This window comes from Nycticebus coucang, chromosome 10 (assembly GCF_027406575.1).
Source record: "Nycticebus coucang isolate mNycCou1 chromosome 10, mNycCou1.pri, whole genome shotgun sequence".
NCBI classification, from domain to species: domain Eukaryota; kingdom Metazoa; phylum Chordata; class Mammalia; order Primates; family Lorisidae; genus Nycticebus; species Nycticebus coucang.
Window position 1 is genome coordinate 123,646,840 of NC_069789.1, and position 141,973 is coordinate 123,788,812.

The 141,973-nt window shown below is 47.6% G+C and overlaps 3 protein-coding genes and 1 pseudogene across 8 annotated transcripts; 3 read left to right on the forward strand and 1 right to left on the reverse strand.

Annotated features, from left to right (window-relative positions):
* Positions 1–27,145: 27,145 nt before the first annotated feature.
* FCGBP (Fc gamma binding protein) lies at positions 27,146–78,794 on the forward strand. Of its 2 annotated transcripts, XM_053604313.1 has the most exons (20): positions 27,146–27,202; positions 36,357–37,604; positions 39,277–39,626; positions 43,040–43,610; positions 45,596–46,200; positions 49,811–50,378; positions 55,160–55,752; positions 58,495–59,089; positions 59,227–59,426; positions 61,109–61,250; positions 63,552–63,889; positions 65,650–66,223; positions 66,567–67,183; positions 67,525–68,068; positions 69,201–69,772; positions 70,036–70,609; positions 71,961–72,160; positions 75,159–75,539; positions 78,261–78,523; positions 78,642–78,794. In XM_053604313.1, the coding sequence occupies exons 1-20, from the start codon at positions 27,148–27,150 to the stop codon at positions 78,649–78,651; spliced, it is 9,000 nt and encodes a 2,999-aa protein (XP_053460288.1). In that variant the 5' UTR covers positions 27,146–27,147; the 3' UTR covers positions 78,652–78,794. The 2 variants fall into 2 exon arrangements, with proteins under 2 accessions (XP_053460288.1, XP_053460289.1); XM_053604314.1 differs by lacking the exon at positions 36,357–37,604.
* Positions 78,795–86,581: 7,787 nt separating this feature from the next.
* On the forward strand, positions 86,582–100,518 carry FBL (fibrillarin). 2 transcript variants are annotated; one of them, XM_053604338.1, is made up of 9 exons: positions 86,582–86,662; positions 92,954–93,106; positions 93,212–93,316; positions 93,402–93,496; positions 94,850–95,020; positions 96,905–97,037; positions 98,328–98,440; positions 100,158–100,303; positions 100,413–100,518. In XM_053604338.1, the coding sequence occupies exons 1-9, from the start codon at positions 86,653–86,655 to the stop codon at positions 100,435–100,437; spliced, it is 951 nt and encodes a 316-aa protein (XP_053460313.1). In that variant the 5' UTR covers positions 86,582–86,652; the 3' UTR covers positions 100,438–100,518. The 2 variants fall into 2 exon arrangements, with proteins under 2 accessions (XP_053460313.1, XP_053460314.1); XM_053604339.1 differs by lacking the exon at positions 94,850–95,020.
* A 309-nt stretch (positions 100,519–100,827) lies between these two features.
* DYRK1B (dual specificity tyrosine phosphorylation regulated kinase 1B) lies at positions 100,828–109,095 on the forward strand. Of its 4 annotated transcripts, XM_053604318.1 has the most exons (12): positions 101,442–101,733; positions 102,916–103,079; positions 104,109–104,228; positions 104,326–104,514; positions 104,843–104,990; positions 105,860–106,146; positions 106,820–106,966; positions 107,046–107,186; positions 107,485–107,520; positions 107,605–107,800; positions 108,158–108,264; positions 108,359–109,095. In XM_053604318.1, exons 1-12 carry the CDS (start codon positions 101,655–101,657, stop codon positions 108,728–108,730), a joined length of 1,986 nt encoding a protein of 661 aa, XP_053460293.1. In that variant the 5' UTR covers positions 101,442–101,654; the 3' UTR covers positions 108,731–109,095. The 4 variants fall into 4 exon arrangements, with proteins under 4 accessions (XP_053460295.1, XP_053460293.1, XP_053460292.1 ...); XM_053604320.1 differs by lacking the exon at positions 101,442–101,733 and adding an exon at positions 100,828–100,968 and having other exon boundaries at positions 107,485–107,800; XM_053604317.1 differs by having other exon boundaries at positions 101,489–101,733; positions 107,485–107,800.
* Positions 109,096–130,962: 21,867 nt separating this feature from the next.
* Positions 130,963–131,587, reverse strand: LOC128595589 (ras-related protein Rab-9A-like; annotated as a pseudogene).
* Positions 131,588–141,973: the final 10,386 nt, after the last annotated feature.

The following is a 141,973-nucleotide window of genomic DNA, read 5'->3' on the forward strand; positions in this document are numbered from 1 at the left end:
AGTTGTGAGTTCTGCCTTCTGTGCTGAGGCTCCAGGGGAACGTTTCAGCCTCTAATGTTTGCTGGTGGGTTACCACTGTGTACCTGGCTCTCCATTATCCCTGGTCCATAAAACTGCTTCCATCAGTAAACATCTCAAAGGCTGGGCTTTCTAGGGCTATGTCTGTCAGATCCGGCCGGGTGGAATAAAATTGTTCAATTATCTGTGAACAGCTGTGCATAGGTACAGATGGCATTCCAAGAAGCAAGGCAGCAGGATTTAAAGAAGAGCTCCTCTCAGTGTTACATTTGGGTTGTCCAAAAGGATGGCCTGATAGCTGCCAAGTGTCCCAGAGGTCAGCCAACATCCTCCTTGTTGTTCTAGTCAGGGTTGTGAGCAGTGTATAATGATTGGGGACCACTGGGCCCACAGTGGTGTGCATGGTGGTGGCCAGCCTAAGGGAAACTTCTCTGCTTCTTGAAGTAGATCACGAGTGCTGGCAAAAGCCCAAAGGTAAGAAGGTCATCTTTGTGTAACAATGTGCAATTGTTTTGAAAAAATAAGCAACAGCTCTCTTAATATTTCCCAGGTCCCGAGCTAACACTCCCAGACTCATTCCTTGCCTCTCATGCATAAAAAAAAATCAAGTTTTTCTTATATCTGGGAGTGCTAGTGCTGAGGCCATCAACAGCTTTTTCTTGATGTTTGAAAAAGGCCTTTTGACAGTGCTCTATTTTTCTTTTTTTTTGTAGAGACAGAGTTTCGCTTTATCGCCCTTGGTAGAGTGCCGTGGCATCACACAGCTCACAGTAACCTCCAACTCCTGGGCTTAGGCAATTCTCCTGCCTCAGCCTCCCAAGTAGCTGGGACTACAGGCACTCTATTTTAATGGTTCATTATCTCTTCTCCTTAAGGCATCATTTAGAAGCATAGTGGTACCTCCACAGTTAGGAATCTACATATAGCAGAATCCAGCCCTGACTAAGAAGCCCCATATCTGTAGCTGAGTGGGGGGACTTCCCTCCAATCAGGGAACCTCTTCCTCTGTCCTTGGGAAAGCTCAAACCCGACACATTTTACTAAAGGCTGTGAAACCTGAGTCCATTGGTCTGACAGATTTCCCCCTGTAGCAATGCTCTCATCAGATAGTTTGACTATGGCATTGTTACACTATTCTGGACCATGTGACAAGAGAAAAAAGGGCAAAGGGTGACTAAGATCACAACATTACAATGTGGCATCCTTTATATGCCTAAGTGCTAGGATTGTCCAAATAAGGGGAGGCAAGGAACTATTGCTGCATGGCACAAGATGTCTAGAATGCAAAGAACTCCAGTAACTGCAGTAATCAAAGCAACAGTGAAGTAAGTGTATGGATTATGCATCTGGTAGGGAATGAAAGGTGGGGCGAGTATTCTACCTTTTTGCACAAAGCAGCAATGATGGCAAAGATTCCTATGTGCTCAAAATAATGATTACACTCAGGAGGGCATATCATTTAAATTCCATTAAAAGATAAAAGAAAGACCAGGCGCAGTGGCTCACACCTGTAATCCTAACACTCTGGAAGGCCAAGGCAGGTGAATTGCTTGAGCTCATGAGTTCAAAACCAGCCTGAGCAAGAGCGAGACCCTATCTCTACTAAAAATGACAAACTGAGGCAAGAGGATCGCTTGAGCCCAAGAGTTTGATGTTGTAGTGCAGTGACGTCACGGCACTCTATCAAGGGCAACAAAGTGAGACTCTGTCAAAAAAAAAGAAGATAAAAGAAATTACTTATCTAGAATTTCTCTTGAGTAGATTCTTTTTTTTTTTTTTTTTTTTTTAGGAATGAATGACTTTAATAAGTCTGCAACGAAATCCAGCTCTAGAGGCCTGGTGGGTTGGAGGAGCCCCACAGCAGGGGAGGTGTGCCACTTCAAGCACAGCCTGAAGCAGAGAACCCTCTCAGGGAATCACTGAAAGGGTGGAAGGAGGGGGCTGTGGGACTGATAGTTTCCCTGTTTGGGTAAAAGGGAGCAGTTGAAGTATCAAAAGTGGTTCCTGAGCCCACCAGAGAGGCCAGCTCCAGCCAGGTACTGGGCCTCCAAGCCCCACGGCAACCCCGTGTGCACTACAGGGCAGCCCCATCCCTTCTTGGTCCTCTCTTTTCTCCTGCCTCACAAGGGAAGCAGGTCCCTGAGCACATTTGGCTCAGCCCTTGCCCAAGCTGTATAAACAGCTAAGCAGGGGCTTAGGCCTCAGTGATACTTGTGGCTCAGCCCCAGGAGCATCCACACTGCCATCTGTCCCCCAGGCTGTACCTGAGGAATATGGAGGAGCAGGACACTGGTCAAAGTTGTTTCTGCCCTGGGATTCAGGCAGTGTCCTCAGTAGAGTGGACTTGCTGCACCTCACACTACATATATATATATATATATATTTTTTTTTTTTTTTTTTTTTTTTGAGTTGAGTAGATTCTTAAAGTCTGACAGGAGCTCTCTTGATCACTCCGGAAAGCCCAAAGTATCTTCTTGGCTTTTTTCTGTTGGACCAAGAGTCAGGTGGGTCTGGCTTCATTCAACTATGATGAACCATGAGTTCAACAGAGGAATTGGTCACCAAAAAGATTTCACAGGCTCCTTCCATTGGGGCCTTAGATGGTCATCAGGATGTTGTTATATGACATCGTGGAATGTCTGCTGGGAACCCGCTAGAAGCAGATTAGAGTCTGACCTATAAATTGTATATATCCAAAGGTAGCTAATTCTTCAACAAGTAGCATGTTGCAGGGTCAAAGTTAAAGCCAGAGGATAGGAAGGGTCTCCCATAGAGAATTTCAAAAGGGCTCAACTGAACTCACCCCTAGGGGGCACTGTCACACTAAGTGGGGTGGTAGGCAGTGCCTTATCCCAGGTCACATTAGTTTCTTACCAAACTTCAGACAAAGTTTTCTTTACAGTATGATTTTTTTTAGTTTTTCCAGTGAAATACTGTGATCTCCAGGCTGTATGGAGATTACAAGTTATTCTGAGAGCTTGGGAAATGTCCTATATCTTCTAGGCCACGAAGGCAGCACCATTGTAACTGTAAATGGAAACTGGTAATGCAAACTGAGGAATAATTTCTTCTGCGAGGGCTTCAGTGGCTTCAGAAGCTCTTTCTGTTCAGCAAGGGAAGCCCCTTGACGCAGCCTGAGAAGGTATCCATGAAAATGAGTAGATATTTGAAATTTCCTGGTTTCCTTGGCATCACAGTGAAACCAATTTGCCACTCTTCTGTTACCCTTTCACTCCTGGCCTAAACTCCTTGTACTAAGTGAGGAAGGCTAGTTTTAGAGTTGATTTTAGCACAGAGGAAACATTCTCCTATAAATTTCTGAATGGGCTAAGCATGGTGGCTCACACCTGTAATCCTAGTACTCTGGGAGGCAGAGCTGGGCAGATTGCTTGAGCTCAGGAATTGGAGACCAGCCTGAGCAAGAGCAAGACCCTGTCTCTACTAAAAAAAAATTGAAAGAAGAGAAAAAAACCTACCTGGTTGTAGCACCTATGGTCCCAGCTATTCAGGAAGCTGAGGCAAGAGGATCACTTAAGCCCAGAAGTTTGAGGTTGCTGTGAGCTAGGCTGATGCCATGGCCCTCTACCCAGGGTGACAAAACAATCACTTTAATTATTAAAAGAAAGAAAATATTAGCCGGGCGTTGTGGCAGGCGCCTGTAGTCCCAGCTACTCGGGAGGCTGAGGCAAGAGAATCGCTTAAGTCCAGGAGTTGGAGGTTGCTGTGAGCTGTGTGATGCCACGGCACTCTACCGAGGGCCATAAAGTGAGACTCTATCTCTACAAAAAAAAAAAAAAAGAAAGAAAAAATATTAAAAATAGAAAATACAGGCTCGGCGCCTATAACTCAGCAGCTAGGGCACCAGCCCCATGCACCGGAGCTGGCAGGTTCTAATCCAGCACAGGCCTGCCAAACAACAATGACAACTGCAACAAAAAAATAGCTGGGTGTTGTGGTGGGTGCCTGTAGTCACAGCTACTTCAGAGGCTAAGGCAAGAGAATCATTTAAGCCCAAGAGTTTGAGGTTGCTGTGAGCTGTGACATCACATCACTCTACCAAGGGCGACATAGTGAGATTCTGTCTCATAAAAAAAATAAATAAATAAATATGAATTTCTGAATGTTTCTTTTGTTGTGTGGACCAAAGATACAAAGATACATTTCTGCATCCATTGTAGGCTGGCATTCCTGCCATAGTGGGTAGAATCATGAACATTCTTGACAAAGTCATTCACATAAGCTATTTTGGGTACCAGAACCATTCCTGTCTCACTGTATATCCCCTATGGCCCTGTGGTCAGGGTCAAACCCACAGTTGAGAGTTATTTTCAGGTCTTTCTCTGAGTGTATTGGAGATTTAGAACCAAGATTTACTTTAAGCAGCAAGGGCATCATTAAAATCTTGGAGGCCGTTTTTCTCGCTGGTGCCTTCACTGCCTGATCTGCCCAATGATTGCCCCTTACCACTAGACTGTTTGTCCACTGATGTCTGACACAATGTGCTGTAACTCCTTCCTTGGAGGAGCTAAACTGTGTCTAACGAGGCTAGGATTTCTTTAGCGTGATTTATTTCTTTATTATTGCAAGTCAAGAGTCCCCTTTCTTTTCAGATGACCCTGTGAGCATAAGCAACAGAAGAAGCTTACCCTGAGTCCATGTAAACGGTCACTCTGCACCTTTACGTAGCCCGAGTGCCCTGGCCACAGTTGCGAGTTCTGCCTTCTGTGCTGAGGCTCCAGGGGAACGTTTCAGCCTCTAATGTTTGCTGGTGGGTTACCACTGTGTACCTGGCTCTCCATTATCCCTGGTCCATAAAACTGCTTCCATCAGTAAATATCTCAAAGGCTGGGCTTTCTAGGGCTATGTCTGTCAGATCCGGCCGGGTGGAATAAAATTGTTCAATTATCTGTGAACAGCTGTGCATAGGTACAGATGGCATTCCAAGAAGCAAGGCAGCAGGATTTAAAGAAGAGCTCCTCTCAGTGTTACATTTGGGTTGTCTAAAAGGATGGCCTGATAGCTGCCAAGTGTCCCAGAGGTCAGCCAACATCCTCCTTGTTGTTCTAGTCAGGGTTGTGAGCAGTGTATAATGATTGGGGACCACTGGACCCACAGTGGTGTGCATGGTGGTGGCCAGCCTAAGGGAAACTTCTCTGCTTCTTGAAGTAGATCACAAGTGCTGGCAAAAGCCCAAAGGTAAGAAGGTCATCTTTGTGTAACAATGTGCAATTGTTTTGAAAAAATAAGCAACAGATCTCTTAATATTTCCCAGGTCCTGAGCTAACACTCCCAGACTCATTCCTTGCCTCTCATGCATAAAAAAAATGCAAAAGTTTTTCTTATATCTGGGAGTGCTAGTGCTGAGACAGTCAACAGCTTTTTCTTGATGTTTCAGTGCTCTGTTTTGATGGTTCCTTATCTCTTCTCCTTAAGGCATCATATAGGGGCCCGGCAATAAGCCCAAGTTAGGAATCTAAATATGACAGAATCCAACAATGACTAAGAAGCCCCACAGCTGTCACCAAGCAAGGGGTCCAGCTACTCCAGGGAGGGGATCTCTCCAGTCAGGGACTAGCTTCCTCTGTCCTTGGGGAAGCTTGAGGGATGTTAATAGAAATCTGTGAAACTCGAGCCTTGGGTTCCTTGTACCCTCACTCAGCCCAGGAAGGTTTGGTTTATTATAATATAGTGTTCTGATCGGATGCCTCTTTTGTAATGCTAGCAATTCATATGTCATTGGCATATTGCAATGAAGTCCCATGCTTTAACTGGAGGTCTGAGAGGTCTTAGCAAGGATTTCCCTAGAGATGGTAAAGGAGTTTTTAAAACTTGGGGGAGGAACTCTCCAACAGTATTGTTGCTTTGCTTTTGTATCTGAGTTCTCCCATTCTAAAGCAAAAAGCCCCTGTGACTGTAGACTCTAGACTCAGAGGGATACAGAAGAAAGCATCTAAGACTCTGAGCCAGCAGACCTCACCAGTCAGGATTGTGAGCAGTGAATAACGATTGGGGCCCACTGGGTGAATGTCCTCTACAATTTGGTCAGTACCTCTCAGGTCCTGAACATAACTACATTCCTTAGTCCCTGGCTTCTGGACTGGCAGGATGACTGTGTTATATGGGGACTGGCAAGGTCTAATGAGTCCAAACAGAAGAGGCTTGGTGACTTGCACTGGGACAGCAGTTTCAGCCCTTCTTCAGCCTCCCAGCCATCTATGGGAGTTACACCTCTGGAGTCACCTCTTAGAGTATCTTTTCAGGAATTGAAGCAGGTTTAGAGGCTTCTGTAGCAACAAGGAAGCCTGCAAGGCACAGCCCTGTTGATTATGTCCCAACAAAGGAATGAGACACTCTGCCATATACAGGAAACTATTTTTTAACGGGGTTTGGCATGCTTGGCACTCCCAAAGTTGGAGGGACTGCCTCATGGAGGTTTCTCCTGAGCCCCTAAGCACTGTTATAGTCTCTGAAGACAGGTTAGACAGCCAGGTGATTATCACTCAGTAAGTGGTACCAGTATCTATCAGAAAGTCCAAAAGTTGATTGCCCACTGTCATCATGACCCAGAGCTCCATGTGGGAAATATGCAGGGTGTTTGTTTAAGTTAGCAGGAACCCCTAGGTCCTGTCATTCTTGATTCCTGTCCTGGACAATTTTCAGCTTCAAGCTCCCCAGCTAGCTTGGGCATCTGCTGAGCAGGGCGGGGGTCCTTCCAGGCACTCGTGTTTATATGTTATGAGCTGTCTCTCTTCCAGTGCCCTTCCTCTTTGCAATAAGCACGTTGATTGGGGCTGGCAGTGGGATGTTCCCTTTTTCCTGGGACTCTGGGGCCTGGAGGGCCCCTACCTTGGACAGAGCACCTGAGGGAGGTCTATGCTGTGGTACTGGCAATCCTTGAGTCAAAGCAGCTGCCAGAAACAGTTCTACTGTTTTCACTTTCCATTGTTCTCTCTTTTCTGTCATGATCAGTGAACACCTTAAAAGCTATTTCTACTAATTGAGATATGGCCATTTTTGTAATTTCCTCCATCAGGAGTGCTTTAGATAATGAAAGTCATATTTACACTGGGTGTGGTGACTCACGCCTGTAATCCTAGCACTCTGGGAGGCTGACATGGCTGGATTGCTTGAGCTCAGGAGTTCAAGACCAGCCTGAGAAAGAGCTAGACCCTGTCTCTAATAAAAGTAGGAAAACTAGCTGGGCATAGTGGTGGAAGTCTGTAGTCCCAGCTACTCAGGAGGCTGAGGTAAAAGGATTGCTTGAGCCCAGGAGTTTGAAGTCGCTGTGAGCTCTGACACCACAGCACTCTACCCAGGGTGACAGAGTGAGATTTTGTCTCAAAAAAAAAAGAAAAAGAAAAAAAGTCATATCTATCATTTATAATTTGCCGGCACTTCTGTATCAGTGTCCATGTACTGTCTGTATGTTTCAAAAATCTGCTGTAATACTTCTAGGGGCCCTGATTAGGTCTCTGCCTAATTTCCTGTACTTGATTAAGATGTGACTGTGTTGGCGCCCCCTTGTGGATGACAAGATGCAGTCTGCAATGCTCAAGTTCAGCTCTGTCTCCACTGTTAAAATCCGACCCCAGGGGGCGGCGCCTGTGGCTCAGTGAGTAGGGCGCCGGCCCCATATGCCGAGGTTGGCGGGTTCGGACCCAGCCCCGGCCAAACTGCAACAAAAAAATAGCCGGGTGTTGTGGCGGGCGCCTGTAGTCCCAGCTACTCGGGAGGCTGAGGCAAGAGAATCGCGTAAGCCCAGGAGTTGGAGGTTGCTGTGAGCTGTGTGATGCCACGGCACTCTACCGAGGGCGGTACAGTGAGACTCTGTCTCTACAAAAAAAAAAAAAAAAATCCCACCCCAGGTCGGGAATGGACACTGTGATCTGGGTAATTGCCTTTAGCAGGTTACCAGGAGAGTCAGCGTGCACGTGGTCTGCTTCTTCCCTGGCCTTATCTAGCACCATTCTATGTACATATTGGGGAAAACGAGCTTTCTATTTTCCTTGGGTCATCCAAATACGTAGGCACGTTATTTTTCCAATTCAGTAAGTCAGAGGCGGAAAATGGAGAATGGACCCCAACAAGTCCCATGGGCTGACCTGTAGCGGTATGAATGCCCCCTATATGTTATCTGCTGAAGGAAATATATTTGCTCCAGGAAATTACCCCCCTGGAGCTACAGTGCAACCTGACTAAATTGGGTTTCCTGTCCTGTGTGGGAGAGGGAGATCATTCATTCCTGTTGCCCCTAGCCCTGCAGAGGTAAGTATCCTGGCTCGGGGGCTGCGGGCACAGCTCTGGCTCCTCCATAAAGAGATGAAGGGAGAGCGGGGGGCTCATTTAGCCAAGTAATCAGAATATCATCATCCTTTTCAGGGAGTTCAGGCTACACAGGTTTTTTTCTCATCACTAGTTTTTCAGATTATAACCTTACATCTCTTTCGCACTGGTTTATTTTTCCAAAGCAGCCTAAAATACTGTACATAGGGGATGACATTCCATTTTTTCTCTTTTACAGAATAAATTTATTTGCATAATCATATTATAGTTAAGGGATCCATCTACTGACCGCTGTTCTCCCAACCCCAATGAGTATCATGGCCAAACTGTGTTACAAAGGGTAGCTGTTTCTGAGGTTGTATGTGTGTGTGTAGTGGGGGGTGTCAAAAAATTTCTAGTTCCTAAGCAGGCATCCCAGCGGGCTCTCCTCTGGCTTACTGGATGCCTAGTTTTTCACGTTATTAATTGCCTACTACAAATTTGTCTCCAGCTCCTGAGAGGGACTCTCTAGTGACTTGTAGGAATACTCAATCTACTATACCAAATCCAAATCAATATTTAATTCTCTCTGCCTGATAAGAATCCCAAAGACCCAGAGGGAGTGCTTGGTGACTTCTCTGTATTCTAGCAGTTCTCACAGAAAAATCAAAGCAACCAAAGGAGGGTTTTTTTTTGCTGGAACAGGCAAAAAAAAGCGGGGAGGGGGCTCAGCTCTATGTTGCCAAGGGGGAAAAATTTTAAGGACATACTCAAAAGATGTTAGACAGAAACCATGGACTCACACTGGTTTTTCAAGCACTTCGCCTCTGCTCTGATAGGAATAAGTGGGGATACCTGAAGAAGTCTCCTGGGAATCCCACAGGTTGTAGTTACCTCCTCCCATCCCTGGTGCCTCTCTAGGAAACATGTTAAGGAACAAAGTGTAGGGAAAGTGAGGGGACATAGAGGGCGCCATAACCAAGCCAACAATTGACACATACAACCAGGTTCCAAAATGCAGACAAGGAAGACCAACTGATAAAACATAAATGAAAGGGATTGATCAAACAAGAAAAATAGCCTTCCAGAACAAAGTTCCAAGCCAAAAGTTCTCAAGAGTATTCTTCCAGACTGGCCCCCTATTCTCCATCCAAATGGAGAGAAACCTTCCAAAGACAGATTTCCCTCTTTTCCTTAAGGGGAAAGATGACCCGTGAAGGGCCACGATGCCTCCCAAAAGAAGCTAACGACTCAGGAGAAGGGATACACTTAGAATACTCACCAAAGGCATTTTTCCAGTCCCAGAAACTGTTTCTCCATCACCAGCTGGGGTTTTTAAGTGCTGTGATTGATAACATCCTGCCCATGGAAGCAATACCAGAGGTGATCCACAGTCCAGGACAGACTGCGCACATGTGGGGCTACCCCTAAGTCCGCCCCACCAGCGAGGCAGTTGAACCATCATGGGTAAGTGCCCATAAGGATGATCTCAGATGAGCCCCCAATTTTGTTGCCACCCAATTGAGTCCTCTGCCCCCTACCCATGAAAGGCCAATATCCCAGACAGCAAGTGTTACGGTGGAGAAAGCATTGAATTTCAGAAGGTGAGGAGATGGGAGTAATTTCTCACGTGTATTTCCCCCAAGAATTTTGGGGCTAAGGTTTTAAAGGTGGTGGCAAACAAAGTGCTAGGGAATTGGGGCTGCCGAGTGGCTGGGGATGAACTCATAGGGTTGGGAAACAGAAATTGTCTTCTCAACTGGGACTTTTCCAGGGTAGGAGGTCTCAAGGCTTGTTGGATCAATTCCCACACATGTCCTTAGAATTGTAATAGTTTTTTTTTTTCCTACAATGTTTATACTTTTTGGCAGTCTCTGTATATATAAACACATAAACAGGACAGAGTGAATGAAAGACAATTGTCTGAAGTTTCAAGCCAAAGTTCTCAAGATTATTCTCCCAGCTAGACCCCCTAGTGTCCATCCAAACAGGGAGAAATCTCCCCAAGATAAGACTTTCTATAATACAGGGAAAGCTGAACAAGACCCCAGAAGGGGTGATAATGCCTCCAAAGAGGCTACCAAGTCAGGAGAAGAAAGGGCATGCTTGGTGCACTTAAAATACTCACCAAAGGTATTTTCCAGTTCTGGACACTATTTCTCCACTGCAAGCAAGTCCAAGCACCGTGGGTTGACAGCATACTGCCAACAGGGACAGTGGTTTGTAGGGACACTCAAGCTGCTAGACTGACACAAGACATGGCTTTCAGTCCAAGAGGACTATGAGGCCCTAACACCAAACAGTAGGCAAGCACCCACCAAGGCAGATGAGCACCCAAATTTGTTACCACACAACCAGTTTCCTTGCCTGCTGTCCAGGAGGAATCCAATATACTGAGATAGCAAGGGTTACGGTAGAGAAGGGGTTTAATATCACAAAGCACCAAGTGAGAACATGGGAAGAAATTTCTCAAATTCATCCCCCCAGTAACTGGGGGACTAAGGTTTTTAAAGGTAGTTTAGTGGATAGAGTTTAGGGAATTGGGCCTGCTGATTGGCTGGGAATAAACTCATAGGGTTAGGAAGTAGAAATTGTCTTCTTGGCTGAGATAGTTCTTGGGTAGAGGGTCACAGGACCTGTTGAGTCAGTCAATCCTCATATACACCCACTGGTCTGGTTGGCATCAGTTGGTCCCCCCACGTACAGCCTCTGGAAGATATTTCAAAGACCAGTATTAGATTTTAAAATAGTGATGTTATCTATAGAAGCAATTGAGGACGTCACAAAGCTTTTATCAGTGACTCAAACATTAAGCAATCACAGGAAGGCAAACTATGAAACAATGGCTGGTTAACTTTTAGCTATGTCTATATGCTTCTGTAGAAATCAAGGTTTTCCCACAGTTCTTGCCTCCTGACCTCACATTACTTTAGCAGGCAGTTTCACTTCTCCCTGTCTTTGCCCCTAATAGAACCACTAGCTCTATTGATCTTGTTACTATTTTTTTGGCTGCACATCTTTAATCTTTTAGTAAAATTTGCAACTTCTAGGTTAAAAAATTTTCAACTAACACTGATTCTACAACAACGCTAACCTCTACAACCTATCCCAAGAGACCCTAAAACTTATTTAGATTTAGTATCTAAAGATTATTCACTCCTCTAATGTCACTAGACACAGTGCCCTGAGCAACATAAGAAAGTTACAAAAGAGGGACCTCTGATACTGATCCCTCAAGAATGAGGAGTGAGGTGAGAGCTCTCTCGGGGGAATTTTGTAAGTAGTAAGGGAGGGTCTCCAGAGAATATAAGAATTCAACCAACTTGAGCAATCAACCTGTTCTGCAGCCTTTGCTTAGTAGGCCAGTGGCTACTCAGCTGGCTAAAACTAGCCCCTGACAGACCCTTGCAGCCTGTAAATGAATTAAAGTGAACTTTCCTCAGTACCGTGCTAAAGTCTCCACCCCAGAAGGAGCTATAGCTTCATAAACTTAATATAGGACCTGTGTACAAGCATGACACCACACGTGTGTAAGGGAAACAACATCCCTATATGTGATGACACATCTTTTTCTTTCTCTACTACCCCATAAATGTCCCATACCACTTTCTCACACAAATAAAATATGCGTTTGTCTAGCTGTACTACACAGATAACAGCTGGGAGTTTTGTTTGGATTGCATTACATCTCTAGATCAATCTGGGGAGAATCAGCATCATTATAATATTGAATCTTCCAACCCATGAATGTGGGATAGCTCTTTATTTAGTTCTTTTGTGTTTTGTCCCTTTTAGCACATAGATTCTACAGGTATTCCGAGATATATATATATATGTGTGTGTGTGTGTGAATATATATATGATTTTTAAAGCTATTTTAAATATATGTATATATATTTGATTTTTTTAAGCTATTTTTTAAGTTTTTAAAAACAGGTATAGGCGGGCGGTGCCTGTGGCTCAAGGGGTAGGGCGCCGGTCCCATATGCCGGAGGTGGTGGGTTCAAACCCAGCCCCGGCCAAAAAAAAAACAGGTATAGGCTTGGTGCCTGTAGCACAGTGGTTACGGCACCAGCACATACACCGAGGGTGACGGATTCAAACCCAGCCCAGGCCTGCTAAACAACAATGACAACTGCAACAAAAAATAGCCGGGCGTTGTGGCGGGCGGCTGTAGTCCCAGCTACTTGGGAGGCTGAGGCAAGAGAATCACTTAAGCCCAAGAATTTGAGGTTTCTGTGAGCTGTGACGCCATGGCACTCTACCAAGGGCAACATAGTGAGACTATGTATCAAAAATAAATAAATAAATAAATAAATAAAAACCCGTGTAATTGATATACAATATACTTTTCAGCTTTATAATAAGTCCTGAAGTTAGGTAGAGGGGTCCTCCAACTTTATCCTTCTTTTTCCAAGTTACTTTGAATAGTTTAGGTAGTTAATATTTTCATAAGAATTTTGGGATCAGCTTTTCAATTTTTACTAAAGGAATACATTGGACCTTTAGATTAATTTGGGGAGAATTGATGTCTTAACAGCATTAAATCTTCCAATCCATAAACCTGGTATATCTCTCCATTTAATCCAGTCATTCCTCATTTCTCCCAGCAATATTTTTGAGTTTTCAGTGTCCAGGCCTTGAATACCTTTTGTCAGATTTATACCTATGTATTTCATGTTTCTGAGGATCTTGTAAGTGATATTTAATTATTTTTATTTCTGGTGTTTGATTCCTACTATATAGAAATATGATTGCTTTTTAACATTATTCTGTTACCTTTTCAAAATCACATATTAGTTTTAGGATTTTTTTGGCAGATCCCCTGGAATTTTCTATGTAGACAACCATGGGATCAGCTAATAAAGTCAGCTTTATATCTTCCTTTTCCATCTGTAGCCCTATTATTTTTTTCTACTGTATTGCATTGGCCAGGACTCTTGGTACGACCTTGAATATGAAGGTCACTATGAAAGTTTTGAAATGGACTATGTATGGTCCTTTATTTCACTTCTAAGAAATACAGTTGACAGTGTCATCTTTTCTGATTCACTCGTGTGAGTTTCAACTTGCTCAGCTATGGTTATGGCTGGGAGGACTTCTTTTGTCTCTATCCATGTGGTACTCAGTCAGTGTCTGCTATGGAGCTGGGAAGAGAGCACTTTCATGCAATGATTTTCTATGATCTTAAAGGGGCAGCACCTGTGGCTCAAGGAGTAGGGCGCTGACCCCATATGCTGAGGGTAGCAGGTTCAAATCCAGCCCCGGCCAAAAAAAAAAAGTGAGTTAAAGGTGACTGGGCATGGTGGGCAGCTTGATCTCATGAGTTGGAGACCAGCCTGAGCAAGAGTGAGACCTCATCTTTACAAAAAAAAAAAGAAAAGAGGCCAGGCATGGTGGCTCACGCCTGTAGTCCCAGCGCTGTGAGAGGCCGAGGCTGGTGGATTGCCTGAGCTCAGAGGTTCAAGACCAGTATGACCAGTAGTGAGCCAGAGTAAGACCCCCGTCTCTACTAACATCAAAGAGCCGGACGTTGTGGTGGGCGTCTGTAATCCCAGCCTGGGGAGGCAACAGGAAAGAGCATTGCCAGAGGAAGAAGAAAATGAAAAACAACAACAACAAAAAAGAGTACTTCAAATGAAGAAGAATGAACAAGCAAGCTGAAATTAAAAAAAGAAAAAGAAAAACTGATGCAAGAGGATCCTTGAGCCCAAGAGTTGAAGGTTGCTGTGAACTATGATGCCATAGCACTCTACCAAGGCGACAGCTTGAGGCTCTGTCAAAAAAAAAAAAAAAAAAGTGGATTAAAAGAGTCTCAAAGCTTTGAGCATTTGCAGTGGGCTTTCGGGGACTTTTCTCCTTCCTGCATGATAGGTTTTTGGGTAGTTTCAAAAATTTAGAAAAGGCTGAATCTCGTTGAAAGATGAGGAAAGGAGTGGGTGTCTGGCGGCCAGTCTGAGGAGTGGGCTGGGGAACACATCGCTGCTGTGGGAAAAATAGTGCAGGAAAACAATCCAGTGACATTTAAGGATGTTGCAGCAACACTACAGATGGGATCTCCAGCAGTGTCCAAAATCCTGCATGCATGAGCAAGTCAGGAAAGTTTCATCCCACTGGATGCCTTGTACATTGACAGAGGAGTAGAAGCTCATTTGTGTTGAACAGTGTGAAGAAATGCTGGTCAGAATCACCAAAACAAGTGTGGATGCATTTCTGACATTATTACTGGTGAGGAAAGCTGGTTCTACCAGTTTGATCCAGAGAATAAGTGTCAGTCAATAGTATGGATTTTTTTTTTCCTAATGAAAATCCACCAACAAAAGTGAAGCACCCCGAAAGTGTTGGAAAGAATATGATGGCAACTTTCTTCTCCAAAAGCAGTCACATTTCAACTGTCCTGGAGGAAAAAAGGGCTGTTACTGCTCAGTGGTACACAACAGTATAACTACCCAAAGTTTTTAGGAAGCTTCAAGAATGGCAGGCAGCCAAGGTCAGGACTGTGGGGGACCATTTTGCACCATAACAATACTTCTGCCCACACAGCCAACATGACCATTCTGTTCCTGAATTCCACAAAAGTTAAACTTATGACTCATTATCCACCCTGTAGTCTTGACCTGGCCCCATGCAATTATGTCTTGTTCCCTACAGTAAAGAATAAGATTCTTCAGCGCCAAAGAAACTGTTCAAGCCTACAAAAGTAAGCTTACAGCACTTAATGAAAACGAGTGGAAAGAATGTTTTCAAAAATGGTTTGTAAGGATGCAAAAGTGCATTGGGGCCGGGCAAAGTGGTTCTGGGAGGCTAAAGCATGTGGATTGCTTGAGCTTACAAGTTCAAGATCAACCTGAGCAAGAGCGAGACCCCCATCTCTAAAAAATAGCCGGGCCCTGTGGCGGGTGCCTGTCATTCCAGCTACTTGGGAGGCTGAGGCAAGAGAATTGCTTAAGCCCAAGTGTTTGAGGTTGCTGTGAGCTATGATGCCACGGCACTCTCGGAGGCAAGAAAATGAGACTCTGTCTCAAAAAAAAAAAAAAAAACAATACAAAGTACATGCAATGTCGTGTCAATTATGTTGAGACAATATAGTAATCAAAACAATTTTACATTTCTTTCTTTCTTTTTTTTTTTTGCAGTTTTTGGCCAGGGTGGTTTGAACCCACCACCTCCGGCATATGGGGCCGGCACCCCACTCCTTTGAGCCACAGGCGCCCCCCCATTTCTTATTTTTGTATATCTCGAAACTTTCATAGTGTCCATCACAGCAGTGGTGAAAGCAAACATTCTTTTTTGGTTGTTCCCAATTCTTCGGTGGAAAGTATTCAGAGTTCCAATATTAAGTATCTTTCTAGATGCCCTTTAGCAATTTAAGGAAATTTCTTTCTATTCCTAGTTTGCTGGATTTTTTTTTTAAACCATGAATGGATCTTCAATTTTATCAAATGCTTTTTCTGCATCTATTAATATGATCATGAAGTATTAGTCTGTTAATATGGTAAGTTTGCTTATTGATTTTTGAATTTTGAATGAACCTTATATTCCCAAGATAAAACCTACTTGGCTGTGATGTATTGTCCTTTTGTCCTTTTCATATGTTGTTGGATTGAATTCGCCAATATTCTGTGAAGGACTGTTGTGCCCATGTTAATGAGAGATATTGATTTATAATGTTCTTTTTCTTGTCGTGTCTAATGGCTTCTGGTATGAAAGTAATGTTGGCATCATAAAATAAAAAGTGTTTCTCCCTCTTCTATTTTCTAGAAGGTTTTTGTTTTTGTTTTTCTTTAGAATTAATATTATTATTATTTATTTTTGTATTTTTTGAGACAGAGTCTCTAGCTGTCGCCCTGGGTAGAGTGCCATGACATCACAGCTCACAGCAACCTCCAACTCCTGGGCTCAAGCGATTCTCCTGCCTCCGCCTCCCAAGTGGCTGGGACTACAGGCGCCTGCCACAATGCCCGGCTATTTTTTGGTTGCAACTGTCATTGTTGTTTGGCGGGCCCAGGCTGGATTCAAACCCGCCAGCTCAGGTGTATGTGGCTGGTGCCTTAGCCGCTTGAGCCACAGGCACCGAGCCTAGAATTCATATTATTTATTCTCTAAATATTTGGTAAAATTCTATGGCAGAACTATCTGGGTGGGAGTTTTTTCTGGAAAATATTTAACTATAAATTCAAATTATTTAATAATTCTAAGATCTCTCATTATTCTTTTCATCTTTAGTGAGTTGTAGTAATTTGTATCTTTCAAGAAACTTGTCCATTCCATGTAACTTATAAAATTTACGGGCATTAATTTTTTGTAATATTATTTAATTTTTTTTTTTTGAGACAGAGTCTCACTTGTTGCCCTCGGTAGAGTGCTATGGCATCACAGCTCACAGCAACCTCCAACTCTTGGGTTTAAGCGATTCTCTTGCCTCAGCCTCTCAAGTAGCTGAGACTACAGGCGCCCACCACAACACCCGCTTATTTTTTGTTGCAGTTGTCATTGTTGTTTAGCAGGCCCGGGCCGGGTTTGAACCCACCTGCCTTGGTGTGTGTGGCCGGTGCCCTAACCACTGAGGTACAAACACTGAGCCCCCATCACACCTTTTACTCAATGATATATTGGAGACCCTAAAGAAAAGTTATAAAGATGACAAAGGAAGGAATTACACTCCTTATTCATAAGCAGTATGACTGGGTATGTAGAGAGCCTAAGAGAACCTACAAATCAGTTGTTGACATAATAAGTGGTGACTTCTACTTCCATCAAGATGGCATAGACTTATTTTCCCCCGGCTCCTCTCTGGTAAATACAACTAAAACCTTCAGAAATAAAATAATAGACATTGTAAGAGGAGTCTGAAAGGTAGAAAGAAGAAGGCAAACTGGCTAGGGCTCTTAGGATTTGAGAAACATCACAGTGGCCCGGCATCTTTAATTTTTTTTTTTTTTTTGAGACAGACTCTCACTGTCACCCTGGGTAGAGTACTGTGGCGTCACAGCTCATAGCAACCTCAAACTCTTGGGGTCAAGTGATCCTTTTGCCTCAGCCTCCCTACTAGTTGGGACTACAAGTGCCCACTGCAACACCCAGTTGATTTTTCTAGTTTTAGTAGAGATGGGGTGCCTACCTGGGTGCCTTCTGCTGCTGGATAGGGGTCCAGGAAGACACTGGGCCTGGACCACCTCCTGTCACTGAGTGAAGAATAGAGAGATGGGCTGGGAGCAGTGGTTCATGCCTATAATCCTGGAACTCTGGGAGGCCGTGGCAGGTGGATTGCTTGAGCTCAGGGCTGTGAGACCAGCTTGAGCAAGAGTGAACCCCCGTCTCTAAAAAAATAGCCAGGCATTGTGGTGGGCACATGTAGTCCCAGCTACTCAAGAGGATCGCTTGAGCCCAAGAGTTTGAGGTTGCTGTGAGCTGTGGTATCACAGCACTCTACGGAGGGTGACCAAGTGACACTCTGTCTCAAAAAAAAAAAAATGTTGAGGATATAATTTAGAAAACACACATAATACCAAAATCCCAGGAAAACCACAACTGGAATGGGAAAAGACCATCAATAGGTGGCAGCACTGAGATGAATTAGATTTTGGAATTATCTAAAGAAGCTATCATAAAAATGCTTCATCGAGGGCGGCACCTGTGGCTCAAGGAGTAGGGCACCGGCCCCATATACCAGAGGTGGCGGGTTCAATCCCAGCCCTGGCCAAAAAAAAAAAAAAAAGACTTGGGTGGCTCCTGTAGCTCAAGCGGCTAAGGCGCCAGCCACATACACCAGAGCTGGTAGGTTCAAACCCAGCCCGGGGCCTGCCAAACAACATGACATCTACAACCAAAAAATAGCCAGGCATTGTGACAGGTGCCTGTAATCCTAGCTACTTGGGAGGCTGAGGCAAGAGAATCCATTATGCCCAGGAGTTTGAGATTGCTGTGAGCTGTGACACCACAGCACTCTACCCAGGGTGACAGCTTGAGGCTCTGTCTCAAAAAAAAAAAAAAAAAAAGCTTCATTGAGCAATTACAAAACCCCTTGAAGCAAAAGGAAAAATAGAAAAATTCACCAAAGAAATATAAAATGTTTTTAAAGAATCACTATAAATGATAAAACAAAAACTCATTGGAAAGGACTCAAAAGCAGAATGAATATGAAAGAGGAAAGAATATGTGAACTTGAAAATAGAACAATAAAAATTACCCGTCAAAAAACAGAGAGAATATCAACTAGGAAAAAGAAAGAAAAACAAACAAGTAAAGAAAGCTAATAAGACCTCAGAGAACCTGCAGGATAATTACAAAATATCTAACATTTTTACTATCAGAATACCAGGAGAGAAGAGTGTAAGGCTGAAAAAATATTTGAAGAAATAATGACCAAACCTCCCCAAATTTAGCAAAGGACAGAAACCTAAAGATCCAAGAAGCTCAACAGAATAAACCCAAATAAATCCCTGCCAAAACACAGCATAATACTTATGATAAAAGAAGGTTCAAAAAACTAAACAAAGAACAAAACCATCTTGGAAGCATCTGAGAAATGGTACTTTTCCTATGAGGAAGCATTGATTAAATCCAATATATTTCTCATTAAAATTACAGAGAAGAAACCATGACACAATAGTTTCCAAGTGCTAAAAGAAAACTCTCAAGAGAATGCTATATCTAGCAAAACTTTTTTTTTTTTTTTTTTGAGACAGAGTTGCCCAGGCTGGAGAGCCATGGTGTCAGTCAGTCTGGTGGCTCACAGCAACCTCAAACTCCTGGGTTCAGGCAATCCTCTTGCCTCAGCCTCTGGAGTAGGCAGGACTACAGGTGTCCACCACAATGCCTGGATAATTTTTCTTTTTTTTATAGAGATGGGGTTTTGCTCTTGCTCAAGCTGATCTGGAACTCATGAGCTCAAGGGATCCTCCTACCTCAGCCTCCCAGAGTGCTAAAGTTACAGGTGTGAGCCATTATGCCTGGTCCAGCAAAACTAGTTTTCAGTAATGAAGAAAAAATAAAAGGTTTTTGGATGAAGGAAAACTAAGAGGCTTTGTCTTCAACATAATTAGCCTTAAGGAATGGTTAAAGGAAGTTCTTCAAACTCCTAATGATAACAGAAGAAGGCTCAAAATCACTTGGCACTCATAGCTAAGTGGTTAGGGTGCCAGTCACATACACCGGGGCTGGCCGGTTTGTACCTGGCCCAGGCCTGCTAAAAAAAAAAAAAAAATAATGACAACTACAACAAAAAATAAATAGCTGGGTGTTGTGGCAGGTGCATGTAGTCCCAGCTACTTGGGAGGCTGAGATAAGAAATATCAAACTTAAGCCCAAATGTAATCAGTAATTACTTTAAATGTAAAAAGTCTAAGTACATGAACCAAAAGACAAGAGATTGGCACAGTGAATAAAATAATATGATCCCACTAAATGCTATCTACAAAAAACTGTACTCCAATTATAACAACACAGATAGGTTGAAAGCAAAAGGATGGAAAAAATATGCCATGTAAATATTAATTTTAAAAAGGCAAGAGACTATTACTCTATTAATACTGAAATTCTTTGCTTCAGAGCAGAGGAAATTGAGAAAAACAAAGGATCATCCTGCCAAGAAGATGTTGCGATCTAAATGTGTACGTACAAAACAACAGAGACTCAAAGTACACGAAACAAAAACCAATAGAGCTGAAAGGTGAAATGGGCAGATCTCCAATTATAGTTAAGGTATTCAAAACCTCATCCTCAACAACTGATAAAACTACTAGAGAGAAAATATGCAAGGATGCAGAAGGACTGAATAAAACCACCAAATCAATAGAACCTAACTGATATTTATAAAACATCCAACAATCACAGTACACAAATTCTTTCCAAACACCCATACTTACCAAAATAGATCATATTCTGGGTAATAAAACAAACCACAGCAAAATTATAATAATTGAAATTATACTATGTATAAGGTATGCTCTCTGACCATAATGGAATAAGCTAGAAATCAAAACAGAAAAATAGGAAATTTTCCAATTGCATGGACATTAAACAACTAACTTTTTTTTTTTTTTAGATAGAGTCTCATTTTATCACCCTTGGTAGAGTGCCGTGGCATCATAGCTCATAGGAACCTCAAACTCCTGGGCTCAAGCGACCTACCTGTCTCAGCCTTCCAGAGTGCTAGGATTACAGGCGTGAGCCACCCCATTCAGCCAAACAACTAACTGCTAAAATAATCTAAAAATAAAATACTATAAATCTTATAAAACATGTACAGGAGCTATGTGCTGAAAAATTTCAAAATACTAGTGAAATAAATCTAAGAAACTCTAACTAAATTGAAAAATATACAATGTTCATGGATTAGAAGACTCAACATAGTCACAAGATGAAGCCAGTCACAATAAACAAAGAAGTCTCAAGGAAAGAAATACATACAATTAAATGAAAGTGAAAAGAAGACACATTAAAATACATGGGACACACCTAAGGCAGAGTCAGAAGAGACATTCATAGAATCTAAAAGCTTACATTAGGAGAGAGGAAAGTTATCAAATCAATAATCTAATCTCCTGCCCAAGAGAGTAGTAAAATAAGACCAAAATAAACACAAAACAATCAGAAGAAAAGAAAAAATAAAGATAAAAGCAGAGGTAATAAATTGAACAAGAGAAACACAATAAAGAAAAATCAATGAAACAACAAAAAACCCAACCCTTTCAAAAGATCAACAAAATTAATAAACGTCTAGAAAGACTGACAAAGATTAAAAAGGGAAAGCACAAATCACCAATGACCTTCAGCCTTCAAATGATAATAATACTATGGACAACTCTATGCTCACAAATTTTTATTATTTTTATTTATTTATTTATTTTTAAACTTTATTTTATTTTATTTATTTATTTATTTATTTTTTGCAGTTTTGGCCGGGGCTGGATTTGAACATGCCACCTCCAGCATATGGGGCCAGCCACAGGCGCCACCCTATTATTTTTACTTTTTTATGCTCACAAATCTGATAGCTTAGAAGAAACCATAAACTATAAAAACTCAACCAACATAGGGTGGCTCCTGTGGCTCAAAGAAGTAGGGTGCTGGCCCCATATGCTGGAGGTGGTGGGTTCAAACCCAGCCCCAGGTAAAAAATGCAAAAAAAAAAAAAAATTCAACCAATATAAAATAGGTAATCTGTATAGTCATTATAGAAATTAAACTTGTAATTTTAAAACTCTGGAAAAGAAATCTCTAGACCCAGATAGTTTCACAAGAGAATTCTACCAAACATTTAAAGCATTAGCATGAATTTCATGCAACCTTTTTTAGAAAATGGAAGAGAAAACACCCCCCAACTCATTTTATGAGGCCAGTGTTACCCTAGACACCAAAACCAAAGACATTACAAAAAAAAAAACAGAGGGGGAAAATCAGGATGAGGAGAAAGAAAATCAGACAGTGTCTCTCATGAACATAGATTCAAAAATCCTCAAAAATATTAGCAAATCCAATCCAACATTGTGAAAAAATAAATATATACCATAACCAAGTGAAATTTATTCCAGATACCAAGGCTGGTTCAATATTCAAAAATAAAAAGGTACAGAAGAAAAATTATATAATCATGTCAACAAGGTACAGAAGAAAAATTATATAATCATTTTTTTTTATAATTTTTTTTTTTTTTTGTAGAGACAGAGTCTCACTTTATCACCCTCGGTAGAGTGCCATGGCATCACACAGCTCACAGCAACCTCCAACTCCTGGGCTTAAGTGATTCTCTTGCCTCAGCCTCCCAAGTAGCTGGGACTACAGGCGCCCGCCACAACGCCCAGCTATTTTTTGGTTTGCAGTTCAGCCGGGGCCGGGTTTGAACCTGCCACCCTCGGTATATGGGGCCGGCACCCTACCGACTGAGCCACAGGTGCCACCCTATATAATCATTTTAATTTGACAAGGAGAAGCATTTGGCAATACCCAACATCCATTTATAGCAAAAACTTTCAGCAAACTAGAAATAGATGGGAACTTCCCTAACCTGATAAAGTAGCATCTACTAAAAAACTACAGTTAATATCATTCTTAATGGTGAAGGAATGAATATTTTTCTAATCAGGAACAAGGAAGTGATGTTCACTCTGACTGCTCTTATTCAACATTGTACTAGAAATTCTAGCCAGCTCAGTGAGTCAAGTCTAAGATATAAAAAGTATACTGATTGGAAAGGAATAGAACTGTTCCTATTCAGATGATATGAACATCTTCATAGAAAATCCCAAGGAATTTACAAAAAAAAAAATGCTGGAACAAATAAGTAAGTGAGTTCAGGGTAAGGTTACAGAATGCAAATCAACACACAAAATCAAATGCATTTCTATACAATAACAATAAAGTATAGAATTACGTTTAAAACACAGAATCATTTATAATTGCTCTAAAGAAAAATGAAAATTTTCTAAAGAAAACATGTATGGGATCTATATGCAGAAAATTTTCAAAATACTGGAGAAATAAATCCAAGAAATTGAAAAACATAGTAACTAAATTGAAAAACATACAATGTTCATAGATTAGAAGACTCCAAACAGTCACGAGAAGCAGCCAGTCACAAAACAACCCAAATTGATAAAATGGACTACATTACAATTAAGAAATTTGGCTGAGCAGAGTGGCTCATGCCTGTAATCCCAGTACCCTGGGGAGGCTGAGACAGGAATCCCTTGAGCTCAGGAGTTCAAGACAAGCCTGAGCAAGAGCAAGACCCCATCTCCACTAAAAATAGAAAAATTAGCCAGGTATTATGGTAGGCACCTGTAGTCCCAAGTATTCAGGAGGCTAAGGCAGAAGGATCACTTGAGCCCAGAGGTCTGAGGCTGCTGTGATGTAGGCTGATGCCATGCCACGCTAGCCTGGGCAACAGAGTTAGACTCTGTCTCAAAATAAATTAATTAATTAATTTTAAAAATTAAGAAAATTTTTCATCAAGAAAGTAAAAAACAAATGTCATAAAGTGGGAGAAAATATTTGCAAAACATGTAACCAAAAAATGCTTGTGTTCAGAGTTCATACAGACCAATAAGAAAAAGACAGACAATCCTTTGGAAAGATGGGCAAGCAATTTGAGTAAGTACATTGCAAAAATCTCAAATAACAAGAAAAAGAGATCCAAATGTTCAATAACTATATGAAAATGTGTTCAACCTCATTGATAATTAAGAAAATAAAAAATAAATAAATAAATAAATAAGAAAATACAACAACATGCCAATCCCATGACACTTCTAGAACTTATTAGTGAAGCTATGAAGCAGCCGGAATGGTCAGGTACTGACCATGGAAATTGAAAGGGTGACACTGAATGATAGAAGCCACTTACAAAACAATACAGACACATGATTCCATTTACATAAGATTCAAAAACAAGCTAAATGATCTATTAGAAGCCAGAGTAGTGGCTATCTATGGCAGGTAGGGAGTGCAGAAAGGGATTCTGGGATTCTACAGTGTTCACTTTAAAGATTTGACCTAGGTGGCCCAGTACGCCTATAGTCCTAGCACTCTAGGAGGCCGAGGTGGGTGGATTGCTTGAGCTCACGAGTTCAAGACCAGCCTGAGCAAAAGTGAGACCCCGTCTGTACTAAAAATAGAAAAACTGAGGCAAGAAGATTGCTTGAGCCTGAGTTGGAGGTTGCTGTGAGCTATGACGCTACAGCACTCTACCCAGGGTGACAGCTTGAGACTCTGTCTCAAAAAAAAAGATTTGATCTAGGTGAAGGTTATAAGGGTGTGTTCATTTAGAGATAATATAATGAGCTGTCTCCATTATGGTTTATGTACTTGATTTATTTATGATTTGTAGACTTACTTACATGTGTATTTTATCTCATAAAATATTTTAAAAATATACCTATGAATCACATCAGAATGGATGCCTATAAGGAGGCAACAGGCATAGAAAATGAGTGTAAAAGAAAACAAATAGGTAGGCAGGTGGGTGGGTAGATCTGTGCTAGCAACAGCTCTAGAATTTTGTGCTATCTCCTATGGACGCTAAGTACAGACATTTAAATTCAAATACGGTCTAATCAAAAATTCAGTTCACCCATCACATTAGTCCCATTTCAGGTGCTCGATAGCCACGTGTAGCTACTACCTACCACACTGGACAGCACAAAATATAGAAAAGTTTCATCATCGCCCAGAAGTTGTATTAGACGGGATAGGTGGAGATGGATGAGATCAGAAAGCAGAGGAGAATCTGAGAACCACCCGTGTTAAAGGGATTATTGTAGAAAACAGACCAAAGTCACACAAGATCCAGAAGGTGACATTATGGAAGCCAAGCATCAGATAATTTCAAAGAGGAAGTGTTAATGTCAAATGTTACAGAAAAGGAGCAAAAGAACTAGAATCACATGGCAAATTATAGGTCTTGTGAGAGTTTAGCAGTGTCAGTGCATATGCAAGTCAGATTGTGGGATCCAGAACATAAGAGACCGAAGATAGAAATTGCCAGCAGACCTGAATTTAGCTGGAGAGAGTAAATTCCCTCCAGCTATACCTGGTTTATAAAGGCCAGACAAGCACTGGGATCCCCAGGGATCTGAAATGGCGTGACCAGGGAAGATTCTGCAGGGAGAGGCAGAAAAGCTCAGATACACAAACACATTTGTTTGGGCTCGGAGCAGGGCTGCCAGAGTGGGACTGGTGTGGTTTCTCTGACCATGAAGAAGTGGCCCCAGAGGTTATTTCCGGGGTCACCAGTGGGTTTCTAAGAATCGATATGGCATGCAAGGGTGTGTCATAAAGCACACACACTTAACCCACCCACACATTCCAGATCCTTGGGCTCTGGAAGAAGTGAGAAAGAAGGTCCTAGGGTATTATCAAATGCAGAGTATTAATTTGTGAGATTTCCCACCACCACTCCATTTCTGGAGACTCTTGCGTAGCGATCAACCATGGATTTCAGAGAAGAGAGACTTTTCTTTGGAAACAGCTGAGATAGAGGGCCAGAATCACCCCCTTGAGGGGCACCCTGATTCTTTGCCCCTCACCCCTCATTTCTCTGAGCATCTCAGAATACAGGAGGGGTATCATACACAGAGCATTTTGACATCTCAGTTTGCGATTGCTGTCTCCTCCTGTGGAATTGCAGCTCCCCATCTTCCCAGTCCTTATTTCTCTCAGGGGCCCCTCTGCCCTCTCAGGGACCCAGGCATCTGTCCTCCCAAGGCTCCCCTCCCCTTGGTTCTCCCACCCCTGTTGTTTCTTGTTATTGCTGGTTTTTAATCCAATCTCCTATTTACACACTTCATTTTCCTGGTTGGCTTTCTGTGCCAGTCAACTCTGAGCCCTTGTCTTTCCCTCTGGGAACTTGCCTTGGGTGGGCAGGGAGATGGGTCTGAGCCCCGGGTAGAGCAGAGCTGCCACCCAGCCAGGATTTGTGATAAGAGAGAGGAGGAGTCCTGGGGACAGCAGCTGCCAGGCTGTTGTCAGAGAGGACACTTAGGCTTTGCAGCTGCTATTTCCAAGGGAGACTCCCCAGCAAACAATGAGTCCCCAAGGTAGGGAGGAGGAGAGCAGGACATGGGTCAGGCCAGCCCCAGTCAGTCAGGAGGAGCTGACTCCATCTCAGAGAGGCCACATCACCTTCTGCCTCTTTCTTCTGCTCCCTGAGTGCAGCCCAGACCCCCATCTCTTCTCTCAGGCAAATTCTGGGGTGATGGAGAGGAATAACCTGGCATCCAAAACCTGTTCAGCCAGTCTCTTCTGAGGGCAAAATAACAACAAAAAAGAAACCCCAAACCAAATAATTTTTCAGGAAGTAGAATCTGGGTGTCTGTGTGGAACCAGGAAATGAAGGCCTCACCCTTCACACACAGCCTCAGCCCCAGTGTCTACACTGCTCTCTGGCTTGGGACCGCATCAGAAGAGCCTGCCCCCACCTGCAGTTCTTGAGAATTGAGAAGTGCTTTCCAGGAGATAAAAAAAAAAAAACCAATGTTCCCACCTCACACATGAGGAGCCTGTTGGACTGGGAGTAGAGGTCTTACGTCCCACTTTATGGACCTCAGACCCCTGCCCATCCCACCACCTGTACCTCACTCAGTGGTGCCTGGAAAAAGGATGTGGGTGACTGGTGACCAGGACTTCGCCTGTGAGGACTGGGGACGAGCCAGGACCCGGATATGGGTCCTTCACTGTTGTTCCTGGCAGGAGCCAAAGGAATGAATCTGTCCAGTGAGCCAGCAAACATGACCAAATGGATGCCTCACACCTTCACTCCCCACCCGTGAACCCAGGTTCTCAGCACCCTGCTCCCCACCTGTCTCCATCAGAGACACCACCCATCCAGGACTGAATTTCCCAGTAGGCTCCCAGGGTGCAGCCACCAGCTGTCCTCACACTTTTTTCAGGATACTCACCCCTCCCTTATCCAGGCCATCAGGGCTCCCCATTCCACCTGTCCCTGAGATCAGCAGCCTCCTCCGGGAAGTTGGCACTCTCTGCTTGGCACATGGCTCAGGGTGTGGTCTGAAGGGCCAAGAAACTCCACTATATATCCCAGCCCACAGCCTGACCCTACAGCTCTGGGAACCTGCAGGTAAAGAAGGCTGGGATCCCCTTTGAAGTGGAACAGCAGGTCCCTTACCTTGGCTCTTGCCTTCCCCACTCCACTCCCAGACCCAATGGAGAGCCAGCCTTTCTACACATGCACACACTGCCCCCTGAATCCAGCCTAGTTTGTCCCATCTGCCTGACTTCCCTCCCCACCTCAACCTTCCTGGCAAACAAGTGGTCCTTGTCCTGAGACCAAGGTGTCTATCCTCTCCTGTCTCCAGCAGGGGTAGTAGACCAGCCCCCTATGACCTCCTCTTTTTCTCTATTGCAGGCATGGGTTCCCTGTGGAGATGGTGGACACTCTGGGCCGGAGCAACCCTTGCGTGGGGTAAGTCAGACCAAGACCCCTTCCGTGTCCTTGTTCCAATCTGGGGAACTCTACCTGAGCCAGCCCCTTCCATTCGTTCCCCTCCACAAATCCATTTCCAATATCACCCTAGGCCAACTGAAGAGGCCCTTAGGTTCTGCAGAGAAATATGGTGGAATTCACCCATTCTCATCCTTTTAGGGGGAGAAGGCAGTAAAAACCTTAGTCCCCAAACTCAAGGGTGCAAGAACTGCCACTTTCTTGGTTTTCTGCGACTCAGCTAAAGTTTGATTCTGCTGAGGTGATGGGAAATTTCACAAATATCACTCTTGGAGGGATATGTCCCAGGGATACACTCAGGTCTAGAATCTTAGATAAACCCAAAGTGTTGCCAGAGTAAGGAGTCACTCAAGTCAATCAGTGGACAAGTGGATGAGAGGTCAACAATTTCACTTTTATTTACAGTAAAGCTAGCAATTCTGAAAAACAGTGAGGATGTCTCCCCAAAGAGCTGTTCTTCTGTTTCTCTTTGTTACTTATATAAGTTCACAGTAAAAGTAAACATGAGCAATGTTATTAATCATCATAGTATATATTTGCTCATAGGTTACAAGGTTACCCAATATCCCCCTATCTTAAAGTGGTTATATATTCAAAGCAGTCCTAACTCCAGACTAAATTTACAGTTAGTTACTATTTAGTAAATGTATTACTAAGTGAGCTTTCTACAGTGGGTCCTTGACTAGCACCATGGTCCTTGGAGTGTCCAATTTCCTTTTCCTTCTTTCTTTTTCTTTCTTTCATTTATTTATTTATTTTGAGATAGATTCTCCCTCTGTCACCCTGGGTTGAGTGTTGTGGCATCATCACAGCTCACAGCAACCTCAGACTCTTGGGCTCAAGTGATCCTCTTGCCTCAGCCTCCTGAATAGCTGGGACTATAGGCAGCTCCACAACCCCCACATGATTTTTCTATTTTCAGTAGAGATGGGGTCTCGCTCTTGCTCAAGCTAGTCTCAAATTCCTGAGCTCAAGCAATCCACCTGCCTCGGCCTCCCAGAGTTCTGGGATTATCGGTGTGAGACACTGCACCCAGCCAAAGTGTCCAGTTTCTTAACTACATCTATGACAGAAGGCCTCAGAGGTGAAGGAACAACTCCACATGTTGGCACATAGGCTCATCGGCCTTGCTAGGGCCTGTCCAACAGTGTCCTCCATGTAATGGTCATTTAGGATAACAGTGGCCACCATTATACCGCACTTTTACTATTCATGGGTCCATATCTATGGATCCCTGTTTTTTTGACATGGAAATAATGGCTATGATTACAGTATTAACTTTGGGATTGTAGAGTTTTTTAGTTGGAATTTAACCTAAGGAGCAGAGGGACGGGAAAGCAGACATGTTTTGTGTATAGCAGCATGTTAGAAGGCCTAACAGGAGGACGCCCCACTCTATCCTACTATGGCTATTGCCTTATGTATTTATTTCATGTCAGGCAACCAGGACCACAGTTTTTATAGTTTGCTGTCAATGAATCTTTCTTTCTGAGTTACGTCCTGGCTTGTGTTATTAATAGTTTGTATTTTTTTTGTTTTTTGAGACAGCATCTCAAGCTGTCACCCTGGGTAGAGTGCCGGGGCGTCACCGCACACAGCAACCTCAAATCCTTGGGCTTAAACGATCCTCTTGCCTTATCCTCTCAAGTAGCTGGAACTACAAGCACCCACCACGATGCCCAGCTATTTTTTTGTTGCAGTTGTTTAGAAGGCCTGGGCCAGGTTTAAACCCTCCACCCTCAGTGTATGTGGCTGACATTGTAACCACTGTGCTACGGGTGCCGAGACTGTATTTTCTTTTTAATTAGCTAATTGTTATCTGACAAATTAAAACAACATGTATCTTGAAATTTTGGCATCTATGGTTATGTCTTAATAATAAGTAGTCCAGTGTAGTATGAGTTTTTGTTTTTGTTTTTGTTTTTGAAACAGAGCCTCAAGCTGTCGCCCTGGGTAGAGTGCTGTGGCATCACAGCTCATGGAAACCTCCAACTCCTGGGCTCAAGCGATTTTCCTGCCTCCACCTCCCAAGTAGCTGGGATTTCAGGCACCTGCCACAATGGCTGGCTATTTTGTTTTGGTTGCAGCTGTCATTGTTGTTTGGCGGGCCTGGGCTGGATTCGAACCCACCAGCTCAGGTGTATGTGGCTGGCACCTTAGCCACTTAAGCCACAGGTGCCAAGCCATGTAGTATGAGTTTTTAAGACTATCTCTTTAATTTGTCCTAACTTTGTATTAATAGCACTTATAGCTTGAGAAGTAGCATTTAAGGCTCCTGTCATAGTACAGACCAAGTGACCAATCTCAATATTAAGACCAGTCGTCATACCTGGCGTTACAAAAATGGATAAGGAGACATAATCAGCAGGACTGAACAGGTGTAAGTCACTGTGACAAGTGCCAGGCAGGTGTAACTCTCCGGTATGCCCATTAGGGATACTGAGAAGGTATCGTGGATCTTGTACGCAAGGCAGGAAAGGTGTGAGGCACTCAACAGTGCAGGGCCCAGGAGTACTGTTAGCTGGGACATAGGAGTAAGTTCAGGGTCTACAAAAGAGAAACCATTCCCTTGGCAGCTTCAGATATGTAACAGCGTAAGACAGGGTTGTTGATTATTTGATTACATAAGAGGCTTGATTTGCCAGAAGCTGACAGTTAATGTAACACCCTGTAAAGCTGATATAAGAGTTATTTGGGGTAACTGTCTCTAATTACAAAGAAAACATTTTTTGGACGCTGGTCTTGGTGGCTCACGCCTGTAATCATAGCACTCTGAGAGGGCTAAGAGGGAGGATCACTTGAGCTCAGGAGTTTGAAATCAGCCTGAGCAAGAGTGAGACCCCATCTCTACTAAAAGTAGAAAAACTAGCTGGGCATCATTGTGGGTCCCTGTAGCCCCAGCTACTCAGGAGACTGAGGCAGGAGGATCTCTTAAGCCCAAGAATTTGAGGTTGCTGTGAGCTATGATGATGCCATAGCACTGTAGCCTGAGCAACAAAGTGAGACTGTCTCAAAAAAACAAAAACAAGAAAACATATTTTGGTCTTTTGTTATGGTAACGATCCCTCAATTATATATACATCTGTATTGGTCGTGCTCCTTTTTTTTTTTTTTCTTTTTTTGAGACAGAGTCTCACTATGTTGCCCTGGGTAGAGTGCTATGGCATCACAGCTCACAGCAACCTCAAACTCTTGGGCTCAAGTGATTCTCTTGCCTCAGCCTCCCATTGTAGCTGGGACTACAGGCGTCTGCCACAACACCCAGCTATTTTTGTTTGTTTATTTGTTTAGCAGTCTCAGGCCACGTTTGAACCCACCAGCCCTGATGCATGTGCCCTAACTGCTGAGCTATGGGCACCGAGCCTCAGTCATGTTCTTACTTATGTTTTTAAGGGAGGTTACCTTTTTTCTGAGAGTTTTAGGGGAGTACTTATCCATACTAAATAAGATGTGAATACCTATTTTACATTGTTAAACAAAAATCTGGTGTATTTATTATACTGTGAAATTAATAAGTCTATGTATTTTCATCTTTTTTTTTTTTTTTTTTGAGACAGAGCCTCAAGCTGTGGCTCTGGGTAGAGTGCTGTGATGTCACAGCTCACAGCAACCTCCAACTCTTGGGCTTAAGCCATTCTCTTGCCTCAGCCTCCCAAGTAGCTGGGGTTGCATGCACCCGCCACAACACCCGGCTATTTTTTGGTTGTAGTTGTCACTGTTGTTTGGTGGGCCTGGACTGTATTCAAACCCACTGGATTCAAACCTTCCAACTTCAGTGTATGTGGCTGGTGCCTTAGCTGCTTGAGCTACAGCCACCGAGCCTGTATTTTCATCTTGATAGAAAGTCAGAATGTCTACATTCTGAGAAATTGGTATAGCCCTGCTCATGTCTAATTTAACATTTCCCCTCTGATTTGTAGAGCCCAGGTTTTAGGGAAATGGGCTATTGACCACTCTGACTGCTTCTCAATGAAGAGGGGGGCAGTGTGAGTAATGGGATCTGCAGGGCAGGAGTGGATGTCTTTCCAGAAGGCTGCAGTAAATAGGCGTAGTTGTTTGTAAGCATGGTTGTTTTTATACAGGTGGATATCCGGTAGTTGTAAATGTTGATACCTGATGGTGACCAGCATCTGTAAGCAAATAACCTCTAAATAAGAAGAAATAATTTTGTTACTTAGTGAAAATATAGAGTCTGAAAATTAGAATTAGTCAATGTCTGGTGCTCCTCCCTGACCACATTCTAGTACAAACAGGAGGGGAAAAAGCAGTTTTCAAGTTTTGGAATATAATATGAGTTAAAAGAAGTCATTTGTTAAGAATATGTCCAGCTACTCTAACAGCCAGACACAGCAGTGCCAGTTAAGAAAGAAAAGTGGCTGATGTTTTTAAAAAGTAAAGAGGACCTTTTTTTTTCTTTAGTTCCAAATGAGTAACTGACCTTGGGTCTTGGTCTGAGTGTTGATCTCTTATCTTGAGGACAGCCATAACTTAGCAACCACAGTTTTTAGCAAGTAAAAAGATAGAGAAAAAGTCTAACAAACTTTGTATTTTAATTCTATAGTGGCAGATTGACCCTTTAAGTTCTGAACTTTTTTTTTTTTTTTTTTTTTTTGAGACCAAGTCTCACTCTGTAGCCCTGGGTAGAGTACTGTGGTGTCACAGCTCACAGCAACCTCAAACTCTTGGGCTTAAGCGATTCTCTTGCCTCAGCCTCCCAAGGGGCTGGGACTACAGGCACCCACCACAACGTCCGGCTATTTTTTTTGCAGTTGCCACTGCTATTTTAACTAGCCAGGGCAGGGTTCAAACCCGCTGCCCTCGGTATATGGGGCCGGCGTCCTACCCACTGGGTCACAGGCACCGCCCCCCAAGTTCTGAACTTTTGATGTTATTTATTTGTTAGTTTGAACACATGTATAAAAACAGAAATCTCAGAGGGTTCAAACATAAGTCCCCGCCTCTTGTCCCCCTTCAAAGGCCAGGTTTGGAATTCCACTTGTAGAATCTGAGGTTGCTATACAAACTTTTAGAGTTTATGTCACGTATCAGGGACTGACTGGGAGATGAAGTGCACTGCCAGGGTAGATTGTCCCTCCCTAGTGTCAGGATCTAAGTTAGGAAGGAGTTGGAAGAGACTCCTGGACAGTGAAAACAGTGAGAGTAGGAGTGTAGATCAGAAAGTCCAGGGAGTTTAAACGTCAGCAGGACATAAAGTAAAAAGAAAGCATTGAAATGTGTCTCTTCCCGTGGCTCTCAGGCAAAATTGCACTCCCTGATGGGTGTTAGACAGAGTGTTAGATTCCAGGCCCCCTTCCTTGGGTAAGGAGGGGTCCAATCTCTCAGCTCCCCTTCCGGAGCTGAGGGAAGCACAGAGAAGTATTAGTCATATAAGTCTTATTTCATTCAATTACTAGTTTACAGTGATCATCCTCACCTTGAACTATAACCTTTTTTTCCCAAGTGGCTGACTTTTCTTTTTTTGTTCTCCCAACTATTAGAAGATTTATTTTTTTTGCATCTGTATTATATAAAGAAAAAAACCTGTATATATGGAATTTCATCTAATTTTCTTCATTATTGATGAAATAATTTAAGCTGTAAAATAGTATAATAATTTGGGTGGCGCCTGTGGCTCAGTGAGTAGGGCGCTGGCCCCATAGGCCGAGGGTAGCGGATTCAAACTTGGCCTCGGCCAAACTGCAACCAAAAAATAGCCGGGCATTGTGGTGGGCGCCTGTAGTCCCAGCTGCTTGGGAGGCTGAGGCAAGAGAATCACGTAAGCCCAAAAGCTGGAGGTTGCTGTGAGCTGTGTGACATCATGGCACTCTACGGGCAGCAAAGTAAGACTCTGTCTCTACAAAAAAAAAAATTGTATAATAATTTAAGGAACAATCCAAGAGCATGTTTCTTCGGAGCCCAAAATATACATAGGCCAGCTTTACAATAGAATGTTAATTTCTTTTTAGTCAGAAATTAATATCTATAAGTGCCCCAATGAGACAGAATTCACCCCAACAGGCTTTCCTCCAGGTATATACACATATAAACAGAGACAACATTACATATATAAACATAAATAAAAGCTCGAACATAGGATCTTGTCCTGTTTACCTGATCTTTGACAAAAGAGCTCTAGCTGTAAAATAGTATAGTAATTTAAGGATCCATTTAATAGTTTTTTTTTATTGTTAAGATTATATAAAGGCCAGGCCATGTTACAGTAAAACCTCATCTTTCTCTTAGTCATAGGTGGGTACTCATAAGATGACGAATTAGAAAGAATACGACCCAAAGGGCTATCCTCTGGAAATGACAGCTGAGCCCCCATGGTTGGACTCCGCAGAAAATATAGATGTTTAGACAACCAGACAGGGACATTAACCCCTGTGCACAACGAAACAGGGACTTGGACCCCTCTGTATGACGAGATTGGGACTCGACCTCAACCAGAGGGAACTCGGACCCCGTATGCACAACCAGATGGGGACTCTAACCCCTATGCATGCCTGAATAAAAGTGAAAAGGATCTCTTTATAAATGTGAGGTGATGGCAAGAGCAGGGGGATACCCCACCAGCTATTCCTGGAAAAAAAGATTTCAGCAGTGCTGCACAGAGCCGCAGGGAGGCGCAGCCCAGTCTCGCCCGTCTAGGTGTATGGGCGGGACCTAGGCCCTAGGCATATCTATATTCACCAAGCCACCCGGCCGATGGTACCTTTGTGGTCCCCAAAATATGTTGCTGGATCAAGGAGTCTGTCCATCTGTCACCTAAATCAATCAACAGAAAAGGAGATGAGAGATCAACAATTCTACTTTTATTTACAGAAAAGCCAGCAATTCCAGAGAGCAGCAAGGATATCCCCTGTAAGAGCTATTCTCCTCTCCTGTCTCTCTTTGTTATGTTTATATTTTCATAGTAAAAGCAGCATCAGCAATGTTACTATGCATCATATAACACATTAAACAGATTCCTCCTCACAGGTTACAAGGTTATACGATATCCCCCTATCTTAAAGTGGTTATCTCTTCAAAGCATTCCTACTCCAGACTAAATTTATAGTTAGTAGCTTGGTGCCTGTAGCTCAGCAGCTAGTGTCCAGCCACATACACCTGAGCTAGTGGGTTCGAATCTAGCCTGGCCAACTACAACTGAAAATTAGCCGGGCGTTGTGGCAGGCGCCTGTAGTCCCAGCTACATGGGAGGCTGAGGCAAGAGAATTGCTTAAGCCCAAGAGTTTGAGGCTGCTGTGAGATGTGACACCACGGCACTCTACCAAGGGCGACATAGTGAGACCCTGCCCCCCCCAAAAAAATTTTTAATTAAATAAATAAATAAATAAATGTTATAGTTAGTCACTATTTACTAAGTGTATTACTAAGTGCACTTTGTACAGTGCACTGTACACATACGTTGGCTGACACCATGGTCCTTGGAGTGTTCAGTTTCTTAATTTCATCTATGATGAAAGGACGTGAACGAACACCACTAGATGTTAGCATGTAGGCTCATCTGGCCTCTCCAGGGCTTGTCCAGCAGTGTCCTCTATTTAATGGTTATTTAAGATAACAGTGGCTGCCGTCAAAAGTTCTGGGGGAAAGATGAGATATTAGAGCCCTCTGGACACCAGTCAGCATTTGTCTAGGTTACTTTTGTCCCTGATCCTCTACCCCCCTGGGACACTGAATTATCCTTCAAGGCTCCCCTTATTTGGCAGGTAGTTAGTCCACACCCCCACACTCTCTTCAACATTCCTCAGACTCCTCTCTCTCTTCTCAGCCCTGGGGGATCTCTCTTCCTAGTTGGAATCTTGAGACACCCCTGCATCCCTCTATTTCTGGGAAACATTTTGTCCACACTCTCATAATCCCTTTCTTGCCTTCACCCCCTTTACACAAATCCCCAAGTCCTATTAAAATGGAAATCACACACCAGCATCTGAATCTAGCCTGTTTGGGCTCCATAGTGCTTGAAATGATTTGTGGTTAGAGGTTTCACATCACAACACTGATCATCAGTTTCTCTTGAAAAACAGGAGAATCTGGCTTAAAAAGAAAAAGGCCACAATTCTTCATAATAATAAGTGAAAGCTGTGGCAACAGCCCAATTTAGATGGCGTGGGAGTGCTCTAGTTCCCACAGCTGACACCCAGACAGGGTCACAGATTTATGTTACTTGCCTGGCCTAGTCAGTGTTTGGGTTTGACAGCCCTGTACAAAGCATTTAGGCTTTTGGAAAACAAAAGCTACAAAGTCTTTTTGGTTTTTTTGGTTTTTGTTTTTTTGTTTGTTTTTTTGAGACAGAGCCTCAAGCTGTCGCCCTGGGTAGAGTACTGTGGCATCATAGCTCACAGCAACCTCCAACTCCTGGGCTCAAGGGATTCTCCTGCCTCCGCCTCCCAAGTAGCTGGGACAACAGGCACCCCACCACTGCGCCCGGCTATTTTTTGGTTGCAGCCATCATTTTGTTTGGCAGGCCTGGGCTGGATTCGAACCTGCCAGCTCAGGTGTATGTGGCTGGGTGCCTTAGCCACTTGAGCCACAGGCGCCGAGCCCACAAAGTTTTGTAGATGAACGCTACAAGCATCAGAAGAAAGGAAAGAGACGAGGGGAGAAAAGCTCAAGTTAATATTTCAACGTGAAAAAAAATTTCTTTTTTAATTAAAAAAAAAAAAAGAGCTACTCAGGAGGCTGAGGCAAGAGAGTCACCTAAGCCCAAGAGTTGTGACGCCACAGCACTCTACCGAGGGTGACAAAGTGAGACTCTGTCTCTAAAACAAAAAAAAAGGAGGCCGAGCACAGTGGCTCATGCCTGTAATCCTTACACTCTAGGAGGCCGAGGCGGGTGGATTGCTTGAGCTCATGAGTTTGAAACCAGCCTGAGCAAAAGCGAGACCCTATCTCTACTAAACATAGAAAAACTGAGGCAACAGGATCACTTGAGCCCAAGTTGGAGTTTGCTGTGAGCTACGATGCCACAGCACTCTACCCAGGGTGACAGCTTAAGACTCTGTCTCAAAAAATATATATATTTCAACATGTTTCTGGGCACAGGGCAAGGCTGCTTCTATGGTGGGAAGATTGGATAAACAGACACAACTAGGTTTTCTTACCCCAGGGTTGGGCCAGGAGGCCTCAGAGGATGTCAGAAACCCTGAAGGGGAGGAATTCCTCGCTGCCTTCCTGCAGAACTACCGTCCTGGCTACGGCTCGCCGACTCTCTACCTCTTCATCACCAGTCAGTCAGAAAGCCCAGCCTCGGTCTCCATCCTCAGCCTGGCAGATGACACCATACATAAGGTCACAGTGATCCCAGGGGTGTCAGTCATGGTCAGCATCAGTAGCAAGGCTGAGATGAGCGGGAGCGATATCTTTCACTGTGCGGTGATCATCCGCTCCGACCGCAACATCTCCGTGCAGGCATTAAATGCTAAGCTCCAGTCAGCGGAGCTGACGCTGCTGCGGCCTGTCCATACCCTGGGCACTGAGTACTTTGTGTTCACACCACCTGGCACCTCCAGTGGCAATGTCAAGGAGTTTGCCGTGGTGGCTGGTGCAGCAGGTGCCTTAGTCAGCATCAAGCTGAAGGGGTCAGTGACATTCCAGGGTGATGTCTACCCAGCAGGCAGTGTCCTCAGCATGAATCTGCAGCCCTACGATGTGGCCCAGGTACAAAGTACAGTTGATCTCTCGGGGTCAAAAGTCACAACCACTAGCCCTGTGGCTGTCTTCTCTGGCCACAGCTGTGCCCAGAAACACACAAACTGCAACTATGTGGTGGAACAACTGCCACCCACATCTGCCTGGGGTACCCGCTACGTGGTGCCCAGTCTGTCCTTCCAGGCCCGCTACGATCTGGTCTACGTTGTGGCCAGCCAGGCCACAAAGGTGACTTACAATCATGGAGGTACCCCTGGCTCCCGTGGGCTCCAGATGGGTGACGTGTTAGAATTTGAGATCCGGCCATCCCGGCCACTCTACCTGTCTGCAAATGTGGGCATCCAGGTTCTGCTATTTGGCACAGGTGCCATAAAGGATGGAGTGACCTATGGCCCAAACCTGGTCGTTGTCCCAGACGTGACCACCTACTGCTCTGCCTATGTGGTCAAGAGCATGCCAGAATCTGAGGGTATAGCCCTGGTGGTGGCACAGACAGATACCGCTGACAAGCTGACTATGGATGGGCAAGCTCTGGGGAACAACCTCAATTGGGTGGCTGTGCCAGGCAGTGAGTTCTCATATGCTGAAGTGGAGCTCGGTGCTGCTGGCAAAATCCACATGGCCACAGCCCCTACCAACTTCGGGGTCCTCGTCTTTGGACTGGCCCAGCATGTGAGCCTCGGGACAGCAGCTGATTGTAGACAGAGTGAGTGATGGGAAATGACCCTGACCCTGTCCATTTGGTGCCCCCATTCCCACCCACCTACTCCTCTCTTCTGTGGCTTTCTGATTCAGCTGGGCTGTCCACCCCTCAACTGTATCCTCCCTGACATCCTTCCTTAAGTCTCCCAGCCCCTTCCCTCCCCCAAATAATAATACTGTAAATATTTAGCAACCGGTGTGACCCAGGGCACAACCAGTCAGAAGAGACACCAGCCAGAGCACTGGGGCAGGATCCAAAGCCCCACCATGCTGGCATCAGCCCTTTTCCATTAGTTCCTTTGGGGAAGGGTCCGAGGGGAGAGCCAAGGTGCCAAGAGGGAGGTATCTTTGGTTGTGGGGAGTGGTGTCAGGTCAGTAGCTTCTTACCAGTCTTACCAATGACTAAAAACATTTTGATATTTTAGCAACTGATACAGCTATACCAGTTGCTAACTGCCACTCCCTTCACCTCATGTAGGAATGTTGGTGCCCACACTCAGGAGGTCTAAAACCATAATAACACCATATTGGAGGGGGAGAATCTCTCAATGTACCAGGGATCTTTCCAGGTGCTTCATGTTTTGACATAGTTAAGATAAGGACCCGGCAGTATGTGTAACTTTGGCCCAAGGGGTTGTCACCAGGCTGTGGTATCTGAGGACACAGATGCTACAGAGTGCCTGGGGTTCAAACCCCCGCTCTGCTTGTGTGACCCTGGCATGTGACTTTACCTCTCTGGGCTTCAATTTCACATCTATAAAATGGGGGTGATAACTGCATGTTCCTCCCTGGGTTGTAGTGAGGGTGGAATGAGTTACTCCTTGTAAAGCTCTTAGTGACATCTGAAGTGATGAGGACTGTGTCAGGGTGAGCTGTTATTATGAGGGGTCAGAGGGCAAGAATTTTGGAAGATGGGGAAGCAAATAGAGAAAGGGCTGTTTTTTCCTGTGTGCTCTCCTCCAGGCTAGTAGCCCAGATACTGGAATTCCCAATCCTGGCAAAATTGCCCCTTCTCCCTGCCCCCCAGAGCGTGGAAGCCTTCCAACTTCAAGGGGCCACTTTGGGCTTGAATAGTAGAAAGAGGGAGGGGTGGGTGGTTAATTACAATAGGTGGCACTCAATTTAACACCTGGGTTCAGTTCCAAATCTTACTAATTAAGTTTTAGATTAATTAAACCTGACCGCCCCCCACATCCTATGAAGAAGGTATAGGCACAGAGAGTTTAAAATGACTTGTCCGGTGTCTCGGAGCTGATCAGTTGAACCAGAATTCCTCCCCAGGAAGCCTGAGTCCATAGTCATTTCCATTCGGCTGAACCGTCTCTGTCTCTCATTTTCTGTCCTTACAAAACAGTCCTTTGTGTTTTCACCCGGGTTGGAAGGTAGGGAAGAGCGGGAAAGCTAGAGAGAAAAATATTCAGCAATAGTTCCTTCTTAGTACCTTCCATTCTTTTGGACTGAGCTGTATTAAACTGAGGAATCAGAAAACCTGGGGTTTTCAGAGAGGCTTGAGCAGCTCTCCCCCTTTGCGGTTCCAGGCCTCAGTTTCCCCACTTCTAAAATGGCGATTGTGAGAACTGTTCAAGCTTCCTAGGGCAGGAGAGCTCCAGGACTCCTGCCCCGTGGACACTTCTGATCCTCTCTTTTGGCTGCCCTCCCTCTACTTCCCTCCCCAGCTCAGCCACCCATAGTGGAGCCCTCCTGCGAAGGCGTGAAGTGTGCAGCCGGGCAGGTCTGCCAGGTGGTGAACGGGGAGGCCAAGTGCGTGACAAAGCCCACGGCTGTCTGCAGCGCCCAGGGTGACCCCCATTACACCACCTTTGACGGCCGTCGCTATGACATGATGGGCACCTGCACGTACACGATGGCTGAGCTGTGCAGTGAGGATGACACCCTGCCTGCCTTCAGCGTGGAGGCCAAGAACGAGCACCGGAACAGCCAGCGAGTCTCCTACGTGGGCTTGGTGACTGTGCGCGCCTACAGCCATTCCGTGTCGCTGGTCCGCGGTGAAGTTGGCTTGGCCCGGGTGAGTGTCTTGAGGCTTCTGGATTTTAAATCCCCATGATACCTCAGTCCAAAGGCAGAGGCAGAACTGGGATGCCAGACCCCAAACCCAAGCCCTTACCGATGGGGTGGAGGGTGCAGGGAAGTGGGCCACCGGGGCAGGAGGGTGGGGAAGAGGGATTCAAAAATCAGTGGCAGAACCTTCAAGGTTCTTCATACCCTGTCCTCTTGCAATTTCACTTCTAGAAATGTTTAAGTTGCTGAGAGAAAATGTTAGGGGGAAAATGTATGTGCCAACATGGCTCATGATAGCAAAATGAAAAAAGGAGAAGAACAAACTAAATATATAACAACCAGGTATTTCAGGGACAACCTCCCACTTTCCAGGTGTGTTTCCGAGCACTTCCCTTTATATTTAATGTACATAGCAACTCTTTGGGGTAAGTGTTACTATTAGGAACACGTTCAAATGAAGAAACTGAGCTTGAGAGAGGCAGGTGACCCTGCCAGGGCTCACTGAAAGTAAAAGGTGAGGCTAGGGACACAGGCAGGCTGGTTCCTGCATCCCTATTCCTAATCCAAAGGCTGTTCTGCCCTAGAAATGGCTTACTACTCAGTCCACACAAATAACACCCTTTTCTCCTCCATTTTATTGTGAAAATGTAAAGCTTCCAAGAACGTTATATAACTATTGTACGGTAAGCACTAGTATGCCAATCACCTACATTCTAAACATTTTACTGTTTTTGATTCATTTATTATTTTAGAATAATAGGTAGAATGTCGTGGTGTCATAGCTCATAGCCACCTCAAACTCTTGGGCTCAAGAGATTCTCTTGCCTCAGCCTCTTGAGTAGCTGGAACTACAGGCGCCCATTACAACACCTGGCTAGTTTTTCTATTTTTAGTAGAGATGGGGTATTGCTATTGCTCAGGCTGGTCACGAAGTCCTGAGCTCAGTCAAACCTCCCTCCTCGGGCGGCGCCTGTGGCTCAAGGAATAAGGCGCTGGTCCCATATGCCAGAGGTGGTGGGTTCAAACCCAGCCCCAGCCAAAAAAAAAAAAAAAAAACCTCCCTCCTCGGCCTCCCAGAGTGCTGGGATTACAGGTGTGAGCCACTACACCCAGCCATGTAGGGCTTCTTTATGTCAATACACATATAAGCAAATATAAACGTATATTCTTATCTGTCCCATTTCTTGCTGTACCAGATGGTTCTGTTCTGCATCTTGCTTTTGGCACTCAGCAGTGCATTCAGTTGTTTCCCTATCTGTGCATGAGAAGTCTCTTTCTTATAGCTGCACAGTTCTCCAGTGTATGGATGTCCTGTGGTTCATTTAACCAGTCCCCTGGGAATGGCCATATTGGGCACTATTACAACCATACTGAGCGAATATTATTGCACCTCCATTATTTTGTGAGTGTGCAGGTAAACCTGTGAGATTAATAACCAGGTGCATAAAAGTAGGTGCTCTTAAGCTCTAGAGGGATCGAGCGCAGTTCAGAGACCACTTGTCTTAGGACAGGGGCAGATTTGAATAGCCATGCTGGACTGAGAGCCTTGAGCATGGGGACCTCAAGCCGTCTCGGTCACTGCAGTGCCCCCAGCACTGCCTGGCACAGAGCAGGACTTGTATGGTCTTTGCTAAATGCCTGGATGAGTGGATGGATGTTCCGTCTTCCCTTCAGGCTGTTCCTCATGTTGTCCTCTCTTCTTTTTTCATGTTGCATCCTCTTGGCTAAGGCTTTCTCAACCTTCAGGTCTCAGCTATGGTGCAGCTCAAAGAATGTGCGAGGAAAGAGTTGCCCAGGGCACAGAGAGACACACTCCTCGTGTCCTGGTGCTGCGTTCAGGCTGCTTTAACAAAGTACTGTGGACTGCTTTAACAAAGTACTGTTTATATGAACCAGATGTTTGTGCCCTTTTATCTCTCATGGTTCTGCAAACTAGAAGTTCAAGATCAGAGTGGCAGCATGGTCAGGCTCGAGTGAGGGCCCTCTTCCTTGTTGCAGACCTCCCACCTCTCATTGTATCCTCACATGATGGAAAGAGGGCAAGGGAGCTCTGTAGGGCCTCTGTTACAAGGGCATAGTCCCATTCATGAGGGCGCCATGCTTATGATCCAATCATCTCCCCAAGTCTCTACCTCCTAATGCCATCACTGCCTTGGGGGTTAGGATTTTAACATATGTCTGTGGGGGGGGGCACAAACATTTGGTTCATAATACCAAGCCAGATGGACAGGCTGGTGTCTCTCTCCACTCCCAGTTTTCCTGCCTGTCTCTCACTGGTCCCTCAAGGATCAGCTCAGCTCCCCCTTCCTCTGGGAAGCCTTTCCCAAACAATACAATTGGGTCTGGACCCTTTTCCAGGCTCTCACAGCTGCCTGTCTCCCCCATCCCAGCCCTGACCCTTCTGCCTGCCCCCATTTCAGCCCTGACCACTCTGAGCTGTCACTGTCTGTTGATGGGCATGTCTCCTACTGGGACTGGGACCTTGGAGCCTCATAAAGTTGGCACCTGAGGCTCTCTTGGTCACCAGTGTATCCCCAGGATCTTCCAGCTCAGCGCCAGTTACAGAGTGAGTGCCCAGTGAATGTTTATTTAATGTGGTAATGAATTCATTCATTCATTGAGGGCCTGTGATTCTACATGGCACTGTTCTAGACACTGGAGATAGCTTGGTGCCTGTAGCTCAAGTAGCTAAGGCGCCAGCCACATACTCCAGAGCTGGCGGGTTCGAATCCAGCCTAGGCCTGCCAAACAAATATGACAGCTACAACCAAAAAATGGCCGGGCGTTGTGGTGGGCACCTGTATTCCCAGCTACTTGGGAGGCTGAGGCAAGAGAATCGCTTGAGCCCAGGAGTTGAAGGTTGCTGTGAGCTGTGATACCATGGCACTCTACCCAGGGCAAAAGCTTGAGGCTCTGTCTCAAAAAAAAAGAAAAAGAAAAGAAAAGAAAAGAAAGAAAGAAAGAAACAAAGAAAGAAACAAAGAAAGACAGACACTGGAGATAAAGCAGTGATCAAAGCAAACAAAAACTTTTCTTCAAGGACTGACATTCTGGTAGAGAAAGATGACAAACAGGATAAATTTGAGAATTATATTTTAGAAGGCTAGGAGCAATAGGAAAAAAGTAAAGCAGGGAAGGAGAGTAAGGAGGGGTTGCCATTTAAAACACAGTGATCAGGGATGGCCTCACCTCATCAGTGGCATTTGAGCAAATATTTTATAGTAGCTGTGAGAGTGAGCCATGTGCATATCAGGAAAAAAAATTCAGGCCATGGGAGGAGCCATGGGAGGAGCCAAGATTCTAGGGCTCAGATGATGGCAGCAAAAGAGGATCCCAGTGCAGCCAGAGCAGGGAAGCAAGGGGGAGAGCTGAAGGGCACATTGCACAGGGGCTGACCACCCCCTTCCCAACACTCTGCAGATCGACAGCCAACGTTCACGCTTGCCAGTCTCCCTAAACGGAGGTCGCCTACGTGTATACAAGAGCGGGACTCGAGCTGTGGTGGAGCTGGACTTCGGGCTGGTAGTCACATATGACTGGGACTGCCGGCTGGCCCTGAATCTGCCCGAGAACTTCCGAGACCAGGTGTGCGGGCTGTGTGGCAACTATAATGGTAACCCTGCTGATGACTTTCTCACCGCTGGTGGGGAGCAGGCTCCTGACGTTATGGAGTTTGCCAATAGCTGGAAGCTGGATGACGGGGACTACCAGTGTGTGGACGGCTGCCAGGACAACTGTCCCTCCTGCACCCCAGGCCAAACTCAACACTATGAGGGTGACAAACTCTGCGGCATGCTGACCAGGCTTAATGGCCCTTTTGCCATCTGCCATAATACTTTGGACCCACAGCCCTTCCTGAAGGAATGTGTATATGACCTGTGTGCAATGGGTGGAGAGCGGCCCAGCCTGTGCCGGGGCCTCAGCGCCTATGCCCAGGCCTGTCTGGAGCATGGCATCTCTGTTGGAGACTGGAGGTCACCAGCCAACTGCCGTGAGTGATGACCTGGGTAGGGGCTGGGAACACATTGGTGAGGGGCAAGAGACACCTTCATCTGTTCAATATCTCAGTGCTTATGGTTCAGCCTGGTGCTGGGCAATGCTAAGGACCTGGCAATGGCCAAGACAGCCAGGTTGTGCCCACAATGAGCCTAAAGTTGGGGCAGACACATCAATGGACAATGACAGTCTAGATGGGTCAGGGCAGGGTGGAGGGCACAGACAGGTTGGGACAGGATGGGGGTACAGGGGCAGAAGGGTCGCGTTGGTATGGGTAAAGTTCAAGGGAGCTACGGGAGACCAGAAAAGGTTCCTGACCCAGCCTGGAGAAGAGAAGGTCAGGAAGGGTTTTCTGGAGAAAGGGATGTCTGATAGAAGCCAAGAAATTCCGACATCACTGCCTTTGCTGGTAACTCTGCCACCTGCTGGACAAAGTTCAAGCTGGTTAGCCAGGTATCCATCCATTTACCCATTCACTCAACAAGCATTCCTTGAACCCCCACTTGGCCCCATGCCATGCCAGTGATGCTGAGAATACAGTGAAGATCAACGCAGACTTGTTCTTTTCCTTGTGAGGTTCCTGGAGAAAGTTCAGGGAAATAAAGGATGGGGAGTGAGGGAGGAGGCGGCAACCAGGCCAAAGCCCAGGGCTAGAGACAGGGACTCCGAAGGGGAGTCAATATGGAGGAGCATGGAGGTTATGCTGGGTTTGTCCTGGTCACTCCTGTGTCCACAATGCGCAGTAAGCCCCCTACCCTGAGTTCCCCAATGCCTGGCACTAAAGGAGAACCAGTGAGTTCCATCACCCACTCATTCACTTCTGCAGTATTTCCGGAGTATCTGCCATGTGCCAGGCCCTGTCCTTGGTGTTGGGTATTCAGCAGCAATTCAGACAAACCAGGTCCCTAGCCCCACGAATTTATATCCTAGGGTTCATGTAATAAAAGTGACGGTGAAGCTCGTGAAGGTGGTCAGGTGATGCCTTTCCAAGCAGGTAACATTGGAGCTGAGAACAGGGCAGACAATGGAGTCCGCTAAATACTAACAACACTCATAGAGCATTTCCATATAAATTTACTCATTTAATCCTCACAACAGCCTGTGAGGTCTGTGCTATATTATCCCATTTTACTTATGGGGAGATTGGAGTCATTTCCTCATGATGACAGAGCTAAGAAGAGGAGAACTGGGATTTGAACCCAGGCCGTCTGGGCTCCAGAAGCCTTTCTCTTTCTCTCTCTGGCTGCACTGCTTTGCCAAAGAAAGCAGTGGGAACAGCCAGTGCAAAGGCCCTGAGGTGAGACTGTGAGGACCAGGGAGGAGAAAGAGGATGGGCTGGGGCTGGGGCAGAGTGAGCCAAAGGGAGAGTGCCAGGAGATGAGGGCAGAGAGGTGGTGGGGCAGATGGTGCAGGGCCTTGTGGGGATAGGCAGGACTCTGGCTTTTACCCTGAGTGAGTTGGAGCCACTAGAGGGCTCTGGGAGGGGGGAAGGACCTGATCTGACCCAGGTGTTCACAGATCCCTTTGGCTGAGGAACAGACTGTGGGGGCAGGATGGAAGCAGCGGGGAAGACCAGGCAAGGAGGCGGCTTCCGCGGTGTATGGATTTAGAAGGTGGATTCTGGACAGATTTTGAATATGGACCTCACAGGATTTACTGACAGATTGCTTGTTTAGTAAATGGTGGTAACGGGCGGCACCTGTGGCTCAGTCGGTAAGGCGCCAGCCCCATCTACCGAGGGTGGCGGGTTCAAACCCGGCCCCTGCCAAACTGCAACCAAAAAAAAAAAAAGATGAACCTCAGTAAATGGTGGTAGAAGGCAGGGGGGAGAGTTAACTGCATCTAGCCAGATGGAAATGCCATGAACTGAGAACGCCCGCATTGTGGGAGGAGCTGGATTTGGGTAGGGAAGTGCTGGGCGCCCTTCCTTCGAGGGCACCCGCTGCGCCGGCCTGAACCCCGTTCTCCCGTCTCCCACAGCCCTGTCCTGCCCAGCCAACAGCCGCTACGAGCTCTGTGCCCCCGCCTGCCCGGCCACCTGCAACGCGGCGGCGGCGCCCTCCGACTGTGCCGAACTCCCCTGCGTCGAGGGCTGCGTGTGCCTCCCGGGCTTCGTGTCCAGCGGCGGTGACTGCGTGCTGGCCTCGTCGTGCGGCTGCGTCTTTCAGGGCCGCCCGCTCGCGCCAGGCCAGGAGGTGTGGGAGGACGAGGAGTGCCAGCGGCGCTGCACCTGCGACGCCACCACCAATCAGGTGAACTGCCGCGACACGCAGGGCTGCCCGGCGGGCCAGCGCTGCGACGTCCAGAACGGCCTCCTGGGTTGCTATCCTGAGAAATTTGGGACCTGCAAGGGGTCAGGCGATCCGCATTACGTGAGCTTCGACGGCCGGCGCTTCGACTTCATGGGCACCTGCACTTACCTGCTGGCCGGCTCCTGCGGCCAGAACGCGGCGCTGTCCACCTTCCGAGTGCTGGTGGAAAACGAGCATCGGGGCAGCCAGACCGTGAGCTACACGCGCACCGTGCGGGTGCAAGCCCACGGCGTGGAGGTGGCTGTGAGCCGGCAGTACAAGGGGCAAGTCCTGGTGAGTGATACAGGGTCCAGGGATGGGTGCAAGGGCGAGAAATCCCCCCTGAAGAGCAGCCGCTCTGGATCCCGGGCGGAGCTGAGTATCTCTTAGATCTCGTGGCCAGTGGTGAAGGCACAGGTCCCCAAGCCAGGTGGTGCTGCCACTTCTTGGTGACATTGTCTCTTACAACACCTCACAGAGTGGTCGTGGTAGGGCATTTAAAAGAGGCCTTGGTGCTGAACAAATGTTCAGTAAAGCTTGGCTGCCATTGTTTGTGTTGTTATGAACCCTTGGAATTGTGGATTTGGGCAAGTTCAGGAGGACAGTGAACTTTCAGAGAGCAAGGTGACACACTGGGCGATATGTGAAATGTTAGGTACTACAGGGGCGTGTGTGTGTGATAACAGGTTCTCACCAACTTCTCAGGCCAGGGTGGTGGAAGAGGGGCCCACAGACTGGGCTACGTGGCCACAGGCTTGTGGGCAGAAGGTTCTCAGAGGGTCCACCACACAGACTCAAGAACCACTGATTTTCTATAAAATAAAAATGGACAAGAGAGGTTCAGAGGAGAGTCACAACAATGACCAATAATTGTAACTGAGCAGTTTGGGGCAATGGCCCAGGCCCTGGGAAGGGATGGATAAATCAGAAGTGGGAGACCAAGAGAACTTTTCATGCAAGTACTGCACTAAACCCTTCACGCACCCTAACTTGTAATCCTCACAACAACTTTACAGTGAAGGAAATTCTGCCCATAAAGCCTAGCGTTCAGCATAGAGAAGCCTCTAGATAAACAAAGGACATAATTATTAATATTTGTGTTCCTGGGGCTGGGCACGGTAGCTCATGACTGTAATCCTAGCACTCTGGGAGGCCACAGTTGGTGGATTGCTTAAGGTCGGGAGTTGGAGACCAGCCTAAGCCAAAATTAGAGCTCGTCTCTAAAAATAGCCAGGCATTGGGGGGGGGCACCTGTAGTCCTGGCTACTTGGAAGGCTGAGGCAAGAGGATCACTTAAGCCCAACAGTTTGAGGTTGCCATGAGCTAGGCTACCATGGCATTCTATCAAGGGGACAAAATGAGGCTCTGTCTCTTGTTCCTGCTTCTTTGAGATGACTTTTAAGTGGAGGATTGAATAATAGTAACCAATATATATTAAGTTACTTCAGTGTCTAAATGCTTGACATGTATTACCTCATTTAATCTCCATGACACTCCTGTGAAGTGGCTCATCTTAGATGAGGAAACCAAAGCACGGAGAGGTTCAGTCACCTACTCAAGGTCACAAAGCTAGTGAGTAGCAGAGCCAGGCCTTGAAGCCAGGCTGTCTGTCACCACAGTCCATGTTTTTTTTCAGTTTTTGGCCGGGGCTGGGTTTGAACCTGCCACCTCCAGCATATGGGGCCGGCGCCTTACTCCTTTGAGCCACAGGCACTGCCCTACAGTCCATGCTCTTAACCATTATACTACAGTGCTCTCCTGAAGGAATAGGCAGGGAGAAAAGTGACTGGCAGATTCCAGGAGGAAGAAACAGCAAGTGCAAAGGTCCTGGGGCATGAATAAGCCCAAGGGTGGGAAACAGCAAGGAAGCCAGGGGGCTGGAGTGGGAAAGACAAAGGGGAGAGTGAGGTGGGAGATGAGGCTGGGGCTGACTGCCATCAGACTTTTGATTTAAGCTGAAATCAAATCACTGGGTGACAGGTGGTCTTTTCTGGGCAGGGGGAATAGCAGGGGCAAAGACTGAGGCTGGACTGGACTTGAAGAACACAGGAGAAGCTCATGGAGGCCAGTGAGGATGGACCCCAAGAGAATGAAGTTGAAGAAACAGAACAGAGAAGTGGGTAGGACATGAGGTCCGAAAAGCAGGGATAAGTAGGCCCGGGAGGGTAGAGAGTTTTGATTTTAAGCTGAGATGTGAAGGATGGAGAGTAGGAAGCCAGGCAACTTGGATGTGAAATAGGGCGGGAACGTCACAAGCAGTGAGTATAGGCTGGGCAGAGTGCGGGTTGCTTTTGTGGCTGGAGTTGCTGCGGCAGAGAGCCAGATAGTACCAGCGGATTAAGTTGGAGAGTAGTGGGGCTCGGATCATTTAAGGCCTTTTAGGCCATGTAAGGGGTTTTAATCAAAGGTGACACCTAGACTGGGTGTGGTGGCACACACCTGCTATCCTAACACCCCGTGAAGCTGAGGCAGGACAGATCACTTGAGCTTAAGGAGTTTGAGGCCAGCCTGAGCAAGAGTGAGACCCCGTGTCTACTACAATAGAAAAAACTAGCTGGGCATTGTGGCAGGTGCCCATAGTTCCAGCTACTTGAGAGGCTGAGGCAGGAGGATTGCTTGAACTCAGGAGTTTGAGTTTGCTGTGAGGTAGGTTAATGCCATGATTCTCCAGGGCAACAGAGTAAGGCTCTGTCTCAAAAAAAAAGCTGACACCTAGAAGATGAGATGGGAATGACCAGGTAAAGAGTGATGATTGGTATTCCAGGAGGGTGAAGCAAGTGCAACGGCCCTGAGGTAGGAATGCATTTGGTATGTTCAGGGGCACAGCAAGGAGGCCGGAGTGGCTGGAGCTGGGTGAGTGGCATGATGTGGTAGGTGATATTGGCACAAGGGTGGGTGGGCCAACCTCAAGCAGGACTTTCTAGGTATGGGATTAGGTTTGAGCCATGTCCTGAAGGATGAAGTGGAAGCAGACAGGAAAAAAGTGGAAGGCGATGTTCTTGGCGAAGTGCAAAGGCAGAGAGGCTAGACAAAACCGAAAGAGTTAGACTATCAAGGAAGCCAGTGTAGCCAGGCACAGTGAACACCACAGACCAGTAGAACTTTGATGTTGATGGAAATGTTCCAAGTTTGAGCTGCCTGACATGGTCACCACTAGTTACATGTGTCTGCTGGGTACTTGAAATGGGGCTAGTGTGGCCAGGTTAAGTGGCTCATGCCCGTAATCCCAGCACTCCGGGGGCCCAGGAGGTGGATTGCTGAGTTTAGGTATTTCAGATCACCTTGAGCAAAAGCGAGACCTCATCTCTGCTAATAAAAAAAAAAAAAATAGAGGGTGGTGCCTGTGGCTCAATGGAGTAGGGCACCCCATATGCCAGAGGTGGTGGGTTCAAACCCAGCCCCAGCCAAAAAAAAAAGAAAAACTAGCTGGGTGTTATGGCAGGCACCTATATTCCCAGCTACTCGGGAGGCTGAAGCAAGAGAATCACTTGAGCCCAAGAGTTTGAGGTTGCTGTGAGCTATGACACCACAGCACTCTACCCAGGGTGACAGAGTCAAACTCTGTCTCAAAAAAAAACAAAATAAAAAGGAAGCCAGTGTGGTTGGTATGGAGAGCAGATGAGAGGTACAGAGGAAAGAAGGGAGGTCCGGGAGATGATGGGGAGACCTATTATGTAGACTTTGAAGGGCGTGGGTTAGAGATTTGGATTTAGGCTGATCCTTCAGGGATAAAGTGTGATGAATGGTGTGCCAGGCAGAGGGAACAACAAGTGCAAAGGCCCTAAGGTGGAGCTAGGCGTAACATGTTCAAGAGAATAGCAAGTGGGTCAGAAGAGCTGGAGGGAGAGGCGAGCCACAGAGCCATGAATCCCCTGACCACGGGCCCTCCTGCACCTCTACCCAGGTGGATGGCATCCTTCACTACCTGCCCTACAGTGCGGCAGATGGGCAGATCCAGGTGTTACGCCAGGGCAGCAATGCTGTCGTGCGTACGGACTTTGGCCTGACTGTCACTTACAACTGGGATTCCTACGTGACTGCTAAGGTGCCCAGCAGCTATGCAGGGGCCCTGTGTGGGCTCTGCGGGAACTTCAATGGGGACCCAAAGGATGACTTTGCTCTGCGCAGTGGAGGCCAAGCTTCCAATGCACTGGCCTTTGGCAACAGCTGGCAGGAGGAGACAAGGCCTGGCTGTGGAGCGGCTGAACCAGGTAACTGTCCCCAGCTGGACTCCCTAGTGACCCAGCAGCTGCAGAGCAAGAAAGAGTGTGGGATCCTCGCTGACCCCAAGGGACCCTTCCGGGAGTGCCACAAGACGTTGGACCCCCAGGGTGCTGTGCGTGACTGCGTCTATGACCGCTGCCTGCTGCCAGGCCAGTCTGGGCCACTGTGTGACGCATTGGCCACATACGCTTCTTCTTGCCAAGCTGCCGGGGCCACTGTACACCCCTGGAGGAGTGAGAAACTTTGCCGTGAGTACGGGGAATGGCAACTGGGGGGCCCAGCCTTATGTATATTCATTAATGTATGAATAATTTGTTTAACCATTATAACAGCCAACGAGGTTTAGAAAGGCTCAATTACATGCCTGGGATCATGACAATTAGAAAGTCATAGATAGTTGGCATGCAATCAACATTTGAAAAAGGACCCAGCACATCCGGTAGCCATGTCCACATGGCAGCTGTCATTCAGAGGTGAGCAGTCATGCTGCCTTGAGAAGGAGTCTGTCCCATCTCCAATTCTTCTTGATCCCCATCTGGCCTACTTCAATCAGAAAGGACATCCAGAAAGGACATGCATGTAATTAATTACAGCTAGTGCTCCTATGTCCCCCTTCCCATTGGGCAGGTCCCATTCTAAGGTTTCTTCTTGAATCCCCACAATCACCCTGAGACAGGATTGGATAGCTCCTATTCGCATTTTACAAGATGAGGAAACAACCAAAGAGTTATTAAGTAACTAGCCTGAGGTTACAAAGCAAGTGGAGGAATGGAGCAGGTTGGCTCCTGAGTTTGTTCTATTTATTACTATCCTCTGTGACCTCTAGGGAAATTAAGAATCTCTTATTTTCAAACCCAGCCCCGGCCAAACTGCAACAAAAAAATAGCCAGGCGTTGTGGCGGGCGCCTGTAGTCCCAGCTACTTGGGAGGCTGAGGCAGGAGAATCGCGTAAGCCCAAGAGTTAGAGGTTGCTGTGAGCCGTGTGACGCCACGGCACTCTACCGAGGGCGGTACAGTGAGACTCTGTCTCTATAAAAAAAAAAAAAAAAAAAGTCTTATTTGCTTAAAACTACTGTTAACAGCTCGGTGCCCATAACTCAGTGGCTAGGGCACCAGCCACATACTCCGGAGGTGTCGGGTTCAAATCCATCCCAGGCCTGCCAAACAATGAGAACTAGAACCAAAAAATAGCCGGGTGTTGTGGTGGGTGCCTATAGTCCCAGCTATTTGGGAGGTTGAGGCAATAAAATCGCTTAAGCCCAAGAGTTTGAGGTTGCTGTGAGTTGTGACACCACAGCACTCTACTCAGGGCAACATAGTGAGACTCTGTCTCAAAAAAAAAAAAAAGAAAGAAAATCTGTTATCCCTTGTGATAAGAGTGTCCAGACAAAACAAACAAACAAACAAACAGACAGACAAAAAACTACTGTTATCCTTGCCCTCCTCGGAAGTTATAAAAGACTGGGTCATGAGGGCTTAAATGCTCAGAGGGATGCCTATACCCACTACAGACTTTGATAATTATTGCTATAGTACCATTCTGACTTCCTCTACCTCTTTCTCTGCTCCTCCCCTTTTTCATGGAATATTTTAAAGCAAATTCTAGACATGTGAGTTGTGCAGTAACTGCTCAGTAAGCATTTGTTATTCAGTAACAGAAAAGAACTTTTAAGAAACATGACAAAATGCTGTCATTACTAGTAACAAAAATAACACAAATTCTTCAACATCATGTAAAAACCCAACTTGGGGGCAGTGACTATGGCTCAGTGAGTAGGGCACCGACCGCCATATACCAAGGGTGGCAGGTTCGAACCTGGCCCCAGCCAAACTGCAACAAAAAATAGCCGGGATGGGCAGAGCCTGTGGCTCAGTGCATAGGGCGCCAGCACCATATACCAAGGGTGGTGGCTTCGAACCGACCCTGGCCAACCTGCAACAACAACAAAAAAATAATAACCAGGCGTTGTGGCAGGCACCTGTAGTCCTAGCTACTGGGGAGGCTGAGGCAAGAGAATCGCCTAAGCCCACGAGCTGGAGGTTGCCATGAGCTGTGACGCCACAGCGCTTTACCAAGGGTGACAAAGTGAGACTCTGTCTCTAAAAAATAAATAAATAAAAATAAAAGCCCAACTTGGGGGACTCAGCGCCTGTAGCTCAGTGGCTATGGCACCAGCCACATACACCAGAGCTGGCAGGTTCGAATCCAGCCCAGGCCTGCCAAACAACAATGACAACTATAACCAAAAAATAGCCAGGTGTTGTAGCAGGTGCCTGTAGTCCCAGCTACTTGGGATGCTGAGGCAAGAGAATTGCTTAAGCCCAAGAGTTTGAGGTTGCTGTGAGCTGTGATGCCACAGCACTCTACCCAGGGTCACAGCTTGAGATACTGTCTCAAAAAAAAAAAAGAAAGAAAGAAAGAAAACCAACTTGGCTCCACATTTTCCTAGTTGTCTAAAAAAAGAAAATGTTTTTCCAGTTTGTTCGGATCTAGAGACAAACCAAATCCACATGCTGCATTGGGTTGATCTAGCTCTTAAGTCACTTTTACTCTATAAAAGCTTCCTTCCTTTTTTTCCTTCCCAACATATCATGAAATTTTTAAAATAACAGAGAGAAGGTGGAAAAACTGTGTAGGGAATACCCATATAACCACCACCCAGATTTACAACATCATCCACTCCACTTGCTTTTCATATATTCGTCCCTCTATCTACTCCACCCTTTTGTTCATGCCATTTATTTATTGGGAAAAAATAGGTTATTTGTCTTGTAGAATTTCCCACTTTCTGGATTTGGCTTGTTGCATCTTTGTAGTGGTGTTTAACCTGTCTCTCTGTCCTGATTCTTCTGAAAACTGGATATTAACTCTAGAATACCACACACCAGTAGAGCTTTGATGTTGACGGAAACGTTCCATGTTCGAGCTGCCTGATATGGTCACACTAGGCACATATGTCTGTTGGGTACTTGAAATGGGGCTAGTGTGGCCAGGCACAGTGGCTCACACCTGTAATCGTAGCACTCTGGGAAGTGGAGGCAGGTGGATTGCTTGAGCGCAAGGAGTTCGAGACCTGCCTGAGCAAGAGCGAGACCCTGCCTCTACTAAAAATAGAAAAACTAGCTGGGTGTTGTGGTGGCATTGAAGTTGCTGTAAGCTATGAGGACACCATGGCACTCTACTCAGGCCACAATGTGAGACTCTGTCTCAAAAAAAAAGAAAAGAAAAGAAAGGCTGGTATGATGGATGAACTAAATCTTCAATTGTATTTAATTCTAATTCACTTACATTGAAATGGTCACAAGTGGCTAGTGGCTACTATATTGGCCAGCACAGATAAGGCTTGATTTAGTTCAATTTTAGTGAGGTTTTTGTTTGTTTGTTTGTTTGTTTTGAGACAGAGTCTCACTTTGTTGCCCTCAGTAGAGTGCCGTAACGTCACAGCTCACGGCAACCTCAAACTCTTGGGCTTGAGCTAGGACTACAGGTGCCCACCACAATGCCCAGCTATTTTTTTGTTGTAGTTGTCATTGTTGTTTGGCAGACCCAGGCTGGATTTGAATCCACCAGCTCTAGTGTATGTGGCTGGCGTCCTAGCCACTGAGCTACAGGAGCCGAGCCTCAGTTTTAGGTTTTTTGTTTTGTGTTTTTATAGACTGGACTGTGTAGAGTTTGGAGAGTGGAAGGTTTTGTTGTATTTTGTTTCATTTCTATAACACTGGGTACATATTTTATTTATTTTTTTGAGACAGACTCTCACTGTGTTGCCTTCAGTAGAGTGCAGTGGCATCACAGCTCACAGCAACCTCCAGTTCTTGGGCTTAAGCAATTCTCTTGCCTCAGCCTCCCAAGTAGCTGTGACTACAGGCGCCCGCCACAACACCCAGCTATTTTCTTGTTGCAATTGTCATTGTTGTTTAGCTGGCCCAGGCCAAATTTGAACCCACCAGCCTCAGTGCATGTGGTCAACACCTTAACCACACTGCTATGGGCCCCAAGCCCAGGTACATATTTTAATTACTACTCTAGAAGGAAGAAGCTAAAAGTACCATATTCACAAATATACTGCAGAGAGTATGCATGCATGGACACACACACACATATGTGTGTGTGAGAATGCCACATATTAGCATTCTATAACCAACTGGAATAAGGTCATTGAAGACATACTAGGGGTTGGTGCTCGTAGCTCAGTGAGTAGGGTGCCAGCCACATACACCGAGGCTGGTGGGTTTGAGCCTAGCCTGGACCTGCTAAACAATGACAGGTCCTGTAGTGGTGGGTGCCTGTAGTCCCAGCTACTTGGGGCAGGAGAATCACTTGAGAAGCCCAAGAGTCTGAGGTTGCTGTGAGCTGTGAGGCCACAGCACACTACCACAGGTGACATACTGAGACTCTGTCTCAAAAAAGAAAGAAAGAAAGAAAGAAAGAAAGAAAGAAAGACAGAAAGAAAGAATAATAGGTAACCCCAAATCACAGTTAAATTGGAAAAGAATCTTAATATCTTTTTAAAAAAATTTTTTAAGTCCGTGATTTTATTTATTTATTTATTTTTGAAGCAGCCTCATCCTATCGCCCTGGGTGGAGGGCCGTGGCATCATTGTAGCTCCCAGCACCCTTAAATTGCTGGGTTCGACTCATTCTCTTGTCTGAGCCTCCCAAGTAGCGAGGACTACAGGCATGAGCCACCCCAACTTGGCTAGTTTTTCTGTTTTTAGTGGAGACAGGGTCTCACTCTTGCTACTCAGGCTGGTCTCAAACTCGTGAGCTCAAGTAATCCACCTGCCTCAGCCTCCCAAAGCGCTAGAATTACAGGCATGAGCCACCACACCTGGCTAATCTTAATTATCTTAACTGTGACCTAGGGTGTTCCCCAGGCCCAACTGAACATAAAGCCTCAGTGCAACTGGACCACTTTCGTGTGAGTGAGTGTGAATGGATGTGCATGCACATGTATGTGTTGGGGGGGGTCAGGTGTGTCACCTGGGGAGAAGGAATTCTTCACGTTGATGGCTTTTCTCCCTGCAGCGATGAGCTGCCCTCCCCACAGCCACTACGAGCCATCCGCCTCCGGCTGCCCACTGACATGCGGAGACCTCCCAGTGCCTGGGGGCTGTGGCTCCCAAAACCATGAGGCCTGTGTGTGTGACGAGGGCTTTGTGCTCAGTGGTGAGTCCTGCGTGCCCCTGGCCAACTGTGGCTGCGTGCACGAGGGCACCTACCACCCACCAGGCCAGACCTTCTACCTCGCTCCTGAGTGCACTTCCCTTTGCCACTGTGGGGAGGGTGGCCTGGTTTCCTGTGAGCCTTCCTCCTGTGGCCCACATGAAGCCTGCAAGCCATCCAATGGCATTCTGGGCTGTGTGGCTGTGGGCTCTGCCACCTGCCAGGCGTCAGGAGACCCCCATTACACCACCTTCGACGGCCGCCGTTTCGACTTCATGGGCACCTGCGTGTACACACTGGCTCAGACCTGCGGGGCCAGGCCTGGCCTGCACCAGTTTGCTGTTCTGCAGGAGAATGTGGCCTGGGGCAATGGGAAAGTCAGTGTGACCAAGGTGATCACGGTCCAGGTGTCCAACTTCGTCCTGCGGCTGGAACAGAAGCAGAAAAAGGTCACGGTGAGTGCAGAGGGCCTTGGGGTGGAGGCATTCAGTGGGTGGCTGAGCTACGAGTACTCAACCCAGGAGCAGGGACCACAGAGCTTGAAATGTTTGTGGGAGGCTTGGGGTCCCCTAGGAGAAGAAGTACTGGTTAGAGCCAGCAGGGGAAGCCAAGCTGGAAGGAGGCCTCAGGCACATGGGACCTGCCCCTTGTGGCTTATTTTCCCGCCCCGCCTATCCCTCCGTCTCATCTCTCTCTGCCCCTGGGTCCATGCACTGTCCTCCCCAAAAACCTCTCCCACCCCTCCTGCCTTCATCTCCACCCTTTCCCCACGTCACCCTTGGTCCCTGCCCTAGCCACCTCCTTGGTTTCCCGCCCATCAGCAGGATGGGGGAAAGAAAGTTCAAGGCCAGAGGATAATCCGTGAGTGACACAATCACCCCGTTAATAACAATGACAACAATAGCAGCAGCTGTAGTTTTTAGATGGCTGACCCCAGACCCTGTAAGCTGCTGAGCGCTTCATGTCCCTGGTGCCATTTTATTCTCACACTGGAGACACGTGGAGGCACTATGATTTACTTGACTTTTAGAGAGGGAGGTCCCATCCCTGGCCCGAAGTCCCCCAGCAAAAGCAGGACTTGAAAACAGGATTATGTGCCAGGAGACTTGTGTATGCTGGACCTTGTGCTGCTCTGCCGTGCTTTTCTGACTGAGATCTGGTCTCATAAGGAAACTACATTGCGGTTCCACTAGAGGGATCTCCCCTGAGATCCTGCTGAAATGCAGGTGCACAGCCCTTGCTCCAATAGGGATATTGACAAGGATGCTGATAAACAGCTGCCTTTACCAGGTGCCTTTGCTGGGCACGTGCGACAGGATTTAATTCATATAACCTAATGTAGCCCAAGCTCCTAATGTAGCTCCCAACACACGAGTAATTACCTCTAAATAGATGTCAATTGTTGGTATTCTCATTATTTGCATCTCACTGAATTCCCCACCCTCCCTAGGAGGTGGAAATTATTAACATCCCCCACTTTATAGATGAAGAAACTGAGGCACAGAGATGCAGTCACTTGTCCTCACCCACTACCCAGCCCTCGGTGGGAAATATGGCGGCTGATTATGTTTTTAGAGACTCAGCCCGGAGCATGTCTTTTTCCTGCTTTCTTCTCTGATTCCTCATACATCCAAAAGAATCCAATGCTCACAGCAAGCTTTGCAGTAAGGAAGGACGAGCAATTGAGTTAACCAGGGGGGATTTACGATGCTTTGAAGTGCCCTGTAAAACCACAGGTTCTCATCTCATGAGTTGTTACTCCATTGAGACCTGTGTTGGTTTCCGTGGCTGCAGTAACAAATTACCCCAAGCATGTAGCTGAAAACAACAGAAATTTACTTTCTCACAGTTCTGGAGGCCAGGAGTCCAAAATCAAGGTGGCACAGGGCCACACACTCTCCAAAGGCACTAGGAGACAATGGCAACAGCACTCCAAGCCCTAACTTTGTCTTCACATACCCTTTTCTGTTGTTTTGTTTTTTGTTTTTTGAGACAGACTCTCACTCTGTTACCTGGGATAGAGTGATGTGGCATCATAGCTCACAGCAACCTCAAACTCCTGGGCTCAAGCGATCCTCTTGCCTCAGCCTCCCGAGTAGCTGGCACCAAAGGTGCCTGTCACAATGCCTACCTAGATTTTCTATTTTTAGTAGAGATGGGGTCTTGCTCTTGCTTAGGCTGGGCTCTAACTCCTAAGCTTTGTTGATCCACCTGCCTGCCTCAGCCTCCCAGAGTGCTAAGATTACATTTGTGAGCCACTGAAACTGCCCCACACAATGGCTTTTCTCTGTGTGTGTCTCTATGCCTTCTACTCTGCTTGCTCTCTCTTTTTTTCTCTTTTTCTCTTTTTCTTTTTTTTGTAGAGACAGAGTCTCACTTTATGGCCCTCGGTAGAGTGCCGTGGCCTCACACGGCTCACAGCAACCTCCAACTCCTGGGCTTAAGCGATTCTCTTGCCTCAGCCTCCCGAGCAGCTGGGACTACAGGCGCCCGCCACAACGCCAGGCTATTTTTTGGTTGCAGTTAAGCCGGGGCCGGGTTTGAACCTGCCACCCTCGGTATATGGGGCCAGCGCCTTACCGACTGAGCCACAGGCACGGCCCCTCTTTTTCTTTTTGATACAGTCTCACTATATCACCCTTGGTAGAATGCCATGACGTCACAGCTCTCGGCAACCTCAAACTCTTGGGCTTAAGCAATTCTCTTGCCTCAGCCTCCCAAGTAGCTGTGACTACAGGCACCCGCCACAACGCCTGGCTATTCCTTTTTTTGCAACTGTCATTGTTGTTTAGCTGGCCTGGGCCGGGTTCGAACCTGCCAGCCTGGGTGTATATAGCCCGTGCCTTACCCACTGAGCTACAAGCGCCATCATCTGCTTGCTCTTATAAGGGCATTGTCTTTGGCTTTAGGGCCCATCCTAATCTGGGATGATCCCATCTCAAGATTATTGTCCTAATTATATTTGCAAATATAATTATTTCAAATAAGGTCATATAATGACACTCCAGGTGGATATACATGTATCTTTGGAGGCCACTGTTCAATCCACTGCAAGACCCTATAATTGTACCCATTTTACAAATATGGAAACTGAGGTCCAGAGAGGTAGGGAGATCTTCACTGTCAAGCAGGAGCTGAACTAGGGTCTGACCCCCTCAAAGGAAGCCTTCTGAAGCACAGCATCTCCCACCCTCCAGGTGAATGGTGTGGACATGAAGCTGCCCGTGGTGCTAGCCGAGGGCCAGATTCGTGCCTCCCAGCACGGCGTGGACGTTGTGATTGAGACCGACTTTGGCCTGCGGGTGGTGTATGACCTCCAGTACAACGTGCGAGTCACCGTCCCAGGCAACTACCACCAGCAGATGTGTGGCCTATGTGGTGACTACAACGGTGACCCCAAGAATGACTTCCAGAAACCCGATGGCTCACAGGCAGAAAATCCCAATGAGTTTGGCAACTCCTGGGAGGAGGCAGTGCCTGGCTCCCCGTGCCTGCCCCCGCCCACTTGCCAGCCAGGGGACAAGGACTGCAACCCCAATCCCCAGTGTCCTGCTGAGCTGGAGAGCAAGTATCAGAAGGAAGAGTTCTGCGGGTTCCTTACCAGCTCCAAAGGGCCGCTGGCCTCCTGCCACAAGCTGGTCAACCCCCAGGGTCCCTTGCAAGATTGTGTCTTTGACCTGTGCCTGGGTGGTGGGGACCTGAACATTCTCTGCAACAACATCCATGCCTATGTGAGTGCCTGCCAGGCAGCTGGAGGCCACGTGGAGCCCTGGAGGACCGAATCTTTCTGTCGTGAGTGATGGGAGACTGAGGGGCAGAGAGAGGGCGACGCTGAGGGGTAGGGTATGGGGAGACTGAGGCACAAGAGGGGTAGAGCCTGGCCTGCAGCCCCTCCTTCCCAGGGCTCTGATCGGCCCCACTCCTTGCAGCGATGGAGTGCCCCCCCAACAGTCACTACGAGGTCTGTGCAGACACCTGCTCCCTGGGCTGCTCTGCTCTCAGTGCCCCACCACAGTGCCCGGATAAATGTTCTGAGGGCTGCCAGTGTGACTCCGGCTTCCTCTACGATGGCCAAGCCTGCGTGCCCATCGAGAAATGTGGCTGCTACCACAACGGCATCTACTATGAGGTAGGAACCCCTGGTTCTGCACCAGGTGCCTCATCCTATGCCCCTCTCACTGCCCATCAGCTCTACAATCTGTCCACTCAGCCTCTTGAGTGTCTCCCCTGCCCAATCCTCCTCCCCTTGCCATGACCTCATCTTGGTCCAGATTGTCCTCTCCTACCTAAGTCCCTCCCAGCCCCTGATTTTGTTCCCCCTGGTCCACCCTCCACATAGCAGTGGTAAAGACCTTTCTAAATATGACCATGGGAATCTAAAAGCTTTAAACCCTCCTCTGGCTCCCTAGGTCAAGTTTTGGCTTTGTTCTTTTCTTTTCTTTTGCGACAGAGCCTCACTCTGTTGCCCTGAATAGAGTGCATGACATGATCATAGCTCACAGCAACTTCAAACTGCTAGGTTCAAGCGATCCTCTTGCCTCAGCCTCCCAAGTAGCTGGGACTACAGCCATGCACCACCATGCCCAGCTAGTTTTTCTATTTTTAGTAGAGACAGAATCTCACTCTTGCTCCAGCTGGTCTGGAACTCCTGAGCCCAAGCAATCCACCCACCTTGGCCTCCCAGAGTGCTGGGATTACAGGCAAGGTTTTGGCTTTGTATCTCAGGTCTGGGCAAAGGTGGCTTCCTGATCACAAGGGTGAGATTTTCCTCTGTTACACCAGCTGCTAACTCCCTCTCCCACTCTCTCACAGTGAGTCCTTTTTCTTTGGTGTGTGTCTTTAAAGTCCATCTCCTTCCCAGGTCTGCCAGCTCTCTGAGGACAGGGACCCCCCTGCCCCCAGTTGTTCTCACATGAACAATAACAGCAAATATGTAGATGGTGCTTACTAGGAGCCTGTTACTGTTTTAGCACTATATGTGTGTGTTATACATGTATATGTATTACATATGCATATAAACTTTTTATTATGAAAATTTCAAACGTGCAGAAGTTGAGAGAATAGTGGAGTGAACCTCTAGCTATGTATCCATCGCTTAGCTTAACAAATAATCAGTATTTTCCCAATCTTGTTTCATCTCCTGCCTTGTCTTCACAAGGCCTTCTCCTCTGTGTGTCTCCTTGACTTCTTCTCTTCTGGCTCTTATCAGGGCACCTTGTCATTGGATTTAGGGCCCACCCTAATCTGGTAATCTCACGTCAAGATCATTATCCTAAATACATTTGCAAAAACCTTTATTCCAAATAAAGTCATCTAAGGAGCTCCTCCCCTCCACCCCGTCCTCTCTGATCTCGATTATGTAAAGGAAATCCCTTTACATTTCATCTGCACTTTACATGTATTATTAAATCAGTCATATTTTCATAGGTAAGTGCTATTATCTATCATTTATAGATGAGGAAACTGAGGCACAAAGAGGTTAAGTGATTTGCCCAGAGTTAAGCAGTTTGGAAATAGTAGAAACAGGCTTGAAACCTGCTCTTAATTGCTGTGTCACACAGTCTCTCCTACAGCAGAAATTTAGTGACAATTTTGGAATGAATGAGTAAATGAGTAAGAAGTGAATGACTAAATGAATGAACTGGGCCCCAAAGCCATGCCATGCCTCAGTTTCACAGACAAGGGTTTACCCTCCTGAGAGATGATCCCTTTCATGTCTGCCAGACCCCTCTGTGCTAGGAGGAACACCAGGCATGTGGGAGTTGGCTCCCACAGTGGGGTCCCTGATGGCTGTGCCTTCTGTCCCCACAGCCACAGCAGACAATCCTCAATGACAACTGTAAGAAGCAATGTACGTGCCATGCAGGTCAAGGCGTGGTGTGCCAGGAACACAGCTGCAAGCCGGACCAGGTGTGCCAGCCCTCCGGAGGCGTCCTGAGCTGTGTCCATAAAGGTGCTGGGCGAGAGTGTGGCTGATGTGACTAGGGACAGAGGACAGGGACTCTGGAGCTGAGAGTGGCATGAATGGGATGTTCACAGTGGGAGGTGCACAGGACTAAGGATTGAGGCCTCAGCCTGGGGATCCCTCGGTGGGTTTCTCAGAGCCTGGAGCAGAAGCCTGCCATTCTGGGAGGTACAGACCATTGTGGGGGAATCCAGACTGTAGGGACCCGCATGGCGAGGCTTCCCAGGACACATGCCAGAGACCCTTAGTATAAGGCAGGGACAGGAATGCTTTTTCTCTAAACATCTAGATGGCAAATATTTAAACTTGCAGGCCATATGGTCTCAGTCACAATGACACAGCTCTGCGATTGTGGCATGAGAACAATCACAGACTATTTAGGTGAAGAGATGCAGCTCCAATTAAACTTCATAACACAAAACCAAGCCTCCTGATGTGCCACAGTTTGCTGACCACTGGTATGTGGGCGCAGGCTCAGGGCTTCAGACTCCAGCACTAAAGGGCATGGGAGAGACTGGACTCCTCAGGGGTAGGGACCAGAGAGCAGAGTCCTGAGGTCCTACCAAGGCGAGACCTTGGATATGAGGACTCCCTCAAGTGAAGGATCAAGATTTCTAGGGGTACCGTCTCAGATGTGGGCCCCCCAGGCTTAGTCTAGAACACAAAGCAAGCCCCACGGGCAGTTTCTTAGGAAGAAGAGCAGAGAACCCCCCCTCAAAGATAAGAGAATGGGACCTCCAGCACGGCAGGCATGGGCTGAGACCCTGGGGATAACAGACTCCCAGGGATCGGGGCACATGTTGGTCCAGTCAAGAGACAGAGTCATTTGAATAAGGCAAGTTTAACGTAAAGGGTCACTTCATTGCGAGAGGGAATTGACTACTAAAGGGTAAAGAGAAGACTAGAGAATACAAGCATAGGGGCGGTGCCTGTGGCTCAGTGAGTAGGATGCTGGCCCCATATACCGAGGGTAGCAGGTTCAAACCTGGCCCCGGTCAAACTGCAACAACAAAAAAAATAGCAGGGCTTTGTGGCGGGTGCCTGTAGTCCCAGCTACCAGGGAGGCTGAGGCAAGAGAATTGCCTATGCCCAAGAGCTGGAGCTGTGCCACCACAGCACTCTACAGAGGGCAACAAAGTGAGACTCTGTCTCTAAAAAGAAAAAAAAAAATGAATACAAGCATAGCAGATACAGGGAGCAGCTAGTACCTCTAGGGCCAGATCAGAGCATGGAAGGATGGAGAAATTGGAAAGGATGCCCCCACAGCAAGGTTGATTCAGATCTCATTGGAGAGGGCGCAGCTGTAGCTCACTGTGTGGGAGAGAGGTTTGTGCAGGCTGAGTTTATGAAGGGAACCCGTCGCTGAGAAACCAGCTGGGGCTGGTGGACCTCCTCGATGTGGTCTCACACACCAGCAGGAGCTGGCAGAGCAGAGCAGGTTGGAAGCCAGACCAGGAGCGCCACCACTCTCACAGTGACTCTTGAGTGCCCTCTACTGACAAAACTTAACTCCATGGGTGGATTTGAAGCTGAGAGAGAAGAAAGTGACAATTGGCCAGAAGAGAGGAGGAAGCTTGAAGGCTGGTGTTTTGCACACAAGTGTTCCAAAAGCGGGGGTCACAGACATAGCAACCCTAGGGAGAAGGCCTTTTACACTTTACACATAAGCCCACAGAAGTGAGACCCCCTTCCAGGGCTAGTGTCTCAGACATAGCAACCCTCGGGTGTGGAGTCTCACACAGAGGGATACCCAGACTGTGTGAATTGGACCCCAGGGTTTGATTTCTAATGTTGGGACCCTTAGCACAGGGTTTTCATCAAAGATCCTCCAGAACTCTAGTCTTGGTCACAGAGATCTCCAGAATGTGGGTCTCAGATGTGGAGACTCCCAGGTGGCTGGGATCTCAGGCATGGGGTACCCTGGGGTCCACGTCTTGAACACAGAGAACCCTGGGGCTAGGGTCTCAGACATGAATATCTCCAGGGCTGGCACCTCAGATAGAGGGACCCTTGGGACTCAGGTCTCAACCTGGGTTCCTGGTGCTGAGATCTTAAGAAAGGGAATCCTGGAAATTTAATCTCGAACAAAAAACTACAGGTCCTGGGTCTCGGACATAGGGACCCTTGAGCCTGGGTCTTGGCTGTAGGGCCTGGCTCTTAGACATAAGGACTCTGGAACCTGGTCTAACTCTCAGAGCCAGTATCCCTGGCATAGACTGGGGCAGATGCAGGGCAGCAGCTGTCCCTATGGTGGGCAGCCTCTAAAGGTCTTCTCTCCTCTGCCCACAGACCCGTGCCAAGGTGTGACATGCCGGCCACAGGAGACATGCAAGGAGCAGGGTGGCCAGGGTGTGTGCGTGCCCAACTATGAGGTCAATTGCTGGCTGTGGGGTGACCCACACTACCACTCCTTCGATGGCCGCAACTTTGACTTCCAGGGCACCTGTAACTATGTACTGGCAACAACTGGCTGTGAGGGGGTCAGTGCCCAGGGCCTGACACCCTTTACTATCACCACCAAGAATGAGAACCGGGGCAATCCTGCTGTGTCCTACGTGAGGCTCGTCACCATAACTACCCTCGGCACCAACATCTCCATCCACAAGGGCGAGACTGGCAAAGTTCGGGTATGTTTGGCGGGATGGTCCCCTGAGCTCCCAGGTCCTGGAGAGCACAGTTCGAGCTCAAGGTTCTCTATCTTCACCAAAGCCTGAAACAAAATGACAACAAAAACAACAAGGCGGTGCCTGTAGCTCAGTGATAGGGCGCCAGCTCCACATACCGAGGGTGGCGGGTTCGAACCTGGCCCTGGACAAACTGCAACAAAAAAAGTACCCGGGTGTTGTGGCGGGCGCCTGTAGTTCCAGCTACTTGGGAGGCTGAGGCAAGAGAATCACTTAAGCCCAAGAGCCGGTTGCTGTGAGCTGTGTGATGCCACTGCCCTCTAACAAGGGCGACAAAGTGAGACTGTCTCAAAAACAACAACAATAATTACCACAAAAATAGCTTCTTTTTACTGGGAATTAAACAAGCCTAATGGCTGGGCATGGGTGGCTCAGGGCAGGTGCAGTGGCTCATGCCTATAATCCCAGAACTCTGGAAGGCCAAGGCAGTGGATTGCTTGAGGTGAGAAGTTCAAGACTAGCCTGAGCAAGAAAAAGTGAGACCCCATCTCTATTAAAAATAGAAAAACCACCTGGGCATGGAAATGGGCACCTATAGTCCCAGAAACTCAAGAGGCTGAGGCAAGAGGATTGCTTGAGTCCAAGAGTTTGAGGTTGCTATAAGCTATGACACCATGGCACTCTACCCAGGGCGAAAGAGTGAGACTCTGTCTCAAAACATATATATATATATATAAAATAAAAATTTAAAAACAGACGGCACCCGTAGCTCAGTAGGTAGGGCGTCGGCCACATACACTGAGGCTGGCGGGTTCAAACCCAGCCCAGGCCAGCTAAAATCAACAATGACAACTGTAACAAAAAAATAGCCGGGCATTGTGGCGGGCGCCTATAGTCCCAGCTACTTGGGAGGCTGAGGCAAGAGAATCTCTTAAGCCCAAGAGTTTGAGGTTGCTGTGAGCTGTGACAACACGAATTCTACTAAGGGTGGACAGTGAGACTCTGTTTCAAAAAAAAAAAAAAACAAAAACAAGCCTAGCCCTTTGTTAAGGGCTTTAATGTAGGACTTCAGCATTTGCCTTTATATAGGCCTGGGTTTGAATCCAGCCTCTCCTCCTCATGAACTACAGCATGTTGGGCAAGTAACTTTATTTGAGGGGCCTCAGTTTTCTCATTTGTGAAACAGGCACCTTAGTGGTCAGGTTTCACAGCAAGATGGTGTATGCCTACTCCTCAGCTCCGAGTCTGGCCCAGAGGGAAATTTGGGGAGATGTGGGAAGAGATAAGAGCCAGGCCTTTTGCCCAGGGAAATAGAGATGCAGATTAATGGCTGCTCTCAGGAAGAAAGTGAGGTACTGAACAGGACAGGTACTAAATAAGTGGTGGTGGGTGAGTGGAAGCGACCAGACACATGGAGATGCACAGAGAGGAAGAGGAGAGAGGCAGAGAGAAACTCAGAGACATAAAGAAAGAAGGGAAGGTCCAGAGGGAGGCAGAGCTAGGTGAAGAGAGAGGAAGAAACACAGCTACAGAGAAAGGAGGGAGACAGAGGTCAAGAGAGAGCCAGAAAAAGTAGAGTGAGGTTTTATTCCCCAGGGCCTGGACTAGGACAGATTTCCACAATGTTTGTCAAATAACAATGCACCTGACAGTGGTAAAACGGCCTTGGCGGCTCCCAGGCTCTGGTAGGATGAGAGGGAGGCAGGAGGCAGAAGCTGAGACCTCTCCAATCCCCATAACTCCTGTTTGCCTCCTTCCCCCAGGTGAACGGTGTGCTGACAGCACTGCCTGTCACTGTGGCCGGTGGGCGGCTTTCAGTGACCCATGGCTCGTCAAAGGCGGTGCTGGCAGCTGACTTTGGGCTGCAAGTCACCTATGACTGGAATTGGCGAGTAGAGGTGATACTACCCAGTAGCTATTATGCTGCGGTGTGTGGGCTCTGTGGGAACATGGATCGCAACCCCAACAATGACCAGGTCTTCCCTAACGGCACACTGGCTCCCTCGATACCCATCTGGGGTGGCAGCTGGCGAGTCCCGGACTGGGATCCACTGTGCTGGGACGAATGTAAGGGGTCCTGCCCAACATGCTCTGAGGACCGGATGGAGGAATATAAGGGCCCTGGCTTCTGTGGACCTCTGGTCCCAGGCACAGGGGGCCCCTTTGCCGCCTGCCATGACCACGTGCCACCTGATAGCTTCTTCAAGGGCTGTATTCTGGATGTCTGCCTGGGAGGCGGGGCCCATGACATACTTTGCCAGGCGCTGGCTTCCTATGCTGCTGCCTGCCAGGCTGCAGGGATTGTCATCAAGGACTGGCGGACTCAGGCTGGCTGTGGTGAGTGTTGAGACCGTGGAGCAGGAGCAGGGGGCAGGGTTCTGTCTCGGTAGGGCTGGTTTGATTTTATTCCAGTCCTTTCTCTGTGCTTCTGTCTCTTGGCACCTCTCTCTGTGTGTCATCTGATTGTCTCTGTCTCTCTGTTTGTCACTTTCTCCCCCGTACCTCCCTCAGTTTCTGTTTGAGTCTCTCTGTATCTCTCTGTCTCCTGTGTCCCTCTCTGTCTCTCTCTATTTTCCTCTGCTCCTCTTTGTCTCTCTGTCTCTATCTCCTCCCACCCTGTCCTAGGACACCCCTGACACCAATCTGTTTTTCTCCTTCCCACTCCCTCATCTGCCCACAGAGATCTCCTGCCCAGACAACAGCCACTACGAGCTCTGTGGCCCACCTTGCCCAGCCAGCTGCCCATCCCCAGCTCCCCGCCCACCCTCAGTGCCATGTGATGGTCCCTGCACGGAGGGTTGTCAGTGCAACCCAGGCTACGTCTTCAGTGCTGACCGCTGCGTTCTCCTGCAAGGCGGCTGTGGCTGCTGGGCCAATGGCACCTACTATGAGGCCAACAGCAAGTTTTGGGCAGATGACACCTGCTCTAAGTGGTGTCACTGTGAGCCTGGGAGTGGCTCACTAGTTTGCAAGCCTGCCAGCTGTGGGGTGGGTGAAGAGTGTGCCCTCCTTCCCTCTGGCCAGCATGGCTGCCGTCCCATCAGTACGGCTGAGTGCCAGGCGTGGGGTGACCCCCATTACATCACTCTGGATGGGCACAAATTCGACTTCCAAGGCACCTGCGAGTACCTGCTGAGCGCACCCTGCCCTGGATCAGCCACGACGGCTGAGAACTTTGCAGTCACTGTAGCCAATGAGCATCGGGGCAGCCAGGCTGTCAGTTACACCCGCAGTGTCACCCTGCATATCTACAACCACAACCTGACCATGAGTGCACGCTGGCCCCGGAAGCTACAGGTGAGGACGGCGTGGGTCCCAGGGTTGCCTGAGATGGTAAGGAGTCCACCATTCCCCTGAGCACTTTTCACAGCTTAGCTGATGCACCACGGAGAGGTTCAGAGTACAGATCTATAAGCCAGAGGGCTTGAAGCAGTGACTTCCCCCTCTCTAAGCCTTAGTTTATTCCTCTGTAAAATGGGTCTAAGAAAAGTGCCTGCATCAGGGAAGCCTGAGGAGCCAGTGACATCGTGTTTATTGATTATAAGAGAAGTAGTTGCATGGTCAGAGTACCCAAGGCAATGGAGCCAGGATTCAAACCGTATTTGCACCGCTCACTGCCCCTCCTCCCCCTCCTGCAGGTGGACGGCGAGCTCGTGGCTCTGCCCTTCCAGCTGGACACAGGTCTCCGCGCGTACCTGAGCGGCGCCGACGTGGTGGCAACCACGACCTTCGGACTCTCGCTGTCTTTCGACGGGTCCAGCTCCTTGCGCCTGCGGGTGCCGGCGACATACGCGGGCGTCCTCTGTGGCCTGTGCGGGAACTACAACAAGAACCCCGCAGACGACCTGACGGCGGTGGGCGGGAACCCAGCAGGCTGGAAGGTGGGCGGCGCCCCGGATTGCGGGGAGTGCGTCCCTGGGCCATGCCCTAAACCGTGCACACCCGAGCAGCAGAAGCCTTTTGGCGGCCCAGATGCCTGCGGAGTGATCTCCGCCCTCGACGGTCCGCTGGCGCCCTGTCACTCTCTGGTGCCACCAGAGAAGTACTTCCAGGCCTGCTTACTGGACGCCTGCCAAGCTCAGGGCCATCCCGGAGGCCTCTGCCCTGCCATTGCTGCCTACGTGTCAACCTGTCAGGCAGCTGGGGCCGAGATCAAAGAGTGGAGGCGGCCGGACTTCTGTCGTGAGTACTGATCCACGCATGTCCACCTAGTGGTGTCTTTCTCCGCCCTTCCCTGGACTCTAAGACAAGAGCCTTTCCTTCCTACATGGTGCTCAGGGACCACTTCCTTCCCCTGAGCCAGGTACCTCCCATCAGAGAAACACGTTACCTTCACACACTCAAATACACCAGGTCAGGTGCGGCAATGGGAGAGACTCAGAGATTTCTGGTCAGAAACCTTAGGCCCAGGACACTCTCAGGGACTCATCAGCCATGAGCTCAGGTCTCCAAGTGGTATAGATTAGAGTGACTGGCCCTGTCACACAGCAAAGACCCCCATCAGAGAGACTCAGTGAGTTACATCTGATTGGATGCCCCTTGACTGTTCACATGCTGAAATGTACCTAGTCACATACCTTCAGCAGTATCTGGCTAGATTATACACCAAAACAAACCAGTCAGATGCACCCAGAAGGAATCAGGACTCTGATGTAGCCCCAGGCAGATCCATAGACTCACAGTTAGATAGCCCTGGGCAGTTTCTTCAAAGAGATCTCCTTGGTCAGATTTATGCTGGCACACCTGGAAACAGGTCATGTCAGAGAGATGCTGGCAGCTTCTCTGGGTAGACAGCCACAACTCCAGCAGAGAGGTATGCTCAGGTAGAATCATGCCCCAGTCACATCCACACCCTCAGATGCCCATAGTTGGTTCTTGCCTGGCTGGTCTTTCTACTTTTAGTAGAGACAGGGTCTCACTCTTGCTCAGGATGGTCTCGAACTCCTGAGCTCAGGCAGTCCACCCACCTTGGCCTCCCAGAGTGCTATGATTAGAGGCCACTGTTTCTGGCCTGGCCCCACTGTTGGTTCTAATCCAACCAGATCACACTCACCCAGGCAGAGTCACACAACCTGGACAGAGACTTAGTTAAACACCCCATCCCAGCTCCCATGCTGAATGCCCCAGTCAGTTGTGCCGGATCAGATGCCTAAACCCATTGGTACCCAGGTGACCCAGCAGTTCTCCCTCAGGACCTTTTCCCGGGACGGGCGTGGGAGATCCAAGCCTATCTGGTTCTTCCCTACTTTGTCCCTTCCTCTGCCTCCCCTGCCACACCCACCTGGCTTATTTCATCCCCACCTTGTCCCCGCAGCTTTCCAGTGCCCTGCCCACAGCCACTATGAGCTCTGCAGTAACTCCTGTCCTGTGAGCTGCCCAAGCCTCTCAGCCCCTGAGGGCTGTGAGTCAGCCTGCCGTGAGGGCTGTGCTTGTGATGCTGGTTTTGTGCTCAGCGGCAACACCTGTGTACCTGTGGGCCAGTGTGGCTGTCTCCACGATGGCCGCTACTACCCACTGGGCGAGGTCTTCTACCCGGGTCCCGAGTGTGAGCGGCGCTGTGAATGCAAGCCAGGTGGCCAAGTCACCTGCCAGGAGGGCATGGCCTGTAGGCCCTATGAGGAATGCCGGTTGGAGAATGGTGTCCAGGGCTGTCAACCCACCGGCTGTGGCCGCTGCCTAGCCAGTGGGGGCATCCACTACATCACCCTTGACGGGCGTGTCTATGACCTATACGGCTCTTGCTCCTATATCTTGGCCCAAGTCTGCCAGCCAAAGCCTGGGGATGAGGACTTTACCATTGTGCTTGAGAAGAATGCTACTGGAGACCCCCAACGCTTGCTGGTTACTGTGGCTGGCGAGGTCATAGGCCTGGCTCGGGGACCACAGGTGAATGGACACTGACCCACCCATGGGGTTCTGAGGAGACATGACCCTGCTCTGTAGGATCTGAGAGGAAAATTGCCCCAATACAGGGGTCTTCAGGGGGATACAGCCCTGTCCTGGAGGGTCTGTGGGGGATGGTCCCACCGTGGCAATTAGGGGGCAAACCCTAATGGACTGAAGGAGACACAGCTCTGACCTGGGGCTATGAGGTGATAGCCTCACCTGTGCTTCTGTAAGTCCCTGACCTACCTGCCCCTTCTACCTAGGTTACTGTGGATGGCGAGGCTGTGGCCCTGCCTGTGGCTGTGGGCCGTGTGCGGGTGACCGCTGAGGGACGAAACATGGTTCTGCAGACAACCAAGGGATTGCGGCTTCTCTTTGATGGGGATGCCCACGTCCTCATGTCCATCCCTAGCCCCTTCCGTGGACGACTTTGTGGCCTCTGTGGGAACTTCAATGGCAACTGGAATGATGACTTTGTCCTGCCCAGTGGCACAGCAGCCCCCAGTGTGGAAGCCTTCGGAGCTGCATGGCGGGCGCCCAGCTCCTCCCAGGGCTGTGGTGAGGGCTGCGGACCCCGTGGCTGCCCCGTGTGCTTGGCAGAGGAGACGAAGCCATATGAGAGCAACCAGGTCTGCGGGCTGCTCCGTGACCCCAAGGGCCCGTTTGCGACCTGCCATGCATCGCTGAGCCCCTCTGAGTATTTCCGCCAATGTGTGTATGACCTGTGTGCCCAAAAAGGTGACAAAGCCTTCCTCTGCCGCAGCCTGGCAGCCTACACAGCAGCCTGTCAGGCTGCTGGCATGGCTGTGAAGCCCTGGAGGACGGACAGCTTCTGCCGTGAGTATCTGTAGGTCCCTCAGAGGACTCCGGACCAGGGACGGGGGTGGCTCCTGACCCTTCCTTCTGTCCACATCTTAAATCAGGCTCTCCCTGCCCCCACACCCCCTTTCCCGCAGCGTACTCTGCCAGCTTTCCTCCTACCTCCCTGAGTGCTCTTCTCAGACTCCTTACAAGGGCCCAGTCTCCTCCAACCTCAAATTCACTTCTTCCCTAGGGCTCTGTCCTCGACTCTTTCTGCGGTGACCTGAAAGGGACAGTTGGGTGGGTCGGGCAGTGCACAAAATAGAGCCTGAGTGTGAGGTTCACCCAGACCCCCCCAAGACAAAATGGCATCCCCTCAGATCCCCCCGGTACAAGACCACAGCTCATTAGACACCCCCCCAAACCAGGACTGTACCTCTCCTTTAAATCCCAAGGCAGGGATATGTCTTCTTCAGTTTGCTCAGGGCAGGCCCTACACGCACGGCCACCACCCACACCCACAGTCCTGTTCAGTGTTGACAGTGGACCTTGTCTGGCTCCAGCCCTGAACTCTCTCCTGACTGCCTGCCTCTGGGGTCCCGAGGCCTCCTGGACACCTTCCCCTGGGTGTCCTTAGAGTCTCTCACACCTGCTGTGTTCCCAACTGGAATCAGCATTTCACCCCTAACCTGGTCCTTCTTTCCCCTACCCCAGTGCCCATCTCAAGACAGCCATACCATTCATCAGTTGCTTAGCCAGAGCCCACAGCTTTACCTGGGATGTTTCCCCTGGGTCCTCACAGCCCCTGTCCCAACTCCAACTTCCCTGCCTATACCCCCCATCCCACCTGACCCCTCTCCCTATTCCCTCAGTCACTCCAACCCCTCTGTCCAAGCTCCCCGTCCTAGCCCTGACACCTCTGCCTATGTCCCCATCCCACCCAAAGACCCTGCCCATGCCTCCCTATCCCACCCAAATCCCCAGCCATGCCTCCCCATTCACACCCCTACCCTTCTCCCATGCCCCCCATCCCAACCCTGACCCCCATGCCCATGTCCCCATCTCACCTAAACCTCCTGCCCATGCTCCCCCATCCCAGCCAAACCCTCTGCCCATCATACCCCCACCCCAACCCTGTGCCCGTGTCCCCATCTCACCTAAACCCTCTGCCCATGCCCCCCTGTCCTGCCCCAACCCTCTGTCTGTCCTTCCTCGGTGCAGCATGTTCATTTGGAGCAGTCACCATCTGTCTCACCGTGTGAGAACTCTGAGGCTCTTATCACTGGGTCCTCAGCGCCTCCCAACCTAGAGCTTCGTGCATAGTAGGTCCCATTAGTTATCCCGTGCCCTGTGGAGATGTGACCATCCCTGCCTCCTCTCTCTGCAGCGCTCCAGTGCCCCGCCCACAGCCACTACTCCGTCTGCACACGCACCTGCCAGGGCTCCTGTGCGGCTCTCTCTGGCCTCACAGGCTGCACCACCCGCTGCTTTGAGGGCTGTGAGTGTGACGACCGCTACCTGTTCTCCCAGGGTGTCTGTATCCCTGCCCAAGACTGTGGCTGCACCCGCAGTGGCCGATACTTGCCGGTGAGTAGGGGCCTGAGGTGGGCAGAGAGGGTGGAGCTTGTGTGCTCACCACCTGGACGATGGGGCTGGAGGAGCTGCCATCATTTCCCAGCTGTGTGACTTAATGCAGGCAACCTCCCTCTATCAGTTTCCTGTGGCTGCTGTAACAAATTATCATAGACAGGTGGCTTAAAATAAGAGACATTCATTCTCTTACTGTTCTGGAGGCCAGAAGTCAGACATCAGGATCATTGGGCTGAAATCAAGGTGTTGCCAGGGTGGTGTTCCTTCCAGATGCAGGGAGATTCTGTTCCCTGCCTTCTCCAGCTTCTGCTTGCTGCAGGTGTTCCTTGGTGGTGACCACACCACCACTATCTTCCTCTGCGTGTGTCGTAAAATCTCCTTCTGCATCCCTCTTATATGGAGAAATGTAATTGCATTTGAGGCCTACCCAGGTAATCCAGGATAAATTTTCCACCACAAGATCCTTAATTTAAGCCAGGCGCAGTGGTTCACACCTATAATCCCAGCACTTGAGAGGCCAAGGTGTGTGGATTGCCTGAGTTCTAAGGTTCGAGACCAGCCTGAGCCAGAGCGAGACCTCGTCTCTAAAAAAAATAGCCAGGCATGGTGGCAGGTCCCAGCTACTTGGGAGGCTGAAGCAAGAGAATCACTTAAGCCCAAGAGTTTGAGGTGTGTGAGCTATGATACCACTACACTCTACCAAGGGTGACAAAGTGAGACTCTGTCTCCAAAAAAAAAAAAAAAATCCTTAATTTAATCACATCTGCAAATGTGTTGTTTGCGTATAAGGTAGCATTTACTGCTTCAGGGGTGAGGACTTAGGGGGCCATCATTTGACCTACCACAGTTCCCTCCCTGAACCTCATTTTCTTTTTTTTCACCTGTAAAATGGGGTTAGTCCTCATTGTTGAGTCATAGGTGTCTGAAGATTGGGTATGATTGAGCCAGAGATGTATCCACTGAGCACTGGGCCTTGCCCTACATGTTCATCACTCTCAGTAAAGAGAACAGCACAATAAGTAGCCCAGCTAACAATCTTTCGGTAATATGAATCAAATTGAATAATGGATTTATTCTCGTTAACAATATTTCCTGAGTACTTAATATGCACCGAGTTTGTCATGGGTGTTAATTTAATAATCACAGCAATCCTTTGAAATAGGTACTATTGCTATTTCCCCCATGCTGAAGAAATTGCAACATAGAGAATAAAGTCCAAGGCACTCCCTGAACAAATGGCATTAACTTAGCACTACTTGTAAGTGGAGTCAGACTTTTGCTCCTTCCATCAGGTCTTACTACCTACTAGAAGCCATCCATGTTCTCCTAGGCTGAGTAGGATGCCACCTCTGGACTCTCATGGTTTGCATCTCATGGATGCCCCAACCCATCCCAACCTCTCTGCCTGAGCCAAAGTCTTAGGTTCTTAAGTCTGGCGTATGGTGGAAAGGTCTGGCATAGAGATATAAATGTGGGCAATATTTATCTTATTGATTACATTCATTCATTTCTTTTTTTTTGGCCAGGGCTAGGTTTGAACCCGCCACCTCCGGCATATGGGACCGGTGCCCTACTCCTTGAGCCACAGGCGCCGCCCTACATTCATTCATTTCTTTTAAAGTTTTCAAACGTTCGTTTTTGAAGAACTCAAACTTGGCTCCGCACCCATAGCTCAGCAGCTAGGGCACCGGCCACATACACCAGAAGGTAGCAGGTTCAAATCCAGCCCAGGCCTGCCAAACAACAATGACAACTACAACCAAAAAACAGAGAATTGCGTAAGCCCAAGAGTTTGAGGTTGCTGTGAGCTATGATACCACTGCACTCTACCAAGAGTGACTAAGTGAGACTCTGTCTCAAAAAAGAAAATCCTTAATTTAATCACTTCTGCAAATGTGTTGTTTGCATATAAAGTAGCATTTACTGGATGGATTTCCTTCCCTGGGCATTGTGGCAGGCACCTGTGGTCCAACTACTTGGGAGGCTGAGGCGAGAGAATCACTTGAGCCCCAAGAGTTTGAGGTTGCTGTGAGATGAGACACCACAACACTCTACCGAGAGTGACATAGTGAGACTCAGTCTCAGAAAAAAAAAAAAGAAAAAGAAAAATTGCAGGTATAATATAAACAACTCCTGCTCTTCACTCAAATACTTCAACTGTTGACTTTATACAATGTTTCCTCCATCATGCTCTGTGTATTAATACACAGTATACACCTATCATTTTCTCTGAACCATTTGAGAGTACATCACAAACATAGTCCCACTTTACCATGAATTTCCTAAGAATAAGGAAATTCATTTATATGGCACAGTACAATTATCAAAATCAGAAAATTAACATTGATTCAATACTATTATTTAATTTATAGATTTTTATTCAAATGTCACCAGTTGTCCCAGTAATATCCTCTATAACAATTACCACTCTCCTGGTGGAGGTGCGGCTGAAGATCAGACACTGCTTTTAGTTTTCACAAGATTTGATGAAATCACCAAGTAGTGAATGTGGATAGAGAAGAAAAAGGTCTAAGGGCTCCGCGCCTGTAGCTCAGCGGCTAGGGCGCCAGCCACGTACCCCAGAGCTGGTGGGTTCAAATCCAGCCCAGGCCTGCCAAACAACAATGACAACTACAACCAAAACATAGCCAGGCGTTGTGGCGGGCGCCTGTAGTCCCAGCTACTCAGGAGGCTGAGGCAAGAGAATCACTTAAGCCCAGAGGTTGGAGGTTGCTGTGAGCTGTGACGCCATGACACTCTAGCAAAGGCGACAAAGTGAGACTCTGTCTCTAAATAAATAAATAAATAAATAAATAAATAAATAAAACGTAGTCTTAAGGCCAACTCAGACTCATGGGGAGAGGAAATAAACTCCATTTCTTAATGAGAGTCTACTGCAAGATCACTCTGCCTGGGTTCAGAGGGTTGAAGAAGGACTGTGTTCGTTTTTTGCAATTCATCACACCTCCATAACCTGGCCCTTTTCTGTGCACAGGTGAACTCCTCCTTGCTGACATCAGACTGCAGTGAGCGCTGTTCCTGTTCCTCAAGCACTGGCCTGACATGCCAGGCAGCTGGCTGTCCAGCAGACCGTGTATGTGATATCCAGGCTGGAACCCGGGACTGCTGGATCTCCCGAGGCCTCTGTTCTCTCTCAAAGGGTGCCAACCTGACCACCTTTGATGGAGCCCACAGTTCTGTCGACTCTCCTGGCATCTATGAGCTTTCTTCCTATTGCCCAGGACTACAGAAGACCATCCCCTGGTACCGTGTCATTGCTGATGTCCACTGCCGTGGCAAAACTGGGGGTGTGGGCCAGATCCACATCTTCTTCCAGGATGGGATAGTGACAGTGACCCCACTCAAGGGCGTGTGGGTAAGCTTGGGCTCGGGGAGGGGAGGAGATGATGGATATCTTCCCTGGGTTTTTGTTTTTCCTGGCTGCCTCTCTGTCTTGCTATCTGTCTGTTTTCCTTTATCTGGGTCTCTAGAGTTTGGTCTCTGGATTTGTATTTGTTTCAATATTTCAAACTTAGTCTCTCTGTTCTGGCTGAGTTCTTGAGGAGCAAAAACACACGCAAGTAACATAATAGTTTTGACATTAGTATCAATCAAGACTCCATTGATTGCAAGAGACAGAAAATCAAATTCAAATTGAAAGCAAAAGTTGAATTTATGGGCCCATATAACTAAAAGAACCCAGGGCTAGAGCTTCAGGAGTAGCTGGATCCAGGTGCCCTGACAGTATTGTCAGAAATATGTACCTCTATCTTTTAGGGTTGTTGATCACTAAATTGACTTCATTCTTTTTTTCTTTTTTTTTTTTGAGACAGAGTCTCACTATGTTGCTCTTGATAGAGTGCCATGGCCTCATGGCTCACAGCAACCTCCAACTCTTGGGCTTAAGTGATTCTCTTGCCTCAGCCTCCCAAGTAGCTAGGACTACAGGCACCCATCACAACGCCCGGCTATTTTTTGTTGTTGTTGCAGTTGTCATTGTTGTTTAGCTGGCCCGGGCCGGGTTCGAACCCACCAGCCTTAGTGTATGTGGCTGGCGCCATAACCACTGTAATGCCTGACTTCATTCTTAAATGGCTTTCCCCTCATAAGGGTGAAGACAATCGCCCAGTGGCCCCAGGCCTGCACTCCACCAGTTTAGCTACCTTAGCAGAAAGAACCAAGATTATATTTCACTGGGCCATTTTGGGTCACGTTCCCACCCCTAGAACCAATCCCTGTGGCCTTGGGGATAGCATGTTGTGATTGGTCAGGCTGGGGTCACATGATAATCCCCAACACCACACTCAGAACCCACAGGACTAGCATATAGTTGTACTTATGGCTATTTATTTATTGCAGTGAAAGGATAAGAAGTAAAATCAACAAAGGGAAAAGATGCATCATGCAAAGTCGGGAGGAAACCAGGTGCAAGGTTCCAAAAGTCCTTTCCCAGTGGAGTTGCACAGGACATACTTAATTCCTCCAGCTATGAGTTGCAACAAAACACGTGAAATGCTGTCTACCAGGGCAGCTCATTACACTCTCAGTGCCAAGGGGTTTTAATTCATATCAGTACCTTTTGGCTAGCATCTACCAGAATTTTGGACTCCCAAAAGGAAACTCAGAAGATTTTCAGCACCTTTTTTTCATCACTAGAATATAAGCCTCAGATAGACAGGGATCCTCCATCTTGGTCACTACTTTGTTCCCAGTACCCAGATCAGGGCCTGGTACCTAAAAGGTACCCAGGAAAAGTTTAGTTTTGTGGATAAACTCAGCCCTGCTTCCTCTGTGCCAAGCCATGTGCTAGGTAACAGATGACTCCAACCTAGTTCTTGTACATGCAAAGCTTACAGCCTGGAAAGACTTTCCACCCACTGTCTCCACCTATCTTTATTGTGTCCATCTTTTCTTCCAGCATCTGTTGTCCCGCCTCTCTTTTTTCTTTCTTATTTCTTTCTTTCCTTCCTCCTTCTTCCCCCATCCCTCCTGTTCTCCCTCCCTTTCTTTCTTCCTTTCTTCCTTCCACCCAGTCACCCATCCATCCATTTCAGATCTATCCACCTATCTTTCCTGTCTATTGATCTCTCTCTCCAATCATCTGGCAGAAGAAAACTCAGATGCAAGAGTATTTTTAAAAAAAGAGAGAGAGAGAACTCTTTCAAAAGAGTTTCACTAGGGAGTCTAACATTATTTATTTATTTATTTATTTATTTATTTATTTTGAGACAGAGTCTCACTATGTCACACTCAGTAGAGTGCTGTGGCATCACAGCTCACAGCAACCTCAGACTCTTGGACTTAAGCAATTCTCTTGCCTCAGCCTCCCAAGTAGCTCGGACTACCGGTGCCCACCACAATGCCCAGCTATTTTTTTGTTGCAGTTGTCAATGTTGTTTAGCTGGCCTGGGCTGGGGGTGAACCTGCCAGCCTTGGTGTATGTGGCCAGTGCCCTACCCACTGAGTTACAGGTGCATCATGGGAGTCTAACTTTAGAAGGAATCACTCATCAACTAAATAGATAATAGTTATTTAAAAGAAAAGCTTAGAAGGTTACTGGGTCTACAGCCTATAATAAAGAAAAAAATAATTTTCTCACAAGATCATTATATTTGTTAAAGTCATTACTTATCTTCAAACATCAGCATTGTAAAAATAAGAGGTAAAGTTGCTTTTGTTAGGGAATTAATAACTTACAGGACATGTTGAAGGGTTCTTTTATTTTGAAAACTAGAACCAAACCCTGGGAGTTGATTATTTGTTTTGTTTACCCATTGGGTAAACAAACTCCCCAACTTTAGGATGTTATGTGGATCCTCCCACTCTCCATCCTTCTATCCATTCACCCATACCTCCAGCTATCTTCTTTTTTGTTTATTTGGTTTTTTGTTTACCAGAAGGCTCCAAGATGACCCAGCTATCTTCTCATGTATCTGTCTTCCATACGGTGCATCCATCCTAGTCTTCATCTCTCTCAGCTCCTACCTCCTTGATCTAGCTCCTTAAACTTACTGTCTTGCTTGGGGTCTCCACCCTGGTGACACTCCAACTATTCTGTGGCTCTGGCCTCACCTCTGTGTTTGCCCACCTCCACCAGGTGAATGGTCTCAAAGTGGATCTCCCAGCTGAAGTGTTAACATCTGTGTCTGTGAGTCAGACACTGGATGGCTCCACGCTAGTCCACCAGAAGGGAGGGGTCCAGGTGCGGCTTGGAACCAACGGGAAGCTGGCTGTGATGGTCACCAACTCCCACGCTGGAAAGCTGTGTGGGGCCTGCGGAAACTATGACGGGGACCAGACCAATGACTCCCATGGGAAGACAGCAATGGAGAAATGGAGAGCACAGGACTTCTCGTCATGGTGAGAAATGGAGTATGGAAACAAGGCTTCTTGGAGAAGGGACCCTCATGGGACGGGAGCAGTCAGGGTGGGCACTTAGTCTGCAAGAGCAGATGCCAGGTTTCTCTGTCTCTTGCAGTTATGGCTGATCAGTCATCCACCGGGAATGAAGACTTCAGGACCTGATGGCCAGAGGTTGCAATATTTGAGAGGGGGCAGAGCATGGTAGGGCACCCCCTACCTGAGCCGTCAAGGCCAAATGTGCGAGCATTAAATAAATATCTTCAGCTAAGCTGCATGCAGTGTGTGTCTCATGCCTTCTCATCCCTGACTTTCCTTCCTGCATAGCAAGTGTCAGATGCCTGCAAAATGTGGCACCTGATAAATGTTTACTGGGGGAAGATGGGGGATGGCGCCTGTGGCTCGAAGGAGTAGGGCGCCGGCCCCACATGCCGGAGGTGGTGAGTTCAAACCCAGCCCTGGCCAAAAACTGCAAAAAAAAAATAATAATAATTTACTGGGCGGGGGGAGAGAATTCATGATTGCATGAATTGATGAAGAGATGGAGGAGTGGGTGGGGAAATAGGAAGATAACCAAATGAATGATTAGAAGAGGGATGGATGAGAAGGTAAATGATTGGATTGAGGGAAGGAGTGGAAAATGGAGAGGACAATAGTTCTGGCTCTATAATATAACCCTAGCAAGTTAAGTTCTCTCTGGCTCCGTTTTCCTCGTTTTTAAAATGGAATTAGTGATAGTACATACAGAGTTGGAGTGAGGAGTTTATACATGAATCTTATCAAATCAAAACTGAAGTCTTGGTTCCCTTCCAAACCTGTCCCCAACCCACCCCCTGATGATCTTCTGCACCTCCTCAAATAGCACTTCCCCCAGCACTGAGTGAGTTTAGCAGCCAGAAAGTAGAGGACTATACCCACCATCACCTCCTGGTACCAGCCATCATCCTCATCCACATTGACAACACCAAATCCTATGACCCGTTCTTCCCCTCCAGTAATCCATTCTCACAGGCACTCCAGAGGAATCTTTCTTAAAATATAAATCGGATCATTTGCTATAAATTTTTCTTATAATAAAATCAACTTCCTATGAGTTCCCTGCGAACCTTTTATGACTCATCTCCTGTCACTGTCCTCCTTGCCAATTATAATTTGGAAACCTGATCTTTCAATTTATTGAACATGCTGAATCTTTCTCATCCCCTCTCCCCATTACATGATGGCTTCTACTCATCTTTCAATGTCAACTTAAATGTTAACCACCCTAGGCCTTCATGACCACCCCACCTAAAGTGGATCCCCTTCTCTTGCTAACTTCCTTCCTAGCATCCATCATATATAATAATTATTTTTTCAGAGATAAAGACTTTTTTTAATGCTTTATGTCATTATTATTATTTTTTTTTTTTTTGTAGAGACAGAGTCTCACTGTACCGCCCTCGGGTAGAGTGCCGTGGCATCACACGGCTCACAGCAACCTTTAACTCTTGGGCTTACACGATTCTCTTGCCTCAGCCTCCTGAGCAGCTGGGACTACAGGCGCCTGCCACAACGCCCGGCTATTTTTTTGTTGCAGTTTGGCAGGGGCTGGGTTTGAACCCACCACCCTCGGCATATGGGACCTGCGCCCTACTCACTGAGCCACAGGTGCCGCCCTATGTCATTATTTTTTTAATTTACATATAGTCAAATGGACTATTATTGTTTTACAGTTCTGTGAGTTTTAACACAGGTATAGATTTACGTGACCATCACCACAGTCAGGATACAGAATGTTTTTGTCACCACCAAAATTACACTTCTGCCCCCCCATAGTCAACACTTCTCCTAGCCCCCCATAATCCTGATTTGGTTTTTGTTGTTGATATTCATTTGTTTGTTTTTCTTGAGTCAGGGTCTCGTTCAGTTGCATTAGCTAGAGTGCAGTAGTGTCATCATAGCTCACAGCAACCTCAAACTCCTAGGTTCAGGAAATCCTCCTCCTGCCTCAGCCTCACAAATAGCTGGGCCTACAGACAACCACCACGACAATGATTGGCTAATTTTTCTGTTTTTTTGTAGAGATGGAGGCTCACTGTTGCTCAGACTGATCTCAAACTCATAGATAGACTTTCATTACATACAGCAAAGGCAGTAGCCAAAGTATCAGAATTTGTGTTTGTTCCCTGAACCTCAATTCCCACAGGGGAAGTTGCAATACAACTTGAAACATAGTCAGGATTGGCAATTTCTGACAGTTTTTATGGAAACTAAATTAAAAAAAAAAAGACTTGAAATTCTACAAAAGAAAGTCACCTATACCATATTCCTTCAAGAAAGGCAGAAGTAAAAACAAAACAAAACAAAAAAGGCAGAAGTATGCTATTTGGAACATTGGTTCACAAATTTTAGGAGAAAAACTAATACCCTGCCAAAAAAAGGTAAGTTTTTGTGTGTGTGTGTTTTTTTTTTTGAGACAGAGTCTCAAGCTATCGCCCTGGGTAGAGTGTCATTGCTCACAGCAACCTCAAACTCTTGGGCTTAAGCCATTCTCTTGCCTCAGCCTCCCAAGTAGCTGAGATGCCCAGCTGTTTTTTGGTTGCAGTTAATCATTGTTGTTTAACAGCCCCGGGCTGGGTTCAAACCGGCCATCCTCAGTGTATGTGGCCAGCGCCCTACCCACTAAACTATGGGGCGCCACCCACAAGATTTTTTTAAATGATCTTTTAGTTCATCATTTAAATGTTCATCATCTAAAGATTTAGATTATTTATGAAAAATTCCTATGAAAAGTAAACATTTAACATTTCTGTTAAGGTCAAAATAATAATAATTCTTTTTTTTTGTTTAAGAGACAGAGTCTCACTGTTTTGCCCTGGTAGAGTGCTGTCGTGTCACAGCTCACAGCAACCTACAGCTCTTGGGCTCAGGTGATTCTCTTGTCTCAGCCTCCCAAGTAGCTGGGATTACAGGCGTCCGCCACAACGCCCGGCTTTTTTTCTGTTGCAGTTTGGCGGGGCCGGGTTTGAACCTGCCACCCTCGGCATATGGGGCCGGCGCCCCCCCACCCCACCCCCCCCCACTGAGCCACAGGCACGGCCCAAAATAGTTTTTTTTTTTGCAGTTTTTGGCCAGGGCTGGGTTTGAACCCGCCACCTCCGGCATATGGGGCCAGCGCCCTACCCCTTTGAGCCACAGGCACCCGCCCCTTAAATAGTTTTTAAACATACAGAAAAGTTGAAAGATTTGTACCAAAGAAACAAACCTACCTTCTAGATTCAATCATGGTTAACATTTTGCCATTTTTTTTTATCTGCACACATATTTTATTCTGAATCATTTAAAAGGAAGTTGCAAATATCCTGACACAGATACTTCATGCATTTTCTAAAAGGCCATTCTCCTACATAACCCTAATACTGTTATCTTATCTAAGGAGAAGTATGATAATTTTCTAAAATTAAAACTCCAACATTCTCTTTTTCAATTTTTCAATTGTCCCCAATGCCTTTTTCTGCCATATTTTTAAACTAGAATCCAATCGAAATTGTTTTTACATCTAAATTGTTTTTACATCTCATTTAGTCTATTTTAATCTAGAAAGAAAATGGTCCTTCCATCTTCCCCCACAATCCCCCAATAACACTGACAGATTAAGAATGTAGGTCAAGCCAGGTACAAAGGATCACACATGCAAGTCTAGCAGTTGGGAAACCAAGACAGGAAGATTGATTGAGGCCAGGAGGTTGAGATCAACCTGGACCACACAGGGAGACCTTATCTCTACAAAAAAATAGGAAAATTAGCCAGGTATGGTGGCACCGCCTGTAGTCCCAGTTACTTGGGAGGCTGAGGCATGAGGATCACTTGATCCCTGGAGTCTTGAGGTTTCTGTGAGTGAGGCTGAGGCCACTACACTCTAGCCCAGGTGACACAGCAAGACTGCCTCAAAACAACAACAAAGCAGGCCAGTTATCTCAGAGGACATCCTATCCTCTGGACTCATCTGGTAGTTTCATTACCAAAAGATTTTTTTAGCCTCTTTCGTAACATTTTTTTAAATCAGACAAAGACATAATTGGGATGAATGAGCAATTAATGAAAGGAAAACAAGTATTGGCGAATCAGTTCTCCCCGGCAGGGAGGGCAGGCCTAGGCATGGTGCCAGCCAACAGGTCCATGTCTTGGAAAGGCTGCCGGCACAGCTAACGGAGAGCTCAGGAGACAGCACAGGGATGCCTGGGTCAGTTTCTCAGAAGCTCTTGTTGCTTGCGATTTACACGGCCCAGCCATCCTCCTAGTGGTTGGCCCAGGCCGGTTCCCTGCCGATGTTGGGCAGAGTAAAGAACCGGGTCTGGGGAGGCGAGCTTTGGCTTTCCGGGGCCAGGTTGGCTGGGGCACAGTGGACTCACGGCGCCGGCGACGGACGGCAGAGCTGCCCACACCCCGCCAGCGCCCCGGACGGCCGCGCTGGGGCCCCCAGGTGTGCGGGACAGTGTGTCGGACAGTCACTGGAAGGGGGTAGGGGTAGGGGTGTCCACAGGGGCAGGGCAGGGAGGGACTTGGGCTGCTCTCCGGCTTCTGGGCAATGGAGCACCGGGGTCGGGGGATCCTGAGGTAGGAGGCGGTGAGCAGAGGTGCAGCGAGGAGGGCGCCGCTTGCCGGCCGGGCGGGGAAGAAGGTCCGCGCGGTGCTGAGAGGGATGCCCTCGGCCGCAAGTCCTTCCGAGCGGCTGCACTAGGTGGCAGCCAAGGGGACCGTCGGGGACGCAATAGAGGTCTTGAAGATTTGGGCAAAGGGAGATCGAAAGTCCAGCACAGCAACTTTCATGCCTTGACCTTGGAAATGCCGGGCAGCCCCTGCGGGGAACCGGCAGTCCCTTCTCTGCCAGGTGGCTGGAGACCCCTGAGGACAGAGGGCGGGGAGCCCAGGCAGGCGGCGTAATGAGCTGCCAGCGCCACTGTGGACTGAACGTCGAGCTATTATAATAATGTTTGTTTCACTTTCTGTCCAATTAGAAGTAATTCTACCGGCCGGGCGCGGTGGCTCATGCCTGTAATCCCGACACTTGGGAGAAAGAGACTGGTAGATTGCCTGAGCTCACGGGTTTGAGACCAGCCTGAGCCAGAGCAAGATCCCGACTCGAAAAAATATCCGGGCTTGTGCTGGGCGCCTGAAGTCCCTGTTACTCGGGAGGTTGAGGCAAGAGAATCGCTGGAGCCCAAGAGTTTGAGGTTGCTGTGAGCTGTGACGCCACTGCACTCTACCAAGGGAGACCAAGTGACTCTGTGTCAAAAAAAAAAAAAAAAAAAAAAGTAACTCGATGGTAAAGACTGCATCTGCTTCGCTTGCCACTTTATTCCTAGCACCTGGCACACAGGACGTGCTCAACACATAGCTACTGAATAAATAAATGGTTAACAGCAAACCTGGAGGAAAGATTTGCAACAGACCTACCAAACCATTAATATCTATGATATGCAAGGAGCTCCTTCAAATCAATAAGAAGACAATTTATAGCTCAGCGTTGTGGCGGGCGCCTGAAGTCCCAGCTACTCAGGAGGCTGAGGCAAGAGAATCGCCTAAGCCCAAGAGCTGGAGGTTGCTGTGAGCCGTGACTGCATAGCATTCTACCGAGGGCGACAAATACCGATAAATACTGTCTCTACAATATTAAAAATAAATAAAAAATAAAACTTAAGGGCAGTGCCTGTGGCTCAAAGGAGTAGGGCACTGGCCCCATATGCCAGAGGTGGCGGGTTCAAACCCAGCCCCGGCCAGAAACTGCAAAAAAAAAAAAAAAAGAAGACAATTTAATTTTTCCCAGTTAAGGAAAAAAACATGGTTTGAGGATATAAACGGACAGAAAAAGAAATCTAAACACATTGAATGCATATGGTATGTCAGGTTCTTTACCTGCAGTATTTCTAAGCTTCACAATAGCTCTATGAATGGGTACAGACAAAGAAATAGAGTGGTGATGTCATTGCTTAAGGCATGACTCTATATTGACGGAACCTAGATTTGAATTGGGGTATGTCTTTCACCAAAGCCAGTGCTTTTTTTAATTTTGGGGTTTGAGCCTCATCTACAATCAATTTCCCATCAAGAAAAAGAATTAAGAGCTCCTAAAAATAAAGAAAAAGCAAGAATTTAATGGAAGGCCAGGCTCAGTGGCTCATGCCTGTAATCCTAGCACTCTGGGAGGTCCAAGTGGGTGGATGGCTTGAGCTCAGGAATTCGAGACCACCCTGAGCAAAAGTGAGACCCCCCAAAAGCCCAAGAGTTTGGGGTTTTTTTTTGAAACAGAGTTTCAAGCTGTCACACTAGGTAGAGTGCCATGGCATCATCATAGCTCACGACAACCTCCAACTTTTGGGCTCAAGTGATCCTCTTGCCTAGTTTTTCTATTTTTAGCAGAGATAGGGTCTCACTCTTGTTCAGACTGGTCTCCTGGGCCTAAACAATTCTCTTGCCTCAGCCTCCCAAGTGCTGGGACTACAGGCACCGGCCACAACACTGGTCTATTTTGTGGTTGCAGCTGTCATTGTTGTTTGGCAGGCCTGGGCTGGATTCGAACCCACCAGCTCTGATGTATGTGGCTGGCGCCCCAGCCTCTGAACTACAGGCACCGAGCCCAAGAGAGTAAATCTCTGTTGATTAAGCCACCAATGTCGTAGTAATTTGTAATATGCATTTGTTAATGCTTGTCTGCAACATAAGAGTAGAAATGTTAATCGGACAGTTGGACATGTGAGTGTAGGGTCCAAGAAAGAAATCCAAGCTGGAGAAATAAATGTAGGAGTCGCCAGTTTTTAAGACAACAAAGTGGATGAATCATCAAGATAGACAGAAAAGACTGAAGCGTGACCTCTGGGACTCTGCTCAAAAGTCACCTGATGCATTCCTTGACCAGTATACACCCCTCCACCCCACAACAGTACCTATAGCCCTTCCCTGCTGTTTTCTTCAAAGCACTTAACTGCCTTCTAACACAACACTCAAAGGGTTTTACTAGGGCGGCGCCTGTGGCTCAGTCAGTAGGGCGCCGGCCCCATATACCGAGGGTGGCGGGTTCAAACCCGGCCCCAGCCAAACTGCAACAAAAAAATAGCCGGGCATTGGGGCGGGCGCCTGTAGTCCCAGCTACTCGGGAGGCTGAGGCAAGGGAATCGCTTAAGCTCAGGAGTTGGAGGTTGCTGTGAGGTTGTGTGTGAGGTCACGGCACTCTGAGGGCCATAAAGCAAGACTCTGTCTCTACAAAAAAAAAAAAAAAGGGTTTTACTAACTAGTTTGGTGTCTGTTTCCCCCATTACAAGATGTGCCCCAGGAGAGTAAGGATTTTTGTCTTGTTCACGGCTGTGTTCCCAGAGCCTAGAACAATGCCTGGCACATACTAGGTGCACAATAATTTTTTTTTTTTTTTTTGAGACAGAGCCTCAAGCTGTCGCCCTGGGTAGAGTGCCGTAGCATTACAGCTCACAGCAACCTCCAACTCCTGGGCTCAAGCGATTCTCCTGCCTCCGCCTCCCAAGTAGCTAGGACTACAGACACCTGCCACAACGCCCAGCTATTTTTTGTTTGCAGCCGTCATTGTTGTTTGGCGGGCCCGGGCTGGATTCGAACCCGCCAGCTCAGGTGTATGTGGCTGGCGACTTAGCCACTTGAGCCACAGGCGCCAAGCCAATTTTTTTTTTTTTTTTTTTAACGTATGAATGAGAGCTCAGAACAGGGGTGGAAATGGGTCAGGAAGGCTTTTTGGATGCAGAGGGGCTTTAGGGAGTTAGCTAGGAATACAGAACAGGGGTAGAGGACACGGCCCGTGAAAAGGCCTAAGTATGAGCCCTGATTACTTGGGTCCTCGCACCGCGAACGGCAAACGGAAAGCGAGGTTAGGGTAGAAAACGCTACACTAGCAAAGGCTGGGAGTACAGACAGCAAACTGAGTGGGCGGTGTTTTGAGAAGCTGACGAATCCCCACCCACTGAGCGCGCTGCGCTGCGGGCGGGGCTGAGACGGGGGCGGAGCTACGCGGTGGCGTCACGCGCCTCACTTTGTCGCGCGCCTGCGCTCCTTTCCACGTGCGATAGTCCGGGACTCGTGGAGTTAGGGACGCCGCAGACGCCAAGTCGAGCCCGTCAGCGCTCGCCATGAAGCCAGGTGCAGACTGGGGTTAGGGTCGGGGATCAGGGACTAAGTAAGAATTCAGGTGCCAGGCCAGAGTCGGAGGGGTGGGGCCTTGGCCTGTGACTGGGGTTCTGAGCCCAGGATCCGGTCTCAGGTGGGAAAGGGGTTCCTAGTTTCGCCCGGAGATCGATCCTGAGCCCAGGAAGTCTAGGAGTGGAAAGCTGCTGCTGCATTCGGAGGTCACGGTCTTGAGTCAGAAGTCTTGGGACTGGGGGTCTTGATCTGGGATTCGTCTCATTGAAGCCGTCATTAGGGATTTTTGGATATTGGGCCTGAGGCAACACTCTAGGGTCCTGACCCAAAAGACCCAGGCAGTCTGAGGTCTCAGATCTCTGAGCGTGATTCTGGGGACTCTAGCTTGAGTAGGAGATCGGGAGTCCCTGTTTTGGGTCCAAGAAGCATTCCCTGTCGCCGCTGCCACTACCACACCCTGCGCCCCCAACTCGAAAAGTCAGCGTTTTCGAGTTGGTTGGAGTGTCTGGGCACTCGCATCTTGGTCGTGTATGGCCCTCTCTGACTCACTTGCACCCTCTACAATTACAAAGGGGCGGGTCCCCAGAGATGGAGTGGAGACGTTGGACCTAAGATTCCCAGCTCCCCGGTGAGACTTAACAAGCTTTCCATTACCTGGGGGCAGGGGAAGGATAGTCACAGGATGTGAGTTTGGGTATTAATCATTTGATTTTCCACAAGATTCTGATGAACCCACTCAGTTCCCTCATGGTGGAATGATCGGAGTCATTCAGAAGGACCTCAGCTGAATGGGCTTCAATTCTGGCTCAACTTTTTAGCCTGCTGTGTGGCCTTGGGAATGTGGCTTTACCTCTCTGGGCCTTAGGTGTTTTGTTTTTTTTTTTTTATCAATAAAATGGCACTCATTTAGGATTAAGCGAGGTCATATTTAATTTTTTTAAAAAGCACAGAAGTTGACATGAATTGGCTCTGTCACTTTCTCAAAGAGAACAAAATCAGGGTCTTTCTTGGCAGTGTAAGGAGTCCCTTAATAAGATCTGTCCAACTGCCACTCCTTGTGTGAGAACTTGCTCTACTGAGTTTGGCAAATTTTTCACTGTGGCTAGAAGCATTTGTTTCCCCAGTATAGGCTTTCTTTTTTCCCCTTCTTTTGTGTGTGGCGAAGTAGGAGTCACCTGGGAGGAGATTTGTAGATCCTTGCCTCCTTCCCAAGCTCCCTTTCTCTTCAATGTTTGGGGATCCCCCGATGAATTGGGATGGGCAAGCTAGGCTGTGTCTTTTCTGCTGAGACCCTGGCATGCCTGCAGGCATCCTGTAATTCCCTTAAGAATGGAGGATACCCCTTCCTCCTCCAGCCTTTCTTCATTGTGTAATAGAATGTGAAGTTGCAGAGATAGTTGGGAGTCAGCTCTTCAATAAGAATTTTAGTCTTTCAGCAGGGGCGTGGTGCAGTCTGATTGATATTTTGAAATGGGATCCTTCTTTATGTATAAAGACTTCGAGGTATAAAACACGAAAGCCTCAATAGTTGGAAGTGTGTTGCTACAGCTAACTGATGTGGCTTGGACAAGCAGTGACAAATTATCATGATTTGGAAATATATTTTGGGTTTTTTTGTTTTGTTTTTGTTTTTGAGACAGAGCCTCAAGCTGTCACCCTGGGTAGAGTGCTGTGACATCACAGCTCAGAGCAACCTCCAGCTCCTGGGCTTAAGCAATTCTCTTGCAATGGCCTTCCAAGTAGCTGGGACTACAGGCGCCTGCCACAACGCCTGGCTATTTTTTGGTTGTAGTTGTCATTGTTGTTTGGCAGGCCCGTGCTGGATTCAAACCCGCCGGCTCTGGTGTATGTGGCTGGCGCCTTAGCCACTTGATCTACAAGCGCCAAGCCTGGGAATATGTTTTGAAGATAGAGCCTACTGAGTGTGTGTGAGTGAGAGAGGAGTCAAGGATAACTAAGGGTTTGGGAGTATGTAGCTGGAAGGATGGAGTTGCCAATTTTGAGATGAGGAAGGCGAGCAGATTTTAAACCAGGGGATTTATGAAACCCACCCCCCAATTTTCCCTTCCCAAGGTTTTATGTGAACATGTATTTTTCTGAGGAGTGGGTTCTTTTGGTACATTTTTCTGAGAGCTCCAGGATCTGAAATGGATTGAGGTATGTTTTGAGTATCTGGGATTGAAAGTTTATGTTCTTGATTATTGCACCCATGAACTTAACCACACTTCCCAGGTGTCTTTTCTATCAGGCCTGTGTTGAGAGTCTCACAGGCTAACTAGTGGCTTTTCCTCTGAATGGGAAGAAGGGACTCATTCCTCTGAGTTTGAGTAATAATATTCAAACTACATGCCAGGGAGTGTATTATGTAAAGTGCTTTGTGTGTGTTAGGTCATTTGATCTTTTTTTCTTTTTTTTTTTTTGAGACAGAGTCTCAAGCTGTTACCCTGGGTAGAGTGCTGTGACATCACAGCGCACAGCAACCTCAAACTCCTGGGCCCAAGTGATTCTCTTGCCTCAGCCTTCCAAGTATCTGGGACTACAGGCACCCACTATAATGCCCAGCTATTTTTTGGCCCGGGCTGGATTCGAAGCTGCCAGCTCTGGTGTATGTGGCTGGTGCCCTAGCCACCTGAGCTACAGGCGCCAAGCCAGATCATTTGATCTTTACAATGCTATGATGCCGGCACTGTATTATCTTAGTGTCTCTGTATTATGGGTGAAGTTTTCTAGACTCTCACAGACCTTCCACAGACTCTACAATCACGAATGGCAGGGTATGGCCAGTCTCCCTGTATGGGACACATGAGCTGCTTAAGGGAGGAGACCAGCATTTCCTTAGTCACCACTGGATCACCTGCTTTCTAAATAAACACAGAAGGTGCTTTTTAAGAGTCGTCAGCAGACAGTTGCTCATTTAGTATTTATTGAGCCCATACTTTGTGCCAGATACTATGTGGGGTGCTAGGGATATAGTGATGACCAAACAATTTAAAATCCCTGTCCATTTGGAGCTTGATTCTAGTGGGGGAGGCAGGCAGTAATAATAGTAAAAATACTACATGCGATAATTGACATGAAGGGAAACGAAGCAGTGTAAGTGTAAAGGAAGGCCCTTCTGAGGAAGTAACATTTCATCAGATACCCAAATGCAGCGAAGGGGTGGAGAGCCATGCCCAAATGTTTGTAGGGGCTGGGCAGTGGGAACAGCACGATTAAGATTTAGATGGTGAACAGTTTATGTCCTGTAGTGGGGAAGGGTGTGAGTAAGGTCAGAGAAGTCCACAGAGGCCAGCTCAAAGGGTGGTGGTTCTCAATTGGGGTCACACATTATAGTCACCTGGTGAGCTTTAAAAACATTCCCAAATTAATCTCTAGGTTCCAGGGGTTAGCCAAGTGTTGGACTTACTGTTTTGGGGTTTTACAAACCAGGGAAAGGAATTTTTATTTCATTTTGGATACGGTGAGGAAACCACTGGAGGGATTCAGGCCAGGGAATGAGGAGATCTGATTTGCTGGGAGGTGGGGGTTGTCCTTTTTATTTATTTTGAAACAGTTTCACTTTGTTACCCAGGATAGAATGCCATGACATCATCATAGCTCACAGCAACCTCAAACTCCTGGGTTCAAGTGATCCTTCTGCCTCAGCCTCCTGAACAAATAGGACTACAAGCACCCACCACAATGCCTGGCTAATTTTTTCTATTTTTAGTAGAGATGGGGTCTGGCTCTTGCTCAGGCTAGTCTCAAACTCCTGAGCTCAAGCAATCTGCCTACCAGCCTGAGCTTCCCAGAGCATTAGGATTACAGAGATGATCCACCACTTCTGATTTGCTGTTTTTAAAAGGTCATTAGCTGTGGCTCGGCACCCCTGGCGCCACATACATGGAGGCTGGCAGGTTCAAACCCGCCCCAGGCCTGCTAAACAACAATGACAACTGCAACCAAAAAAAAAAAAAAAAGATGGGCATTGTGGCAGGTGCCTGTAGTCCCAGCTACTTGGGAGGCTGAGACAAGAGGATCACTTAAGCCCAAGAGTTTGAGGTTGTTGTGAGCTGTGATAATACAGCACTCTACCAAGAGCAATATAGTGAGACTCTGTCTCAAAAAAAAAGATCATTAGCTGCCCTGTGGAAAGTAAACTATAGAGGGAGTAAAAGATAAACAACTTTTGGTGAGGTTTGGGAGTTTTGAAAATTAGACTTAATTTTAAATTTTAAAAGATTAAATTAGGACTATCTATTAAAAGTTGTTTTTTTTTTGTTTGTTTTTCAGCTATGTACAGTAGCTTATGCCTGTAATCCCAGCACTTTGGGAAGCTGAGGTGGGAGGATCACTTTAGGCTGGGGGTTTGAGACCAGCCTGGGCAACACAGTGAGACCCTGTCTCTATAAATAAAAATATTAGCTAGGCATGGTGGTACATGTCTGTATTCCCAGCTGTTCGGGAGGCTGAGGCAGGAGGATCACTTCAGCCCAGGAGTTAGAGGCTGCAGTGAGCTCATTGGTGCCGCTGCAGTCCAGCCTGGGTAACAGAACAAGACCCCATCTGGGAAAAAAATAAAGGTTACATTTTTATCTTTAATACCATTAAGATGCATGAAGCTTTCATAGAGTGTGGACAGAACATACCTTTACAAAAATTTTAGCAAATTTATTATTGAATAGTTTACATCAAGTAATTTTTGACCATCACTAACTTTGAAACTATTGTTTATTTATTTATTTATTTTTTTGTAGAGACAGAGTCTCACTTTACTGCCCTCAGTAGAGTGCTGTGGCGTCACACGGCTCACAGCAACCTCCAGCTCTTGGGCTTACATGATTCTCTTGCCTCAGACTCCTGAGCAGCTGGGACTACAGGCGCCCGCCCCAACGCCCGGCTATTTTTTTGTTGCGGTTTGGCAGGGGCTGGGTCTGAACCCGCCACCCTTGGTATATGGGGCCAGCGCCCTACTCACTGAGCCACAGGCGCCCTATTTATTTATTTTTGAGACAGAGTCTCACTTTGTCACCCGTGGTAGAGTGCCGTGGCATCACAGCTCAGAGCAACCTCCAACTCTTGGGCTTAAGTGATTCTCTTGCCTCAGCCGCCCAAGTAGCTGGGACAACAGGCGCCCACTACAATGCCCAGCTATTTTTTGTTGAAATTCTCATTGCTGTTTTAGCTGACCCGGGCGGAGTTCGAACCCACCACCCTTGGTATATGGGGCCAGTGCCCTACCCACTGAGCCACAGGTGCCACCTGAGACTATTGTTTTTAACTCATGATTTTTTCAGAATAGTACTTCAGAGCTTTTGAAACCGTCACAGAAAAGCTCAGTATTGAATCTTTTAGCACCAGAATTTTGTCTGTTTTTAAACATTGTTTTGTGTGCAATGAAGAATGCTTGCTGTCCTGAAGTGATGACAATAAAGTCTGTCTGAATCTATTTTTTCTTAAATATTTTTACTTCATTATCAACTCCTAAACTGTTGCCCATCCTTGAAGGATGTTATGGATTTTTTTCCTTCAGCAGGAAAGGACTTGCTCAAGCTTGGAAGGAGAGAGACAAGTTAGCAGGGAAGAACATCATGCTGAACTTCCCCTTGTTTGGGGGTTAGAGTTGACGCCTTTCTTCCAGATAAAAGACCAGGAGGGGTGGGAAGCCATGAAGACGTTTCCAGGGTCTAGGGGACCCTGTTCACAGTACTTGCACATAATGTTGACTATAGAACGAGTTCCTGCAGATTTACTATCAAACAAAGAAAACCAGAATGTTAGCAGTAACTTGTGTCTACCTATAATATCGCCTTCCCGGGAGTCAGGATCACGAGTTTTGCGTTTATTGTTCCCTTGCCTCTTTTCTTGGGGTGAGGGGTTACTACCTATACCAATACAGCATAGCCTTGTTTAATTTTAGTCGCTGCTGCACTTTATTAAAAGGATAATGTATTAGGGCGGCGCCTGTGGCTCAAGGGGTAGGGCGCTGGTCCCATATGCCGGAGGTGGCAGGTTCAAACCCAGCCCCGGCCAAAAAAATAAAAAAAATAAAAAAAAAGGATAATGTATTATATGTGTTTTCCTAGCACTTGCTTTTTCACTTAACATGATTGTGAGATTTATCTCTCTGTTGTGTATATCTGAGGATCGTTTGTATTGTTGATTATGAATATTCTATTTTATTTATCCATTCTATGAGGGGAGTTTGAGTTAGTCCTATTTGGGTGTTCTTGGACATGGTGTCTAGCCTGAGTGGAATTGTTTAACCTTTTAAGCTTCATTCCCTGTTACCTGTTTTTGTTTCCACCATAGGTTTTAGTCCCCGTGGGGGTGGCTTCGCCGGCCGTGGGGGCTTTGGTGATCGTGGCGGTCGAGGTGGAGGCCGAGGAGGTTTCGGTGGGGGTCGAGGTCGAGGTGGAGGCTTTAGAGGCCGTGGACGAGGAGGAGGAGGAGGAGGAGGAAGAGGTAAGTGAAGTTGAGGAGGGATGATGGAGGATGCCTTCGTGGGGCGGAGGGTGAGGAGGGAGGAGATCTGGGGTCTCCATCTCTTACTGCATCTCTCACTGACAGGTGGAGGCTTCCAGTCTGGTGGCAACCGGGGGCGTGGTCGGGGAGGAGGAAAGAGAGGGAACCAGTCTGGGAAGAATGTGATGGTGGAACCTCATCGGCATGAGGGTGAGTGAGGAAGACAGGAAACCAACTGAGATTAGGGGTGGAGCGGGGCCCAAGTCCTCACCCCAGCTTCGGTCCCCTCACCTAGGTGTCTTCATTTGTCGAGGAAAGGAAGATGCACTAGTCACCAAGAATCTGGTCCCTGGAGAATCAGTTTATGGAGAGAAGAGAGTCTCGATTTCGGTGAGACCTGGGCTCCTGACCAAGCCACCAGGGTTCCAGTTGATAAGGAAACCAACAGCCTGGTCTCCCTCCCCCACTATGTGTCCTACACATGACAGGGATCATCTTAATACATAAGACAGACCATCCACCACCACCCCCCCCATGCCTCTGTGGCTCCACATTGCCCTTAGGTTAAAGTCCTGAGTCTTCACTGTGGGTGGACTCAAAGGCTCTGCACATTCTAGTTCCCCTCCCCATCCCCTGGCCCCATCTCTTCCTACCATCCCCCAGCAAAGTGCCCTGCAGCCACACCCTCTCTCACCAACCTTGCTGTTTCTTCTCCCAGCTCTGTCTGAGGCTGATTCCTTCTCATCATGTATCTGGTCAGATGTCACCTTGTCATTTTGACAAGGCCACCTCACATCACAACACTGTGTCAAAAGCAGCCCTCACTGCCCATCCCTCATCCTGTCATCCCATGTCACTTTCTTTACGGCCAGGCCTGTCTGCTCTCCCTCTGCCTGGAATGCTCTTCCCCAGGTAACTTGGAAGGCGCCTCTCCTTCAAGTCTATAGTTCAGCTCTTCCCTGGCCCTCTTTCTCTCTTTCATCTGTTCCTTGCCTAGCTCTTCATACTCCCTATCTTCTTTCCTGGCTTGATCTTCTGTTCTTAGCACCTGTCACCGCCTAATAGGTCATGTTATATTTAATTAGTTCAGTGAATACTTGGGCCTTAAGAGCAGAGATCTTTGTCGTGTATCACCAGGATTGAATCTGTTAGCACCAGAAATCTGTATCCCCATTGCCTAGAGCAGGGACAGGCACAGAGCAGGTGCTGGCACAATGGATATTTGTTGAATGAGTACCTAGGTCTTACTCTTACTCTTTGTGTTTATTCTCTATTACTGTCCCTTCTGCCTGAGTCAGTAGCCTCCATGAGAAGACAGGGACTGCATCTGTCATGCTCACTGCTGTATTCTCATCTTCACAGAACTGCCCAGTTCCTTTCAAGGGCCCCAAGGTTAAGGGTAACGAGGTCCTGCAGGAGAGCCTAGCACTAGGACGGCTCCTGTGGCTCAGTGAGTAGGGTGCCGGCCCCATATACCCAGGGTGGCGGGTTCAAACCCGGCCCTGGCCAAACTGCAATAAAAAAATAGCCAGGCATTGTGGCGGGCACCTGTAGTCCCAGCTACTTGGCAGGCTGAGGCGAGAGAATCGACTAAGCCCAAGAGCTGGAGGTTGCTGTGAGCTGTGACACCACAGCACTCTACCAAGGGCCATAAAGTGAGACTCTGTCTCTTAAAAAAAAAAAAAAAAGAGCCCAGCACTGACTTCCATCCCCATCTCTCCATCCCCATCTCTCCTTGTCCAGGAAGGAGATGACAAAATTGAGTACCGAGCCTGGAACCCCTTCCGCTCCAAGCTGGCAGCAGCAATTCTGGGTGGTATAGACCAGATCCACATCAAGCCAGGGGCCAAGGTGCTCTACCTTGGGGCTGCCTCAGGCACCACCGTCTCTCATGTCTCTGACATTGTAGGCCTGGTGAGTGGATGGGTGAGGAGGGTGAGTACAGGTAGGGGGGATACAGGAAGATAGGACAGACCACTTCTCTCCTCTGCCACTGCACTGTGTGACTTAGGGCAAAGCCCTTCCCCTTCACAGTGCCTATAAGTAAAAAGGGCGGTTTGAACCAGGTAGTCTCTTGTAGCCTTGCCGCTGCAATCTTGGCCTCAAGAGAAGAGGTGTGCACTGCTGGAAACTAAGGCAGGTCAAGCTTGAGCTCAGGAGCTCAGGAGTTCGAGACCATCCTGAGCAAGAGCAAGACCTCATCTCTAATAAAATAGAAAAATTAGCCAGACATTGTGGTGGGTGCCTGTAGTCCCAGTTACTTGGGAGGCTCTAGCAAGAGAATCGCTCGAGCCCAAGAGTTTGAGGTTGCTGTGAACTGTGATGCCACAGCACTCTACCCAGGGCAATAGTGAGACTCTGTCTCAAAAAAAAAAAAGGAAGAGGTGCGGGTATAGGTGTGGCTGACCAACATTAGAAGAGATTCATCTGGGAGTTTAGGTAACACACTGATTTGATTGCCCTCTTTAAAAATTCAAGTGCTGGCTGGGCAAGGTGGCTCATGCCTGTAATCCTAACACTCTGGGAGGCCAAGGTAGGTGGATTGCTTGAGCTCAGGAGTCCGAGACCAGCTTGAGCAAGAGAGAGAGAGAGAGACCCTGTCTCTACTAAAAATAGAAAAACTCCTGGAGCGTAGTGGTACACACCTGTAGTCCTAGCTACTTAGAAAGCTGAGGCAGGAGGGTTACTCAAGCCCAAGAGTTTGAGGTTGCTGCAAGCTGTGACACCATGGCACTCTACCCAGGGCAACATAGTGAGACTCTATCTCAAAAAAAATCAAGTCCCCTTAATCTGGTTTTCTGGCTTCTCTTGAAAGAACCAGGAATTCTCATGGTTTCCAGGCCTGCATTCTGTATAACTATATCTATTTTTCCATTTAATGGACACCCAGACATCTCACTTCATTGCCCCTTATTTCTTTATGTGATTCTAGGCTGTTTAGTGCTTTAAAACCCCAGGCTTTCGGGCGGCGCCGTGGCTCAGTTGGTAAGGCGCCGGCCCCATATACTGAGGGTGGCGGGTTCAAACCCGGCCCCGGCCAAACTGCAACCAAAAGAATAGCTGGGCGTTGTGGCGGGCGCCTGTAGTCCCAGCTACTCGGGAGGCTGAGGCAAGAGAATCGCTTAAGCCCAGGAGTTGGAGGTTGCAGTGAGCTGTGTGAGGCCACGGCACTCTACCCGAGGGCCATAAAGTGAGACTCTGTCGGGCCGGTGCCTGTGGCTCAAGGAGTAGGGTGCCAGTCCCATATGCCGGAGGTGGCGGGTTCAAACCCAGCCCCGGCCAAAACTGCAAAAAAAAAAAAAAAAAAGTGAGACTCTGTCTCTACAAAAAAAGAAAAAAAACCCAGGCTTTCATTAGACATTTAATATTGTGGCTTTTTGCAAGTTACCCAACCTCTCTGAGTTTTAAGTTGACTCCTCTGGAAAACAGGGTAATTGAGAAGATTAAATTAATTCCTTAAGGAGCTTAAGGCACTGCCTGGCCTGTAGAATACGTTCAGCCTTTCTTGCTTCATCTCTGTGCCTTGGCTTCCTGGTTTTAAACTTCTTTTGGGAGCCTGGACTCTTAGTTAAGGCAACTTGGGATTGGGTAGTTTTGCTACTTGCTGAATAACCCATGGTCAGTGACTTCGTGTCTCTGAGCCTCAGTTATTTCATATGTAAAATGGACATACAATATTCATTACATAGTAGGGCTTTGGGGATCAAAGAGATACTGTGTGTTGTGTATGGGCCCAAAAATAGGTACACCATACATGAGAACTGGAATCATTGTTCAGCATTATTTGATTTATTTTAGGATGGTCTAGTCTACGCAGTTGAATTCTCCCACCGCTCTGGCCGTGACCTCATTAATTTGGCCAAGAAGAGGACCAATATTATTCCTGTGATTGAGGATGCTCGGCACCCACACAAATACCGAATGCTTATCGGTGAGAGGTCTGGGAGGTGGCCCAGTTGGGGTAGGACAGACCACTCTGGGTTTCCTGGAAGAGGCCAGTGGAGCCCTCATTTGGATGGAATTGGAGCGGATGAGGAGGTCTCTTGAGTCTGTAGAAATGGAAAGGGGGTGAGGGGAGCCAGATGAGGTTGTGGAGGTGGCATCTCAGCTTTAGGGTCTCAGATGTTGGCTCCTTTGGGGGGCGAGCCTCCTCTCCTCCATTCTACTCCCCCTCTCATTAACTTCCTGCCTCCCTCCAAAATATGATCCTTACCACACTGCCCTCCCCCTCAACTTGTACATAAAAGCCTCCTTCAAGGGTCCTGTTGTTATCATCATCTGGTGAGATCATAGCCCAGAAACAAAACTACATGTGGCCTGGCCCAGAGGGGCCCATTGTGAAATTATTTTATTTTTTAAATTCAAAAATATAAAAAATGGAAAACCTTATAAATCACCCCCAGAGGTAAGTGATAAAAACAATTTGATGCCTTCTTTTCCCAATTTCTAAAGAATCAGTTTTCATTACATCACTTTAATTTTTTAAAAAATTTTACTACATTAAAAAATACTTTCATTTTACTTGTTTTTTTTTTTTTTGTAGAGACAGAGTCTCACTTTATGGCCCTCGGTAGAGTGCCGTGGCCTAGCTCACAGCAACCTCCAACTCCTGGGCTTAAGCGATTCTCTTGCCTCAGCCTTCCGAGTAGCTGGGACTACAGGCGCCCGCCACAACGCCCGGCTATTTTTTGGTTGCAGTTTGGCCGGGGCCGGGTTTGAACCCACCACCCTCGGTATATGGGGCTGGCGCCTTACCGACTGAGCCACAGGCGCCGCCCATTTTACTTGTTTTTTATTTGTGATTTTTTTTCCATTCATTCATACCATCCCCCTTGTCCTGCAACTTGCTTTCATTTGACAGTCCTGCAGACACTCTTGCCTATAAGTACTCACTTTTACTTGTCTTTTTGATGACGTGTCTGTCTCCCCCTAGACCTGGGAGCGTCGAGGGCTCGTCTCTATGTCCCCCACACCAAGCCCAGGGCTGGCCACAGAGTAGGTGGCAACCGTGGTTTACAAGAGGAGTGAATGAATGATGTGACTGTGGGTTTTGGACCCATCTTGGGGGCACTTGGAGGGAGATGGATCAGTGGGAGGGAGTGAGACCGGAGGCAGGGAGACTGTCCCAGGAGGAAACTGCTGATACCGTATAAGCCCCAGGGGAAGATCTGGGATGATGTCTGGTAAATTTGACTTTTAACTGCTGCCCCTTTCTTCTTAGCAATGGTGGATGTGATCTTTGCAGATGTGGCCCAGCCAGACCAGACCCGGATTGTGGCCCTGAATGCCCACACCTTCTTGCGTAATGGAGGACACTTTGTGATTTCCATTAAGGTACAGGACTTGGAGGAGTCTAAGATGGAGTTGCAATGTCCCAGGGAGCCATCTTCTTTATCCATGTCAGTTGGGCAGCCAAGTAAAGGGGCCTCTTACCACTAATGTCTCAGTCTACTCCCAGCCTTTATCCTACCCCTACAAGTTGCCCCCCCATCCCTCAGATAGCACATGGTAAAACATGTGTGCAAAACTGAAAGCTTTGTTCTTAAAGAACCTAGAGAGTATAGTGGGTAAGTGCGTGATTACTGACTCTGACCATCTTGAGTTTGAATTCCAGTTTGCTCTGTGACATTGACAAAGTTAACCCCCGTGCTAGTTTCTTCACTTACAAAATATCTCAGTCCAGTCTCTTTTAGGATTAATGTAAGGATTAAATTAATCAATATATGCCAAGTGTTTAGAACAGATCCTGGCTTAAAATAGACACTGGATAAATGATAGGTACATGTTTCTTTTTTTTTTTTTTTGTAGAGACAGAGTCTCACTTTATCCCCCTTCAGTAGAGTGCCGTGGCGTCACACGGCTCACAGCAATCTCCAACTCCTGGGCTTAGGCGATTCTCCTGCCTCAGCCTCCCGAGTAGCTGGGACTACAGGCACCCGCCACAACGCCCGGCTATTTTTTTGTTGCAGTTTGGCTGGGGCCAGGTTTGAACCCGCCACCCTCGGTATATGGGGCCCGCGCCCTGCTCACTGAGCCACAGGCACCGCCCTGATAGGTACATCTTTCAAAACATTTTAACATACAAAGAATTTGTACTCTTCACCAGGTTCACCATATGTTAGCCTTTTCCTACATTGGTTTTATTATTCCCAGCTGTATTACTATTATTAAAGAAGAAGTAGAGAAAAAAAATTCCAGGGTATAAAATTTAAACACTAGTTTTTAGAAAAATAGGACTCTGTGTAAAGCTTTAAATCCAAACCAAACTTAAAACTTGTTTAATGAAAGCTTTAACCACATTTCCAAAATCTGCGTGTCTTACTCTGTTTTATGCTGTTAAAGAGGAGTACCACAGACTGGATAATTTATAATAAATTTCATTCATGGTTCTGGAGGCTGGGAAATCTGGGATCAAGAGTCTGCTTCTGGGCTCGGCGCCTGCGGCTCAAGCAACTATGGCGTCGGCCACATACACCCTAGCTGGTGGGTTCAAATCTATCCAGGGCCGCCAAACAGCTGCAACCAAAAAATAGGCGGGCGTTGTGGCGGGCGCCTGTAATCCCATCTACTTGGGAGGCGGAGGCAGGAGAATCGCTTAAGCCCAGGAGTTGGAGGTTGCTGTGAGCTGTGATGCCATGGCACTCTACCCAGGGCGACAGCTTGAGGCTCCATCTCAAAAAAAAAGAGTCCACTTCTGGAGAAGGCCTTCTTGCTACATCATCCTGTGGCAGAAGTGGGTAAGAGCAAGAGAATGTGTGCAGGAAAGGGTGAGAGCAGGAGAGAAAAGAGGGCATAATGAATTCTTTTTATGAGGCTCTCTCGTGATGGTATTAATCTAGGACTTAAACCTCTTAAAGGTCCCACTGTCAACATTGTTGGACTGGGAATTAAATTTCCAACACGTGAACTTTGAGGGATGTATTAGAAACATAGGCACTGAATTTCACTTGAGTTTCCGAAGAAAACGTACATTTGCTTTAAAGAGAAAAAAAAGAAAAGGGAAAACAGGCCAAAGCTGAAGTGCATACTTTAAACCCTTTCTCCTCTGTAGGCCAACTGCATAGACTCCACGGCCTCAGCAGAGGCGGTATTTGCCTCAGAAGTGAAAAAAATGCAGCAGGAGAACATGAAGCCCCAGGAGCAGCTGACCCTAGAGCCATACGAAAGAGACCACGCCGTGGTCGTGGGTGTGTACAGGTGAGTGGGGGGGAGGGGGTCAGTAATCAGGAGAGCGCGCTGACCCGCGCACCCAGAGTGCCATCCATGTTCCTGGGAGCCGCCCCTCACTCCTGTCTTCCTCTCACAGGCCACCCCCCAAGGTGAAGAACTGAAGTTCAGTGCTGTTTGGATTCCCAGACATGTGTTGTTGATACTGTTGCACGTGTGTTTTTCTATTAAAAGACTCGTTGGTCTCCCCTGCGTGCTGATGATTGCTCTGTGACCGCGGTGGACAACAGGGCGCACGCGCTCTTGTCTACGTTGCGAAGTGGCGGGTGGTGGGGAATGGACGTTGTTATCTGATCATACAGCGCATGCTCCAAATTTAGCAGCCTCTTGCGCAGCCGGCCTCCTTGATACCGCCTCTCGAGCGAGTTTGGTAGCTTACTGCGCATGTATGCCGAGGAGCGGCCTCTGCACAGGCGCGCTGTTACCCTGGGCCACGTGAGGGGAGCGGGCGGGGCGGGTGGAGGGGGTAGGGGGCGGAGCCGAGGGGGCCGGTTTGTTGTGGTCGCCATTTTGCTGGTTGCATTACTGGGTAATCCGGGCCCTGGCTCGCCGCGTCCGCTAGATACTCTCAGCCCGTTGGCAGGTCTGAGCTCGGGCTCCCCGAGCAGTTTGAGTCCCCCTGCCCGCGCCCTCAGGTAACGACGTGGTGACGGGCGGGGCGGCACAGAGGCCGGTGGGGACAGGACGGGATCCGCCCTGCCCCTGTCGCTGCGAGACGTAGCACAGGTCGAGGCAAAAGAGGAGGGGGTCGGTGGGCAGCTGCGGGCAGTGCCTGGCTATTCATAGTCGGATTCCTGGAAGGGGCCGAGCCCGAGGGAGCGGTCTTTGGAGGGAGGCTGGGAGGGGTAGCCGGGCTTCACTCCCGCCCTTTGTTTGGGCTCGGCTCCGCGGGCCGCTTCATCGTCGCTTAGCAACAGCTACTCTAGTCTGTGATTGGTTGAGTTCTTGACAGCAGCGACCAATGGCACGGTTGTTGCCATGGCAGGTGTGGATTGCCAAACTCTGTCGGGCCCCGCCTGCCCGGCGGGCCTCCTGGGTGGGGGGCGGGACGCAGGGGTCCCCAGGGGCGGTGGCCGCGCCGGGCGGGGCCGGTGGGGCGAGGGTTAACCCGCCCCTCCCCCGTCCACCTGCTCTCCCCTTCCCCCGCGTGGCCTGGGCTGACCCTCGTCCCCGCCTTCCCTCGTCCCTTCCTCTCCCCGCCTCCGGCGGCTGCTGTTGTCACCCACCGGCCGCCTGTCCCTCTTGCCCTCCCCGCTGCGGGGCTTGCCGGGCCGACCGGGCAGGGGACAGGCGGCCGCCGCTGAGCACTGCCACCGCCGCCATGCTGGCTGCTCGCCCACCCCACTGGGGGCCCCACCGCGCTCCAGCCCCTCGTGGGGCCCGCACCAGCCCTGACCCGGGTAGGGGGTGGGAGCTGGGAAAGATGTCCTGGTGTGGGAGGTCCCAGAAAAGGTTGATTTGGGGGAAAGCTCCAAGAGTGGAGACGTCCTGGAGTGGCAAGGCATAGGATAGCAGAAGGAGATCTGGCATGGGAGGAGGCCTGTGGGGAGAGGATTTTGTTGTGAGAGACACTCTGGGAAGAGACAGCTCTGTGATATTTGGGGATTTGGCTATGGGGGCCTTCTAGGAATGGGCACAGTAGTAGAATGACCCTAGTGTAGAGAGTAGTGACTGGAGATGGGGAGAGAGTGTAGTAGGGCAGGGATGCATTGTAGGGGGGAGAAAAGGACGATCTTTTTAAACTATGGAAAGACACCTCTCCCTTGTTCCCATCCAAAGGAGTGGGCCTTGACTGGGAGGGGTTGGAAGATGGTATAGGGAGGCTACCTGGATGTGTAGGAACCTGATATAGAGAAGAGGTCTTGGCTTGATAACGGAGAGAGTCCTCCGGGAAGGGTGTAACCTGGTGGGAGGGAATGACATAGAGATAGGACTATGTTATATGGGGTTCTTCAGATACTCTTGGTGTGGTCAAGAGATCCCTGAGGACCACGATATGGTTTTAGGCCTGCAGCAGACTCTGCTATGGTTGGGGAGGGGAGGAGTCCTAGAGGACTTCGGATTAGGGAAAGCCACTGGAAAGGGCTGATCTTGAAGTGGAGGGATCTTGCTATGGTATGGCCTGAGATCCTGATGTTCAGGGAAGTCAGCAGAAGGGTGGGACATTGTGTAAGGGGTATGGGGAGGGCCACAAGTAGAAATAAGAAGAGTGAATCCTACTATATATGCCATCTGTAGTTTCTTTTTTTCTTTTCTTCCCACATTTATTTGTCTTTTCTGTTCTCCTTGACTGTCCTGACTCCCGAACCCCCACCTGGCTCCCAATCATTCCCTTTCACATGTTTTCTTCCTGCTGCCTCATTCATTTACTTGATCCTCATTTGTTGAGGGACCCTGCTGTGCCACACCCCTCATTCATCGGCCACTTATCTCTAATCCCCTCTCCCCATCACTACCCTTTGCACCCTTTTTCCCTTCCTCTGTGCCTTGCTTGCTTTCTCATGCCCACCTCTTCCCTGCTTGGCACTGTCCCATGTATCCCATTGTTCCATGTTGTTTTCTTGCTTCCCGCCTGCTCTCAGGTCTCAGCGGCGGTGGCAGCCGAGGTGCAGGATGCGAGAAGGCGCCCCCCGGCCGGGCTCCCGCTCCAGGCCTCACTCCCCTGCGGCCCTCTGAGCCCACCATGGCCATCCCACCAGGCCATGGTCCCTTCTCTGGCTTCCCAGGGCCCCAAGAGCACACACAGGTATGCATTCAGCTGGCTTCTCACCTGAGAGTAAGGAGAGGCTGAGAATAGAAGGGTCTCAGGACCATAAGATAGTGAGGTTGCTCAACATGATCTCCTCAGGGCATGATGGGCCCCATGGGAGTGGACAATAATAGAGGAGTTGCAGGCAGAGTCAAGGTTTGGAGAGCCTGGGTTCAAATCCTGACATGGTGGTTAAATTACTTAGGTTCTCCATACTTCAGTTATCTATAATGCAAAATGAAGCCAATAATGATACCTACCTCACAGGTTGTTGTTGTGAGGGTTAAATGAATTAATAATTTGCACATAAAATGCTGAGGTCAGTACCTAGCACAGAGTAAATACCCAATAAACGTTCACTAAGAAAAAGATGTCTAGAGTAAAAGAGTTGGAGAGGGTGAATGGAGAGGAGAGTTGACCCTGAAGGATCTTGGCACCAGCAGGATCTGGTTGATACAAGGGAAAGTTCTCCAAGGACAGAGCAGTTAAGACTCTGAATGTAAAGCTTGAAGCTTATTAGAGTGGAAGGTCCAGAGTGCTTGGATGAAAGAACTGGGCAAAGATGCTCAGAGTTGGGGGGTGAGGGTTGGGAAGGCCACAATGAATGAGGGTAAATGGAGATGGGAGACTTCAGGGTTGGGATACCCAGAATGGATGGTTCCAAGCTGAAGGATTGGGAGAGACAGAGCCCAGGTTTTTCACATGATCTCTCACTGAGGAGTAAAGTTGGGTTAAAGCTGACTACGGGTCTGGGTGAAAGGTCAGGGATAAATAGTCCACTTGCTCACATGACAAATCTCTAGTGAACATCCATTATGTGCCAGGCTCTGCTCAAGGCACTGGAGATAGAGCAAGAACATGATGAAGTCTGTGCCCTTGGGGAGTTTACATTCTATTGGGGCAGTTAGATAGTGACCAAATAAATGTGTGTGTGGTAACGATGGAACCAGCAGCTCATATAGTCCTCCCTCTTGAGGTTGAAGGTGAAGACCTATGTCAGTGCCCACCCCTCACCCTGCCCTGCAGGTACTGCCTGATGTGCGGCTCCTGCCACGGAGGCTGCCCTTGGCCTTCCGGGATGCAACCTCGGCCCCATTGCGCAAGCTCTCTGTGGACCTCATCAAGACCTACAAGCACATCAATGAGGTGGGCAGGGGGGTGGGGGGGGTCCCAAGCTTCATGCTAAGGGGTCTTGGCTGCTGGCCTGGGCCACTCACCAGTCCTCATCTGGCTGGCTGGGCAGGTATACTATGCGAAGAAAAAGCGGCGGGCCCAGCAGGCACCACCCCAGGACTCGAGCACCAAGAAGGAGAAGAAGGTCCTGAACCATGGTTATGATGACGACAACCATGACTACATCGTGCGCAGTGGCGAGCGCTGGCTGGAGCGCTATGAGATTGACTCACTCATCGGCAAAGGCTCCTTTGGCCAGGTGTGGGACACACTCCCCACCCTGATCCAGGGATTAGGGGCCCATGCACCATGTTTCAGTGACCTCAAGTCCTGCACTAGGCCACTTACCCCAGCCCAGTCATTTGGTTTCCTTATGCCTCAGTTTCCTTTTCTATAAAATAGTTCAGATAACAAGACTTACTGCCTGACTGGTAGGGAGCACCCAGCTATGAATTATTAGTTGTATTAACAGTGTTATTGGTAGGTCTCCTTTGCTGGAGGGATAAAAGTGATACCTGGCTCTGTCCTCCCTCTCCCCCTTGCTTCCTTACACCTCACTCACTTTATGATGTGCCCTGCCTGGACAGGTGGTGAAAGCCTATGACCATCAAACCCAGGAGCTGGTGGCCATCAAGATCATCAAGAACAAAAAGGCCTTCCTGAACCAGGCCCAGATTGAGCTGCGGCTGCTGGAGCTGATGAACCAGCATGACACAGAGATGAAATACTACATAGGTGAGTCCTGGGATTGTGGGGCTGTGGATGCCTGGAACAGCTAAAGCTGGTAGAAGGGTCACTCCCCTTCTCTCTCTCTCTCTCTCTTTCTCTCTCTCTCACACACACACACACATTCTCACACGAGGGGGCTGGTGTCTGGTCTGGGCTTCCCTGACATTAGTGCTTCTGCTGCTTTCATGATGTTTTTCCTATGCACTTGATAATGATGCTGAGTTTACTGAGTGCTCACTAAAGGATCAGGCTCTGCAGTAAGCACTTTACATAAATTAACTCGCCAACAGCCCTGTGAAGGAAGAGGCATTATTGCACACATCTTGGAGATAAGAAACCTAGGCATTCAGGTGCTATCACTTGCATCAGGTGACATTTATACTCAGCAGAGTAGTACACTCCAGAGCCTTTGCTGTTAACATTCATGCCAGTTTTTTTCCTCTCTTAACATTGATTTTTCTTAGAAAAAGTAAGTGGATTTTGAAACTGTTTCTTTTAAAAGAAAAATTTATATTCCTCCAGTAAATGGAAAACCATTATTTCTTACCACAAAACTAAATACAACTGAGATGAAAATCTTATAAAAGTAAATAAGGATTGTAGAATATGTTAAAGACATACTCGCAGCTGATGGAAACTTCCTGATTTAATCATAAGGTTTGACAGAGGCTTGAAAAGAAAATTAACTTCCTATGTGAATCACATATGGTACACCATATAAAAACATTGGGACTACCAGGTGGTACTCATGGGGACACCACAGTGTGACCAGTGTTCAAGAAGCAGAGGCACTTTCTACTGTGTGACTCCAGGCCACCACAGCCCCCTCTCTCAGTTTCTTCTCAGTTGACCCATTTCTGTCCTCTCCCCAACAGTGCACCTGAAGCGGCACTTCATGTTCCGGAACCACCTGTGCCTGGTGTTCGAGCTGCTGTCCTACAACCTGTATGACCTCCTGCGCAACACGCACTTCCGTGGCGTTTCGCTGAACCTTACCCGGAAGCTGGCGCAGCAGCTCTGCACTGCGCTGCTCTTCTTGGCCACGCCCGAACTCAGCATCATTCATTGTGACCTCAAGCCTGAGAACATCCTGCTCTGCAACCCCAAGCGCAGTGCCATCAAGATCGTGGACTTTGGCAGCTCTTGCCAGCTTGGCCAGCGGGTGCGCTCTAGGGATAGGGGCTGGGGGCTGAGGAGCCAGCACTATCCTGGATGTGACCAGGGTGGGGTCAGGGCCAAAGAGGAGGAACAGCCTGAGTGATACTTGGTTTGGGAGTGTCAGCTGATATGGCCCTGGAGGGTGGGGCCAGTAAATGAGAGGGGAAGGTACAGGAATGAGTGGCCCACGGGGTCTACTGCCCACTAGAAAAGGGAGGAGTGAAGCATGAGACACCCCCAGGGAAGGGTCAGGGCCAGTTTTGAAGCTGCCAGATGTGGGAAGGTGAAATTGGGTTGGGTTTGTGGCTTCACCAAGTTTTGTTTACCTGCACTCTTAAAGCTCGGAAGAGAGGTGGGGGGCTTAACTTTTCTTTTTTGTGTGAGCTGACTCTTAAATTGATTATGGAGTAGCGGCTTGCGGACTGCAAACGTCTGTCTAGTGACCAAGACGGTCCTGGGGTCAGAGTTAGGGATGGAGATCAGGCTCAGACTAGGCCAGTAGACTCCTGGGCAGAGGAACAGGTTGTTCCATTGGTTCCTGGAAAAGTGGTGCTAATAATGGCATTATTTGGAGCCTCTGTCCTCAGTTTGGGAGCAGGAGGCTCATCCTTAGTTAGGTCCTATTAGCTTTGGGATAAGTAGGGAAAGCCAAGACCTGAGTATTGTCCTCCCTGCAGATCTACCAGTATATCCAGAGTCGCTTCTACCGCTCTCCTGAGGTGCTCCTGGGCACACCCTATGACCTAGCAATTGACATGTGGTCCCTGGGCTGCATCCTTGTGGAGATGCACACTGGAGAGCCTCTTTTCAGCGGTTCCAATGAGGTATGCTCCCCAGGAAGGGGTCAGGTGGAAGGGGTGGAGCCTAGCTGGTCAGGTGACCCTGACCGCCACCTGCTCGCAGGTGGACCAGATGAACCGCATTGTGGAGGTGCTGGGCATCCCACCGGCCCCCATGCTGGACCAGGCACCTAAGGCTCGCAAGTACTTTGAACGGCTGCCTGGGGGTGGCTGGACCTTACGAAGGACAAAGGAACTCAGGAAGGTGCGGCCCCTGCCCTGCACCGCTCCTCCCACCCCTGGTGGCCCCTCACTCTCTCACACTTGGGGCTCCCTTTCTCTCTGCTGCTTCTCCTTTGTGTCTTTCCCATCCTCCCGCTCCCCCTTGTCTGTCCTTTCCTTCCTCCCCTGCCCACCCCAGTCTCTCCTTCCCACCCCACAACTCTTCTTAGCTTCTCTTCTACTTTTTCTCCTTTGCCTCTGTTTCCCCGTGTGTGTCTCCCTGCCCCTCCTGCCCACTGACGGCCACTCTCTTGCCCCCCCTCCCACCCCCTCCCTGCCAGGATTACCAGGGCCCCGGGACACGGCGGCTGCAGGAGGTGCTGGGCGTGCAGACGGGCGGGCCCGGGGGCCGGCGGGCGGGGGAGCCGGGCCACAGCCCCGCCGACTACCTCCGCTTCCAGGACCTGGTGCTGCGCATGCTGGAGTATGAGCCCGCCGCCCGCATCAGCCCTCTGGGGGCTCTGCAACACGGCTTCTTCCGCCGCACGGCCGACGAGGCCACCAACACGGGCCCGGCAGGCAGCAGTGCCTCCACCTCGCCCGCGCCCCTTGACACCTGCCCCTCCTCCAGCACCGCCAGCTCCATCTCCAGCTCTGGTGGGTGCCAGTGCCCCAGTGGGATCCAACAAGGGTGGGGGCTGCTTTTTCTGGCCTGGCTAGAGGAATCTTGTCACTGGGCATTCACATTAGAGCTTGAAAGTGCCTGATCCTGGACACCAAAATGGGGTGGAATGAGACAGACAGGGGATTGACTGTTGCTAACATCTCTGAAATGGCTTGAGCTTAGATCCCTGACATCTGTTGTAACACACAAAACTGCATTCTGACCCCAAATCTCAAAATTGGGGCCTGGTTCTTCAAAATGGGTTCTGATCTCAACTCAACCACTCCAAGACTTAGCCACTGCCTCCCCTCATTTGTGGACTCTTCTTTCCTCTTCCTGGGTACTTTTAGGAGGCTCCAGTGGCTCCTCCAGTGACAACCGGACCTACCGCTACAGCAACCGATACTGTGGGGGCCCTGGGCCCCCTATCACTGACTGTGAGATGAACAGCCCCCAGGTATTGGGCTGTGGAGGCTTTGGAGGTGATTGGTGGGATGCATGGGGCTTCAGGACCTGGGCCTCCATCACCCACTGCTCCTTTACTCCTATAGGTCCCACCTTCCCAGCCGCTGCGCCCCTGGGCAGGGGGTGATGTGCCCCACAAGACACATCAAGCCCCTACCTCTGCCTCGTCACTGCCAGGGACCGGGGGCCAGTTACCCACCCAACCCCGATGCCTTGGCCGTCCCCCATCACCAACCTCACCACCACCTCCGGAGCTGATGGATGTGAGCCTGGTGGGCAGCCCTCCAGACTGCTCCCCACCTCACCCAGCACCTGCCCCCCAGCACCCGACTGCCTCAGCCCTCCGGACTCGGATGACAGGAGGTCGTCCACCTCTCCCACCCCCTGATGACCCTGCCACTCTGGGGCCTCGCCTGGGCCTCCGTGGTGTACCCCAGAGCACGGCAGCCAGCTCATGACCCTGCCCCTTTCCTGGGGCCCCTCCTGAAGCCATACCCCCCCCATCTGGGGGCCCTGGGCTCCCATCCTCATCTCTCCCCTTGACTGGAATTGCTGCTACCCAGCTGGGGTGGGTGAGGCCTGCACTGAATGGGGCCTGGGGTAGGGGGTCAAGGAGAGGGATTTGGCCGCACCCTCCCCACTAAGGACTGGACCCTTGGCCCCCTTCCCCCCCCCTTGTTTTCTATTTATTGTACCAAAGACAGTGGTGGTCCGGTGGAGGGGAGACCCCCCTCACCCAGGGCCCTAGGAGGGGGTGGGGGCAGGTAGGGGGAGATGGCCTTGCTCCTCCTTGCTGTACCCCCCAGTAAAGAGCTTTCTCACATGCCTGCCTGAGCGTTTGCAGGGCCTCGGCTCCCCTCACCTGACCTTTAGAGCCATGGTGGGGAAGGGTGTTTGGGGAGGGAGTGCCAGAAGATTTGTGTGGATCCTCCTTTCTGGAGAAGTTATGTCTTCGTGCAGGCTTGAGGCTACAAAATTCCAGACAGAGGTCCTGGTTAGGGTCTTAGTCCATGTATCCCTTTTTCAAGGTAAACTGAGATGCTGAAAGGTAAAGGCCCAGCTCTAGCCTGTCTCTGAGAAATATGTGACTCCTAATGTCAAGCAGGCATCCAGTAGGTGCTGAAAGCACTTATCTGGCCTTATTGGTTCCATCTGGGGAATAGGTAGGTAATGGGTACAGACTTTACCCTCACACATGCCTGGCCCCACGCATTGGAATTATTGCAGAGCCAAGCATTTTGAGATTCTGGGGGCAAAAAGATACTCCCAGAGTTCCAGGTAAGTAATCCCATTTCCGTGGCAATTTTGAAAACATCTGTCTCCCAGCCGACCAATCAAGAACCTCGTGGTTCAAAAAGTCCCCACCACTGGGCGCAGCGCTTCCTGGGAAACAGAGTCTTAGTGGCAATTTTGTCTTCGTTGGGAAACTACAAAGACCAGAATTCTTTTCACCACGTGTTTTTTTGTGGGCAGGTTTTCCGGTAGCCAATCGGCAATGAGGGGTTGACAGTGCCCGGATGTGTGAGCCAGTCGTAATGGGAATGAGGGCGGTGATTGGGTGGTTGGGCTGTGCTGGCATAGTGTGGAGCTTCAGGCGGAAGGTGGGTTATTGTGCAGTGCGGGGAGAGCGCGCAGGCTGGGTTCTCGAAGTACCCGAGCCAGCCTCATCTCGCGCGGTATCATCGGCTGTATCTGGCCCGGCTCGCGGTAAAGACAGGCACAGGCCCGGTTACAGACCTGTGTATGTTCACTAATGGAGGCAGTATGGGACGCGGTGGTAACCCAGAGGAGGAACGGGTAGGGAGACCTTCCTGGAAGACTTCCTGAGCAGAGACCTGAAGATGGAAGGATGTTGTGGAGGATGGGGCGGCCGGCGGGATTGCTTGTGCAAAGGCAGCAATGAGGAACAGCCTCTTGTGTGAATATGAACAGGTGATTTGGCGATTGTGGCAATCACATTGAAAATTCTGTGTGACTGAGATCATGGAGGTATTTTTGGCCATTTAGCGAGCTTGAACTGGACAATGGGAAACCATAGAAGGAGTTCTAGAAGGAGTAGACACGGCCCGATTTGCTGTGATGTGGAAAGAGACTCGGGTCTGGGAACCCAGGGTGGCAGCTGTGGTAGATTTCTAGAGATGGATCAGAGCGAGGGCCGTAGTAGGGAGGGCAGGAGGGGGCGGGAAAGAGAGATGTTCAGAAGTTAGAGTTGACAGGCTGTGTGGAAGGGAGGCAGAAAGGGGTGGTGAAAAAGTATTTACAGCACGTATTTAGAGCTCAATAAAAAATGTTTTGAATGAACCATCCTAGGAAGCCGGTACTGTTGTGATCTCCCCTTTTGCAAGTGAGAGGATACTGAGAAGGTTAAGTAACTTGCCCAAGATCACATAATCACATCGCTGGGAAGTAGAGGGCGTGTGTGTGCGTGTGTGTGTGTGTGTGTACCAGATAAGCAGGGGCCAGATCACAGAGGTCCTGTAAAGAATTTGGAATAGGCATAGAAAGCGTATACTGGATTCTTTTTCCAGCCCAGAACCTCTCCTCCAAGCTCTTGACTGACTGCCTACCTAACTACTCTTCTTGCTTATCTAGAGGTATCTCCAGGTCAAATTGCGCTCCTACTCTTTTCCCATACCTATTCCCCCCATTTTTATCTCAGTAAATGCCACCTCCGTCTTTGTAATTCTCAGGTCGAAATAATGGTATTGTGCTTGACCCCTCTCTCTGTCTTATACACACATCTATCAGCAAATACCTCCAAATATATCCACTTCTCCCCATCTCCACTCCAGGTCATCCTATTCCCACCCCTGGCCCCCAGAGTCTTCTTCACATGCACCCAAAGGGATGCTGTGAGCACCTGCATAGGGTCACATCCTTCCCCTGCTCAGAACACTTCTGTGGCTCCATGTCACTCAGGGTAAAAGCCAGGATCCTCTCCATGGCCTGTACGGCCCTGTACTCTCTGCCTCTATCACTTCTCATTTGTCTACTCTTCCTTGCTCACTCCATTCCAGCCGCATTGGCCTGGTGGCCTTTGCTCTTGCTGTTCTTTTTGCCTGGAGTACTTATCTTTCAGATAGCCCAGACTCATTGCTTCACTTCCTCGGAGGCTTTACTTGAAATTGTCCTTCAAAATGCCGCTAATGTACACATCCATCTTTATCTTTTTCTTAGCATTAATCATATCACTAACACTGTAGAATTTTTTTTGTCTCTCACACCACGAGGAGACTTAGATTCATGAGGTCAGGGGCTTTTGTCTACTTCCTGATTATTTCCAAACACAGAATTATACTTGGCATACAGTGGGGGCTCACTACTTATCAAATGAACAATTTCACACAGCACAGATCCCAACCCCAGTATCCTGGAGTCTTCATTGATCCCTTTCATACAAAACTCAAAAGGGCTGCCTTGAGTTTTTTGAGGGGTCAAGATATTTCATCTTGCCTGTTCTTTGTGTTCAACATTAGGGATACAGCAGAGAACAAAATGGTTTCCCTACCCCCACAGACCTCACAATCTTGCAGGAGGAGGTTCAGCCTGTCAATCACACAAATGTGAAATTACAAAGAAAGTGTTATGAGAGCACATAATAGGAGATCTGGTCTGGACCCAGGAAATGAGGTTTGAGTGATAAGGGAGTAGGTATTAACTCCATTAGGAGATAAGCGTGTGTGATCATTGGAACCTAGAGGCCAGGGTGGAACGAGAGGCCAGACCATGTGGATCCCATAAGGAGTTTGGGTCTTTAGTCCATGTGTAGTGGGAAGTTGTAGAATTTTAAACTCTGGAAGGGAGCATGGTCAGTGTGAATATAAAGGCTTCCTCTGGCTATTCTGTGAAGAATTAACCACAGGGGATTAAGGATTGAAGTAGAAAGACCAGTAAGAAGGCTGTTACTGTGAGTTAAAATCACTGCAATTAAAAGCTGCCACACATTCTTCGTCATTTCTCCTGTGAAGAGGTGGAGTCTCTTTTCTTCCCCCCGAATCTGAGCTGGCCTTGTCAAAAAGTCAAAGAATAGCAGAAGAGACTATGACTCACAGAACAGCAGAAGTAATGCTGGGCCAAATGGGAGGCATGGGCCTGAAGAGCTTCTGCTTTTACTCTTGGAGCCCTGACTTCTTTCTAGAGCCCCAGCCAGCATTTTGCAGCTATTTTAGCTGATGTGCCAGATGGATGAGGGATGCCATCTTTGATAGCCTACCCTAGCTCCAAGCTGACACCACTTGGAGTTGAGACAAATCATCCTGAGTCCCCTCATCCTTGAAACCTTGCCCAAAGTGCAGAATTGTAAGCAAATAAATCTTTGCTGTTTTAGGCCACCATGTTGCATTTGTCACACAGCAGTTGCTTACTGAAACAAATGTTTTTTGAGATCTTACCATTTTATATATTAGCTCATTGAATAGTCCCCTATGTGGCACTATTATTAGTCTCACTCTACAAATGAGGAAATGAAGGCACAGAGAGCTTCATAAGGCACTAGCAAGGTACCTGGCGCTAGTAAGCACTGAATAAGTGATAGCTATTATCATCGGTATCATGTTCATAAAATTTTCATGTTTGTTAAGTGATAGATGAATAAAAGCATTACTAACCCACTTTGTGGTGTGATTTTAGACCATCAGTCTTGGAAAGGCATTAGGTCTTTGGTGATACTGCTGAAGTGCTGAATGAGGTGATAGCTGGAGTATGATACTTGGGGACTTTCTCATGAGAAAACAGTTGTGTATGTATTTTGGGAGGAAGGACATTCCAGGTAAAAAAAAAAAAAAGAAAGAAAATATACACACACCAAGTTCAAAGACCCTGAGGCATGCTTGGTATGTTGGAAGAGCAGAAGGGAGTGAACTGGACCAGACTGAACAAGGTGGGAAGGAAGAGGGCAGGGGTAAGGTCATGCAGGACCTAATTGTGGCAGTAAGGATTTGAATTTGATGCAGAGTGAGGTGAGAAGCATTTTGAGCTGAAGTGAGCTGTTTTATTTTTATTTTATTTTTTTTGAGACAGAGTCTCACTATGTCGCCCTCACAGTAGAGTGCCGCGATGTCACAGCTCACAGCAACCTCAAACTCTTGGGCTTAAGTGATCCTCTTGCCTCAGCCTCCCAAGGAGCTGGGACTGTAGGCACCTGCCACAACGCCCGGCTATTTTTGGTTGCAGTTGTCATTGTTGTTTTAGCTGGCCCGGGCTGGGTTCGAACCCACCAGCCTCGGTGTATGTGGCTGGCGCTGTACCCACTGTGCTACGGGCACCAAGCCTGATCTAATGTTTTAATAGGTTTCCTCTAGCTGCCTTGTGGGCACGAGGGTGGAAGCAGGGCTCCAGTGAGGAGACTATGGCACTGGTCAGCCAGGGAGGATGGTGGTTTGGCCAGGGTGGATAGAAGGGAAGGTGTGGAGGTATGGTCAGATTTTGGATATAATTTGAAGTGAGAGGCTTAGCGCCTATACCTCAAGTGGCTAGGATGCCAGCCACATACACCAGAGCTGGCAGGTTCAAATCCAGCCCGGGCCCACCAAACAACAATGACAACTACAACCAAAAAATAGCCGGGTGTTGTGGTGGGCACCTATAGTCCCAGCTACTTGGGAGGCTGAGGCAAAAGAATTGCTTAAGCTCAAGAATTGGAGGTTGCTGTGAGCTGTGATGCCACAGCTCTCTACCCAGAGCGACAGCTTGAGACTGTCTCAAAAATAAATAAATAAATAAACTTGAAGAAAAAAGTTTTGAAGTGAGAATCAACAGGATTTGTGAGGAATGTGGGGAGTAAGAAAGAGGAGTCAAGGACAACTGTATGGTTTTTATCCTAAGCACAGGAGGGCTGGGCTCTCATCGCTGTATGGGGAAGACCAAGAGAGACGGAGGAGACCTTTATTCTTCCAGTGCCCTCAGTGAGCAAGCAGAGGCTGGTGATCAAGGGTGAGATCTGGGCCAGAGATGGGCATTTGGGAGTGGTTGACTTTGGCCTATTGTAGTATTACAGCCCAGGATGAGCTCACGGAGGTAGGGATTACAGATGAAGTGAGGTCTGAGTGAAAGCAGGGAGGCCTGTGAGGAGGTTGCTGCAGTATTCTGGGTGAGAGGTGATGGCGAGCACTGGGGCAGGAAAGGTGTGAGTAGTCACTAAAGTCCGATATAGCTTGAAGGCAGAACTCACAGTGGACTGGTTGTAGGTGACGATGGACAAAGGCCTCATGAGAACCTGGTAGAGTTGGAACACAGGGTAGCAACTTGGCTTTCCTCTTCGCCCTGGGCTCTGTGGTCTCTCCTGCACTTTGCATCTGCTGCTTCCTATTTGCAGGCAACTGGGCTGGTCCTGGGTGGACCCATGCCCCCAATCTGTGTGACCTTCCTGCTCAGTTCCCCACAACCTCTCTGTTCCCATCCCAAATTCCCCAGACAGGAATTGGATTGCCACAGTTGAGTGTCCAACCCTGATCAACTCACTGTAGCAGGAGGATTCCTGTAGTAATGATTGTCTTTTGGGATGGGCAGCTACTCCCTGATATTCAGTTACGATGTGTTTCTGACAGCTGATGTATTGGGGTGCATGGCAGGTAGGTGACAGGGGATAGGTTCCATGTTTGGGGAGGTGGAAGCTTCTACCTGCCCATAGGTGGTCCCAGAATAGTTGGGGAGCCGTGCATTAATCCCAACTTGAGAGAGACACAGCAATGGCCGAGATAGTCTCCACCCTGAACTCACAGTCCAGTGGGGGAGATAACCCCAACAGCAGGCAGTGGTCAGAGCAGGGGTGGGAAGGCCCTGGCCAGGGGTGGTGCCTGGCCCCATCCAAAGCTGTTAAGAAGGACTTCCTGGAGTAGGGAGCACTTCGGATGAGAGCTGAAGGAAGAGTCAAACAAAGGGTAGGTGAGAACTTTTACTGGTGACTACTTGTAGCCAAGCCAATAGAAACTTTAAAAAAAATTGTTTCAAGCTTTATTTAATAAGTTTAGATTTTTTAGAGTTGAAAAAATAATACAACAGAGACTTCCCATATACTTATGCCTGATTCCCCTTCACGTTAGCACCTTACATAATTATGGCACATATATCAAAACAAAGAAATTAAGGCCCGGCGAGATGGCTCCTGCCTGTAATCCTAGCACTCTGGGAGGCGAGGCAGGTGGATTGCCCTAAGCTCACAGATTCCAGACTAGCCTGAGCAAGAGCAAGACTGGCTCGAAGGAGTAGGGCACTGGCCCCGTATGCTGGAGGTGGCGGGTTCAATCCCAGCCCCAGCCAAAAACTGCAAAAAAAAAAAGAGCAAGACCTCATCTCAAAAAAATAGTCAGGTGTTGTGGCAGACGCCTGTAGTCCCAGCTACTTGGGAGGCTGAGGCAAGAGGATCACTTCAGCCCAAAAGTTTGAGGTTAATTTGAGCTATGACACCATGGCATTCTACCAAGGCTGACAAAGTAAGACTGTGTCTCAAAAAAGAAAAGAAAAAAACTAAGAAATTAACATTTATTAGTATTCTGTTAAACTCCAGCCTTCATTCATATTTCAGCAGTTTTCCCACTAATGTTCTTTTTCTGTTCCAGGATCCAATCCAGGACACCATGTTGCATTTATTCCTCTTGTCTCCTCCAATCTGTGACAGTTTCTCAGTCCTTGTTTTCCATGACCTTGGTTTTGAGGAGTACTGGTCAGGTATTTTACAGAGCATCCCTCAGTCTGGGTTTCATATTTTTCTCTTAGTTAGACTGAGATTTTAGGCTTTTGGGAAGAATACTCACTGAGGTGGTATTAACCTTGATCACTTCATTAGCTGGTGTCTATAGTCTTTTCTTTAAACTATAATACTGTTTTTCCGTTTTATTATCTGTTGGAAGCAAGTCACGAAATTTAGCCCACACTCAAAGCTCCAATTCCAGAAGAGAAAAATATCAAAGAATCTGTCATCATATGTTAATACTGCCACAGTCATTAATAAATATGGAGAAGATACTTTGAGGCAATGCGTTCGTCCTATTTCTTCTTAAATTTTTTACCCACTACTATTAGCGTTCCTCGGTGGATCTTGCCGATAGCAATTATGACTGTGATATTCTAGTGGTGATTTTCCATGTCTCTCATTTCTTCCATATTTATTATTTAGAATTCTATATGGGAGATTTGTCCCTTCTACTTCATTTATTTTTATTTATATAATCAGTATATCAATGTGGACTCATGGATATTTATTTTATTTTTTGAGTATAACCTAATACTTTTGTAATTTTTATTGCTGAGATTGTTCCAGCCTTATTCATCAGGGTTCTTTCCAGGTTGGCTCGTGCGGTTTTTTACTGTGTGTGGGGTTCCCCTCCCCCCCGTTTGTTTGATTGTTTGTTTGTTTGTTTTAACCCTTAAGTGCCTTCTTACTCTCTAGCATTATAAGATATTCCAGACTCATGTTATTTTTTCTCTGCCCCAGTCCTGGAATTGGCTATTTCTCCAGGGATCACTGGCTCCTTTTAATGGAGAATGATGTTTAAAAATAAACATGAGTTCATTACTGATGTGGCTGACTCTGAGTCAGTACCAGACTGCTCATTCTGACCCTCCCCCTGCTTTGTTTGTAACTTCTTTCCCTGACAGTGAAAAGCCTGGCTCATTTTATTGGTCATCTTGGCAAAAATGGGCAGCACTGACCCTTGCTACCTTCTCCTTGGTTTCTGTGAGTCTGCTGTCCCCTGACGTTTCTCCTGTGTTTTGCTTGTTTGCAGGTTCCCCTGTTTCATGGATCCTTTAAATGTGGGAGGCTTTGTTCTTTCCTCTCACTTCCTGCACCTTCCTGCCCTCTTTCATGGGCTGTTTCCTGTCTATGCTGATGATGCCCATTCTCTGCCCTAGCACTGATCTCTTCTCTGAGCCCCAGACCTGGAGGATCTGGACTTCGTGGATCTTCGCCCCCCAACCTGGTGATCCTTGGGCCTTAACACCATGTCCCAAATTTCAAACCCACTCTTCCTCTCGGTCCTTGTCTGAGGATAGCCCCTCCATGCTTCAGGCTCCCAGAGAGAACCTGGGCCCCAATCTGGATGCCTCCTTCCCCGTCCCTCCCACAGCTGGGCCCATCAACCTCTGCAGCTTGGCCTCTAAGACCCCTGGAAGGACATCTCACACCTGCCCTCTTCTCGTTTACAGTTCTGCCTTGGTCCAGTGCTGTTTTCTCCCACTCGTCCTGGGCCTCCTCCCTGGGCTCCCAGCCTCCCATCTCACCCTTTAGCCCAGTTAAAACTGTTATAAGGGAAAGAAGTTAATAGCAAAGTAAATCACATTGCATTTCAGCTTAAGAGGAAAAATCCTTTCAGGAATCACTCTATTGCTTTAAAAAATCCAGAGTTAGGGGCAGCACCTGTGGCTTAGTGAGTGGGGCACTGGCCCCATATACTGAGGGTGGTAAGTTCAAACCCAACCCTGGCCTAACTGCAATGAAAAAATAGCCGGGCGTTGTGGCGGGCACCTGTAGTCCCAGCTACTCGGGAGGCTGAGGCAAGAGAATCACCCAAGCCCAGGAGCTGGAGGTTGCTGTGAGCTGTCAAAGTGAGACTCTGTCTCTAAAAAAAAAAAATCCAGAGTTAGGAAGAGAACAGAGATATGGTTCCCTTTACACTATAATAGTCGCCATCAGTACTTGTAAGATTCCTTTTGATTCACATCAACTGAAGGAATTTTCATAATTATTCTTGTAAACATGACTTATATGGGGTATTTAAACAATTCCTACAAGTATTTGCAACAACTGAATTGTATAAAGGGATTTGTACATGAACTTGTGAGCTCAAGCAATCCACCTGCCTCAGCCTCCCAGAGCTAAGATTACAGGTGTGAGCCACCATGCCTAGCCAGGATTTTACACATGTTAAAAGGCAAACGACCAGCATATAGGGGCCTTGGGAGGAATCTTGTCTTCCAGTCTGCTATCAGTGAATATTGGGACATTGAATTCATTGTAAAGAGACTATAAATGCATCTGCTTTGAAACACTTTGTGCGTTTAAATCTTGGCTAGACAGGCTTTTACAGTAAGCCGACACTTGTATGGTGCCTCCTTCATGCCAGACACTGTTCTAGGCCCTTAACCTGCATTAATTCAGTAACTCTCACACAACCTGTAGGGGGCAGCTACGGTTACTATCCCAATTTCTCAGTGAGGCATTTTGGAGTTTAAACCTGTTGCTTCAGACGCCATTGCTAGTAAGTAAGCAGCTGCACTAGGATTTGAACCCAAGAGAACCCAGTCCCAGCGTGTGTGCCTTTAGCCACCATTGCTCCATCTTTAAAGGAGGCACTCACATATCTGATCTTACAGTTTCCTCCTTTTGGAAGAGGGGCTTAAGTTACTCTCCTCTCCAGCTCCTAAAAATTTTTTCAACATCCTCAATTATTTGTAAAGAAAACCACTTTTAACTCTTGGGGGAGAGGGAATTTCAAGCGTACGCCCAGCCTCACCAATTACCAGTGTATGGCTGTTGTTGTTTCTTCCATATCCTGTGCATTTTTTCCTCTGCTTAATTATTTTCAAAGCTAATCTAGATACATTTTATAAAAGGACTTGTTTTTAAGAAAAAATAACAAAGAAAAAAGAACCACAATTCTTTGCCTCAGGTCATTCCCCTTGCCACCAAATTGACCACTTTCCTGATTCTCTATGCCCTTTCGGTCCCTGCCCCCCTTTTCAAATGCAGACAAGTGTGTGCAGTGTGGCATTATCACCCCAGCACTGTCCCTGGCTCGTTTTCTGTAACTCTATACTCCAGGTGTCTCACCACGTTGCTCTGAAGCCTAAAAATGATCCTTCTTAACGACCATGGGCAGGCTGAGGTTGCTTGGCAGTCCTCTCCCCTGCAGCAGGACGTTTAATCTGCTTGTGGCTTTTGCCATGATCGTGGCTTCTTACCTTATTGGGTTTATTTTCTGGATCCTTCTCCCCTCAAACCAGATCTGGCTTCTCTTAACACTCCTTGCACACTGTAACTTCTCATTGAGCATATCCTGTTTACCCTAGTCAACATGAAACAATGATGTGGGTATTCGTTCATTATTTGCCTAGGGCCAAATTTATCGTTTGCAGGAGGGCAGGAATTAGGACTGTCTTTGTCCCTGCTGTGTCCCCAGCATCACCCAGCACAGGGCCTGGCACTCAGTAGGTGCTCAGTAAATGTGTGCTGAAAGAATGGAGGAATTAATGAATGTGGGGCTCAAGACCCGGCCATATAGCATAAGGGCAGTTGGAAGCCACAGAAGTGTTCTAAGCATATTTTACTCAGACCTTAATGTGTATATAAATCCCTTGGGATTTGGTTAAAATGCAGGTTCTGCTTGAGTGGGTCTAGGAAAGGGCCTGGGATTCTACATTTCCAGCAGATTCCCAGGTGATGCCAAGGCTTTGTGTAGCAATGGTCTTGCCGTGCTGTTCGGTACAGCAGCCACTAGCTACCCATGGCTGTTGAACACTTGAATTATAGCTAGTGTGACTCAAATGTATTTAAGTGTAAAATACCCATTAGATTTCAAAGACTTGATACAAAAAATTTTTTTATATTGATCCCATTTTAATATGGTAATATTTTGGATATTTTGGGTTAAATAAAATTTAAAATTAATTTCATCTGTGTTTTTTTTTTTAATTTGACTACTAGAAAATTTAACATCCCATTTATGGCTGACATCATGTTTTTACTAGATCATGCTCCCTGTAACCTCTAAGCATTTAGACATGCCTTTCTGTTTTTTCAGAGCACCCCTCTTTCTTGCACCCTCCTCCCCACAACTAATTCTATATATTTTTCAGGTCTTAACTAAGATGCCACCTCCTCTGGGAACCTTCCTTAGGCCCCCCCCCAGGGTGGGTCAGGTGCCCTTCCTGGGCTCCCACAGCTCCTTGGGTTCCCCCCATCTTAGCCTTGACACCTCTGCCTGCACCTCCCCCATCCTGGCTCTGACCGTGATGTCAGCTTCTGTGTGTCTCCCTCTTCACACTAATAAATCCATGAAGAGGGAGCAAAGTCTGTCTTGCTCATCACATTATCTCCGGAACCTGCCACAGGGTCAGTAAATATACTGAATTAGTAAATGACAAGTAAGATGTGGGTTGTGCACATTTTACATTTTTTTTTTTTTTGAGACTTTGTCGCCCTCAGTAGAGTGCCGTAGTGTCACAGCTCACAGCAACCTCTAACTCTTGGGCTCAAGCAATTCTCTTGCCTCAGCCTCCCAAGCAGCCGGGACTACAGACACCCGCCACAGCACCCGGCTATTTTTAGAGACGAGGTCTCACTCTTACTCAGGCTGGTCTCGAACTCCTGAGCTCAGGCAGTTCACCTGCCTCGGCTTCCCAGAGTGCTAGGATTACAAGCCTGAGCCACCTCGCCCGGCCCACATTTTATACTCTTGAACTGGACTGTGATGCCAGCTTTGAAGGTCTTGTTTTAGTACACCCTGCCACCAACATGGCCTCTTAAACTGCTTCAACTACTCTGCTGGGTGTACAGTAGGCACACCATGGATCTTGCCTGCCTGTTTTGTTTCTGAAACAGAGCCTCTCTCTGTTGCCCTGATGCCAGAGTGTCATGGCATCAGGCTAGCTCACAGCAACCTCAAACTGGGCTGAAGTGATCTTCCTACCTCAGCCTCCCAAGTAGCTGGGACTACAGGCACCCACCACAAGGCCCGGTTAGTTTTTCTATTTTTAGTAGAGATAGGGTCTCACGTTTGCCCTGGTCTCAAACTCCTGAACTCAGGGTAATCCACCTGCCTCGGCCTCCCACAGTGCCAGAATTGTAAAACTATTAAAGCAACAGAACAGCCTCAATTTCAGCTAGGCTGACGCCAGAGCACTTTTGCACACCAAGTTCTCATCTGCTCTTTTGAAGAATTGTTCTGTCTAGGCTGCGCAGTGTCTCACAGCTGTAATCCCAGCACAGTGGTTCTCAAAGTGTGGAGTTGGACCAGGAGCATCAGCGTCACCAGGGGCCCTCTGAGAAATGCAGATTCCTCTGGGATTCAGTTCTCAGGATCCCTCCGGGGCTGTGTGCTGAGTCGAGCATCACTGCACTAGAGCACGGCAGTGAAGGAAGGTTCAAGTTGTGTGTCTGGCTCTCTGATTTGAGATGAGTTACGTCAACCATCCTGCCTCATGTCTGTAAAATGGTGCATCTTATAGTGCTGTGATATGAGCCAATGAGTTAACAGAGGTAGACCACTCAGAATAGTTAGGCTCTCAGACTTTATCAGACATTGGCATCACCTTGGAGGGCTTGTTAAAACATGGACTGCCAGCCCTCCCTGACCCTCAGATTTTTTCATTCTCACTGAGGGCAGCCTGAGAATTTCCATTTCTAGAAAGCTTATTGGTCAAGTTGATGATATTGCTGGGCCAGGAGGCCCTACTTTGAGAACCACTGAGTTAGATGTGATCGTTATGGATCTCCAGTCCCCTTCTTGGTGGGCCTTCAGTCACCTCAGGTGCTCTGGGCTCCTCATTTTGCTGACTCAGGCCTCTGTGTCCTCCTCTCCCTCCTTTCTGGCATCAGCGTTGCGAGCTGGATTCCCCATGGCTGGTAACTGGAGCTCTGAGCCCTGCTTTCCGCTGAGAGTAGCCCCAGCCTCCACCTGTTCGGGGCCCCTGATTGATGGTTCCTTCAGCTGCACTGTTCCTTTTTTGGCAGCCTTCAGAACTGTCTCCAGCTTTCTTATATAAGCAGACATCTTTCCTCGTAACCTCTGGGAGGATGCAGTTGCCACCTCATTCCTGATCCTCTGGCTGTCCACTCCAGTCCTCACTCAACCCCATCACAGGCATTTCTTTGCTAATACAAATGCTTTCGAATACAGGGCCAATTCAATCTCTTCCCACAAACTCCTCTGTCACTTGGCCCTGCTGGCTGGAGCAAGAAGGTCAGTGTGAGTGGAGCTTGCAGTGAGCGGGGAGGATAGCAGGACATGAGGTCAGAGAGGTGAGCAGAAGATAAGATCATACAAGACCTTACAAGTCACGGAAAGAGCTGGGATTTTATCTTAATGGTGGTAGAAAATTTTAAATCCTTTTGAAGAACTGAAAAATATAGTATATCTGTGTGTATGCTTATAGTCATATACACGCATCACATTTTTATATACAAATAGAGTCAAAAAATTATACCATGAACACATATGTAGCCAGCACATAGATAAAAAAATGGGAGGGACATTGCTAGTCTCTAACTTTTGTGGATTCCAGACCAACAATACAAGGGGAGCCTCTTTATCCGTGGTTCACACCATTCCCTTACCATCTCTGTCTATGTCCTGCACCCATTAACAGCACATCCGAGCTGGGTCCATGTCACCCAATCACTCTTGCCCACCCCTTGGGTCTTGGAGTGGACCAGCATGAATCTTCCCTGGGTGTTGGGTTGAAGATGGACTGGAAAGGCAGGGTGCAGTGGCTCACACCTGTAATTCTAGCACTCTGAGATGCCCAGGAGGGTGGATTGCCCTGAGCTCACAGGTTCGAGACCAGCCTGAGCAAGAGCAAGACCCTGTCTCTAAAAATAGCCAGGCATTGTGGCGGGTGTCTGTACTCCCAGCTACTCTGGAGGCTGAAGCAAAAGAATTACTTGAGCCCAAGAGCTGGAAGTTGCTGTGAACTATGACACCAAGGTACTCTATCCAGAGTGACAAAGTGAGGCTCTGTCTCAGAAAAAAAAGGGAGGGGCAGTGCCCCATAGCTCAGTGGGTAGGGTGCCGGCCACATACACGGAGCCTGGTGGGTTCAATCCCAGCCCAGGCCAGCTGAAACAACAATGACAACTGCAACAATGACAAAAAATAGCCAGGCATTGTGGACGGCACCTATAGTCTCATTTACTTGGAAGGCTGAGGTAAGAAAATCATTTAAGCCCAAGAGTTTGAGGTTGCTGTGAGCTGTGATACCACGGCATTCTTTCCAGGGTGACAGCTTGAGACTTTGCTTGATAAAAAGGGTTATAAAAACCAATTGTATTTCTGTACACTTGGAATGAACCATCTGCAAATGAAATAAAGAAAACAATTCTGTTTATACTAGCACCAAAACCAATAAACTTTAGGAATTAATCTAACAAAAGAAGTGCAAACCTACACTCTAAAAAGGAGGAGACATTGTTCAAAGAAGGTAAGGAAGATATAAATAAATGGAAAATCCTTTTATGTGGGTTAGAAGACTTATATTGTGATAATACCCCCTAAATTGATTACGGATTCAGTGGAATCCCTATTAGAATCTCACCTAACTGGGGGGTGGCGCTGTGGCTCAGTGAGTAGGGCGCCGGCCCCATATGCTGAGGGTGGCGGGTTCAAACCCAGCCCCCACCAAATTGCAACAAAAAAATAGCCGGGCGTTGTGGCGGGCGCCTGTAGTCCCAGCTGCTTGGGAGGCTGAGGCAAGAGAATCGCGTAAGCCCAAGAGTTAGAGGTTGCTGTGAGCCATGTGACATCACGGCACTCTACCCAAGGGCGGTACAGGGAGACTCTGTCTCTACACACACACACACACACACACACACACACACACACAGAATCTCACCTAACTGTAGAAATTAGCAAGCTGCAGCTATCATTCATTTGGAATTGCAGAGATCCAGAATAGTCAAAACAATCTTGAAAAGGAAGAACAAAATACGGCTGGCACTTCAAATTTCAAAACTTATTACAAGGCAATGGTCATCAAGGCAGTGTGGTACAGACGTGAGGATAGACATAGATCAACAGAATGGAATTAAGAGTCCAGAAATAACATCATGTGACTGTGGTTAGCCGAGTTGCCACTAGGGTGCCAAGATCATTCAACTGGGAAAGAATCTCTCATCAACAAATTGTTCTCGGACACCTACCTGGCTGGCCACATACAAAAAAATACCTTGTTCGTGTAATTTTTTTGTTTTAATTTTTTTTTTTGAGACAGCCTCAAGCTGTCCTCCTGGGTAGAGTGCTGTAGCATCATAGCTCGCAGCAGCCTCTAACTCCTGGGCTCAAGCAATTCTCCTGCCTCCGCCTCCCAAGTAGCTGGGACTACAGGCGCCCACCACAATGCCCAGCCATTTTTTAGTTGCAGCTGTCATTGTTGTTTGGCGGGCCCAGGCTGGATTCGAACCCACCAGCTCAGGTGTATGTGGCTGGCACCTTAGCTGCTTGAGCCACAGGTGCCGAGCCTTGTTCTTGTTTTACTTCTTTTTTTGCAATTTTTTGGCTAGGGCTGGGTTTGAACCCGCAACCTCCGGCATATGGGGCTGGCGCCCTACCCTTTGAACCACAGCCGCCCCTTGTTTTACTTTTTAAACAACTCCATTGCGATATAGTTCACAAACTACACAATTCACCCATTTAAAATGTACAAATCAATGGAGGGTTTTTTTTGTTTGTTTTTTGACAGAGTCTTACTATGTCATCCTCGGTAGAGTGCTGTGACATCACAGCTCACGGCAACCTCTAACTCTTGGACTTAAGTGATTCTCTTGCCTCAGCCTCCCAAGTAGCTGGGACTCCAGGTGCCCGCCACAACACCCAGCTATTTTTTGGTTGCAGGTGATTAAGCTGGCCCAGGGCCGGATTAGAACCCGCCAACCCTCGGTATATGTGGCTGGTGCCGTAACCACTGTGCTATGGCCACCGAGCCAAATCAATGGTTTTTAGTATAATATATTCACAGATATGGACAACAACACCACAGTCACTTTCAGAACATTTTCATCCCCTCGAAAATAACAAGCACCGCAGCACTAGCTGTCCTGCCCGTCCCTCCACCTCCCCAATCACGAACAACCACTAACCCACCTTCTTTCTGTAGGAACTAGAGTGCTGCTGTCCAGGGAATACTTGGAGCCACCCAAAACTGGAAGAGATAGGAAGATCCTCACCTAGAACCTTCACAGGGGCACAGTCCTACCAACACCCTGATTCCTGACTTCTACCCTCTAGAACTGCAAGACAATAAGTGTCTGTTGTTTAAACCTCATAACTTGCGATCCTTTGTGGCAGCTGCCCTAAAAAGTTAACACAATCACTTTCCACCCTTAGTTGGACATCAGCTTGTTATTATGCCCCGTATTAAGGGGACACAAATTCAACCCATCAGTTAAATTTTCTTTTTTTTTTTTGGCTGGGGCTAGGTTTGAACCCATCACCTCTGGCATATGGGACCAGCACCCTACTCCTTGAGCCACAGGCGCTGCCCCATCAGTTAAATTTTCTAGCTAACACCAGTTCTTTCTGGTACCTGTGTCCAAGCTGCTAATACACTCATCATTTCAGCTGACTATAGTCTGGCCATTCCAGTTAAAAAAAAAAAACTGGCCCAGCGCCTGTAGCTCAGCAGCTAGGGCACCAGCCACATACACCAGAGCTGTCGGGTTCAAACCCGGCCCAGGCCTGCCAAACAATGACAACTAAACCAAAAAATAGCTAAGCATTGTGGCAGGCACCTGTAGTCCCAGCTACGTGGGAGACTGAGGCAAGAGAATCGCTTAAACCCAAGAGTTGGAGGTTGCTGTGGGCACTCTACCAAGGGCAACATAGTGAGACTGTGGCTCAGCGGGTAGGGCGCCGGCCCCATATGCTGAGGGTGGCAGGTTCAGACCCGGCCCCGGCCAAACTGCAAAATAGCCGGGCGTTGTGGCGGGCACCTGTAGTCCCAGCTGCTCGGGAGGCTGAGGCAAGAGAATCGCGTACGCCCAAGAGTTAGAGGTTGCTGTGAGCTGTGTGACGCCACAGCACTCTACCCGAGGGTGGTACAGTGAGACTCTGTCTCTACAAAAAAAAAAAAAAACTGTTTCAAAACTTTTGTATTTCAAAGTGTCAATCCCTTTCCTCCCCCCAAAGACCCCTGTCCCTTAAGCGGATTTTGCTTTCCTGATTCCTTAGCAATCATGGGCACCCCCCTGCTTTACATGTGTGTGACTGAAGATTCATTTTAGTGACTTTTTCAGAGGAGAGAAGTTCTGTTCTGAGAAGGCTGTTTTCACTGTCCACAAACAACTAGCCAGGATTCTAAAATCTTCTTTTTCCAATAAAGTAAAACATTAAAATGACAAAGGTTTTAAAGTACTGATGTTTATAAAATGAAAAGCAAAATATTCCTTTCTTCATTTTTTTAATCTTAGTCTCATCTGGAAAAAAATTGAATGAACAGAACATTATATAACTGTAAACATAAGTAAAAATAATATAAATAAAAACCTTTCTATAGCACTCAATATCTGCCAGGCACTATTCTAAGTGCTGGATACATTTGAAGGTATTTAACTCTCATGGCAATTCTATAAGGTAGATATTTATTATTATCACCATTTCACAGATGAGGAAACTGAGGCTCTGGGAAGTGAATCACTTGCTCAAGGTTACCCAGCTAGAAGTGTCAGAGGTGGGACTCATATCTAGGCTGCCTGGCTCCAAGGTCCTCACCCTTAGCCACTACTGTGTCATGTCAGATGGAGGAAAGAGAGAATTGAATGATTTTGGGGGTTGGGGCAGATGAGAAATGGTGAACTCTACCCCAGCACCTCTTGACACTTCTGTTGAAAGATGTGGAACAGAGGTGGTGGTTGTAGCTCTGTGGGTAGGGCGCTGGCCACATACACCAAGGCTGCAGGTTTGAACCCAGCCTGGGTCAGCTAAACAACAATGACAATTGCGACAAAAAAATAGCTGGGCATTGTGGCGGGCACCTGTAGTCTCAGCTACTTGGGAGGTTGAAGCAAGAGAATCGCTTAAGCCCAGGAGTTTAAGGTTGCTGTGAGCTGTGACATGACCGCACTCTACTGAGGGCAACATAGTGAGACTCTGTCTCAAAAAAAAATTTTTTTCAGGTAGTTCTGGCCAGAACTGCCTTAATTTTTTGGCTCACTACATTGGCTCACTCCTGTAATCCTAGCACTTTGGGAGGCGTAGGCAGGTGGATTGCCTGAACTCAGGACTTCAAGACCAGCCTGAGCAAGAGCAAGACCCATCTCTACCAAAAATAGAAAAACTAGTGGGTGTTGTGGTGGGCGCCTGTAGTCCCAGCTACTCAGGAGACTGAGGCAAGAAGATTGCTCAAGCCCAAGAGTTTGAGGTAGCTGTGAGCTATGCTGCCATCTCACTCTACCCAGGGTGACAGAGTGAGACTCTTTCTAAAAAAAAAATTTAAGGCAGTTCATTAAGAAGATTGTGCAGAGACTTTACCTCTTTCATGCTTACATGGATAGAGCTGGAACATATTCTTCTTAGCAAACTATTTCAAGAACGGAAGAAAAAGTATCCAATGTACTCAGCCCTACTATGAAACTAATTTTGGGGGGGAGTTTTTTTGTTTTTTTGTTTTTTACAGTTTTTGGCCAGGGCTGGGTTTGAACCCGCCACCTCCAGCATATGGGGCCAGCGCCCTACCCCTTTGAGCCACAGGCGCCACCCCTATGAAACTAATTTATAGCAAACCCAATTATAACCTAAGAATATGGGGAAAGGGGGAATGGAGGGGAGAGGGGAGGATGTGGGTGGAGGGAGGGTAATTGGTGGGACCACACCTACAGTGCATCTTACAAGGGTACATGTGAAACTTACTAAATGTAGAATATAAATGTCTTAACACAATAACTAAGAAAATGTCAGGAGGGCTATGTTAACCAGTTTGATGAAAATATTTCAAATTGTATATAAAACCAGTGTATGGTGCCCCATGATTGTATTAATGTACACAGCTATGATTTAATTAAAAAAAAAAAAAGTAGAAGACTGTGCAGTAATGTAGAAATGATCTGGAGTATAATAGGATTTTTTTTTTTTTTTGAGACAGAGCCTCAAGCTGTCACTCTGGGTAGAGTGCTGTGACATCACAGCTCACAGCAACCTCCAACTCCTGGGCTTAAGCAATTCTCTTGCTTCAGCCTCCCGAGTATCTGGGACTACAGGTGCCTAACACAATGCCCAGCTATTTTTTGGTTGTAGTTGTCATTGTTGTTTGGCAGGCCTGTACTGGATTCGAACCCGTCAGCTCTGGTGTATGTGGCTGGCGCCTTAGCCGCTTGAACAACAAGCACCAAGCCTATAATAGGATTTTTAAAAGGGAGGAAACAAAATTGTAAATCACAGTTTGCCCATTATGTAAAGACTGTATCTGAATACAGACAAGAAGGGCAAGAGAATTAAGGGAACAGTCCATTCGGATAGTGTAAGAAAACTCACTCTTCAATAAATACTTTGTCTTAAAAACAAACAAAAATCTTTACAAAATAACCTGAGATACTGAGAATTTTTTTTTTCCCCCTGTGGTTTTTGGCCGGGGCTGGATTTGAACCCAGCACCTCTGGCATATGGGACTGGCGCCCTACTCCTTGAGCCACAGGCGCCACCCTATACTGAGAATTTTTTTTTTTTTTTTTTTTTGTAGAGACAGAGTCTCACTTTATGGCCTTCGGTAGAGTGCCGTGGCTTCACACAGCTCACAGCAACCTCCAACTCCTGGGGCTTAAGCGATCCTCTTGCCTCAGCCTCCCGAGTAGCTGGGACTACAGGCGCCCGCCACAACGCCCGGTTATTTTTTTTGGTTGCAGTTTGGCCGGGGCCGGGCTTGAACCCGCCACCCTCGGCATATGGGGCCGGCGCCTCACCGACTGAGCCACAGGCGCCGCCCTATACTGAGAATTTTTTAAAAGCCTTTAGCATTTCTAAGGATTGGGAGGTATTTGATACTTTTTAAAAATAAAAATTTTGTTTTAGAATAGTTGTAGATTTACAGAAAAATTAAGAAGTTAGTGCAATTAAGATTTGTCTGAATGGGGTGGTGCCTGTGGCTCAAAGGGGTAGGGCACCAGCCCCATATGCCAGAGGTGACGGGTTCAAACCCAGCCCTGGCCAAAAAAAAAACACAAAAAAAAAAAAAAAAAAAATTTGTCTGAATGTATGGTAGAATTGGCCCGTAAAATCATTTAGTGTCTTTCTTAGAAGTAGATCGTCTTTGATTATTGGTCTATTCAGATTCTGTACTTTTCCAAATGCTAGTTGTTGACATTAATACTTCCATGGAGAATTTCCTATTTTCATCTAAATTAAAATTTTTAGGTATAAAAAAAGAAAAGCCCTCCGACCAGCTGGTTCCTCGAGAGATCCAACCCTCGCTCCTGATTGGACATTAAGGATAATGGGCGGGTCCTAGGGGCTGAGTGACAGAGACTGGAAGCAGAGCCAGGAACTTGGGCAGAACATCTTGGAAAGCGAGTCGAGACGGGTGGGTCTTAGCTCTGGTGGCCTCGTGTACAGTTGTAGACCTGGGAAGTCGCAGGCCCAGTGCACAGCGGGAGGAGGACTGTTCTCTGTTCCATTACAAGAATCGTCACCAAGGACCCAGGACACCATCTTTCATATTATATGCGAGTAGCGCCCCCTGGAGCTCAAAGATTGGTGATGACCCTGGAGTTAGGCAAAGCGGCGTCAGTCCTGGCACAAAGTCCGGGGTGCATTCCCTGCCCCAAACTCTCAGGACAGGGCTTGAGTCTGAGGCTTATACTATCTCCCCCCGGGGTCAGTTCACATTTCCCCATCACGTTCCACCATCTCGACCTCTTGCTTGGCCGCAGGATGGGATACAGCTCACCATTTCCTCCAAGGAGAGACATCATGTCACATGTAGAGAATTGGTTTTAAAAAGCATCCCACCCTTTGCCCCACCATCACTTTTTAATGTTGTATTTTTCCTAAATTTTCGTATAAACAGAATAATAAACACTCATGCACTCACTACCCAACTTAGTACCTCCTTCCCTCCCCCTCCCCCCAATCTCCCCTTTAACCCCCTCTCTACCTTCCCTTCCTTCTTTTTTCCCCTTCTTCACCTCCTTGTCCCCCTTCTCCTTTGTTTTGTTTTGTTATTGAAACAGTGTCTCACTCTGCCTCCACGGTGTCATAGCTCACAGCAACCTCAAACTCTTCCTCAGCCTTCCAAGTAGATGGGACTACAGGTGCCCACCACAACGCTGGTCTATTTGTATGGACAAGGTCTCGCTCTTGCTCAGGCTGGTCTCAAACTCCTGAGCTCAGGCAATCCACCCGGGTCAGCCTCCCAGAGTGCTAAGATTACAGGCGTGAGCCACCACACCAGGCCAGATTTTAACCTTTAATATCTAACATTATTTTATTTTTGTTGTTGTTGTTGCAGCTGTCGTTGTTTTAGCTGGCCGGGCCCCGATTCAAATCTGCCAGCCTTGGTGTATGTGGCCAGCGCCCTACTCACTGAGCTTCAGGCGCCGCCCAATATCTAACATTATTGCTTTCGGAAAGTTTTTCCCTGAACCAATAATACAGTGCTAATTACATAAAAATATACACACATAAAAAGTAGTTCTTCGGTTTTTCAGGAAAAAAAAAATCCAAGTATAACTTCTAGACTAGTCAAGTTTTTTGTTTTAATTATAATTAAAGTCTTAGACATCTCATTTATTTGTTCTGTAACTTACATATTTAAGTTAAAGAAACATTATTAGACAAGCATGACAAATTATAAATGTAAGGTGCCATCACTGAGTAAATAGATTCCTCAGCGGAGAGGTCCCTTGTCTCACCAACTAATGAAGCAACAATATGCATTCGTTTACTTTTATTAGATGATACACTGCTGCAAATGCTAATCCTCTCTGCTCCCCGGTGTTTATTTTGCGTATAGATGTGAGTTGGTTCAAATGTATGAACAATCTCTCTAATAATCAACAAGATGAGCTGGGCTTGGGCTTCAGTGAAGATTGATGGTGTTTGTCTGAATCAAGCCATCTGACCCATCTCCAGTATCAAGAACTCTCTGAACTGCTTCCTCAAAGGCTGCTGCGACATTCATGGCATCTTTTGCACTTGTTTCAAAGTAAGGATAGTCACCTTATCCCTGCTCTAGGTCTGGGCTTCGATAGTCACCTGGCGTTCACTTAGGTCAATCCTGTTACCCAAAATCACAAAAGGAAAGTTTTTGGGCTCTTTCATATCCCCGTAATATATGAATTCTTTCTTCCAGTTACTCTAGTTCTGGAAGTTTTGCGAATCATCAACACTAAAAGTGAGCAGGCCAACCTCTGTAAGATGATGGGCTCAAGCTTCAGAATCGCTCTTCACTGTGTCCCAAATCTACCTGGTAACCAAATGTCCATCCACCTCCAAATCTTTATTTAAAAATTCCACACCTTTATTGTACCCTCAGTGAATCCCCAACAATAAAATAAAAATAAAAAATTCCACACCTATTGTATGGAAGAGCTGGGTGTCAAACTTATTAGTTGTGTATCTGTTCCTAAGAGAACTTTTCCCAACTCCACCATCTCCAAGAATTCCTTTAAAAAGTAATGATTTTCAACTGGCTTATTGTACCCTCGATGAATCCCCAACAATAAAAAAAAAAAAAAAAAAGTAATGATTTTCCTGCCATTATTAATCTCAAGAGCTCTGAGATTAATGGTGTGATTCAAGCATTATCTCTTGTGTTGTTGAGAAGATTCACTTGGACGCAGAGAGAAAGCGCTTCATCACAATGCCAGGCTTCGTACAGGAGAACAAGAAGTCTCTTCAGGCCCCCAGAGTTGTGTAGTCTCGGAGCCACATGTGAAGGATGCCCTGAGAGCTCCAGGATGACATGTTTGGGTGCAATGAGGACAGAAAGAGGGGCATGGACCTGGTGGGCAGGAGGCAGCAGCGGGGCACTGTCCAGTGCAAAGGGAACAACATGGGGACAGGCCGGGCCGCCAACTATCTTTAATACGAAAATATGGGTGAGGAGGCACTGAAATGAAACACAGAATATGCAGGCAGTGATGAAAGGTAAGGGGATTTCTTTTTTTTATTTTTTCTTATAAAAATAGATACAGTCCTCAACTCTGATCTGTTTAGAACGAGTCAACTCATTCAGAATGTTTGGAAATGTCTCTCAGTTGGTCAGGATTTGGATCACAGGTCTTTCTCGGGAGCTGTAGATACACTCCTGAGAAAGTTACACTCAAGATAGTAGCCCCTCAATCATGGCACACTGGGAAAAGATAGTCATCTAGCATGTGGGGCTCTTCTTCCCCAGGTAGGTCGTATAATCTCACAAACTCATGTATTTCGTAGGGCATGGAGGCCCAAGGAGGATTAGACTCCCCCAGAGCTATCTGTAGAATATCAAAAGGCTGAGAGTCCCCTGATGAATCCAACACAGAAGCACCAGCCCCTCCTGACTTCTCCATACCAGAAAGCTCATGTGGATCATGGTAAGATTCGTCTGAAGTTCCAGGACTTTCCAGACGAGCGTTTTTGGCACTTATGGGTAAGGGGGTCTCCTCCTCCTTCATCGAAGTAGTCTGTTCTGTCACATTTGGCTGAGTCTGTAGCTTCTCACGATGCTCCTTCCTCCATCTGACACGCTGGTTCTTGAACCAAGTCTGGGGAGGGAGGAGGAGGGTAATTAGTAAAGTTGAATCCAAAGGAGAATCTTCATGGCCCTCAGAAATTAGGCTTTTCAGTATGAGAAGCTAGTCTCACCTCTCTTTATCTGAATAAGGGAAGTTCTTCCTCTGCTCTGCGGCCCTGCTTCCAGAGGGCAAACTGGGTGTAGGATTGTACTAGCAATGGGTGGAATATAACAGACAACACGCAGCCTAGATCAGGATGTATTAAGTAAAGGGGGGCCTGTATGAATGGCGGCTCAGGTTTTCAGAGAAAGTATTCTAAGATCTGAGAGTATGGGATAGCAGCATAACTTGGGATGCCTTGGGGTTCATCCAGGAATTCCCTGAATACTCTGGGGGAACTTATTCATAAGGCATCCAGATGAATGTAAATGTCCTGATGAAGCAGTACCTGGAAATAAATAGGAACTGACTCAAATGGGAGTAGCCAAGATCTAGCCTCAAACAGTCCACGTAGCATTGTGGGTCTGGAGTTGGAAAGGCAAGTGCTCAAATCCCAACTCTTGGGTTTATAATCCTCAGAAGAGAATTCCTTTATGTGAGCCTTCATGTTCCTCAGTAAAGTGGCTGGTCATGAGGATAAAAATATGGAGTGCTTAACTTCTGTCCTTGCACATAGCAAGGAACTGTTATAATGATGATTAAAAGCACGTGTAAAGCTCTGGGTTAAGTGTGCTACCTACAGACACACTTGGGGACATACCATTATGACGGATTCATCAAGGCAGAACTTTGCAGCCAGATTCATTATTGTGGTACAGTCTGGGTGCATGGCCTTTGTAAACACTAGTCTCAATTCTTCAAGTTGCTCCTTACTGAAAGTTGTGCGGGGCCGACGAGTATATCCTGGCTTTCCTGCAGAGAGAACAGATAAAGGCTTTCATCAAAAAAAAAAAAAAATACAAATGTAAACTTCCTTCCTGAATTTGACCTGGGAATCAGGAGTTTAGGCTAAAAATTTGACTAATGGAACCCACGCCTCACTGTCTTGCTAGAATTGCTCGGTGTTCCCAGAAAGTCAGTACAACTTCCCCTGAGTAGCATGCATTTTCAAGCCACAAACGGCAAAAGCTTATTTCTGTGGCCTCACTCTACAGCTTCTTGTCTCAGTCTATCTGTGTTGATATAAAAGAATGCCTGTGGATAGGTAATTTATAAAGAGAGGAGGTTTATTTGGCTTACAGCTCTGCAGGCTGTACAAGAAATATGGCACCAGGGGCAGCACCTGTGGCTCAGTGAGTAGGGCACTGGCTCCATATACCAAGGGTGATGGGTTCAAACCTGGCCCCGGCCAAACTGCAACAACAACAACAAAAAAATAGCTGGGCGTTGTGGCAGGCACCTGTAGTCCCAGCTACTCGGGGGGCTGAGGCAAGAGAATTGCCTAAGCCCAGGAGTTGGAGGTTGCTGTGAGCTGTGATGCTACAGCACTCTAATGAGGGCGATAAAATGAGACTCTGTCTCTAAAAAACAAAAAAGTTATTTCCCTCCATGGTACATGGTGCAGGCACTGGGTAAACATCCCAATTCCCAAGAAAACAGATCGGTTAAAAGAAACATTTCCAACTGGGAGTCTTGAAACTCTGTAACCCTGGCACTCTGGGTGGCAGAGGCAGGTGGACTGCTTGAGCTCAGGAGTTTGAGACCAGCCTGAGCAAGAGACCCCATTTCTAAAAATAGCCTGACATGGTGGGGCACCCTTGTAGTCCCAGCTACTTGGGAAGCTGAGGCAAGACAATCGCCTGAGCCCAAGAGTTTGAGGTTGCTGTGAGCTATGATGCCGGGGTACTCTACACAGAGTGACAGAATAAGACTGTGTCTCCAAAAAAAAAAAAAAATCTAAAAGCTCCAAATAATCATAATCACTGGCATGGGGTGAGAGCCTTTTTGCTGTGGAAAGCAGAAGAGCAGAGAGTAACAGTGGGTGGAACTTGCCCTTTTTAATGGCACCAGTCCTACCCATGAGAGTGGATTACATAATCACCTCTGAAAGGTCCCACCTCTTAATACTCTTCTAATGGCAATTAAGTTTCACCCTGCGTTTTGGAGGGAGCACAGTCAAACCATAGCAGCGGGGACAAATGCATCCTTTGATGTAAGAAAAGATAAAGACAGTTTGAGATACTCATGCACTCAACAAACAAACTCATGTCCCAGGTACTCTTTTTAAAAAGCCATGTGGGAATGTAGTTCAATTTGACAAAATAACAAAGGGGAGAATTTGTGTGGCAGAAAAGAAGATCCACCCAAGAAAACAGTAAAGGAGAGTCCTAGGTTAATATCAGCACACAAGCCTAGAAAGAAAATGAGGCAGATTGTGGGAGGAAGACGGCAGCAGTGTATGGGAGGTCACCCCAAGTCTACGGGAGATCCTTGCTTGGCACTAGCCTCCCATGCTAGGCCCCAGCACACCACCACCAAGTCAGACTGAAGTCATTCGCACCAAGTACCAGGTAACCAATGAACTTTGAAATGTATCAGTTTTCTCAAAAACTGATTCCAATCAACCTGAATCAGTATAATATGTCCCTTCTGTTTTAACCCTACAAGGGAAATAAATATGAAATGACCAGTCAATCCACTTTGTCTCCTGTTTCAGATTTTTTTTTTTTTTAGTAGTTTTTGGCCAGGGCTGGGTTTGAACCCGCCACCTCTGGCATATGGGGCCAGCACCCTACCCCTTTGAGCCACAGGCACCACCCCTGTTTCAGATTTCAGGCTTTTTCTGCCTGCAAAGTCAACTGCTTTGAGTCAGTTCACCAAACATTCACTCTATTTTACAGAATGAGGTGTCCTCCAACTCCAGAATTGCAAATAAGAGCCAAGTAGAGGGCTAGGCATGGTGGCTCACGCCTGTAATCCTAGCTCTCTGGGAGGCCGAGGCGGGTGGACTGCCTGAGCTCAGGAGTTCATGAGACCAGCCTGAGCAAGAGCCAGACCCCATCTCTAAAAATAGCCAGGTATTGTGGTGGGCGCCTGTAGACCCAGCTACTCAGGAGGCTGAGACAAGAGAATCGCTGGAGCCCAAGAGTTTGAGGTTGCTGTGAGCTGAGACACCACAGCACTCTATAGAGGGTGACAAAGTGAAACTCTGTCTCAAAAAAGAGCCAAGTAGATCTTTAAACTAAGTTTGTTGTAATTTTGTCTTTCAGTAGAGACAATTAGGAAAGTGGGTTCATTTGAATACCTGATAGACTTATGTATTTAAGGAAAAAATACTGAATATACTGGGTAGAAGTGATTAATCGGGTGGTTGAAAATTAAGATGCCTTTCAAGCATATGAGAAAAAGAGATTACTCACACCCCATGTTAGGAAGTTTGTGTTAAAGTAATCATTTAGGTGTTGACTGATTCATCAGTGAACAATATTTACATAAGGTTGATTAAAACAACTTGATACTAATTTAATAAAATTTTAAAAATGTGAACTGGGACTACAGTTCACACCTGTAGTCCTAGCACTCTGGGACTACAGTTCACACCTGTAGGACTACAGTTCACACCTGTAGTCCTAGCACTCTAGCAGGCCCAAGTGGGAGGTTTGCCTGAGCTCAGGAGTTCAGAGACCAGTGTGAGCCAGAGATAGACACCCATCTCTACCAAAAACCGAAAACTGGGGTGGGCATAATGACAGATGTCTGTCGTCCCAGCTACTCAGGAGGCTGAGGGAGGAGGAATACTTGAACCCAGGAGTTTCAGGTTGCTGTATGCAATGATGTCACCACAGCACTCTAACCTAGGCAATAGAGTGAGACTCTGTCTCAAAAATAATATTTTTGGCTGGGCAGCCATAGCTCAGTGGTTAGGATGCCGGCCACATGCACCGGGGGCTGGTGTGTTCAAACCCAGCCTGGGCCTGTTAAACAAAAAAAATAATAACTGGGTGTTATAGCGGGTGCCTGTAGTCTCAGCTACTAGGGAGGCTGAGGTAAGAGAATCTCTTGAGCCCAAGAGTTTGAGGTTGCCATGAGCTATGATGCTGCAGCACTCTACAGAGGGTGAGAAAGTGAGACTCTGTCTCAATTAAAAATAATAATAATAGGGTGGTGCCTGTGGCTCAAGGAGTAGGGTGCCGGTCCCATATGCCGGAGGTGGTGGGTTCAAACCTAGCCCTGGCCAAAAACCAAAATAATAATAATAATAATAATAATAATAATATTTTTGTAATATCCCTGTATTTGTTAGTTGTAAGTGGTAAAACTGAGGAAGGATATGGCTTTCGGTCTAAAACCATCATCTACCACACTGAGAAGTCAATATATAAAATTAATTAAGATTTTTATAAATTTAGTATGAAATTTGGAAAATGTATAAGAAAAGTCAGGTACAAGGTTTGATAAGCTTACTGCTGCACAAGTTGTATATTAAAATAAAACATAGGACTCAGCACCCATAGCACGGTGGTTACAGCCCCAGCCACATACACCAGGGCTAGCGGGTTCGAACCTGGCCCAGGCCAGCTAAACAATGACAACCGCATTGTAGCGGGCGCCTGTAATCCTAGCTACTTGGGAAGCTAAGGCAAGAGAATCGCTTAAGCCTAAGAGTTTGAGGTTGCTGTGAGCCATGACGCCACAGCACTCTACACCAAGGGTGACATAGTGAGACTCTGTCTCAAAAAATAAATAAAATAAAATAAAATCATCTGCCAGGAGTGGTGGCTCACACCTGTAATCCTAAACACTCCGGAAGGCCCAGGCGGGTGGATTGATTAAACTCAGGAGTTGGAGACCAGCCTGAGCAAGAACGAGACCCTGTTTCTAAAAAAAATTAGCCAGGAGTTGTGGCAGGTGTCTGTAGTCCCAGCTACTCGGGAGGCTGAGGCAAGAGAATCTCAAGCCCAAGAGTTTGAGGTTGCTGTGAGCCATGATGCCACTGCTCTCTACCAAGGGTGACAAAGTGAGACCTTATCTCTAAATTAAAAGAAAAAGACTTGGCACTTATAGCTCAGTGGTTAGGGTGCCAGCCACATACTCTGGGGCTGGTGGGTTCAAACCCAGCCCAGGCCTAATAAACAATAATGTCAACTACAACAATAAACAAAAATAATAGCCAAGCATTGTGGCGGGCGCCTATAGTCCCAGCTTCTTGGGAGGCTGAGGCAAGAGAATTGCTTAAGACCAAGAGTTTGAGGTTGCTGTGAGAGCTGTGATGCCACGGCACTCTACCAAGGGCAACATAGTGAGACTCTGTCTCAAAAAAATAATAAAATAAAAATAAATTTAAAGAAAAAAAGAAAAGGATGTAGATAAAGTCAAGTTATTAGTGGCAGACCAGATGCAGATGGTCCCTACAAGATAACGCAGTGGTTCCCCAAACTATATACCTGATGTTGGCAAAGCCCAAAAAGGCACCAACCAAAGCCCCATGCCTCTCACCTTAATTTATCTTCAACCCAACCACTCAACCCAGCCTGCAGCATTTGCCCCGCTTACCTGACTTACTGTCAGCCATGATACCTCTTAGAAGTGCCGACTTCCTTACTCTATGTGTCTTCTAGGTTCGAAGGCTGGATTATTTAAGTGTAATTTTTGATGCAATCAGCCTCTGCCCTATCCCACCTTCTGTAATCCATTCAATATATGCTAATTAAGAACCTATTCTATGCCTGGTGGTGTGTAGGGCCCTGGAAATAAAACTGATTCACAACTGATTCCTGACCTCAAATAGCAGAGGAAAACAAATAAAAGTCAGGCAAACAGAAAATGGATTCAAAAATTTCACTAGGGCCAGGCATCACAGTGGGCAACCGTAGTCCCAACTATTTGGGAGGCTAAGCCAAGAGGATCTCTTGAGCCCAGGAGTTTGAGGTTGCTGTGAGCTATGATGACACCACAGCACTCTACCAAGGTGACAGAGTGAGACTCTGTTCTGGAAAAAAAAATTGCACCAGGGACAAATGAGTGTTGAGAGAAAAGAACAAATCAGGGTCAGAGGTGGTGACTCACGCCTGTAATCCCAGCCGTTTCTGGAGCTCAGCTGGGAGTATTGGTTACTAGAGGTCCAAGAGTTCAAAACCAGCCTGGGCAACATAGCAAGTTCCCATTACTGCAAAAAATAAAAATAGAAATAAATTAGGCCAGGGTGATGGGGCGCACTGGTGTGTCCCCAGTGGCAGAGGCAGGGGTGGGAGTTGTGAGGAGGATCACATGAGCCCAGCAGTTTGGGGCTGCAGTGGGCTCTGGTCTTGCCATTGCACTGCAGCCTGGGCAACAGAGTGAGAGTCTGTCTCTAAATTAATTAATTAAAATAAAGAATAAGTTGGTAAGACTACTCAAACTTGGAAGGTAAGAAGGTACTCTGTGCCTGAGCGGCAGTGGAGACCACGTACCAAGAGCTCTGGAGCTGCATGCTGAAGCCCTCAGTCACCCAGCCCTGAGCGGCCCTTCCTGGTCCAGATGGTGATGGGTGAACGGAAAGATATTGGCAAAGCCTAAATCGTAGAGGACCTTGTAGCTTATGTTTAGTTTGAATTAAGGGCAATTGAGAGCCCATAAACAGTTTAAGCAAGGAAGCTTATCATAAGAATTGCATTTTTTTGGCTCAGCGCCTGTAGCTCAGCGGCGAGGGCACCAGCCACATACACCAGAGCTGGCGGGTTAGAATCCAGCCCAGGCCTGCCAAACAGCAATGACAACTACAACCAAAAACTAGCCAGGTGTTGTGGCAGGCACCTGTAGTTCCAGCTATCTGGGAGGCTGAGGCAAGAGAATCACTTAAGCCCAAGAGTTTGAGGTTGCTGTGAGCTATGACACCATAGCACTCTACCTAGGGTGACAGCTTGAGACTGTCTCAAAAAAAAATTTACATTTTTATTTTTATTTATTTATTTATCTATTTTTAGAGACAGAGTCCCACTTTATCCCCTCCAGTAGAGTGCTGTAGCATCACAGCTCACAGCAACCTCCAACTCTTGGGCTTAGACAATTCTCTTGCCTCAGCCTCCTGAGTAGCTGGGACTACAGGGGCCCACAACTCCTGGCTATTTTTTTGTTGCAGTTTGGTTGGGGCCAGGTTCAAACCTGCCACACTCAGTATATGGGGCCGGTGCCCTACCCACTGAGCCACAGGCGCTGCCCAAGAATCGCAATTTTTTTTTTTTGGGGGATAGAGACAGAGTTTCACTTTATCGCCCTCGGTAGAGTGCTGTGGCATCACACAGCTCACAGCAACCTCCAACTCCTGGGCTTAGGCGATTCTCTTGCCTCAGCCTCCCGATAGCTGGGACTACAGGCGCCCGCCACAACGCCCAGCTATTTTTTTGTTGCAGTTTGGCCAGGGCCGTGTTTGAACCCGCCACCCTCGGTATATGGGGCCAGCGCCCTGCTCACTGAGCCACAGGCGCCGCCCACCAAGATCGCATTTTTTAAAATGATGTCTCTCCCTGACCTCTGATCATCCCTCTCTCTGTTCCTCTAGGCACCATGGTCACTCATTTGGTCATGCCTTTCCCTGATGTTACTCTCTGTGACAGGTCTTATTTGTGAGGTAGGTGTGATTTTGGCTGATCTAGCCCTGTCCATAATGTCCAATGTGGACCAAACTTCTCAGAAGAGGATAAAGGACTCTGCCTTTGGCCATCCTTTCCCCATCCCCCACCCCCACCAGCCTGCTTTGGAGCTTGCTTGGAAAAAAGGTAAAACTCTGGCTCTGGAAATATTGTAGGCAGCCTGAGGCCAAAACAACAGAAAGACCCACCTGTGTCTTTTATAGGAAGAAAATCAGGAAAACTTCTAAAATGGTCTGTGTGGTGAGTCACGCCTATAATCCTAACACTCTGGGAGGCTAAGGAAGGTGAATTGCTTGAGCTCAGGAGTTTGAGACCAGCCTGAGCAAGAAAAAGACCCTATATCTACTAAAATTAGAAAAATTAGCTGTAACAGAAAAATTACTTATAGTCCCAGCTACTTGGGAGGCTGACACAGGAGGATCTCCTGAGCCCACGAGTTTGAAGTTGCCGTGAGCTAGGCTGATGCTAGAACACTCTACCCAGGGGGAGAGACAGTAAGAATCTGTCTCAAAAAAAAAAAAAGTGGAAATACCTTTCCAGATGAAAGGGTAAAATGTACCTCAAATTTTCCATATAAATGTTAGAATCAATCTCTGGAATCACACTGTGGTACTAAGTGAAGATGGAAACAGAGTGATATATTCAAAGGGTGTGAGCCTCCAAATAGCAGGGCATTTTGTGGGAGTTAATCTTAAAACACCCCTGGCCCTTCTTCATTTGTTCACTTAACAATTATTTTGGTGTGGGCGGTGCCTGTGGCTCAGTCGGTAGGGCGCCGGCCCCATATACCGAGGGTGGCGGGTTCAAACCCAGCCCCGGCTGAACTGCAACCAAAAAATAGCCGGGTGTTGTGGCGGGCGCCTGTAGTCCCAGCTACTCGGGAGGCTGAGGCAAGAGAATCGCTTAAGCCCAGGAGTTGGAGGTTGCTGTGAGCTGTGTGACGCCACGGCACTCTACCGAGGATGATAAAGTGAGACTCTGTCTCTACAAAAAAAAAAAAAAAAACAATTATTTTGGTGTCTGCTTTGCTTAATTCTTTTTTTTTTTTTTGCAGTCTTTGCCCAGGCTGTGTTGAACCCGCCACCTCCAGCATATGGGGCTGGCGCCCTACTCCTTTGAGCCACAGGTGCCACCCTGCTTTCCTTAATTCTTTTTTTTTTTTTTTTGAGACACAATCTCAAGCTGTCACCCTGGGTAGGGCGCCTTTGCGTCATAGCTCCCTGCAACCTCCAACTCTTGGGCTCAAGTGATCCTCTTGCCTCAGTTTTTCTATTTTTAGTAGAGAGGGTGTCTAACTTTTTGCTCAGGCTGGTCTCGAACTCATGAGCTCAAGCAATCCACCAGCCTCGGCCTCCCAAAGTGCTAGGATTTTTTTTTTTTTTGGCTGGGGCTGGGCTTGAACCCACCACCTCTGGCATGTGGGGCCAGCACCCTACTCCTTTGAGCCACAGGCGCCGCCCGCAAAGTGCTAGGATTACAGGCGTGAGCCTCCACACCCGGCCAGCCAGCTTTGCTTAGTTCTGATTTTAACAAGGAATTGCGATTCATTCCTGCCCTCCCAAGTACTGGTACTGTGGGGAGGGAAGCAGAACATTAAAAAAAAAAAAGCCAATGAATAGTTTTTGATTATGATGCTGCTATTGTTACCACGAAGGCCACTAACAGCACTCAGTCAGAGCATGTGGATTAGATTAGAAAGCCAGTAAGACATCTCTGAGGAGGTGTCATTTTCACTACTGATGAGGAAGAGCATTCTAAGCAAAGGGAACATCCGATTC

Excerpts from the sequence above, each read along its gene's own strand:
- FCGBP (XM_053604313.1), top strand. The coding sequence starts at position 27,148 with ATGGGTTCCCTGTGGAGATGGTGGACACTCTGGGCCGGAGCAACCCTT. Across the intron at positions 50,379-55,159 it reads GAGGAGTGAGAAACTTTGCC|CGATGAGCTGCCCTCCCCAC; the intron begins GTGAGTACGGGG and ends TTCTCCCTGCAG. Across the intron at positions 59,427-61,108 it reads ACAACGGCATCTACTATGAG|CCACAGCAGACAATCCTCAA; the intron begins GTAGGAACCCCT and ends CTGTCCCCACAG.
- FBL (XM_053604338.1), top strand. Across the intron at positions 93,317-93,401 it reads GGAACCTCATCGGCATGAGG|GTGTCTTCATTTGTCGAGGA; the intron begins GTGAGTGAGGAA and ends CCCCTCACCTAG. Across the intron at positions 98,441-100,157 it reads ACTTTGTGATTTCCATTAAG|GCCAACTGCATAGACTCCAC; the intron begins GTACAGGACTTG and ends TCTCCTCTGTAG.
- DYRK1B (XM_053604317.1), top strand. The coding sequence starts at position 101,655 with ATGCTGGCTGCTCGCCCACCCCACTGGGGGCCCCACCGCGCTCCAGCC. Across the intron at positions 101,734-102,915 it reads CCGCACCAGCCCTGACCCGG|GTCTCAGCGGCGGTGGCAGC; the intron begins GTAGGGGGTGGG and ends GCCTGCTCTCAG. Across the intron at positions 107,801-108,157 it reads CAGCTCCATCTCCAGCTCTG|GAGGCTCCAGTGGCTCCTCC; the intron begins GTGGGTGCCAGT and ends GGGTACTTTTAG.